The sequence below is a fragment of the Strix aluco genome, chromosome 24 (assembly GCF_031877795.1).
Source record: "Strix aluco isolate bStrAlu1 chromosome 24, bStrAlu1.hap1, whole genome shotgun sequence".
Taxonomy (NCBI): domain Eukaryota; kingdom Metazoa; phylum Chordata; class Aves; order Strigiformes; family Strigidae; genus Strix; species Strix aluco.
This window is the reverse complement of record NC_133954.1, coordinates 9722415-9845127: the sequence shown is the minus strand read 5'-3', so window position 1 is coordinate 9845127 and position 122713 is coordinate 9722415. Positions and strand designations below refer to the sequence as shown.

The 122713-nt window shown below is 59.6% G+C and overlaps 12 protein-coding genes across 19 annotated transcripts in view; 6 read left to right on the top strand and 6 right to left on the bottom strand.

Annotated features, from left to right (window-relative positions):
* Window positions 1–1061: 1061 nt before the first annotated feature.
* On the bottom strand, window positions 1062–6987 carry CNP (2'',3''-cyclic nucleotide 3'' phosphodiesterase). The gene is made up of 4 exons (XM_074849483.1): window positions 6865–6987; window positions 4453–5122; window positions 3759–3901; window positions 1062–3281 (listed from the first exon to the last, which is right to left on the bottom strand). The coding sequence occupies exons 1-4, from the start codon at window positions 6865–6867 to the stop codon at window positions 2829–2831; spliced, it is 1269 nt and encodes a 422-aa protein (XP_074705584.1). The 5' UTR covers window positions 6868–6987; the 3' UTR covers window positions 1062–2828.
* A 138-nt stretch (window positions 6988–7125) lies between these two features.
* ODAD4 (outer dynein arm docking complex subunit 4) lies at window positions 7126–17671 on the bottom strand. Its single transcript, XM_074849481.1, has 12 exons — window positions 17545–17671; window positions 16945–17076; window positions 16489–16642; window positions 15326–15387; window positions 14164–14320; window positions 12979–13203; window positions 11778–11985; window positions 9715–9801; window positions 9305–9501; window positions 9012–9112; window positions 8179–8257; window positions 7126–7425 (listed from the first exon to the last, which is right to left on the bottom strand). Exons 1-12 carry the CDS (start codon window positions 17656–17658, stop codon window positions 7202–7204), a joined length of 1740 nt encoding a protein of 579 aa, XP_074705582.1. The 5' UTR covers window positions 17659–17671; the 3' UTR covers window positions 7126–7201.
* Window positions 17672–18813: 1142 nt separating this feature from the next.
* ACLY (ATP citrate lyase) lies at window positions 18814–49132 on the top strand. Of its 5 annotated transcripts, none has more exons than XM_074849476.1 (29): window positions 18814–18924; window positions 27412–27581; window positions 29111–29233; window positions 30642–30704; window positions 31407–31597; window positions 32524–32603; window positions 33095–33225; window positions 35087–35205; window positions 35696–35832; window positions 36216–36277; window positions 36409–36526; window positions 36683–36837; window positions 37230–37320; window positions 38470–38499; window positions 40232–40373; window positions 42167–42335; window positions 42802–42906; window positions 43151–43347; window positions 43511–43592; window positions 43947–44057; window positions 44581–44708; window positions 44894–44987; window positions 45252–45406; window positions 46036–46186; window positions 46718–46861; window positions 47059–47172; window positions 47698–47780; window positions 48032–48108; window positions 48274–49132. In XM_074849476.1, exons 2-29 carry the CDS (start codon window positions 27423–27425, stop codon window positions 48366–48368), a joined length of 3306 nt encoding a protein of 1101 aa, XP_074705577.1. In that variant the 5' UTR covers window positions 18814–18924; window positions 27412–27422; the 3' UTR covers window positions 48369–49132. The 5 variants fall into 5 exon arrangements, with proteins under 5 accessions (XP_074705577.1, XP_074705576.1, XP_074705580.1 ...); XM_074849475.1 differs by lacking the exon at window positions 18814–18924 and adding an exon at window positions 19546–19640; XM_074849479.1 differs by lacking the exon at window positions 18814–18924 and adding an exon at window positions 19546–19640 and having other exon boundaries at window positions 33095–33229; window positions 35091–35205.
* A 958-nt stretch (window positions 49133–50090) lies between these two features.
* KLHL11 (kelch like family member 11) lies at window positions 50091–56246 on the top strand. 2 transcript variants are annotated; one of them, XR_012626311.1, is made up of 3 exons: window positions 50091–50589; window positions 50674–53943; window positions 56012–56246. XR_012626311.1 is itself a non-coding variant. In XM_074849816.1 (2 exons), the coding sequence occupies exons 1-2, from the start codon at window positions 50117–50119 to the stop codon at window positions 52268–52270; spliced, it is 2070 nt and encodes a 689-aa protein (XP_074705917.1). In that variant the 5' UTR covers window positions 50091–50116; the 3' UTR covers window positions 52271–56246. The 2 variants fall into 2 exon arrangements, 1 of the variants encoding a protein (XP_074705917.1); XM_074849816.1 differs by having other exon boundaries at window positions 50674–56246.
* A 90-nt stretch (window positions 56247–56336) lies between these two features.
* On the bottom strand, window positions 56337–61195 carry KLHL10 (kelch like family member 10). Its single transcript, XM_074849817.1, has 5 exons — window positions 60342–61195; window positions 59327–59816; window positions 58107–58724; window positions 57286–57435; window positions 56337–56785 (listed from the first exon to the last, which is right to left on the bottom strand). Exons 1-5 carry the CDS (start codon window positions 60632–60634, stop codon window positions 56459–56461), a joined length of 1878 nt encoding a protein of 625 aa, XP_074705918.1. The 5' UTR covers window positions 60635–61195; the 3' UTR covers window positions 56337–56458.
* A 5-nt stretch (window positions 61196–61200) lies between these two features.
* Window positions 61201–68257, top strand: NT5C3B (5'-nucleotidase, cytosolic IIIB). The gene is made up of 9 exons (XM_074849821.1): window positions 61201–61530; window positions 62077–62175; window positions 62752–62821; window positions 63326–63372; window positions 63834–63919; window positions 64081–64170; window positions 65174–65336; window positions 66353–66553; window positions 66896–68257. The coding sequence occupies exons 1-9, from the start codon at window positions 61216–61218 to the stop codon at window positions 67004–67006; spliced, it is 1182 nt and encodes a 393-aa protein (XP_074705922.1). The 5' UTR covers window positions 61201–61215; the 3' UTR covers window positions 67007–68257.
* Window positions 68258–68573: 316 nt separating this feature from the next.
* Window positions 68574–75552, bottom strand: FKBP10 (FKBP prolyl isomerase 10). Its single transcript, XM_074849818.1, has 10 exons — window positions 74819–75552; window positions 72943–73088; window positions 72442–72631; window positions 72071–72216; window positions 71767–71956; window positions 71316–71461; window positions 70817–71006; window positions 70489–70631; window positions 70171–70334; window positions 68574–69886 (listed from the first exon to the last, which is right to left on the bottom strand). The coding sequence occupies exons 1-10, from the start codon at window positions 75187–75189 to the stop codon at window positions 69701–69703; spliced, it is 1872 nt and encodes a 623-aa protein (XP_074705919.1). The 5' UTR covers window positions 75190–75552; the 3' UTR covers window positions 68574–69700.
* Window positions 75553–76586: 1034 nt separating this feature from the next.
* On the top strand, window positions 76587–80807 carry P3H4 (prolyl 3-hydroxylase family member 4 (inactive)). Of its 2 annotated transcripts, XM_074849820.1 has the most exons (8): window positions 76587–77078; window positions 78491–78640; window positions 78880–79051; window positions 79134–79262; window positions 79360–79505; window positions 79589–79672; window positions 79860–80001; window positions 80092–80807. In XM_074849820.1, exons 1-8 carry the CDS (start codon window positions 76605–76607, stop codon window positions 80103–80105), a joined length of 1311 nt encoding a protein of 436 aa, XP_074705921.1. In that variant the 5' UTR covers window positions 76587–76604; the 3' UTR covers window positions 80106–80807. The 2 variants fall into 2 exon arrangements, 1 of the variants encoding a protein (XP_074705921.1); XR_012626312.1 differs by having other exon boundaries at window positions 79589–80001.
* Window positions 80808–83163: 2356 nt separating this feature from the next.
* JUP (junction plakoglobin) lies at window positions 83164–101590 on the top strand. The gene is made up of 15 exons (XM_074849565.1): window positions 83164–83243; window positions 92950–93182; window positions 94188–94441; window positions 94939–95177; window positions 95667–95868; window positions 96467–96611; window positions 96899–97002; window positions 97992–98330; window positions 98752–98907; window positions 99052–99171; window positions 99341–99491; window positions 99572–99693; window positions 99987–100026; window positions 100340–100507; window positions 100724–101590. Exons 2-14 carry the CDS (start codon window positions 92957–92959, stop codon window positions 100483–100485), a joined length of 2244 nt encoding a protein of 747 aa, XP_074705666.1. The 5' UTR covers window positions 83164–83243; window positions 92950–92956; the 3' UTR covers window positions 100486–100507; window positions 100724–101590.
* Window positions 101591–109881: 8291 nt separating this feature from the next.
* HAP1 (huntingtin associated protein 1) lies at window positions 109882–117439 on the top strand. Of its 2 annotated transcripts, XM_074849431.1 has the most exons (15): window positions 109882–110306; window positions 112122–112198; window positions 112267–112383; window positions 112483–112583; window positions 112854–112962; window positions 113090–113168; window positions 113304–113434; window positions 113524–113598; window positions 113687–113824; window positions 113905–113972; window positions 114070–114237; window positions 114451–114734; window positions 114824–115042; window positions 115495–115597; window positions 116394–117439. In XM_074849431.1, exons 1-15 carry the CDS (start codon window positions 110210–110212, stop codon window positions 116695–116697), a joined length of 2070 nt encoding a protein of 689 aa, XP_074705532.1. In that variant the 5' UTR covers window positions 109882–110209; the 3' UTR covers window positions 116698–117439. The 2 variants fall into 2 exon arrangements, with proteins under 2 accessions (XP_074705532.1, XP_074705533.1); XM_074849432.1 differs by lacking the exon at window positions 115495–115597 and having other exon boundaries at window positions 109892–110306.
* A 187-nt stretch (window positions 117440–117626) lies between these two features.
* Window positions 117627–118054, bottom strand: LOC141934129 (gastrin/cholecystokinin-like peptide). Its single transcript, XM_074849434.1, has 2 exons — window positions 117850–118054; window positions 117627–117751 (listed from the first exon to the last, which is right to left on the bottom strand). Exons 1-2 carry the CDS (start codon window positions 118046–118048, stop codon window positions 117627–117629), a joined length of 324 nt encoding a protein of 107 aa, XP_074705535.1. The 5' UTR covers window positions 118049–118054.
* A 4024-nt stretch (window positions 118055–122078) lies between these two features.
* Window positions 122079–122713, bottom strand: part of EIF1 (eukaryotic translation initiation factor 1) — a 1285-nt gene continuing 650 nt past the window's right edge. The window contains exons 3-4 of the mRNA XM_074849433.1: window positions 122606–122707; window positions 122079–122300 (exon numbers count right to left, since the gene is read on the bottom strand). Coding sequence (XP_074705534.1) covers window positions 122256–122300; window positions 122606–122707 — 147 coding nt within the window. The 3' untranslated portion in view covers window positions 122079–122255. The remainder of the gene's footprint in view (window positions 122301–122605; window positions 122708–122713) is intronic.

The window sequence follows — 122713 nt, the reverse complement described above, 5'->3', positions numbered from 1 at the left end:
AGGAAAGAAAAGTGTTTAGAGACAACCGTTATGATTATCCCTGGGATCTTGCAAGTCCCTCAGCTCTCTGTACCCGGCGGGGGTGCAGAGGACAAGCTGCTGTGCTGTTGTTTGGTTTCCGATACGGGAACCGGAGCGTGGCGCTGGCCGAGCCCCCGCAGCCGCTCGCGGGACAAAGCGCTTGGACCACGCGGTGGTTGGCTCTTCCCGAACGACTTCCTCAGTTTCAGTAATAACTAAAGATACTCACTTATCTTCAAGTGGATGGTTTTCATCCCGTTTAAATTTGTGCCTTGTACCCCCTCCCCTCGCCTAGGGCAGAGGGACAGCTGGCTTTCCCGGGGCCCTTCTGTGCCCTTCGGCAGATGCTGGGCAACGCTTTGGCCCTTCCCCGCGCCCGCAGGGTCAGGGACGGGCTCGTCCCTCCCTCGAGCAGCGGCCGGGGGTCTCGGCTCTGGCACGGGGGGTGTGAGCGGGGCCCAGAGGCACCGGCTGGGACACGGAGGGGGGGCTGAGCCGGCGGGAGTGGGGCGGCCGCCTCTGCGGTTCTGCCAGGGCCGGCCCCACCTGCGACCCCCCCCTGCTCCCCGCGCCGCAGGAGGGGATCGCGTGAAGCAACGGTGGAGGGGTTGAGTGCGAAAGAGCAGCCCCAGCACCCTCGTGGCGTGTGTGTCAGCTTTGTGGTAACGACGTTCAGGCGCAGTCAGGACAAAACCAGACGCTGATGTGAAGCCAACTCGGAGAGGACGCCCGCGCCCGTGCTGCAGTATTTATCTGAACCGAAATTCTGAATGTTTACCTCAGTGTAAATACCTTCTCGTCCCCTCTCCCGTGGGAGGGAGGGAGTATTGCATGGAGCAATCGCTGTCCCCATCGCTTTGCCAAACCCGCCGTCCTCTCCAAGACGGGCTTCACACGGTGTGACACTGTCCCTCCCCGGACCCTGAAACCTTTCTAGGATGTGAATGGTAAAAATGTGAATATTTGTTGTTTACTTCATTAGGCATAATTCATAATGATGTGTTTATATGAAGAATATCACAGACTGAAGCAAAACCATATGCAATTGGTTTACTTTATTATAAACTGTATATGATGTACAAACTAATAAAAACTTAAATGACGACGGTCTCACTGTTGTTCTTGAACAGGCAAAGAAACACGATTTTCCAGCTGCGCGTTTCGGTGCCGGGTGGGAGCTGGAGTTCCCGGGGCAGGGAGGGCGGGGGGTCGGGGCGCTCCCGCACTCCCCCAGGAGCGGCCCTGGGCCTGCGCTGCTAAACGCGGTTTTAAAGCTCTGAGGGAACAAAGGAGAGGCCCAGGCTGAGCATCAGGCACTCGCCCTCTGCAGAACCAGCCGGGGTTCCTCTGGGGAGGGGAAGGGGGGATTACAGGGCTGTGTATATATAATTCTTTTACGTTCTAACAAGAATTTATCATCCATCGTTTTGAAACAGCAGGAGTGTTTGGCTCTGTTGGTGAACTTGCCGAGCGCTCCCCAGAGCAGCCCCAGAGCCGTCCTGGCCTCTGTCCTGAGCAGCCCCAGGGGAAGCGCCGGCTCCCGCCACAGCTCCCTGACAGACGCAGCACGCGCTTGTCGAGCACAGTCAGTATTTACATGGATTAACAGGGGATTAATTTCACTGTGAGTTCACAAAGGCTGAGCCAGAGTTTCAGGTTGTCCTGATCGGGATCTGTTAGTTGAGCTTTGTGTTAGGGTGAAGCAGTGACCAGCCCCAGCCGGCAGAGGCTCAGGCCGAGGCTCAGTAAAGCTCCGGCCAACAGGAGCTTGGTCGTTAGCGCTAGTCCCAGCCGAGGGTTTAGGTTTGAGCAGACGTGAGTTACGCGGTTACGATACCTCCACTTAGGTCCTACATTACAGTGTTACTGCCACCCTAACTTAACATTCAAGTGCATTAGAGAAAAGTAGTAAAATCTTGCATGAAGTGCAGTTCTGTACTTCAGACACGATTTTAGTTTCTATAAAATAAGATGGAAAAGATGTTAGTTCATCTCTTCCACTCCCTGCCATGGCAGGATTGTTCCCTACAGGCCAAGGCCCCTGGACAGGGCTTGGTCCAGCCCCCCCCCGACACGTGGCTGGAGCCGAATCCCCCTCCTGGGATTTTGCTCGTCGCCTTTAAGTCCGCGGCCGCTGTCAGAGCCCGTCCGGCTCCTGCGCCGCTCGCCAGGGGGGCCCGTCCCCCCACCCAGGGGAAACGTGAGCGGGGCAGAGCCCGGCCGCCCGCGGGGCTGGGGACCCCCCTGCGCTCTGCAGGGTCCCACTGGTGGGCTGAGCTACCGGAACCTGCCCCGCCGGAGCAGGGGGGGCCACGAGCGGGTCCCACGGGTCTGACCCAGCAATTCCGCTCCCGAACGGCTGATCCCAGCCCCCGGCTGCGGGAGTGGGGCAGCGGCGTCACACGCGTCGCGTGGCCTCGGGGCGGCTCCGTCCAGGCTTTGCTCTGCCACCGCTCGTACCGACAGGGAAAGCTCTAACGATTGTGGTTCATGGGGAAGCGCTACAAGGCCAGAGTTGATCTTCCTCTGAGGAAGAAAACAAGCAGAACGCCACGGCTGGTTCTTCCAAAACGTCATTAAAATACACTCAGCAGCACTTCAGTTACTGGCACCAGTTACGGGACAGTTTTCCCTTGTCAGTCAGGAGTTGCTTGTTTTCTTCCTTGTTCGAGGCCAATAAACTCTCCCCAGAGGGGCTGGCGAAAGGGCTGACTTTAGTAAGGTAGAATTATTTCTCTTTACACTTTTAAAGGTTACAGGAGTTACTTGCCTTTTAAAAACAACCCAGCCAGCTGCCCTGCCCTGCCCTAGATGATGGTGCAGGAACTGAAGGCAGAGCCCCGTTTGTTGGTGCTCTGCGTTGGCACAAGTTTTCCTTTTCCATAGTAACCCGAGAATATTGCCTTCACATCGATCTTTTTAGAAAGGGTGAGCATCCACATACCGTTACCAAAATACAGCAGTTTCCCTCCTCCAATTTCCCCCACTTCTTCCCCTTTGTTCCCTGCCTTTTCCAGTTTCACAAACTCCAGCAGATCCAGCCCGGTCTGGACGGCTTCGACGCTGTTGGCGCAGCCGAGGGTGACGTGAGCGCGGCTGCCCCGCGGGAGGCTGTCGGTGGGCAGGATCTTATCGGCGTCCCCAGGCCACAGCAGCAGCTGCTGTTCGCTCAGCTCTACGCGAGCCCCGACAGTTTTTGTGGTGATGAAGAGAGCAGAGATGGACAAGGTGAAGCCTTTGCCGTAGGAAGCCTTCACCGCCTGCGAGGGGGGAGGACAGAGCTTTAGCCACAGGCGGGACGGGGGCTCGGCCGCTCCCGCTCGGGCACATCGGAGGCGCCGGGTGCGACTGGAGGGTCGCGCCTGAAGTTCCTGCTCCATGAATTCGGAGCTGGTTACATCTCTCCTTCACAAATTGCGATATTTAACTTGGGCTTAGCTGTTTTGAAATAATTTAGCTGGAAGTGTAAATACCTTAAATTCATCATCGTTCAAATCAGGCTATGGGAGATGATGCTGCAAGTGGGGGCTGGGGGGGGCAGGAGTATTTTGTTTGGAAAACATCCATCTCCCCCACAATTACGACTTTTCCATTGCACAGGCCACGTGGACGGACGTAGCCACAGTCCCCAGTTGCCCTCTCGGCTCCAGCAAAGCCACGTGTCCCCCCCCCGGGGAGCTCGTGGATCCCCTGGGGGGGTCGGGACAGGACAGGGGTCACGGGGGTCACATACTCACTTCTTGCTGTGCGTATTCCTCGGCTCCAGCTGCTTTTCCAAAGTCGGTGTATTTTGTGGTGCAGTGTAAGACCCCGGGCGGCCTCTTCACGAAGTAGCTGGTGAGATCTATTTTTATTTTGGGGTCTTCAATAGCGGAAGCAACTGCAAATACAAGTAAACAATATCAGTATCAAAACGCGATCCCCTGATGTCACCCAGGAGCCTAAGTCCCTTCCCCAACCTTTGTGTTTCATCTTTAACTGCTGAAAAGGACTTGATGGGTGGGTAAAACTCCTCCCTCCCCCCGGGCTAACAGGGGATGTAACAGACAACAGAAGCTTCTCTGTATCATCATGGCTCGTCTTAACCTTGACACTGCACGATCCCCTCGGGGACGAGGTGGTTCAGTCTCTCCCTTTGTCTCCAGCTCACGGCAGCGCCCAGGGGATGCTGAGCCCCCCGGCACAACGCTGCTGCCGGCCGAAGGCAGCTCCTGCAGCGCCAGAGCTGGACAGGCTCCTTAGGAAAAACTGGTTTGTTTATTTTTAATTACAACAGCAACTCTGTCAGCTATGGGGAACAGATCAGTAGCCTTCAACAGTTCTTCTCCTTGCTAACCTTCACTGGAAATTCACTTTAGAAGCTGACTGAGCTCGGTCCATTCGCTGACTGTTAACATTTCACCAACAGATGTAAGACACTTCTATACATACAGTATTTACTCTCCTTTTTGAAGGCTTTGAGACTTCCAAGCTCATCTAAGAAGGCCTGGCCAGCCTTCCTCAGGATCTCTGAACTTCTTTTGCTCAAAAACCACCCAAAATACATGGGTAGGAATTCCTTCTCCAAGCTCGGCTTCATCTTCTTCAGCTCTTCCACCGACAGTTTCCACTGGTTCTTTTCCTTCAGCTGCGAACAATCCAGCCGCCACTGGGTTTTGGGCTCGGCAAAGATGACTTTGTACCGGTATTTGTCAGCGATATCAAAGAGTTGGTCCAGTCGTTCCCTCTCATGGTGAGTGTCATCCAAAACGATAACGCTGATGTCTCGTTTGCAATAGTCAACTAGATCCTCATCCACCTTTGAATACTCTTCAGGAACGGTGCTTCTTATTAAAGGGGTGATTTTATAGCTATCAACCGAGATGACCTTGCAGGCATCTTTGTACCGATCCTGAATAGCCTGGGCGAGAGTGGACTTCCCACTGCCCGGCAGGCCTCGTAAAATAAAGAAGGTTTTAGATTCTTTGACTGTGGAGATGGTATCTTCATCGTCAAGGAAAGGGAACTGCAAGCTTTCGGGTCTTTCTTTCGTGGATTGAGCAGACATTTTTTTAAATATTTTAGGCAGGAACGTGTGACTCTTCTTTGAGAAGCCTCTGTTCTGAAATGCAAGAAGGAAATATTTTGCAGGCTACCAACCCCCGGAGCCCGCCTGTCCCCGGTGCTGGGAGGAGCGGGGGTGTGGGGAGCACCTCTGCCCCCGCGTCCCCCACCTCAGCTAGGACCACCCCACAGCCACCCCGGCGGGTGCCGCAGGGGGACCCGCGCCCCGTCCCACCCCCCCGGCCCCGGCCCTGACCCGAGGGGCCGCAGGTGCAGCTCCGCTCCCCGCTGCGCCCGCGGCCGGACCGGGAAGGGGAAGTTTTCCCCGTCACGTGGCAGCAGCCGCGGTCTCACGGGCACCACGAGCTGCCGAAGCTGCAGCCCGGGCAGAGCCCTTCGAGGGCCCAATTTATTTCTGAACACCGACAGCAGCTTGTCCTACTCGACGGCGAGGCTGCGGCGTGTGGCGGGGAGCTCCGCCGGGGAACCGGAGTCCCGGCAGGTTGGGGCGGCTGCGGGGAGGGCGAAGGGGCTGCAGGAGCTCAGGGACCCCCGGCCCCGCAGCAAAGGCTGTTCCTGAGCGGAGCCCCCCCCCGGGGCGGCGCCGGGACCTGCCATTTCCCCATGAGCGCCCCGAGCGCTCGGGGCGGGGTTCGGGCTCCTCTTGGGATGAAGCACAAGTGCGATCGCTGCCGCTACCCTCGGCCCCCCCCAGCAGCGGAACCCGAAAGCGAAACCAGCCGCGACGGCCGCGCTCGGCAGCGGCGAGTGAGCCGGGAGGGGGGGGCGGCGCTGGCCCAGGCTCCCCCCCGGGAACTGGAGTCCCGGGCGGTTCCCAGCAGGGCCTGGGAGGAGACGCGGGATTTCTCCAGCTCTGCGGGTTCTCAGTAGCCTCAGCGGGGCGGCCGCTGGTCCGCGGGTCAGTGCGTGACCCTCCACCCCCCCGCCCGGCCGTGACCAGCCCCGGTGACCAGTGGCCGCGGGCGATGCTGGAGGAGGTTTTGCCGGGGGGGGGGGGGGGGGTTGCCCACGGCTGAGAAACGAGCCCAGGGCGAGGCTGTTGCTTAGAAAACACCGAGTTCAGGGGATTCACTTTTCTGCCCCTTATTGGGGAACGCGGAGGCGGGTTTTGGTTCCGAAGCACCCCGGGACCGGCCCCCCCTGCCCCCAGGGTCGCGCAGCACCCCGGGGCGGTGCCCCCCAGCACCGCGCCCGCTCCCGAACCCGGCCGGGCCCCCGAGCAGAGCGGGGGACCCCGCGCCCCCCCGAGCCCCCCCCGGGAGGGAGCGGACGGGGTGCAGCCGCTCGGGGCCGAGGGTCGGGTCGGGCAGGGTCCCGCAGGCAGCTGCCGGCGATGGCGGCGACTGCGGCCGCTTGTCCAGCGCCGAACAAAGGAACAATGTCCGCCCCCCCCCCGCATTGTTCGCGCCCAGCCCGGAGGACAATGGCCGCGCTCACGGCGGGGGCCCGGACAATGGCCCCGCACAGCCCCGCCACCCCCCCGGCCCGGCCCCACAAAGCCCCCGCTTGTCTGCGCGCCCCGGGGCCCCCCAGGGACGGGGCCTCGCGCGGAGGGAGCGAGTGCTCCAGGCATCGGGCGGGGGGGTCGTGCCCAGGGCGGCCCGGGACCCCCCCGGGCGGAGCCGCTGCACCGCGGGGACCCCGGGGTTGCGCCCGGCTGCACCCCCCGACCCGGGCACCCCCCCGCGCCCAGCACCCCCGTGTCGGGCCACGCCGGAGCTTCCTCCCCCCACCCGGGAAACGAAACCCAGCGCCCGGGGGGGCCCCGACCCCGCTTACCATGGTGAGGGAGCGGCGCGGGGAAGCGGCTCTGGGGCGGGCACGGCCGCGGCCCCTTTCATAGCGCCGGGGCCCCCCCCCCGTGACCGCGCAGGCGCGGGGGGCCGGGCCGGACCCTCCCCCGGGGGCGGCGGTTGGGGGGTGCCCGGAGCTCGGTCCCCGCCCGGGACGGGGAGGGATGGAGGGGGGGGGGCGGCGCTTTCCCGCGGCTTCGCCCCACGCGTGGGCGCGGGGGGGGGCGCAGGGAGGGTCGGGGTCGGGTTCTCAGGGCAGAGCTCGTGTTTGCAGCGCGCCCGCGCAGCGCCGAGCGCGGGGCGGGGCGGCGGCCCCGCGGCTCTCAGGGGCTCCCGTCGGGTCGGGGCCTTCCCCGCCGCTCCCGCTCGCCGCTTCCTCCGGCCTTTGTTCCTCCACCTGCCCCTTCCTTGGCCTTTCCAGCTGCGTCTTCGCAGTTCCCGGCACCTTCTTTTTGCTTCGCCTCTTCCCGCCCCCCCGGGCCGCTCCCCGCCCTCTCGCTCCGCTGCTCCCAGTTGTCTCGGGGGGTCCCGCCGCTGCACCCAGCGTCTGGGAGGGAAAAAACAACAGTAAAGCAAGTCCCGGCACTGAGAAATCGGAGAGGGGGGGGCAAGAAAAGAGACCCCCGGCCTCTGCCCCGCAGCTGGAAGCTCGGCCCGGGGCCGGGGGGGGGCAGGAGAGGCCCGTGGGGGGCAGCGGGCCCGGGGCCGCTGGGGAGGTGCTGCCCCCTCCTGCCCCGCGCCGGTCGCAGCTCGGCGCGCGAAGGGAACCGGCCCCGGGGGCGCCGCGGGCCTCAGTCACAGTCGCTTTTAGAGCCGCGTTTTGCTCCTGAGCGAGTCCCGGGCCCCCACGGGGCTGCCGGGGCACCGGGGCCGCTGCCAGCGCTGCGGAAAGCGGAGCGGAGGGTCTGGCGGGGAGGGCAAAGCCGGCTCCTTCGCCGGAGTCACCAACGGGTTTGGGTTGAAGGGACCCCAAAGCCCCCCCAGCCCCGCCCCCCTGCCTTCCACTAGCCCAGGTTGCCCAAAGCCCCCTCCAACACCGACATCACCTGTTTGGGTTTATACCAGCTCAAGATTAAACCTTCACTACCAAAAACCAGAAGCTACAAATTATAACTTGGCTACAGCTCCACATCCGCGTTAGCCCCTCGCCTGTCCTAGCCCGCAGGATGCAACGTGGGCCAGAGATCCAGGTGCTTGTCACCGGGGAACGGGGTACTTTGTTCCCACATGTCTGTGCTCCAGAGAAGGGAAACGGAGAATTTTTACATTTATGGGGTGCCGAGGTCTAAATGACACTTACCTTTAACAGAGGAAACTCTCGCTTCTTCTCTCCTCTTGTCCAGCTCCTCGATGAAGCTTTTGCTCACGTCATCCAAGGCCTGAAAGCAATACGGCTTATTAATGAAAGCTCTAGACATGCAGTTACATACTTGAGTTTTTCCTGTTTTCTTTTGCTCTCTGCTATCGTTCCCTGGTCCTTTCTTACCACAAGGCTCTCTGTGACAGTGTGCTTTGTTCCTCTCTGCGGTGATTCCTACCGGCCTCAGCCCTTACCAAGCGTCCCCTCCCCTGAAGATCCCACCCTCTCACACTACCCTTTTTCTGCCCCAGCTCTGGATGCCCGTGAGGGATCTGGTGTCGGTGCCTGTGCTGGAACTGGTGCCTGGCAAGCTGGGCTCAGCCGGATCCCCCAACCCGCTGCCGGGTCAGTGGGGGCTGGCAATGGGCGGCCGCTTTCCCGCGGGTCCCTGGCCGTGCCCACACGCTCTTCCATGGTCTGATGCAAAGTGGCTCCTCTGGGACCTTTCGGAGAGGGCAGGAAAGGGTGAGCTGTGATCAGCCACTCTCTGTGGGAAATCCTTGCCCCAGGAAGGTCAGAAGAACATTTTCCCTTGACCTGAGCAGGGCCAGGGCTTCATCCTTTTATACGTTGGACTGGTTCATAAACTGGGGTTAAGTTTTCTGAGTCAGGAGGTTTCAAAACTTCCAATACATAAACTGCTTCGGAGGCTGCGTTTTCCCCCTCTTAACACACCAGCTGTGCAGTGATGTTTTCTCAGTTCACCAGACAATAGTTAGAGCCAACTTAGTGCCCTGGCCCCAAGCTTCTCCTCTTCACAACAACCCACTTACAGCAATGACGGCCCTTTGAGCAGCCTCATCGTGAACAAGCTTTGCCTTCTCCAGGGCTTTTTCAAAGTTCGTGATCGCAGACCAGTAATCCTTCAACTTTACTGTAACAGACAAATGAAAACATCTATTTTAAGCCAAGATCAAGAGAACAACAGTTAATCGAGCGAGTCTCTGATGAGGGGTCTCAGTCTGAACAGTTACTTTGGCCGTTAAATCACAGAGATGTTTTCACAAGGTGCTGAAGGGACAGGCTGTCGCCATCCCTAGAGCAAAACTGGTACTAACGCCTGTACCTTGTGCTTGTGCCACCAGGACAGTAGCATGGAGTTGCCACTCGACATCTCCCTCTTCATCTGACGCCTGCAGGGACTTCTGGCCGTAATTCTGGGCCGCTTCAGCTTTATCCAGCTCCAGGTAACATCGGCCGATTTCATGGAACAGCCAGGTCTTCTCCAGGCTGGATTTTGCCATTGGAATCTTCTCCTCCCAACTTGGAGCGGAGAGTAAGAAAGACATTTAGCAGATCTCACCAGGCACAGTTATAATTTCAACCACTGATTCTATAAACAAAGGGTTCCAGGTACTGTTGTATGAAAAATCTCCCAGCCCCCCCTTGCTGCCAGTATGAGTAAACAAACTGAAAAGGCATCATCTAGGTAATTCAAAACAGCCTTATGCCTTTTCTGTTGCTAATTTTACATACGTGTCAATGGCTTGCTGGAATTTGCCGATTCTGGCATAAACTCTGCCAATGTTATCGAGGGCTCTGGACACGGCATCTGGCAGATCGCTGTGATGGAAAGAAAAAGAAATTGTAGTAGCTGACTGTCGGAATAGAACGGAAGATTGGCAAGGAGGATTGTAAACACACTCAAGTGACATGGGCTGGGGTGTCGAAACACCCGTTTATCACACCAGTTGTTTAGTTTTGTGTGCCTGACAGGTAGAACATCTGTGTTTAGATGAGAGGGGCCTGGGATAGACTCTGAGGCACCTATCGAACACGCCTGAGATTCCTGCCCTGCTGCGGGAAAGGTCAAAGCACAGTAGAAAACTACACCTGCGAAAATCCCTGATACACGGGTGAAAGCAGCAGGTTCAAGATCTTTTTCTCCTCGTCTTTCTGGGTGGCAAGGCCCGAGCTGCGCGGCGCCGGCGTCCCCGCTCGCGGGCCTCTGCCCGAGTGCTGCTGCGGAGATCCCCCCGCTCGCGAGGGAACGAGAATAAATTTACTCTTTGCATTTTGCTTGTGGTTTTGTGGTTGTTCCTGCATCCTGCCTGTGCCAGCTCACACACGGCTTAGTCTTGTTCCTGACATAGTCTGGGCTTTCTTCAGCCGTACGTGTTTTCTTTGGTGCTCAGCATAACTTCAGGCGAAGTGGTGAGAAGCAGAGGTAAAGGACCAATATCAGACTGAAAGTCATAAAATCAAGGTGGATTTTTGATTTTATCTGCAGCTGTTGCAGCCGACACCCCGTAAGACACAGGGGAAGTGGTTTAGTTTTGTCTTTGGGTTTATTTTTGTTTTGGCACAAACCTGGCAGCCCTTGTAAGTCTTTCTACTTTGCTTTGCCTCTGTTTCCCTTAGTTGCCCTGTGGGTCCCACGGAAGTCCCCTGCCAGCTCCCGGGTCCCAAATACTAACGGATTTCTGCCCAAGAGAAGAGGGAAGACCCAGACCGGTCCGTGCCTGCCCTGTGTCTGCAGGCTCTGGGTAACAGGCCCTGCTCCCTCTGCTCTGAATGAGCCTTCGCCCCATGCTAGAGGCAGCTTCTATAATAATGTAGCCTGTGGACTTTAATTTTTTTCCTTAATTAGTCCTGGTTCCCACCTTCGGAAGTGGCCTGCTTTGACTACCCTTACCTTACAAATGAAAAAACTGATGAAAGGAGGATAAATGCCTTGCCGGGGGCGCTGCGAGGCATTAACGTGTCTCCTCTTGCCCTGCTGAGCTCCAGCCACGAGAGGGCAAAGCCCCCCCAGCCACCGCCGTCCTTGAAACACAACTTGACATCGCTTCAGAAGAGTCCTAAAATGATGTATGGCATTCCTGCCTCTCTACTGCTAATTCTGAACTTTATTTGGGAAAACTGGGGAGTGGAGATCGCCAGGAGAGAGGCAGAAATTTCTTAAACCAGTATTAATTTTAAAAAGGGATTTGTGAAAATGAGAAACAGTTTCACTTCGAAAGTCCTGTGCAGTATTAGCAAAAATAAAACCAAAATAACTTCAGTTCAAGCAACTGTTCAGTGTTTTCTCCTCTGCTCTGCAAAACTCTTACTAAATCTTAAGACTACACTTTGCTCCATTCTGTTTTAGCTGAAAGAGCTGCAGAATGTGTACGTATGGGCAGGTAATTGTACCTCTTAGATAAATATTTCAAGTCTGCTATCACAGTTTGAATGCAAATGATTTTAAGAGAAAATGTAGCAGAAAACTGGTGTAATTTAGAGCCCAACCTCCCAGAGAAGGAAGTGCGTACTAGAGGCTACAAGTGCTGAGACTGGGACTTGGGTTCTCTTTTGCTTTGAGTCAGCCGAGATTGAGATGTGCCACGTGGTCTAGGTCCTTTAAAAACCTGCTTCAGCCTCCTTATTTTTGAAATAGTGAAGATAAGAAGTCACTAGAGACCACGATACCTGGGCAGAGCCTGAATGCGTTGCCCTGTTAAACCTCCAGATGAGAATTACGACATTACCTGATGCTAAAAGCCCTTGCAGAGGCACTTTCCTCCTTTCCCCACTCACCTGAACCTCTCAGCACTCACCTCTGCCTGGCAAATTCCAGATCCATCTTATGACTCTGCAGAGCTGCCTCTGTCCGGCCCATCTCTAACTGAGCATTCCCAATGCAGCTGTGGAGGGTTCCAATCAGTTCACTCTTGTTGGGAACTTCATCCTCGGAGCACCCTTGTACGGTTTTCAGCAGCCGCTCAGCTTTCCTGCAGCTCTCCTCAGGGCAGTCCCCGGCCAGCACTGGTGACAGGGAGGAGAGTTCAATGCTGGCGGGGGACACAGTGACAGCGGGAGGCAAGCCCAGGCGTGCTCGTGTACCCCTCAGACAAAGCTGGGGAAAGGCTGGAGCTCCCAACCCTTCAGCATCTCCTACACTCCTCCCTCTAATGTCCAAGAAATCTGCCCCTGCGAGATGGCACTTCTGACCCTCCACCTGGCACTCCTGGAAATCACTTTCATCGGGGTAAGTACAGGGAAACGACCTCACACCTGCTGAGGAAAAAGGAGAAGATGCTTGTTGTCCAAAGGTTTTGAGAGCTCAGTTATTGCCGCAGGGCAGCCTGGCCTTGGAGATGAGGGTCTAGCTACAGCACTTAGGTTTTTATCTCCTAAATGAGCCCTTGCACTTCCCTGGTGAGCTCTGTTCGATGCACCCTGCTGCAGGAGCCGGGCTGCAGGGTGTTTCTGACACCACCTTCACCCAGCTGCTGTAGCTTAAAAGAACTGAATTGCAGTAACAACTAAACTCTTTTCCCTGGGTTGTAAATACGTAGCATAGGAAGAGAGAAGGAGACCAGAGATTAATTACTCCTTCCTTCCAGACCACTGTTTCTCAGCTTCTTCATCTCTCTGCAATGGTATTTTTGAACTATAGAAGTGATTAACTGCAGTGGCCTGCATTCCCTCAGTAAAACCACTGCTGATTCCCAGACCAGAGGCGTTTGCTAAGCACGCAGCAGGGGCCTGCCTGGCTTCGCCATCCACGTGGTGTCCTGAAAACCAACCAGCAAGACCTCAAGTACAGAAAAAGCTGAGGAAAAAATTGTGTTGGATTCTGTATCTAAGAAAGCGTTGGGAAAGGTGAAGAATACAAACGCAAATACTTCCCCAAAACTGCCAACTGGTGTTTGTCAATGCTTGCACTGCTACTGCTGTTCTGGTCTGTTATTACTACAGCAAATAATTACATGTGCCAGTCATCATTTTCTCGCTGCTTCCAGCCAGGACACCTACACAGCTGGATGTCCTCCATGCTCTTCACAATGTATCTGCCAACCTCGGCTGGTTTTCGTGTCTTGTTCCGGATCCACCTTTGCTGCCTGAGCTTGCGCTCTCTCTCACGGGCATAAATAGGCTTCTGCTGCTGCCAGAATTCACGGCGAGCGTCCAGGTAGGAAATGCCGCTCAAAACCAGGTCCGCTACTTTGGTCCCCTGCTTTGTGCTGCTCTCCATCAAGTCTGAAAAGATGGTAGAACCCAGGAGAGTATTAATGTGGGTGCTGGATGAAGCTGCAGTTCAGTGGGGGACGGTTGTGAATGTTTTTCTGCTCTGACAGACAGTCCTAGAAATGAAAGTCCTCAGTGCTCCCCAGAACTGATGCGATGAGGAGGGAAGCTACGGCAAACGCCCGTGCGTTCTGCGCGGGAGCCAGAGCTGGTTCCCAGCCCCTTTAGCTGCCGCCTTCTGCTGAGCAAAGCCCAGACGGGGCCGTTCTGGGGCTGGCTGTGATGATGTCCTGGGCAGAAACGGCTGCGTGGGGCGTTTGAACAGCCTGTGGGTGAGACTGCAAGAGGGAAACTGCGAGAGCGTTTACATGCCTGGAGACCAGGCAGCCACAGACATTATTCATGCCAGTAATGCCATCACCCCGCCAGGAGACTAAATTCTTAATTACCTCTCTATTACTGGGTAAAGAGTTCCCTAGAAGAATTACTAAAGGGGAACCACCTTTCTGCCTAGTTCTAAACTAAGATACTTCTCCAAATCCTTCATCTTGATCTTAACAGCATTTATAACAAACCCACAAATGAGTTACAGTCTTAGGAGCAACACTTTGCACTTAATGCAAGTGTTGGTGGAATTTAACACTAAGACAGAAGTAGTTTGCAGTGACACTGTTCCTGCTTTTGATTTCAACAGCACAGATTGCTTGGACTTGATCTATTGTTTGTTATAAAAGCCTGACATGTAATAGGGAAGGAAATATGCTTATAGTTGTGAATATTGGATCTGGCTCCAAAAATACCTGCACCCTCCAGACTCCTGCCTCCCTCGCAACCACTGCCAGCACTATGTGCGAGGTGGGCTCTGATACAGAGAAGGAAGAGTAGTCATAGGGATATGAAGAAGAAAAAAAAAAAAAAAAAGAACTTGCTTAACTTGCTTAGAGCATTTAGTTAAATAACATGGAGAAAGACCTTCATCCTCGAGCAACTTTTCTAGGTAGGCCTTGTCAGCATAAAGTTCTCCAAGAAGCTCTCGCTCTGTTTTTGGATTCCTCACAGGTTCCTGTTTCCTTGTCCTCTTTTGATCCTTAGTTGGTTTGATTTGGAGTTTCTGATTTGCTTTTTTGCTCTACAGCAAGAAAAAATAAAGGAAGTTGGGGGAGATTAGTGGGGAACACTAGGATTGGCAGAATTTTGTTTACACTCCACATGAGCCAACTTATTTTTTAAAGAAAAGCAAAAAATCAGTGTCTCACCCATCGCTTTGGTCATGAGCCACTGCAGTTTTGCTCCCCGCTGTGCTCCCTCCCCTCCAAGAACAGGAGGGGGCGTTATAGGAAGAGCAAGAGTTGGTTCTGCCCAGGTCTTGTATTGTCGGGGGCGGGTTCCTGGCCAGAGCTGTGCGAGGCCGTGAAGGCTGGGGGAAAGGCGGGTCTGGTCCGCAGTCAAAGAAACAGAGGCTGTAACAGTCGGGGCTTCTGAAACGTCGGGATTTCTAAAGTTTCACATTCAAAATCCCAACAGTTACAGTGCTCATGTTTAGGCCCCTTTGTACAAATTCTTTTTACCACGGAGTACCCGTCACTCCAGCTGAGAGCAGCAATGAGCTCCCCAGCGCTGACCCCAGGGGAGTGTGGTTTGGCGTCGCAGAGGAACGAGGCGCTACTTCACTGGAGCACCCCGAAATGAAGCAATCAAGACAGTGTCCGTTATCAAAAATGTGAACCTTAAACATCAGGTGAAACCAAAGTAAACATCGTGGATAAATGAACCCGGGCTCCGACCCCAGCGCTGTTACTGATTAGCCTTCGATGGGGGATCCACAGCGCCGGCAGGACCAGCCCGCCTGGCGGAGAAACTTCAACCTGGGCTTTGGTTCTGGGTGTTGCTCTCCCCTGCCCTTCTGCCTTCTTTAAATTTTGCGTAGCTTGAGCCAGAATGACATTAAAAGCAGGTGTATAAATACTCTCCCAAGGGGTCAGTGTGTTTTCTGTGCTCAGAGGGCACTTCACCAGACCAGCTGTACCCACCCATGTTGCTACAGAAACTCTCAACCCTCTAATGCCTATTTCAGAAAGTATTGCACTGTAACAGCTCTAGTCAGCTTGTAGGGCAAGAGCTCTGCAGACTGTACCTCTGCCTGCCTGCTTATAAAGCACAGATCCCCTTTATTCTCCAGCTTAACTGAGGATGGACCTGCAAATACAGAGAAAATACTTGTTAGTGTTCAAGAACAGCAGTGCAGAGGCTTTAGAAATTAAAAGGACCGTAAATGTGCCAAGCTGCAGTAATGGAGAAAGCGAGCTAGATCTGGAAACTTTCCCTGTTTTTTTTAAATAAATATCACATATGAAAGAGTGTCAAGCTTTTCTGCAGCTGGGATGTGAGGTTAATCTGTGGCACTGGAGGTGGACGGAAATTTTGCAACAGATTTGAGGGAGAGTAAAGCACTGAGGTATCTGCAGGATCAGGGCCCGTGAGGGGTGCGCAGCAGGGTGTGCCCCGGCGGGGAGGGGACGGGCTCTGGGGATCCACCTCGGCAGCCCCTGAGCAGCCGGGCGGTTTCACAGCAGCCCCGGGAGCGACACGACACGCGGGTTCCCTGAGCACGAGTCTGGGGCAGCAGCACCCGCCGAGGAGGGGCTGTGTGCCTGGGAGGGGGTGCACGGCCTGTCCGCGCCTGTCGGCGTGCGAGAGCGTGGCTGAGAGAAGAACTGAGGGAGGAGGGAGGAGGTGTCAGTCTGCTGCGAACACCACTGGGTCCTTGGCCTTTCCTGCCTCCTGCAGGGCGACGTTCTGTGATCTAGGCCAGAGATGATGACAGCAGCGCTCTACTGCAAGAGTCAACAGTTTCACTGGTCTTGTGCAACGTAAATTGGAGGAAAGTCAGATCTCAGGAAGGCCAGTCTCAGGTAGCACAGCAAATCTCATTACAAACTTTGAATATTAGCCTAAAGATCTCAGAATAGATTCTGTACTCAGTAGGGCCGTAAGCAGGTGAGCTGCTTGGTTCTGTATTTAGAACATTTTCACGGTGACTTTGGAAATTTAAGTTAGTGTCATAATTTACTTACATAACCGGTTATTAGACACTGTATATGAATGGGCATTCAGCCAAAAAAAGAACAGGGCTGTGCTCTTTTTGGTGCTCCCTGGTTTCACCTGAGAGTGGCCGCTGAGCAAAGAGACTCTGTTGTTGCAGGGTCCTTGGGTCACTCACTGAGCCAATCTGCCGTCAGCTGTCCAGCGACCAGCTGCTGGCTGTGCTTGTAGGGGCCATAAAATGAAACATCTTACTTCCAATGCAGTTGATAATTGCCTCCTGGGACTTCTCGATACCCAGCCTGAACTTCTGCAGTTCTGGACGTAGTCTGTAGCCTCGATGATAAAACACTAATGCAAATTCAAAATCACCCATGATGTATAACGTCTCGGCTTTTTGGTAAAGGCCCTAAAATGACATTTGGAAAAAAAATAAAAAAGAGGAAAAAAAAGCTTCAGAGATCACATGTCCCTGCTAGGCAGAAGTGAGAGCCCTGTGCTATCGCAATCTGCATACAACCAAATCCAATCCTGAAACTCTTTCTCAATTGCTGACTAAGCACCTCCACTCCTCTGGAAGCAATAAAAATGTCAAGGGTGTGCTTGGAATTAGCTGTTTCTACACAACACTGTCTCCCAGCCCCTTCAGAATTTCACAGATAACAGACCGGTCCTCGGCCACCCAGACTCTTGTCACCTCATGCTGTTTACCTTAGAGAACGTTTTGTCGTTTTGGAGAGAAGCTTCAGCATCTTTCAGGGAATTTTCCGTGTCCCCAAGTTTCAGGTAACATTTGGAGCGGGCGACCAGGCAGTGCTTGTCTCCTGCTCTCAGCTTCAGCGCCTGGAAGGCAGCAGACGGGGACACGCCAGCGGTGCTGCCTCTGCAGCACAGATGTGACCCGGCACAAGTACTCGCTGCAACCTGCCCCGTCCCGACATGGGTCTGGGCGATGGGTGAGGAGAAACCCACTTTTTCACCGAAAAACCCCACTGCACCCCCCGCACGGCCCCGCGTGGGCCACCTCCCTTCAGGCCGTGACCTCCAGGCGCCCTTGGGGCCGCTGCCCCTCAGCCGCCCCCCCCCCCCCGGCGGGCCGCCACCTCCTCACCGTGGGGGACGCGTTCCTCCCTGCGCCCCTCGGCGCTGCCACCTCTGCCCGCCGCCCGCAGGGCCCCGGGGGCCACCGCCACGCACGTCCCGTCGCGGCCGCCATGTCCGAGGGGCCCCTCCCGCCCCCAGGCCGCCTCGATGCCCGCGGGCTCCTTCCCGCCGCTCGCACCCCCCCCGGGCACGGCCCGGCGCCCTCACGTTGTTGAAGCAGGCCAGCGCCTTGTCGTACTCGCCCCGCCGGCACAGCAGCGTCCCCTCGGCCATGAAGTTGGGGAAGGTGCCGGCCGGCCCCGGGTCCGCCGCTGCCGCCATGGCCGGCCCGACGCCGCCGCCGTCGCCTGGCAACCGCTGCCAGGCAACGGCCCGACTTCCGGCGCGGAGCCGCGCCCCGGATGTGACGTCACGGGACCGCGCACGCCGCCGTTTTCCGCGCCCTGGCGGGAGTTTCCCGCGTCGCCGCACGTGGGGGGGGGGCGGGCGCGTTCCCCCGCCGCCTTCCCGGCGAGTCCGCGCAGGCCCGGCGGTGGGGCGGGGTGGTCAGAGGTGCGGTGTAAGTAGGGCACGCGTGGGAGGGGCTGCGCTGATTGGATGGGCAGGAAAATGCGCGTTTTCTGCCAAAAAAGTGCCGGGTGCTCGTGGTGCCTCGCGTTTGGCCCCTCCTGGCCCGGCCTGTCCGGCCGGTGGAGGATCCGGTGGCCCTTGGGGTTTTGTTCTTGCGCCCGCGTTTCCAAAGCTCCGCGCTGGAGGCACGGCCGGAAAAACGGGGTGTGGGAGCGCGAGGAGCGTGGTGGAACGGCTTTGGAGAGCGACGGCGCGAGCGGCCGGGTCGGGCGAGCGGCAGCCCAGCAGGTTCCTCTGCCCAGCCGGGGCACGAGCCTGCCGCGGGGCTTGGGCCAGGGCAGCCCCCGCCCCCGTCTGGAATTGCCAATATTCTGTGGTTTGGGTACTTGCGCACGGTGCCGCTTTCATCCCTGTGGTGTCCAACCCTGGACAAACAGGAGATGAATGAGATGCTGCTGCTGCTCTGCTCTCAGCGGCTTCAGCCTTGACTTTGTTTTTGCCTTGGGTAAGATCCTGCCAAAATTAATGTTTGAAGCAATTTGTTCCTGCCAGGTGACTGAGGGGGTGTGTGGTGTGTCCGTCCTCCTCGGGAAGGCTCCTGCTCGTAGCCTGGAAGATCGAACCCCCCCACGGGGAAACTCGGCGCTGCTGCCGAGTCCTGGACCCAGCTCAGGGGTGACGGGGCCCGGCCTCGCTCCGTGGCCGCTGGGCCGGGGCTGGGGCGGCTGCGCAGCGCGGCGGTGTGGGAGGGAGGGAGGGAGGGAGGGAGACAAACACCAGCTGAGCCCTGGAGTGGGAGGCAGCGGGACACGCCCCTGTCCCCAGGGAGTCAGGCAGAGAATTTCAGGCAGTTTTAGTTTTTGGTGACTGTTCTCTGTGGAGACTTTCCCCGCTGGCCCCGCCGGGTGTGACACGCTCTCCCCAACGAGGTGGGCAGGAGCAGCGTGTCTGTGTGCTCCAGCCCGGTGACAACGTCGTACAGGACACAGCGGCCCGGCCGCTGGAGCCACCCGCTCGGTGCGTGCTTCGGTCACAGGTTGGAGATAACCAGGGGAAAATGAAGGTGCGACGGTTGTTTCTGGCAGGCGGAGGAGCCGCGGGGGCTGGAGAACGGGGCGGTGGGGAGCGGGGGGGCAGGACGGCTCCTCCTGCCCGAGGCCTCCCGCCGCCCCGGCAGCGTCCCTCCCCCGGTCTGCTGTGTCTCCGGGCCGTGCACGTTCCGCAGCACCGGTTGCCGTATCGCTGGGGACGGCGCCAGCGGTGAGGTACCGCCGGTACTCCCGGTGGCTGCTGCCCGCCGGTGAACCGCCCGCGCTCCGGGCGGCGCCGCCGCTCCCCACCGTGGGCACCAGCGGGCGCCTCCCGCCCCCGCGGTTACAACAGCCCCGTGGGGAGGTTTCGCAGCCAGCGCCGGGGAAGGGGCGCCCGGCTCTGCCCCGGGGGCGGGGGGGGCCGCTTCTGGGGCCGCCGAGCCTGGCGGTGACCGCGGCCGCGGGGGGGTCCCGGCGGGGGGGGGCGGAACTACGGCTCCCACAAGGCCGCGCGGCCGCGCCCCACCGGCGGCAGCCAATGAGCGCGCGGCCGCCGCTCGGGCAAGGAACACGTGACGGCGGCGGCAGCCAATGGGCGGCGGTGGCGCCCGTAGCCCGATGGGCCGGGGAGGCCGCGCCGCAGCGAACAAAAGGCGGCAGCGCCGGGCGGGGCGCGGGGCAGCGCGGCCGAGCGGCGCCCGGGTGAGTGGTCGGGGGCGGCCGCCGGGCTCCGGCTCCGCGCGGTGGGAAGCTGTTGCCGGGGCTGCCGCGGGCCGGGCGAGAGCGGCGGCGTCTACGCGCTGGCGGCGGGCAGCGCCTCTCCCGCCCCGGGGAGGGAGGAGGAGGAGGAGTGGGGGGGGGTGTCTGGGAGCCGGGGTGGGGGCAGAGCGGGGACCAGCCGCGTCGCTCGGTGGTCCCGGCAGCCGCTCGGTCGCTGAAGAGCGGTGGGGCCCCGGGAGCCGGGCCGCAGCCCGCGGGGAGCGCCGCGGTCGTGCTCAGGTAGCGGTTTGCGGCCGGGAGCGTCCCGGTGCGGGACGGAGCCGGGGCGCCGCGCTCCCCCCGCCGCCCCTGACCTTGAGGGAGGCCGGCGGCCGCTCGGCTGAGGTTTCCTCATCAGCTGGAGGCTGAAAGGCGGTTGTGTCCGTGTTGGGCGAGGCCCCGGCTGCCCGGGACGGTCCCGAGGCCGGGTCTGTTTGCGATGGGCACAGCACAAATGTTTAGCGAGGGGCTGGGAGAAAGCGCTCGTCTGTGCCAGCAGCAGCTCCAGGCTCCGACTTTGCGTGTTCCTTCCCTTCATCCCTCAGCCAGGGAGCCCGTTGCCAACAGCTCTGGGCAGACCCTTTTCCAGAATGAAAACCCCTTGGTGGGCGCTGGGGAGGCAGCAGCCCCCGCGCTGGGGTCTCGCTCCGTCCTCGCTCTCGCACCCGCGGGAGGGTGAACGGCCTCTGTCTCTCCTGTCTCCTGCGAATGGATCCGGCAGCTCCAGGAGCTGCGAAATGGCTGTTTTCCAGCTCTCGTTTGCTACCTGCAAACACCTGCTGTTTATCTTACTGCTTTGGAAAGTCTCTTCCTTCTGTACGGACTTTTTTCTTTCCGTTAAACTACATTTGTTGTCTGCTGTAGCGTCTAAAGACTGAAAACTTATGTGTGTCCTGAATATACTGTTTGTAGGTATCTCTGTTGGTTTTGTTTCCTTGGTTGGGTTTGGCGCTCAGGATATCAGCTCTGCTGGCTAACGCTTATTCAAACCCGTCGAGTTTTCGGCGTACGAGCCTCCTGCAGGAGCGTGCAGCCAGCCTGCCCCCCCCCAGCCGGCAGCGCTCTTCCCGCCGGTACCAGCCCTGCTTGAGGTGGGACCTGACACGAGGGGCAGCCACAGCTGGGAACCCTCCCAGGCACTGCTGTCCACTTCGCAAATGATGTGGGGAAGGATTTAAGGAATAAACTAGTTAAGGACCTTCCCCAAGGCTGCAGAGTAAGGTGTCCTTTAAAGACAGGACTCCAAGTACCCCACTTCTGGCAGTAGGCACTTGCCAGTGTGTTTGGAGCCCGTCTGCCGCCCCCCGTTAGCGAGGCTCAGCTCAGCTCGGCTGGTGGGCTGCTGCCCTCCCTGGGCCTGCAGGGAGGCTCCTCCGGAGCGGGGCACTCGCTGCCCGGGCCAGCACACCTGCTTGCATCACAGCAGGACGGTGCCAGGTGTTTCATAACGCACGGTGCTGAGGGCTCTTGACCCGTGAAGCTGATCAGCTGCTGCGGGGCCTCTTCTCCCGAGCCCTCTCTCCCTCCTCTGATGAAAGCACGCGTGTTTGCCAGGTGGAAGCTGACGTAACTTTTGGTGCTGCTGTGGGCTGAAAATACTGGCTGATCTTGAACTGTGTTAATAAATGACCTGGGATGGAGGGGGAAGGTTGCTTTACAGTGTGGTTTTGTTGACATAATTCTTAGGAGAGAGGGCATGAAATCTCTGCTGGAGAGGGAGTCCTTTTCTCCCAACAAAAGCATCACTCAGGTATGACTGGGTCTAAGAAAATTCCATGGGTGAGTGCTTTGTTCTGTATGAACACAGACTGGTGATGCTCATAGAGTTGTACCTCTGAGATCACAAAGGGTTTACAGCAAAATACATCAAATCAATGTCTTTATTTTTTTTTTCTCCCCTTGCAGAGTAGACTGTATTGCGCTGACACACGTCATCTGATCTCTCAGGAGTTGAGGAGACTTTACCTGGGTTCTGTTCTCAAGAAACCCTCTTCTTGTTTCCCCGTCTCTTTCCCTTTGGTCTATATTGTGTTTTCCCTTCAGCTAGTCGCTAGTGTGTTGGGGCAGAGGTAGTGGTTGTGTCACAGCAAACACAACATCCAGCTCTAATCCTTCTCCAGCTTGCTGCCATCACGCTGTTCTTCTCTTGTCATTGCACTCGAGAAACTTTCCCCAACCATCATTTTTTTTGTTGCGTATTTGACAGGTTTTGCAGGAGTAAGTGCTTCTGAGCCTTCGAAAATATGATCTAATCCATTTCCCTTACTTGCTCTGGACTCGCTAGTGAAGGCTGAAACCCAGCCCTCTTTAAATCAGTGGGTGTGGATGATGATATAAAGGTCTCTGATGTGTTGCAGGGAGGCTGTTTGGTTTAGAGCCCCAGTAAATGAACACAAATTGTTCATGGACATCAGTGACCCTTCCAGAAATGACTTATTCTTACACCAGTAACCCACTTGTCAAACCAAGACTGGGTTCATGACATCTGGTCAGCAGCATTTTGCCTCTGCGTAAGGACCTCGCGCTTCAAAGGCGCGAAGGGTCCTCGTAACGCGGCTGGCTCGGAGCCGAGCCTGCCTCGAGCTTGAGGTTGGACTCGGTGACCTCCCAAGGGCCCTTCTAACCTGAACTGTCCTGTGACCTGTTGCATTTTAACTGAAGAGTTCATGGCGCGTACTGTGGAAGATGCTTTAAAGCGACAGTAGATTCTCTCACTCGGCAGGTTTGGCTGGAGCCAGCCGTGTTTCCACACACCCCCCACCCCCTTCAGAGGAGGGGCAGGGCAGCTCTGACAGCTGGATCTGAAGGGCTGTGATGTGCAGTCGGAGCTCACGGAATGACCAGCAAATCATTGCAGGCAGCCAGAGAGGCCTTATAGGTTAGAAACTGCTAATTCTGTCTGCCCCTATCCTAAATCTTGTGCAGCAGAGGTTACACATTAAGAGCAGACTGGAAAAGGCATTTTGTGCTGCTGAGGTGAATCTACCATTGTGTGTGGTCATTGCAAGATCTGGGGCCTGAAGTCATAAGAAAACTGCAGTTCAGTCCTACCTAATGAATCCCGAACAGAGCAGTGTCTGGGAGTCAGTCAGTAACAGAGAACGTTATCCTATAGCTTGTGCTTGGTACAGAGGAAGGGATTCTTTTCCTTCTGTGCACACTCTCTGTTTTTCTTCAGAGGTGCATCCGTTACTCTCATCAGCACTGGTTGGTGCTGCAGGTGCTAAGCATGACTGAAAGTAGGATTATCCCTGGCGGATGGGAGTCCTGACCTGCCTCGTTCTTGGGAAACTGCAGAGATTCTGCTCCTCTGCTGCTGTGGTGACCTGCAGTCCGTGCTCCTGCTCGGTGCTGGCAGAACAGATGCAGCCCGTTCAGAGTCTGCTCTGATTATGTCTCTCTGATTGATGAGGGACCTGCACGAGCACATACAGCCAGGAATTGCTGATGCCCTATGGATTTTTTTCTTTTCCTGCTGATCTTCTAGCTTACCAATTCAGCAGAGGGAAGCAGTTGTTTTGTGCTGTCTATCCCATGAGAAAGGCAGGGTTGGAGCAGCGGAAAAACTGAGTTAGGGGTGTGATTAAAGACTTGCTAATGATCAGGAAATGTCTCAGCGAACCATGGGCAGATGAGGGCAGAACAGCCTCATTCCTGCTGTTCTGTTGCCATGACACGGATTTTGTCATTTTTCATCTACTGCTACTGTAATAATCCTCTAGGTTTTCTCTTTACCCCAGTAGTGTTTTTGCAAAAATGAGGTGATGAAATGGGGAGAGAAACTAGGGGAGCAGCAGAATGTGGTGGCATAAAGGAGGCCAGTAAAGTTTCTGAGAGATGAGCAACCTCACGGTACCATGCCCCTGCGTTCTGTGTCCTTCAGGTTTAAGCAATCCCATGTACGTCACTGTTGTTCCCACTGACTTTTTTTTTTTTTACAGGACTGTTTTTAATAAGACCTGAGGGATGTCCTGGGTCCAGTTTCCTGCAATTGCAGATGATTACATCTTGGTCATTGGCATAACCAGCATCAGCTTGATTGTTTGAGTTTGTAAATGTGGACTGAAGATCTGCAGTATTGTTCAGGGGCTCTGTGTCACCCTGGAGAAATGAAAAATACTTAGGGCTTTTTTTTTTTATTAAGAAATATATTTGCCATTTTCTTTTATCCATCTGCTGCTTCTGCAATGAAATGTGAGGCTCTTTCTTTGGGACTGGCCTTTAGCATATTGTAGAGTAGGCAGTGGTGGATTTCTAAGGGCTTTGAAAGCAAAGGTATTCCAGCTTCCTACCAAGCAAAATAAATAGCTGCAGGTAACTTGGGAGCAGGATTTGCTCTAGGAAATAGCACTGCTTTAAAGCAAAAATCATGATGGAAAGTTTTCAGCACTACACTACAGATGACTTACTGTGGCATGTGTGTGCGCAGCTGTGAAGACAAGGGAGCAGAATGGTGTTTGTGGGAATTAAATATGTCTCTGCATGCTTGCAGAATAAGGTTGGGGTTTTTTTGGTGTGTGTTTTTTTTCTTACGGCTCTGCCAACTACTAGCCCAATGTACAACCACTTCTGTAGCTTTGGAAAGTCTTTCTCTGTAGCTAGCCCGTGGCTGGCTGACCATAGGGTAAAGCTGTAAGCTTTTGGCCAGAGAAGCTGGCAGGTTCTTCCTGGCAGTGCTTTTGACACAAATAGTGCCTCAGAATTAAGAAAAAAGCTGTCTCAGAACGGTGCCATGACACTGATCCCCGGGTAGCAGAGGACAGATGCAAACCAGTTCTGCAAACCTTGAGATTCTTCTTAGTCTGATGCAGCGAACTCTGTTGGTTTCCAGCAGATGAACCGGCCCGTCTCTGGCAGCTTCCTTGCTGATGAAGATTAAGCAGTCACAGCAACGCTGCTAGCCTTTGAATTTTTAATGTGGATTACCACAGAGCTTACACTCCTCCAGTTTCGTGGCACATGCAGGGCGAAGCTGGGCAGAGGGCTGCAGTCAGCAGTAGGATTTTGTACAGCAAATCCCCGCGGGCTCCATGAGCCCGAGCAGCCGCGTCTGCGCCCGCTGAGCGCACGGGCCCTCCCCGGCCCCCCGCGCTGCCTGGCCGCTGCTGCTCACCCGCTGCCCCTCTGCCCCCTCCGCCCCCCTCTCTCCTTCCAGTCGCAGTTCCCATCCTTCTAGAAAGCTGTGCTGGTTTGACACCAGGAAGAGATGAACGTTTCTGCAGTGTCGATGTCTGTGCTTAGCCTACAGCCAGAGGGGCAGCCTGCCCGAGGAGGTTATGCAGTAACTCCTACAGTGTTTGTGGTTAATCCACTGGTACCCAGAATTTCCCCTTTGCTGACTCTGCTTCCTCTTCCAATACTGCTGCTGTTATTTGTTCCCCGATAGCTGTGTATAAATCCTTGCCTTGAGATAATTACATTAAAAAAGGTGGTGTGACAGTGAGATAATTGGGAGCACCCAATGGAAGGTTCCTTCTAAAGTTACTACAGAGGCTGCTTGTAGCTCCAGGACCTGGCCCAATTAGTGGCTCTCAATGTTTTTCTGAGACAACTATTCCCACAGCATCTCTGAACACATATTTTTAAGAATGCCTCTTGGAGAGCAAGTGAAGCTAACGCGGCAGCCTCGGCGTGGCGCTCGTGGGGGCTGTGAGGTTAAAGGGGGCCGCGGGGGGGATGGAGGGGGGGGTGTACCTTGGTACCGCGCTTCAGCGCCGGACAAAATGTGCTTGGCCTCCTCTGGTGTGTTCACAAGAGCTCCCCTCTCCTCAGGCTGTGGTGACTGTGGTCCTGGGGTAATAAAGACAAAGGGGGGTTATTTTTAGCAGACTGAGTATTAGGTGCAAGTGTTTGTGTTGACAAGAACGGGGTTTTGATTCTAAGAAGAAAGACAGGGTGCTTCAGGAACTGGTCTGGTGCTCTTTGGAAACGGGGTTAAACTGGAACTGCAATCGTGTTGGAGTTTCACGTAACAATAATTCTCTGAAAGCAGGAACACTGGTTTTAACATCTTTTGCCCTTTCTGTAGCTTCTCCTTTTCTATTTTAACGCTGGAATTAAGTTTGAGAAGACGTTAGCAGCCAATTTGACTGCCAGTTCTTAAGCCTAGTTAGCAGCTTTCGATAACAGCACTTTGTCCAACCTGTTACGTTCTGGAGGCACACAGAGGATGCTGCCTGCCTCCTACTACTTTTTTCTGCAGAATAAATAGTTTGTGTACTGGGGGGGGGGGCGGGAACCAGACCAAACTGCTTTCTTCCTGCTCTAGGGAAAAAGGTCTTTATTTCTCTTGATGGCTAATTATTCCCCAGCATATTCTGTGCTTACTTATAGGATGAATAACCAGTTGATTACTAATGGTTATTACCCAGAAGGTAGCACAAGAAATAACTGTGGAATTTTTAAACTGTTTCCCTCTGTGGGTCTAAAGTGGGGCATCTGTTTTGTGATGGCATGGGCAGTCAGTCTTACTGAGCCCTTCAAATGCTTCACTGTCCACATACTCGGATGGAATTTGAGCTCTTCCTTTCTGCGCCGGTGCCCTTCTGCTTTGCAGCTCTCTCAGAACCCATCCTAACTGTGCTTTTGAGTTTGCTGCCACGCTGGCTGTGCTGGGGGAACAGTGACATGACCTCCAGTCACTCAGAATGCAGCAGGAGCCACTGCTCAAGCTTCTCTGTCAGCAGTCTGACCCCTCAGAAAAATCAAAATCGCTTGTTGACCTCTGGCTGATGACAGGACTCAGTTCTGATAGTTGACACATGCAGACAGGTTCACTGGGATGAAGTATTCTTTTAAATAAATGTTTATTGCAGCTAAAAATAAATGCATCTTTGACACCTATGGCTGTTGCTGCATATCGGAAAGAAAAGTTACAGCCTTGAGATCAGAAATCATTTACTTATGTCAGTTTAGAATACTAAAAGAGAAGAAAGGCATGAAATTAGGATTTTTTTTTAAATTACTTTTCTCAAAAAAAACCTTGAAGTGTCTAACCTTAATCTTCGTTGTCTTGAGCATCTTATTCTGTAGGGTGTGAGCCTGCTTCCAAGACATCTAGGTTCTGAAACAAAAAAAAAAAAAAAAAACAATGTAAATGTGTTCTGCTTTTGGTAATACTGGCAACATTTTCTCTTCCCTTTAGAACAAGGGATGGGGGGTTGCTAATTTGCCTGCAGTCAGGCTCAGACTGGAAACGTGGCATGCCATAAGCAAACAAGTGGGAGGGAGGGAGGGAGGGAGGGTTTTCCTCTCCTGTCACCTTGTCGCTCCCTGGTACTGAACTAGAAGAAATGGTGGGTGTGTTATGTAGGTCCCACAGCAGCAAACTGGAGTGTCGGGGGGTCTGAGACAAGCTGCCCCAGCTGGGTGCTCCCCTAGACATGGGGGGTGCTCAGAGCTGGCAGGTTTGGTAAAGGCACAGTGTGGCTGGGACACGCTGCAAGGATTACACCTTTCCCTGCAGGCAAGGCTGGACCAAAACACTGTTCAGGACAGTGGAATGGGGCAGAAGACTTAAGCAACACGAATAGTTCTTGTTTATTAGGTGACTTTTACAGCCCTATTTACAATGGGGAGACAACGCAGCCCCAGCTCTGTATTTGCTTTGGTTTTGCATTGAGGTGGGTGCTTGGGAGTTTTCTGAGAGAACCAGACTGTTCCTGATTGCTTTTTTTCTTTTTCTTTTCTTTTTTTTTTCCCCCTCTCAATTCAGACTAGGTAGCCATGTCAGCCAAAGCCATCTCTGAGCAGACGGGGAAGGAGTTCTTGTATAAGTACATCTGCACGTCCTCTGCCATCCAGAACCGTTTCAAGTATGCCCGAGTCACCCCGGCCACCGACTGGGCACGGCTCACCCAGGACCACCCTTGGCTTCTGAGCGAGGTAAGGAGTGTGACTCGCCCCTGGTCGTGGCTGAGCCCGGCCCAGCCTCTGCCCACCCGGGCTGCTCCGTCACGCTGTGCCAGTCGCGAGCAGAACTGTGCTCTGGACCTTTCCTGAAGGACGGGTTGCTGCTGCTGCTCTGCCACGTTCATGTGCAACACTGACAGAGAAACAAGCTCAAGGCTGGTGTATCACCTTCTAGGGGACCTGAGCATAAAATTCCTTTAAGGGCTGTGAAACACATGAGCAGAGATATCTGCAGACAAGAAGCTGTTAATAACCACACAGAAGGTAAATGAGGCTAACTGAGACCAAGCAGGTCTCTTGAGCTGTCAGTCCCTGTTCCCAAGCCCTTACTTCTGTAACATGGGTGCTTTCTCCACGGCTGGCTTTTATGCTGTTAGGACACTGCTTAGATTTCCTGTGTCCAAGCAACATGTCAGGGAAAACTTCATTTTTTGCTATCTTTTTGCATTTCACAGCCATGCACTTTCTGTAGAGAAAACATATCCAGAGCTCTTTTTATTAGTGGCTCAAGCTGGCCCCTTTCCAGTCATCAATTATATGAAGTCATTGGCTGGTAGATCACAAATGTTTCACAGTCCTCCACTGACTGATGGAAGTCCTACAGTAAGTAATTAAATGTTCCGTACTCAAGTGCATGAGTGGAACTGCAGGAAGACATCAGCAGTGCTTCTCAAAAGACTTGCAGAAAGCCAGAAGGGAGCAAGGCTGCTGTCTGTCCTTTAGGGCTGAGTCCTGTAGTGCTAGAAAGGGCTACAGGGTCCAGCAGAAAGACCATGATCGGTGTTCTCTACTGCAACGTGTTGTGGTCCGACTCTACACTGTATATTGCTGAGGTTCCAGGACATACCAGGAGAATGGCACCCATTTCTATTTAAAAAAAAATATATTTAGAAGCTAGAGATAGGTGTACCCATGAGCTTTCCATGGGTATCTTATAAAGAGCCACTCTCAGCTGACTAAAATGTGGGTGCCCCTGGCCCTAGCCAGTCCTGTATGCAGAGCGTGTAGTGACCACAGGGGCTTGCTTTGTAAGCAGCCAGCTCTCGCAGTTCCTCCTTCTGAGCCTCTGCTCACAGAGAAATACTGATGTCATGATGCATCTTACAAAGACAGTTTGCAAAACTGATGGGATGCTGTATGCTTTTCAGCTTTTTTTTTTACAGAAAGTGAGTACATATACCCCATCCTAACAGCTGCTGTGAAAGAGTTATCAAAGCTCATCAAAAAAAGCCAAAACAAACTGTCACCTCAGTCCCTGACGGATACTCAGTAGAAATATGTATACTGAGTAGAAATAAGGCAGCTCTTCTCAAACTAAGTGTAAACAAACCTGTAGGCATGTTGTACCAGGAGATGGATTTGCCAAGAGATTAAAGAAATTCTGCAAGGACATTTGCTGTACAGAACTTAGTTAAGTTTTTGTTTCACCATCTGCAGAGAATCACTCCACCAAAATCACTTTCTAATGCTTCTTTCTTTTAATCTCTTGCACAATGTTGTAGCGTTTAGTGGTGAAGCCAGATCAGCTAATAAAGAGACGTGGGAAGCTTGGGCTGGTTGGAATTAACCTCACTCTGGATCAGGTGAAGGTTTGGCTCAAACAGCGTCTGGGCCAAGAAACCACGGTGAGTGGCACTTAGCAACAAACCATGAGACTCTTGTTCTGCCATTTCTGCCTGCTTGCATGGCAGGAGCTGGTGTTATCCCTCTGGCTTATCGTGGTTTAAAATGCGCGTTATGCTGACGCCAGCACGAGTGAGAAACTGTCCCGCGTGTGCGGTTCCTGCTGGTAAATGAGCACCGATAAATGACACACCGTGACGTTACCGTCCGCTCTCCAGGTCTGTGCAGGGCGTTAGTGGGGAATTGGTACCAGTTTGGAAATCCCTTCCACTTGGGGGTCAGTGGTTGATAGCTCAAATGCTGTGTCTGGTTGGCGCAGCTGCTTCACTTTCATACCCACGGCAGATTTAACAAGACAAGTATAAAAGCTGTCATAAAATTGTCCTCTTACTGCAGCCAGCCACTGTTTTGGCTGATGACTGAGTGTTACTTCAAGTCCTTATTTTAACTCAGTGCTGGCTTGTCATGTTTATTCTCCTGGGAGTGACGCTGCAATGCCAACGGCATCCCAGCTGCTGCGGTGCAGGAGCTGGTAGCGTTCTGCTGCCTCGAGGAAACTGATGCCTCGGCCTTGCTGTAATGGATTTGCTGCTGGCTCCAGCCCCGGGCCGTGCCGCCGAGCCCCTGAGGCTTGCCCCAAGGCCGTTATCAAAGAGCAGGCAACTGCATCTTGTGAGATGACGGACACTGAAATCGCTTCTTTAGCATAACACAGGCACCACATCTGAAGGAAGGATGTGTCGAGGACTTGTCACCAGTGACCTTCGCTCCTGAAGGAGCAGCAGGTCTCTCCCATGGCCTGAGCTGGAGTGTCCCTTGAGCCAGGAAACTCGGGATGGATAGAAGGAAAGTGCCTGCACAGGACAGTTCCTGGGGCCTTGCTGTAGCTTCTGTCCCTGTAGGAAGAGGCTGAAGGGTTCTCCTGCTCTTCCATGCTCACTGACACCAGTTCCAGGCGAGTGCTGGGCAGAGGCCTTGGCTCCTGCCACTCCCCGTCTCGCTCAGGGGTTCCCTCACTTCTGATTTTTTCAAAGCTCCAAGAAGCAGCTCAAGCCATTGTGTTTTGTGCCGCACTGAGCAGCGCTCTGCGCAGATGCTGTCTCCAGGACAGGAGATGGAAAGCAGCTGCTCTGGTGTAATCTGCCCTGGTGGGAAGGGGGAAGGTGGCGGGCTCCTGGAACCTGTGAAGTTCAAATGTCCTGGAGCGGTAGAGCAGCGTGTCTGGCAGTGACACTGCTTGATGCTGTGCTGGAGAGGGAGTTTGGTTCCTCAGGAAACACAGTGGAGAGTGCTTGGGAGGAAGTGATTTTAGAGCAGTGTTGATTTAGTTCTCAAAGCTTGTCTCATACTGTCATAAATGTGGATATTGGACAAGCATTTATTGGTGTTTGTCTTGTTTTCTGCCTACAGATTGCTAATGCTAAGGGAATCCTGAAGAATTTTCTGATTGAACCCTTCGTCCCTCACAAACAGGTTAGTCTACCAAATAAAGCATTAAAAAGTGCTTTTAAATGTCCTTTGACTTGCATGCAGCTTAGATGGATCGATAGAGTGGAGGAAGCAGGAGTTCGGGAGGGTGCTGTTAGGCCGACAGTGTCGACGCGTGTGGTGAGGGCTGTGTGCAGGCGCAGCATTAGGAGCTGTTAACAGTCACGTTGGTTGCTGTGACTCTGCTGGGAGGAGGTTACAGAGCACCAGAGAGGGTCCGAGTTGCTGGTCAAGGCAGCTCCCTGCTCCTTGAATGCGGTACTCCCGAGTGTGGATAACAAACTGTTGATGTGTGATGCCTCAGTTTGTGCTGGTGAAACACTCACGCTCCGCCATGGCTTGCGGAAAGGGTGTAGTTACCCAAGATAAGGCGCTTTCAGCGGGCGCAGGAAAGGACCCGGGTTTGTGCTGCAGTTGTGTAAGATGGGAGCGGTTTTCCCCAGAAATGGGAAGTGTTGTCCCTGGCACGTTTTGCCAGGACGAAGCCCTCTGGGCCCTGCCGCTCCCCCTCCCCAGCCAGCGCAGCCTGTACGACCCCGAGGAGCGTCTGGGCTGCTCCAGCACCACTTCTCCTTGGCGGGCGTAGCCGTGTGCTCAGTTGCCCCTTCCCTGGCGTTGCTGCAAAAGAGCATCTTCAGGGTCTTCTCAGGGTGTGACTTGCTAATGTTTGTGCCTGGGCCTGTGCAGGAGGAAGAGTTCTATGTGTGCATATATGCTGCCCGTGAGGGAGACTACGTACTCTTCCACCACGAAGGGGGTGTGGATGTGGGAGATGTCGATGCCAAAGCCCAGAAGTTGCTTGTGGCAGTGGATGAAAAGCTCAATGAATCGGATGTAAAGAAATATCTCCTGCAGCATGCGCCAGCAAATAAAAAGGAGTAAGTACAGATGCCCAGTTCTGGGCACGGCCGGAAGCTCCTCTGTTTCAGTGCAACATCCCTTCATTCCGTTTCACTCTCAAGCTTGCTCTCCTGCCCTTGCTGCTGCTCTCCAGAATATGCCACGCATCCGAAATCCAAGTTCCTTGACCTCCTCCAAGCGCCCTGTGAAACTCTCAGTGTTCATAGTGCTTCGAGCCTCGACAGAAGCACTTCTCAGTCTGCTGAAGTCTCGACCTCCGAGATGTTGGAGACATGTACTGAATTTTGATCCTTTGTGCCAGCATAGAAGAGTTTCTTTTATTTAGTAGAAGTGGTGATAAGCTGTGAATCTGACTGCTACTTCAGAAATGTACTCTCCTTACTCTGGCCCAGCCCGGGAGGGTATTCTCTTGCTATTCCTACACTTACTGCCAGCTTATCTGTAGATCTCAAAGCTTCTTCTGCATCTCCTTTAATTAGATGCCTATACCTAGTTATCTTAACATGAGTCATGATTTTTCCAAACATAACACAATCACTGCTGGCATTGTTCAGCACTGAAAGGCTGAAGAAGCCTGTCACTAATATAGCTTATTGCAGTCTCTTCCCCATCCCAGCTAACGAAGCTTAGTTCTGACCAAGATGCGTATCTGACTGAGAGACAATGATGCATTTCTGTCTCTTGGTGAGATTAATCAGACTGAACATCTATGACAGTTGTGAGCAACTGTGTTCTCAGCAGTTTGGTGGAGTGTAATTGAGATGAGTCATCAAGGTCTGTCCTTCCTTGAGTCATCACAGAGGCTTCTTCCAGAGAAGATGAATGAGAATGAACGAAATTGATACAGAGTAGATTTGCAGATTGCTGCTAATACGAATGAGGCAGAGCAGGCTGTGCTTTATATCTGGCTGCTCTAATGAACTTGTGTTGAATTTTTTTACAGCATCTTGGCTAGCTTCATCTGTGGCCTGTTCAACCTTTATGAAGATCTATATTTCACATACCTCGAGATCAATCCATTAGGTAACAGATACTTTGGGGAGCGGGACTTTCTCTTCTAGAATAATGAAATGTGTACTTTGTCCTTCTCTGTGTTACGTAGTTTGCAGCAATACCAGGTGACATGCAAAAGTACAAAAGTGGCTGTGATGTGCCCTGGAGCTATTAGCTGAGTGAATCCAAAATGAGGACTGCTTGCAGGTGTTCTCTGCTACTTCATTTCCTGGTGGAAATGGAAAATTCAGTCTGAACTGAAGAACATAAAAATTGCTCTGTTGGATCAGAACAAAACAGCACCTGAGCCAGGGCCTGGTCCATGACCATGGTCATTAGTTAATTCTTAAGGAAACTCTCAGGGTTTGGCAAATACAATTAAATGACCGATGTGGAGGAAGGGGAACAAAGGTGGCCTGGATTTTGTTATGATCTCTGTATGGTATCAAATTTTATGAGTAAATCTGTAATGTGTGTCTCTGTATAAAGCAGAGCTAATTCTGGTATTTTTTCAAATGCAGTGGTGACTAGTGATGGTGTCTACATCCTCGATTTGGCCGCGAAGATTGATGCAACTGCTGACTACATCTGCAAAGTGAAATGGGGGGATGTGGAGTTCCCCCCTCCCTTTGGCAGGGAAGCTTACCCAGAGGCAAGTGACATCCCACTCTGGCCCAAATCCCTCTATTGTGGACTACAGGATTAATTCCTTGTTGCTTGTGTCCGTGGCATTGAGGTCTTCCTCTCTTGGGGGCTTTGTTGCCGTGTTTCAAGCACCTTGGTGTTGCCATCCATGGTGAGAGCCTGTGCGAGCTCTGTACAGGTTGCTGTAGCACTAGGACTTCCCGTAATCGTGCTCGGAACTGCAGTTGTTTTCCATCTCTGCCTGGGTTTTGTTTCAGTTCTTTTCTTTAATTCAGAATTGACTTTTTAAAATGGAGGTTTATATTTAACTTCATTCAGCCCTGTGCCAAAGCTCTGTACTCGTACAGTCTGTCTTACGTGGTTCTTGCCTGCACTGCTGCCCTGTCAGCATCGTTATTTTTTGTTGGAGCACTGGTTATTGACAGCCTCGTGGCAGCTGATGCTCCCGCATGTTTCAGTTATTGTTTCCAGGAGTAGAAGTTGTGTGTAAAATCTGCATGTGAGTATGAATCCAGAGAAAATTACCATCTCTCAGACTTTGGAGTAAGAAGATGTTAATATACCTGTTTTCCTGAAAAGTGATGACCAAGAAGAGGCCTGCAGGCCAACTGTAGAACAAAAAAGTCAGAAATACCTGTTCCCTCTCAGAATTCCCTGGGTCCGTACTACCGGCTGCACAAGCACTGCTCCATACAGGGCCTCCCAGCAGCTTCAAAAGCTGTTGGAAGTAGAGCGCTCTCCTTAATTGTTCTGTTACTTATTTCAGGTGACTGTTCTGCTGTTTCCAAAAGGATTTCTGTCCTGACTTTTTCATTTTAATAATTACAATTATGCTTCAGTTGGGGAAGGTTTTTGTAACATGGCCAGGAAATCCATTTAGCCATTTCTCTCCATGTAGCTTGCTGGATGCCAACACTTAACTCAATTTGCTCTTAAAAGGATTAGTTCAGTTTTTGTCTCTCTGAATCATCCCTCTGCAAGTCACTGAAGGTTACTGTGGCGGTGTCTTTGCTGAGAATTTTAATGAACTCCCAATGAAGTGCTTCTCAACAGGCAGGCACACTGATACAGGAACACCATGTTGAGCCAAATTACAGCTCTCTCGGTGATTACGTTCTTGGCTGCCACACAGCCAGAGTGTGCAGCCATGGGTGTGTTGATTATTTTTTTTTTTTAAATTTCCTCTGGTCTCAGTCTGCAAAAGAGGTCAGAACAAGACTTTTCAGTTCAGATTCTGACTGTCGTGTGGAACCGTGAAACCCTGGAGCTTCCCAGGGCTGGCTGGGCAGTGGAGGAAAGGGCCCCTGTTCGTGGAAAGGCCAGTGTGCTGCAGCTTAGTGAATCACAACTGACACTCGGCTGCATTTCCAAAGTTTCTCATGTGTGGACAGGAAAAATCTGCTTTTGGATCTGCACTCTACAAATGAAGTAATATCAGGCTTATTTCTAGCAATCCCTTGTCACTTCACCTGGGACAAGCAGGAGACAAGCCAGCAGGCCTTATCAGGCAACATATTCTTTGGAGAGTGTGATTATTTTTTTCCCAAGAAAGAATCAAAATTTGAGTGTATGCTCAGGTTGATCCCCTTTGAATTTGTTAGAGAATGGTGCAAGCTGTCTAGATCCAGTCCAGCTTCAGTGTTCTGTCTTGGAGAACGCCCAGCACAGATCAGACCTGGCCCCTGCGAGGTGAAGCTGGGTCTCTGTCCCTTACAAAGATGGTGTTAGTAGTTCTGCTCCCCCCTCAGTTGTAGCCGACAGGAGACGTGGGAGCTCTGCATGTCCAAATGGGCCCAGCACTGCGAACCCTCTGGTTTGGAAAAGGAGGCTGAGGAAGGAAGTTAAACTGTGTGCTGCTCTGTCTGCAGGAAGCCTACATTGCTGATCTGGACGCGAAGAGTGGAGCCAGCCTGAAGCTCACCATTCTCAACCCCAAAGGCAGGATCTGGACCATGGTGGCTGGCGGTGGTGCCTCTGTGGTTTACAGGTAACAGGAACAAGGTTTCCAGAGAGGGGGGTGCATTTACAGTGCTGGAAGAAAATAACTGATGTAGCCTCTGGAAAGGAGACTCTTCAAAAGCAATCTTTCCCACACCATGACTGCTGGGGACCTCCTCCAAATGAAGATGCTGTGCAGACTTCTCACCAAGATGTGGAGAGAACTGGCCCTTAGAGATAACTTAATTCTGGGAGGTTGAGATATGGTTTCTTTATGACTTGGAAAGGAACAAGCTGGCTGAAAGCTGTTCATGCTAATGTCGTTGCTGTGGTAGTCACTGAGTTCCCATCATATCTAGGAAGTATAACAGGATTAATCACGACTGGCACCAAGAGGAGAGCAGCTTTGTTTTCCACAGACAGCGTGATCTCTCTGTTACAAGTCCCACTTTCACAGGAATTTGGAATCCTTTATTAAGACCTTTACAGTGACTCAAAAATTATAACTAATCTCTTAACTTCTTTTTTTTTCCCCACAGTGACACCATTTGTGACCTGGGGGGTGTGAATGAACTGGCTAACTATGGGGAGTACTCAGGAGCCCCAAGTGAGCAACAGACCTATGACTATGCTAAGACTATTCTCTCCCTCATGACCCGAGAGAAGCACCCTGAAGGTAAGGGAGTCGCTGCAATTTCAGAGCTGCTCAGCTGTGAAGCTGCATATGGGGGCAAAAAACTGAACAAATCTGGGCTGTTGCTATGCTTAGACCTCCCTGGCAGAGCTTTTAATGTACTGCTGCCTTCCGAGTGAAATGGGGATGGATTTCTGTCAGCTCTTGTTTCAGAAACGGGAGCAAATGTGGCTTGATTGATTCTTAGCAGAAAAATTCTTGCTTGATAAAAAGCTCTTATCTTCCAGGCTCTGCTAAACACAACTTACTGCCAACTATTGGCTAGTCTGAACGGCTGCATTGTTTCACTTTATGTCCAAAACTGCTTCGTGATCTTACGGTACGCTGCGCTCCTAAAACGGTTTTATGCATGTTTCTTCCCTCAGGTAAAATCCTGATCATTGGAGGCAGCATTGCTAACTTCACCAATGTCGCAGCTACTTTTAAAGTAAGTGACTATGCAGGAGCGTCAGCAAACACCCCCAGCCATCAGCCCCGAGCACCCTCCCCAGTTCAGTGAGACGGTGGGACGGGGTAACCATCGGGCTGCCCAGCTCACCCGTCCTCTGTTTCTTTTAGGGCATCGTGAGAGCAATTAAGGATTACCAAGGCCCTCTGAAGGAGCATGAGGTGAGGATCTTTGTGCGAAGAGGAGGCCCCAACTACCAGGAAGGATTACGTGTCATGGGAGAAGTTGGTAAGGACCAACCATTTTCTTAAGTTTTGCTCTTGCATCTTGTTTCTCCCAGCTGCTTCCTGCTGAGCCTTTTCAGGGTTAAATGCCTCACTTTGGCAGAGGCTCATCTTGCTCCTTTCCCCCGCCGAGGCTGACTGTTCTTGTGTGCGCACACAGGGAAGACCACGGGGATCCCCATCCACGTCTTTGGCACAGAGACTCACATGACCGCGATCGTGGGCATGGCGCTCGGCCACCGGCCCATCCCCAACCAGCCGCCTGCCGCAGCCCACACCGCCAACTTCCTCCTCAACGCCAGCGGCAGCCCTTCGGTGAGTTCCTTCTCTGTGAAAGAGGAGGCTCCTGAAGGCAGCTTCCCCTGTCCGAACAGGCGGGAAATGGATCTTGGCCACCGTTGTATTCGTGCAAAGCTCTGGGAGAACTGCAGTGCTCTGCCTGCGTGGTTTATCAGGAGGGGCCCTCCCAACATCCACCTCGCTCGTGCAGAAAATGTGACCCCTCAAAACCAAGAGTGTGATTCTTGTATCTACTGGGACCTTGGCCGTTTAGGAGTTTTCCCTCACTTGACTGAAATGGGCCTATCTCAGAATTACCTTTGGTTTTCTTTGTAGCCTAGCAGGGCCAGAGTGGCCATCCCCTCCTGCACGCTCCGGGCCTTAGTGGCACGCTGTCCCTTACTGACTTGGGCTTCTGAATCTTTCAGACTCCAGCACCAAGCAGAACAGCTTCCTTCTCAGAGTCCAAACCAGACGATATTGCTCCAGCCAAGAAGGCAAAACCAACAGCACCTCTTGGTAAGTCCAGCACTGGAAATGGTTGCTCCTAAAGACAGCATGTGGACTAGTCTAATGTTTTTTTCTGGATATAAAGGGAAACAATTTTGTGGTACCTGTCTATCTTTGTTTTGAATTTAAGTGCTTTTAGAATGTTGTCACTTGTGCAATAAGCTCGTACACAAGGTGAGTCAGAGCTGCCTTGATCTGGGATGTCCCTTTGAAGGGAACAGCACGGTTTGAGATCTCCAGCCTCCCCACATCCCCTTGTGCAAGGCCAGCGGGCAGCAGGGCAGAGTCCCCGCGCTGTGGCTGCTGCACCGAGGCCAGTTCAGTACCTGGGGGTGCTCTGGAATTCCAGGTGTGGGTGTTCGGAGAGTCCTTCCTGGTACGTGCTGCAGCCTCCTGGCTGAACACTCGACAGTCAGTCAGGTCGGTGGGAGCTGGGACGTGCTCCTCACCATTTAGGGTCAGAGGCTACTGTGCGGTGTTGTGTGTTTTTGTTGGGGGTTTTTGTCTTGTTTTTTAGTTTGGGGGGTTTTCTTTACTGAAGCCTGTAGGAAGCTTCTTCAGCATGGTGATGTGCAAGAGCTTTGGCAGCCTTTTGCTTGTATTTGTTGGAAGTGTTATTGGGTAAGAGCATGTTGTATGGGGATAAAACAACAAACAGCAGAACTGGGCAGGGACAGAATGTGGTAACGTCCCGTCCTCCTCCCTTGAATGTGAGGAGATACTGGCCTCGTTTACAACAGCATGACATGATGACAGCGAGATGCAGATCCAATTCCACTGAAACGCATCACAAAACCCACTACTGCGCTCTTAATCATTGTGCACAGAATTCTGCATGAGCAATGCTTCAGAAAGATCTTGAAAACGCACGTCACGGAGCTTGTAGCGCAGGGAGCTGCCACCTGAACCTGAAACGTGTTTGTGCTGGGATAAGCAAAAAGTTTCCAGACAGCAAAATGCAAAATTTGATGTCCAGACATTGGAGAGGAAGTACAGTGCAGAGCGCTCTAGTCTGCTTGTTTTCTAACAAAAGCAAAACCCAAAAGGCCCGAGTGCTGTGGGGAGGAGGGCGGCTGCAGCACCCGCGCAGGGGCCCTGCTGGTGGGGTGACAGCAGCCAACTGTCATATTGTTGCATGAGTGATTCTCTCTTTAACAGATTCAATCCCAGCTTCAAGACCTGGTTCAGGTAGGACACGTGTGACTAGCTGAATGTGCCTGGCCTTGCTGGCAGCTGACTTTTTTTAGTTCTTGGTTTTGTTGCTGTTTTTTCTCTCCAAAAGTTTGCAGTGTTGTCTGGCCCTTCCCTTCCCTCCTGCCCAGCATATTTAGCTATTACCAGATGAACTTTTAATCTGTTTTTTCAAGTGCAGATCACATACTCCTTTGCACAAAAACTTACTATTTCTGGGGGAGAGAGGGACAGGTCTCAAACAAACTTTAATTTTTCTTTCCTCCCCCTCACAGTCATTGCAGTGAAAAACAGACGTAGGCATATTGTGGAAAGCTCTGTTCTCTTTGCTTTCAAAAAGCAGGAATCACTAACCGTGCCTAATAACTGGCATTTTGTTTCAAAGGGAAACAAAATAGTGCAGGTGCTGTGCTTATGAGCCTTGAAGGGCACAGAAAAGTCACTGAATGAACTAAATGTTCTTGTTGCCTTATCAGTTCAGCAAACCATTAAAGCTTGTGCTCAGTGAAGTTATGGAGACTTTAAGCACTCTCTTGAGCTCTGTGCTGGATGAGAATAACCTGCTGAGTCAGGGTGGAAGGAGCGTTTCAAGCCATCTCCCCTGTTGTAAGAAGAGGGACAGTAGAAGGGGAAGTCCCAGATTCTCCCTCGTGTGGTCTCGGACAAATAGCATCACCTTTCTGGGCCTGCGTTTGCCTGTTTCTATGAGTACTAATATTACCTCCCTGCAGGTACCTGCAAGAAAAGTGGAATTTTTCAGGGTAGGCAATTTCCTAATAACAAGTCATGTGGCAGTGCATCTAAACTGTGAACATGTAGGGTTGGAGAACAGTGACTGATTTCTTGTTAAAGCCAGAAGAACAGTATCCTGTTTAATCCCTAATGCCGTTTACCTTTGATTCAAAGCCAAAAAGAAATTAGTGGTAGACTGAATTGGCATCAGCAGTTGGATCAGCTGTGAGTTCTTAAGAGTTCTAAAATGAACTCTGCCTGGAGTCAAAGGGAGGGACTCAACGTTTTGCTGTGACAAGTGATGTAAATATACTTCAGGCCAACAGGCCATCCTCACCAGCTGAACTGTTGCCTTTCCTGTGACTCTGTCCCCCGAAGTCAAGGTTTGGGCCACATATAAATTCTGGGAGCCATCAGGTTTGTGTTGGATTTTGATCATTAGAAAAACCTGAAAACAAAAGCTGAGTATGTAGAGCTCCTTTACTTTCTGTGTCCTCTCCATTTCCTGCTTTTCTTTTTATTTCCTATCATCCCTCTGTGGTGCCCTGACAAACACAGGAGGCAAGCCTCCTGCTCTCCCAGACCTAGGCCATATGCAAGCCAATACAATTCAAAGTTCCCTTCCTCTTCAGCTTTGCAGAATAAAACTATCTGGGAGGAACGTGAATGGCCCATGCGAGAAGAGGAAGAGGCTTCTCTCTCCTCTCACACCAGCTCCCCGACTGTGATTAAGCACTTGCCCATTCTGTGAAACCCAAAACCTGGCTATTGTGTTCAGACTCCTGGGCAGGGGGATGCTGCTCCATCTACAGTTTCTTCCTTAATTTGGACACTGTGGCTACTACATCCTGCAGTTCACCTCTTGGGTTCAGTTTGGAGGGAGGGGAAGATGCTTGTCTGGGAGACTTTCAGCAGACACTTGGCAAAGTTGCAGCTTTTGTCTCGCACAGATGTCCATTTTGAATTTTTTCTTTTTTTTCCCCCTCTCTCTGAGCAGGTAAAGCTACAACCCTGTTCAGCCGTCACACCAAAGCCATCATTTGGGGGATGCAGACACGGGCTGTGCAAGGAATGCTGGACTTTGATTATATTTGTTCCCGGGACGAACCTTCAGTAGCTGCCATGGTTTATCCATTCACGTAAGTAGCCTGTGTTGACTGCATTATTTTTCTGACTGCTTCCCTCAATTCCTCCTCTTCCAGTCTCTGCTGTGCTTTAGTGTAGCTCTGCCCTAGTCACCATCTCTGCTTTAACACCTTCCTCTGCCCCTTCCACCACCAGGTTGGCTTTGCAGACTGGTTCCTCTTTCCCTCAACCATTGATTTTGGGTTGCTCGGTTGAAGCAGTTTAACGTTAGCCACATCACTTCAGTCCCATTTCATGCTCTTCCAAAGGGTGTCCAAATTCTGTTCCTTCACTCAGCAGGTGAGGAAAGCATGACTAGCTGGGCTCTAACAGCCCACTGGGCAGCAGAGGCAGTAAGGCTCTGTAAGGTTTCTTCCACTCATCTCCTGTTGGCTGCACGCTTGTCTGGGACCTCTTGATTTGTGCCTGCAGCAGCTGGAATTTTCCCCTCCAAGTATGAGCCAGAATTGGAGCAGCTCTGCTCATAAAGCAGTCTGTCTGTCACATAGCCGAACAAAACTGAAAAAGAATAAAGTAAGTCCTGTTCATCTTGTTCATACTCTTTCCTATAGTGGCAGTAGCTTCTCAGCAGGCAGGCAGGGTGCGGATCCATGGGATGGAGAGTTCTCTTTGGTGTTCACCCCCTTCTCCCCTGTCCCCCAGCCAGCAGGACGAGGGGCTGTTGGGTGTTCTGCACCACCCTCGGGAGCAGCCTCCGGAGCTGCTCTGGTGTTGGACCTCATGGCAGGGTCTCCCTGTCACACAGGCCAAGGAGCGAGAAGGAAAGTGGCTGTCTGGGCTGCTGCCGAGACAGGGAGATGGGAGCCCCTGCAAAGGCAGGAGGTTTGTTTCATTTCTGTGGCATTTACAGACGTCCAGGTTAGCTGATGTCTAATCAACCTTTGTCCCGCAGGGGATTTTGCCTCTTGACAATTAAGTACCTTGTACTGTTAGTCTGCAGCTCTGATGATAATTGCAGCACTAATAACTTCTCAGCAAGTGCAAACCTCAGGGTACTAAAACTAAGTGCAGGCATAGCCACATCTGTAGATGAGTGGCAACCCCTTGCAGTGTCGCGGTTGTTTAATGAAGTAAAAGCAGTAGGGAGTGTAAGTTTAAGGCTAACTGTAATTACCTGATTCTGCTTGACCTTTTGGAAGAAGCCAGGCTGGCAAAACCTGGAATGTTCGGTCACAAATGTACCAGTGTGGGAACACAGTCCCTGTCTCTACACTCTTAAAGGACTGAACAGTAGAGCCTCAGTCAGTTGGAGCATCTATCATTTACAAAAGACAACACCTACGGTGAAACTTTCCCAGGTGTGTCTCCTTCAGTGCGTGTGGGGCAGGGGGTAGAGTCTCACCTGGGACTGGCCCTCTCACTGCTGTCCTGGCTGTTCACCACAGATACTGGTTTCCTTTTCCCCCAGTCTGGTATTTGTTCCAGTCCAGTAACACAGCTTTGCATGCATCTCATTCATTACTCTTTCTGTGCCTCATTCTGTCTTCCAGCTTGGAGTAGAATTGAGGCTCTGGTAACTTCACTGTGGGAGAGCTTATTCATCTTGCTGGATGCCTCTGTCCCCATTAGCCCGTCTCCTTCCATATGCTGCTCTGTTCTATACTCTGAAGAACCTTCTGCTGTTAGTATGGTCCCTCCCCATGTACGCTCACTTGCTAGTGAGTGTCTCACAGTCAGTCTTGGTGTCTGAGAATTGGGGTTTGTAAACTCCTGTCTGCATGCACTGTATCCCTCTGTCTTTCCAGTAGCCTTAAGGGTCAGGGCTTTTTCATCTTCTCCTCCACAGTGGTGACCACAGGCAGAAGTTCTACTGGGGCCACAAAGAAATCCTGATCCCAGTCTACAAGAACATGTCGGATGCCATGAGGAAGCACCCAGAGGTGGATGTTCTTATCAACTTTGCATCTCTGCGCTCTGCTTATGACAGCACTGTTGAAACCATGAATTATCCACAGGTGAGTGAGGGGTCTAGAAGAAGCCCAAGAAAAGAAGGAAGATCCTGTCAGCAGGGTACCAGTGTTTCTTAAACTGTGATGGCATTAGAAAATTGTTTTGGTCTTCCAGCTTGGCAGATAAATACCTCAGTTCTAACTCCTTGTAGACTCTAAGGAGGATACTGGAGTTGCACAGGAAATCTAATGCTGGACTTGCAGTCTGTGTAAGAGGAACTCGGCACCTCTCGGGTAGGAGTAATTACTTTGGGTTGGTTAAAATATGGTGCTGCTCTAATGTGCAGGGGGGAGAAAAAAATTCTCTGAACAGTGCCCTGAGACTGCTGTGAAGATCAGAGTAGACACTGGATCCGTGCACTGGGAGCACAGCCTGGCCTCCCAGAGGCAGAGGCAGAAGCTGATGGCGCCGGGCAGTTCGTTAGGGTGGTGACACTGAGGGGTACTCATGGTTTTCTTTATCCTGATGCAGATCCGCACCATCGCCATTATAGCCGAGGGCATTCCAGAGGCCCTGACACGAAAACTGATCAAGACAGCTGATAAAAAAGGAGTCACTATCATTGGGCCTGCAACTGTAAGTACTGCTGACGACCTCTTTCTCCTCTGGTCCCTCTGTCTTAACTGTCAGATCAGCTTTCTCTGCAGGACAGAGTGTATCCTACGATCCATTTTGTCTTTAGTCATATAAAGTGCACGTTAGTTTCTCATTTTAAGGTCATGTTGTTTGTATAAATACTGACAAGGCTGTCTTACAGAAATGTTCCTAAGTCTCATGTATATTTTAAAGGGCTCTACATCTTTCTCTAATTTTCTTGTAGGTTGGTGGGATCAAACCAGGTTGCTTTAAGATAGGCAACACAGGAGGCATGCTGGATAATATCTTGGCATCAAAACTGTACCGCCCCGGCAGCGTGGCTTATGTTTCACGGTCTGGAGGAATGTCCAACGAGCTCAACAACATCATTTCCCGAACCACTGATGGGGTCTACGAAGGGGTGGCCATTGGAGGAGACAGGTAGGAGTCTGCATCTTCAACAAAGACACCATTTTTTAAGTCAGTTAACAGAAGAATTGTTGGCAATTTGGAGAAAGAAGGGCAGGTTGGCTGTTAATCTTTCTTCTCTCAGAAAGTTTATGAAACAAATTAAGTTCTACCATTTTCCCTGTATTCTACCCAGATATCCTGGTTCAACTTTTATGGATCACGTCTTGCGCTACGAGGATACTCCAGGAGTGAAAATGATTGTAGTACTTGGAGAGGTGAGTGACACCAGTTCACTCCTATTTGAGAAATACCCACATGTTTTGTTTTGGGAGCGTCTGGCCTGGCTGCAAGGATGCTAAATAACAGCTACAGATAAGTGGCAGCTATTCGGACTGTTTTTGAATATCCCAATTTTTATTTCATGCTTCTTTAATCAAAAGAAACTGAATGTATCCCACAGACAAGCAGAGTCTCCTCTACTTTAAAAATAAAAAAAGGAGGCTTTGTTCTGAGACTTCAGCTGTTATGCAGTGAAAAAGGGGGGGAAAAATCCCCCTTCCATGTGCCTCTCTTGAGCTAGTTTCTACAAAAGTCCAGTTTTGAACCAACTCAGCTCTTTCCTTCTGCAGATTGGAGGCACAGAAGAGTATAAGATCTGCAGAGGTATTAAAGAAGGTCGTATCACCAAGCCGGTGGTGTGCTGGTGTATTGGTACTTGTGCCACCATGTTCTCTTCAGAGGTATGTGCAAAAATGGAGGCAAATGCCTAAAATAAAAATCTATCTACAACGGGAATAAAAAACCCAACTTCTCTTACTGTGCCTAAATCTCCCAGAATTGCCAGCAGCGACTTAACATGCAGAAGTTAATAACTACAAATGATAAAAGCTCTTTGTGCTTCTGTAGTCTGCCCCCAGAGGTTTCCAAGGGATTCTGCGTACTTTAAGGGAGCCCAAAGATCCCAGGGAACACAACAGATTGTAATAGCCACCTGCTCCTGGAGTGGGAATGGAAAAGGTGCGTGTTAAGCAGCTCTGGAGAGGGGGGAATTTAGGGAGGATGAGCCGGGAGTGATTGCAGATCAGAAAAGGCCCTGCATATCGCAGTGCTGACTGTAGTTGCAACCAAGAGTTCTGTTAGCCCAAAAAAGAAGGCAGATCTGGTGTTCCCCTGTCACCACTTTCCTAGGCACTTCTTTACTGTTTTACTCTCTGCAGGTAAACAACTTGGATTCCTCACGGCTCTCTCTCCTCTTGTTTGTAGGTGCAGTTTGGCCATGCAGGAGCTTGTGCCAACCAGGCTTCTGAAACCGCTGTCGCAAAGAATCAAGCCTTGAAGGAAGCTGGTGTGTTTGTTCCCCGGAGTTTTGATGAGCTGGGAGAGGTCATTCAGTAAGTCACGCTAACGGGCACTTCAGCAGCAGACAGAAGGTGTTAGGGCCCTGATTCTAGGCTGATAAAAGAATATGTTCCTGCTTAAGGAAAGCAGCATCTATTCGATACGGGTTTTTAAGATTAAGACCATCTCACTTGTATCTCTTAAAAGGACTTAAGTTAATAAATGGATTCTCCCCCAGGTCTGTCTACCAGGATCTTGTGGCCAAAAGAGTGATTGAACCAGCTGAGGAAGTGCCTCCTCCAACTGTGCCAATGGATTACTCCTGGGCAAGGGTGAGCTGTGGTGTTCTATCTGCTTTTTGGTTCCTTAGAAACCAGACAGGATGTTTGCTGTGATTCTGGACGCTTACGGTGATAATGGTGTTGTTTCAGGGCTTTACCTTGCACTTTACAGCGTTATCTGAGGTCACTGGCTATGCCAGTTCTAGACTGTGGAAGCCGCTCTGAGGGCAAGCTTCAGGCATTGTTTTCAGTCCACTCTGCCTTTTGCTTCTAACGTGGAATGTTTAAAATCCCACCTTTGTGCTGCGATTTCAGGAGCTGGGTCTGATCCGCAAACCCGCTTCCTTTATGACAAGCATCTGTGACGAGAGAGGTCAGGAACTGATTTACGCTGGGATGCCAATCACTGAGGTCTTCAAAGAAGAGATGGGAATTGGAGGGGTTCTGGGCCTGCTCTGGTTTCAGAGGAGGTGAGGCAGCTTTTTGTGAAAGCTCCCAAATTGGCTTGAAGTTTTTCTTGTTTATTAACAGACTTTTAAGCACAAAAGTAACTCTAGGATTCCTTTGTGAATGTAGATTCACTGGAAATGCCATCTCTATATCCCCTCCTCTGAGACCACATCAGCATTTCAAGGCTTCATGCAGCATGATTTAGCCTTGGGATGAGGTTTTCCACAAGATTTGTGGTGCACTGAGGAAATTTCTCTATTCTAGGCCTGTTTCACACTCTCTGACTACTCGTTTAGTGTCATTGTCACCTCAACTCTGGAGAAAGTGGGGAGTTTCCAGACATTTGCTGACCAGCCTACAGGGAACCTTCTGAATGGCAGAAGTTTGCTGCCTTCCCCCGATTTCACTAGAGCACTCCTGGCACTAAGCTGGAGTCTGGCTCGGCAGAACAGGAGGGACAGAACTGTAGCACAGGCTCATGAGAGAGACATTAGGATGCACTGATGGGTATTGAGACCCTGCAGCTCCCCTTCTCTGTTCTACTTCTTTCAAGCACACACCTAAAGTGAAAGTCACTGTCCAGTAGAACACCAAGTGTCTTGCTTTTCAGTTTTCTTCACAATAAATGACTTGAGTCTCTCTTGCTCAGGCTACCGAAGTACGCCTGCCAGTTCATTGAGATGTGTCTGATGGTGACAGCAGATCACGGGCCCGCTGTGTCTGGAGCCCACAACACCATCGTCTGTGCAAGAGCTGGAAAAGATCTTGTCTCGAGTCTCACTTCAGGCCTTCTTACAATCGTAAGTACCAAATATCCAGAAGATTTTGCTCTGTTACTCATCGCTCTGTCTAGGTTTTATTACTATTAAGATTTAGATTGGCTGCAGAGCCATCTGTGTTCCGTTTACTCACACGGAACTTCTGTTGAGTTCAACTCTAAGAGCTTGATGCTCTAGGTTTAAACCTAGTCTATTTTTCTAGTAAGCAAGACTACTTTGATGTTTCATTTGAGTTTAGAAATATTTTGTAGAGGCCAAATTTCTGTCAGCATTGTTCCTGTATGGTTGCCTAGACTCTTCCAAGACTGACAAGTAAAAATGTGAATAAAACAGACTTTAGGCTGCACTTCCTCCCACGCTCTGTCTCTAGTGGGGATGCGTTGGCTGCGTGTTGGCACTGTGTTATAAACAGATGCTTTATCTCGGGTGCCTCCCTAACTTTAATTTCATGAATGCCACAGTGATAGGCAGGGCAGATGGGGAAGATAATCCTGTGCTTGTTTTGTACCTGTGGAGCCCTTTGCTGTAATTCCCTCTGTGTATTGCACGCAGGGTGACCGGTTTGGTGGAGCACTGGATGCTGCAGCTAAAATGTTCAGCAAAGCCTTCGACAGTGGGATTATCCCGATGGAGTTTGTGAATAAGATGAAGAAAGAAGGGAAGCTGATCATGGGCATCGGACACAGAGTCAAATCAGTAAGAAACCTGCATGGGTACAAATCGGAGGGGTTTTTACCAAAGGGTGGGGGAGAGACAAAACCAAAGGAAAGAAAATTAGCAGCTTTCAGAGGCAGCTATTGACCGAATTCTCCTCAACCTACAAATAGTAAAGCTTATGGCAAGTACCTGTGTGAGGGCAACATCAGGGACTCTAATGTGTTCTTAACTTGCAGATAAACAACCCGGACATGAGAGTTCAGATTCTCAAAGACTACGTGAAGCAGCATTTCCCTGCCACCCCACTGCTGGACTATGCACTTGAAGTAGAAAAAATTACAACTTCCAAGGTGAAATGCGCTAGTACTTAGCATCTCTTGAGCACCCTTACCGGGAGAAGAGTGACCAGGGGTTAATACCATATTTTAATTGCAGTGCTTCATAAATTGTGGCTGGGGTTTGGTTTTTTCTATGGTAGACTTGAGGCCAAGTACAACTACAGTTTGGTAAAGCTGAAGACATTTGTTGGACACTGGGGAAATGCTGGAAACCCAAAAGCCATTATCTGTGTCCTCCCCTGCCTGCACTGGAACTGCTGTGTCCTTTAAATCTGAGGCAGAGCTGGCACTCGCGATGGGCTGTGGCAGACAACCTCTGTGGTTTGAACTAAACACAGGCCCACTGTCCGGGGCTGGTTTTCCATCGCTCCCATTAAGCGTGGCTCTTGCTCAAGTTGCTGAGCAGCCTCTATCACTAGGCTTGTGTGCCCACAATTTTGGGCAACCCTCAAATTACCCTTGAGGATGGAAGTTGCCAGGTGAACATCATTTGCCACTGTTAACATCTTTATTGGGGTGTGTTTTCATTTCCTGCAGAAACCAAATCTTATCCTGAATGTAGATGGCTTTATTGGAGTTGCCTTTGTTGACGTACTCAGGAATTGTGGCTCTTTCACACGGTAAGTACGTAGTGGGCTGTTTCTCTTACATCATGGTCCTGTAAAAATGATGGGAGCCATGCTGCCAGCTCCTGCGGGGCCAGGATTTCAGAAGGGTACTGTGAAGGAAATGTAGCCTGGACCTGGGAGAAGAAAGCTTTCACATGAGCTTGGTGTTGCTACCAGCACTAGAGCAGACTCCTGGCCTTTCTAAGATTGATTCTTTGCATAGATCACTATGAGGGACTATTTAAATTTATTTTCTTTTGCAGGGAAGAAGCAGATGAATATATTGATATAGGAGCTCTTAATGGCATCTTTGTACTAGGCAGGAGTATGGGATTCATTGGTAAGTTTGTCACGTTCCTGCCCCTCCACCCTACTAGGGGCTGATGGATGTGAACCTCTGGGGGACTCAGCCTGAAACGCCAGTTGTAGGAATTCAGAAATCGAAGTTGTTTCAAAGCAAAGACTAGGAACAGGAGTTTTGTAACATAAACCACTTCTGTTTTAGGACACTACCTGGATCAGAAGAGATTGAAGCAAGGTCTGTACCGCCACCCATGGGATGACATATCCTACGTTTTACCAGAGCACATGACCATGTGAGAACCTGTAGTATTGCCTCAGAGTGTCACTTCGAGAAGACGGAAGCCTGCACAGAGGACAGCCCCAAATGGGACTTTGATGCATAAAGGCCATTGGTACACAGACATGGAGCTGTCTGGTCAAACTGTGCAAAGCAACTGTTTTATAGGAATAGAAACTTACTCTAATAAAAACCAAAACTTGTGATATTCCATATGTTACCTGCTGTATTTAATACTGTCTCTCACCCTTTTACTTTTTCTACTCTTGTTTCATTTTGTTTCCAGACAAGATTTTAAGGGTTTGGGGTGGGGGGTGGGAGTTTTGCTGTGCAGTCTTACTGAACTTGTGAAGGTCTGTTAGTCTGGTAACAAGCTGTAACTTTTCCCAATAGAGGGGGAAGTACCCATCATTCCCATAAACCATGATTTGGGATTTTTTTTGATGTTGGTTGTTTTTCAATTTGTTTGCCGTGTTCTCATCTTCAGTCTGATTGTATCCCGAATAGTGGGATCACTGCTGATGTGTAACCAATGTTACTCAAACTCTGGTGTAGTAATTTAAAGTGTAAAGTTGTAACATACTGCTGTTAAAACTGTGAAACTACATGTATTCCGCTGTCTGTATTTATGCAAACAACTTCTCATTTGCTATTAGATTGCTGGTATATGGAATGTCACTCTCATGCTATCTGCAGATACAGAAATAATCTCAGTAATAACTTCAGCGTCCTACTTGTCTGTGTATTGTAACCTAACTCAAATAAATGATACACTACTAATTTATTTGTTTTCTGCTTCTGGATTTCTAAAAGTTGGTTCCGAACAGTGTCTTAAGGCCGCTGTGTGACAAGCTGGGAACCAGTCATTTAACAAAATACCAAATCTCAAATCACTTATTCCTCTCCTGGTGTGTGTTCTAACTGATTTAAAAGAAGGGGAAAAACCAACCAAACCAAACCATACTGGCTTACCCTCTCATGTTTCAGTGGAGGTCAGAAAGATGACTTTTAGCAAAGTAGAGAAGAAAGAGGAGGAAAGAAGTTATCTATAATTGATACACCATAACTGTATTGTGTAGTGAACACTGAATAATCAACTACAGCTCGCTTCACTCTAATTAACAAAAAACCTGTACCTCCTTTGGAGTGAGTGAATTCTTCACGTAAAGTCCCTTCCCTGCAATGTTGAGAAAAACCAATCCAAAGGAGAGCTCAAGGCTCTGAGAAGAACTACGGGTGTATCGCTGGCGATGATGCCCCCGCAGCCTGTCAAGGATCCAGCGGCACCGGGCGCCGCAGCCGCCTTTGTGCTGACCCGCAGGGCTCCCGGCAGAGACTCTGGCTGTCGCCCCGGTGTCCTCACCAGCCCCCCCAGCTGTCACCCCGGCGCCAGGGCCATCCCAACACGGAGCGGCCTCAGGGAAGCGGGCCAGGCCCAGCAGCTCCGGCCGGCCGGCAGCGCCCCGGGGGGTGAGGGGGGCAGGTCCCGCCTTTCGCCCGAGGGCAGGGGGGGGCCTGGTGCCCCTGCCGCGGTGCTGGCCCAAACGCCCCCTTTGCTCACTGCGGCGTGACGGGGACACTCACCTCGGTCACTCCCCGCTCCCCTCAGGGGACGGCGGGACGGGCGCTGCGCCTCTGCCCACCGCCCCCACAGCGCCCGGCCGCCATTTCAGTGGCGGCGCCGGCGGCACCTCCCCGCGAGGGGGCAGCCCCGCGCACGTCACGGCGCCGCCGCCGCCCCGCGCAGGCGCCCCGGCCGCAGCCCGCCATGTCGGACAAGATGGCGGCGGCCGCGGCCTCCCCTCAGCCCCAGCCGGGCCTCGGCCCGCCGGCGGCGGAGGCGGAGGGCGGGAGCCCGCGCGGCGGCGGGGCGGAGGGGGAGGCTGAAGCGGAGGAGTTCGGGTGCCCGGCGCACTGCTCCGACCTGGCCTGGCGGCAGAACGAGCAGCGCCGCCACGGCCTCTACTGCGATATCACTCTGGCCTTCGGCGGCGGGCGGCCCGGGGCGGCCCGCGAGTACCGGGCGCACCGCTCCGTCCTGGCCGCCGCCACCGAGTACTTCACCCCGCTGCTCTCGGGGGGCTTCGCGGAGTCGCGCTCGGGCCGCGTGGAGCTGCAGAAGTGGAGCTCGGAGGGCGGCCCCGACCCCGACACGGTGGAGGCCGTCGTCGGCTTCATGTACACCGGCACCATCCGCGTCAGCCCCGGCAACGTCCACGAGGTGCTGGAGATGGCCGACAGGTGAGCGGGGCCCGGGGGCGGGCTGGCCGCGGCCGGGGGGGCGGCAGCCGGGCTGCGCATCACCCCTGTTCGTTTGTTCTGCAGGTTTCTACTGACCCGGTTAAAAGAGTTCTGCGGGGAGTTTCTGAAGAAGAAGCTCAACCTCTCCAACTGCGTTGCGGTTCACAGCTTAGCGCACATGTATTCCCTGAATCAGCTGGCCCTCAAAGCTCAGGATATGATCAGGAGAAACTTCCACAAAGTTATCCAAGATGAGGAGTTCTACACTTTGCCCTTTCATCTCATCAGAGACTGGCTCTCAGACTCGGAGATCACGGTGGACTCGGAAGAAATCCTCTTTGAGACTGTTTTGAAGTGGGTTCAGAAAAATCCTGAAGAAAGAGAGAGGTACTTTGAAGATCTCTTTAAACTGCTTAGGTTGTCTCAGATGAAACCCACTTACCTTACTCGCCACGTCAAATCTGAAAGGCTGGTATCGAGCAACAAAGCGTGTGTTAAATTGGTGTCTGAAGCCGTGGAGAGTCACGCCTTGCGGTCTGAGAACTTGCAGTCTGGTAATCTACAACATTCCGCTTGTCCCGTAGCGTTGTTGCCACGTTTTGGACAAAACATGGACGTCATTATGGTGATTGGTGGCGTATCGGAGGGAGGAGATTACCTGAGTGAGTGCGTAGGGTATTTCATCGATGAAGATAGGTGGGTAAACTTACCGCACATACACAATCACCTCGACGGGCATGCTGTTGCTGTGACAGAGTCTTATGTTTATGTGGCTGGCTCCATGGAACCAGGGTTTGCCAAGACTGTAGAAAGGTACAATCCAAACAGAAATATTTGGGAGCAAGTCTCAAATCTGATAACCAGAAAGCATTCTTTTGGCCTTACCGAAGTTAAAGGAAACTTGTACAGTATTGGTGGACATGGCAATTTCAGTCCCGGCTTTAAAGATGTGGCCATTTATAATCCCGAGCAAGACAAATGGCTTAACCTGGAGTCAGCACCAAAGATTCTTCGTGATGTCAAAGCTGTTTCTGTAGAAGACCGGTTTGTTTATGTTGCTGCTCGTACCCCAGTTGACAGTGATAGCGAAGATGGATTGAGGGCGGTTATTATCAGATACGATGCTGAAACCAGGCAGTGGCAGGATGTGGACTCTCTGCCACTCGTTGATAATTACTGCTCTTTTCAGATGTCTGTTGCTAACACAAACTTCTACCATACAGCATCGTGCTGCCCCAAGAGTTACCCTATAGATAATGAGGAAGCCAAGATAAAGATCTCTGGCAGGGCCTCAGATGAAATACTTGAAAGCTTACCCCCAGAGGTTCTTAGCATAGAAGGAGCAGCTATTTGTTATTATAAAGATGATGTTTTTATCATTGGGGGGTGGAAAAACAGCGACGATATCGACAAGCAATACAGGAAAGAGGCCTATCGATACTGTGCTGAGAGAAAGCGCTGGATGCTTTTGCCTCCTATGCCTCAGCCTCGCTGCAGAGCAACAGCCTGCCACGTGAGGATTCCCTTCAGATGCTTGCAGGGAACACAAAGATACCCCATGCCACAGAATTTGATGTGGCAAAAAGATAGAATAAGGCAAATGCAGGAAAGGCAGATGCAGGAAATACACCGGCACACCCTAAGCTTACGGAGAATGCCACGCTCGCAGATCGAGTGCTAGCTCCTGATGAATCTAGGAAACACTGTGCTAAACCATTTTGTTAGGCTTGATGTGTCTTTATAAGACATGAGGGGGTTGATTGGATTTGATGCATAAACCCAGCATCTTATTGAGAATTAAGAAGCTCAGAAATTGAGGATGGATGGGAATTGAGAAACGATGTGAATCCAACAGTATTACTTAATGGTGCCCAGGGAGTAACTGCAGCCTGTAACGGGCTGTGAAACATCTCTGGGAACATTAAGTCTTATTTCTCTCTTCAGATCTTTGTTTTCAAGGATTTCTGTAGAGTTAATCTCTAACAGTTCTATTTTTAAAATCAAAGATGTCTATCTTAATAATTTAGTGGTTACTTTTTGTGTGCTTGAAAGCACCTGGTTTATTTGCACTTGTATACTGACATTCCTTTGATTCTCTCCTTCTCAGTGACTAAACTTCACACGTAATTGGTGTTGGTGTACTTGGCTTTCCCAAGTAGGAGGCAAGTGCAATAGTTATACCTATATATGAAAACAAAAGCACAATCGTTCTTTATAAAATTACTTCAGGATGTTTCTATGTCTATTAAATATTTTGTATCTGTACGTTGTAGAGAGGCTGCAGAGTTTGTTTATAAATGGACGGTTGGTAGAACACAAGACACTTGCTAAAACAGAGAACTTGAGGCAGTAGATTTTTTTCAGGTGTACCCGAAGATGCTTTGAGTTTGTCTTTGACAGCTTCACCAGAAACTTGGGCCAACAATCAGCCCGATAAAAGGAGTGAAAACTGGTGAAGTAGCCACCCGCCAACACTGACTCCTGACCTCTCTGTGTGGATTAGTGAGAATGAGATTATTTCACAGTAAGAGATTGAAACCTGAGCTACCTGTAGATCCTTTCTCAAACGTTACACACGTTTTAATTCCAGTTGAAAAGTGATTAGAAGAGCCCCCACGAGCCTGTGTCCAGCCTGTCTGTGACAGGCAGTGCCCTTCCTTCGGGACGCCTTCCCGAGAGACCCGCGGTAGCCGCGCTGCCGCGCTCCTTAACAGATCGGCGCTTGGGGTTCCTCTTGAAGTGAGATAGTTGAGCTTTTAGTCTCCAAATATTTGAATTTCCTCACTTACTGTGGCAGTAAATTTAAGCTGATTTAAATACCTTCTGGCGTTTTGAGGTGGTTTTACATAAACCAGTGCCCTGGCTGGCTCTGGTTTGCGTTCCGCTGTGCTCCCAAGGAACAGAATGTGGAACGTTTCCTTTAGAGTGCCCCTGCCTCGCGGTTAACTGTCCCGCTGCACGCTCCTCCCCGATCCCGAGAGCTCCAGGATGGTTTGGGTTACTAGTGGATTCAGTGCGTCCTTCCTACCTCCTTTTCTTCCCCATCCTTCCCTTCCTCTGAATGTTCCAGGTTTTCACATGCAGCCTAACTCAGGATCTTAGGGAGGGGAAAGGGAGGAGTAACCAGGGTGTTCCAAGATTTGTGTAGACAAACTTCGTTGGAGAATCTGTTTACTGTCTTTGGTTCTCATGATGATTTGCTGGTGGTTTTGATGTGGGCAACTTCTTTGCAAAAGAATTTCTAAACAGTTTGGTTTTTTTGTTTTGTTTTGTTTTCTAATTGTTTAGCTTTCTGAGCTGATACTTCTCATTTTCCAATTCAGCAGGCAACCTAGATCATATCTGAAACACTGGGTAAGTCTTTCAACCACACAGTGTGTGGAGGTTTCTCTGATATGTACATCCCTTAATGCTCCACTTTGCAGTTCACTTGCCACTTTCAATATCAGTAACTTGTCTTTTTTAATGCAGTAATCTAGCCTTGTTTAAAAAAAAAACAGCCCTGAAAATCTTAACAGTTTAGCCTCAATTTACTCATCTGTGATAACCGTGTGGTATTTTATTTGCCTGTTGGATTGTTATGCAAGGGCAGATTAAATGGTACGATGCTGGCCTAACGCGAGAGAGGAAGTAGGTAAGCTTGTTCAGGCTTAAGGGTGCCGTTACCAAATCAGCTAACGCAGGCCGGTATGCAAGGGGTTAATCAGTGGAGTTAGGCCCATGAACTCTTGCAGATTTGGCTGGAGTAGTTTAAGAATTAAATTACTGCCCCCACAGCAGGGTTTGTGACCCCAAGTGTGAAGATGCCTCACAGCTGCAGTACCACATCAGTGGTTTAACTTCAATACGTGGGAGCTGATTTTAAGAAACTTTACCTGACTTTGTACAGAAGCAGCTGAGAAGGTTTGACCTACCCCGTCCCACTGGCTTTGCTGTGGGGATTTAACAAGCATTGAAGGTAGCTCTGTCCAAGTCCTCTTGTAGTCTGTCAGCAAATCTGGACAATTTGTAGGGAGAAATACCACGATTATTATTTTAGTTGGAATACAAGCTTAAATAGTTTAATGTGTGGCAGCATGCAGCAAAGTTGGATGCAAGAACAAACTTCTTTCAGTCTTTTTCTAAGCAAAATTGATGTTGCACTTAGGATGAGAATTTTTGGCTGACATACAAGCTGTGTAGTTTACTGAAGACATTCCACTCCAAGACGGTGTCAGAACAGCCTAGTGCCTGGGGAGCTGACGGTGTGGACGCCAGCCGCGCCGGCGGGGGCGCGGGGTTTGCACGGGGAGGGAGCAGCACTGGTTTGCTCTAACTTTTGCTATGCTCATTCTATGGAATTTTTAAGTAGTTGGGGTTTTTTTAAGCCTTGACTTTAAGTGGACCAATTGCATTGCACGTGTTTTTTAACTGACAAGTCTTAACTATCCGTTGTATCACATGTAGGTGTTGGAAGAATTGCATTATTGACCTTGGCTGTAATTTAGCCCGCTACCCTGTGAGTCGCATAACCAATTCCTTGTGGCCCTTGACTGCCGTAGCTTGCTGGGTGTTTATAAAATGATCCTATAAACAAAACCCTGGGAATTCTTTCAGTGTGTTTATAGTGGCTAGTTAAATGTCAGGAAGATCCTAGTGTGTATTCAGTATTAGAAGGCTGACTTGGAGCCTTCCTAATGTGCAAGAACAACCATCAGGTGGTTTTTCCTCCTCCTAGTGACAGTCGTACCTCTGTACCCGTACCGACTACGTGCCACAGAATGCATGTTTCATGTCCTGTCGTGCTCAGAGTATTAGTGGAGCAGGACACGTCCTGCCTAGCACCCAGCGGTCACTGTAGTAATTTCTTGGTGCCATATGTGTACATAATACTTTCTAACTACCCGAGTACCCTGTTAGTACGCTGGGTTTGTATGTATTTTTAATAAGACTCTTGCACACAGTAGGACACCACTCCAGAAATGAAGAAGACACGCCAGCTCTTTAGCATGCGTTATGAGTAACCATGCCAAGCATTCTGCTCTACTATTTCAATATGATTTTTCTCCATTACAGTAAATGTTAAAATCAGAACTGTTGGCTCAACTTGCGTGTCACAGAACAGACTGATCGCTGCTGACAAACTGAGTCACAAAGAACTGCAACTTTTTAGGTTATGTTTAACACAACCTTGTAATAGTATGTTGTAATATTCAATGGGCTTTAAAAAGCAAGCTGAAATTAAGTGGTTTATGGCTTCGATTTATTTTTAGCTACGTCCACGTTATGTTAGGGTGTAAGTCATATCTCTAATTTGACAGTCCTGAGTGGAAGTCTGATAGAACAGGTGCTCCTGAGGATCTAATCCTGTTACTAATATGAATGTGAAGTGTGGGACTAACGCGATGTTTGAAGACCATTAATAGTCAGATACTCCTCGTAGGTCCATGCCACTGTGGATGGCGGCAGCTGGACTCTCCTGTCCCTGTTAACGTAGACTCCAGCAGATTGCTCGGGGCAGCAGCACTCCTGTACTTACTGCCAGTAAGGTAAAGTACGACGTGTGGAGAGGCCGTCGGGAGCAAATCCTCCTGCCATGTTCTTTACCTTAAATACACTGTACTGAAGTTTATTGTAATAAGTGAATTAATGAAAATAAACCTTTTATTTCTCTAGCATTCTGTTGCACCTTTTATTTCCCCAGTCACTGTGGCCAACACACACATTTTCTGGTGCCACGGAATGAAAGTTGAAAGTACTAGTGCTGCTTTTGGCCTGTATCAGTTGTTTTTATTTTAGAAGAAGCGGCTGCAGTCCCTTGCAGCTCAGAAGTCCGCACTGGGTCAGCAGAGCTGTTTCTGCAGCCGGCTGCTGGCCCCGGGGGCTTCCTTCAAGCGCTGTCGGCGTGGCGGCCCCGCCGGGCAGTGTAGTCCCGGACGTTGCGCAGGCCCGGCACCACGCAGCAGCTCAGGGCGCTGCGGTCCGTGCCCATGTCCTGGAGGTCGTACCACTCGCTGGTGTTTTCATCAAAGCACTCGACGTTGGAAGTGGTAGTAAAACCGTTGTAGCCGCCGACCACGAACAAAAGATTGTCCACCACCGCGATGCCGAAGTTGCTGCGGGGACTGAACATGGTGGGGATCTCCTGCCACGTGTTGGTCACCGGGTTGTAGGCCTCCGCGCTGCGCAGCCGGTGGGCTCCGTCGCATCCTCCCACCTGTGGGTGCCAAAGGTGCAGAGCTGGGGTGGGCCTTCCCCCCCCCACCCCCCCGCCAGCTCAGCCGGGAGGAGGACAGGGGCTGGTCCTGCCTCCCTGGAGCACGTCGTCCCAAAGCACAGCGCTTGCTCCCTCGTTCTTCCCAGAGCCTCCAAAAGGATTTTGTGCAACTCTCAGATTTGGCACTTACAGAGTTTAAATGCGGCACGTGGAGAGGATAAACGGGGCCGAGCAAATGTCCTGTGCTGCCAGTGCTGTTAGCAGCAGCAGAAAAGAATTCCTTTGCTGCAGCTGCTTAAAAATCACCCGTACGTTTTTCATAACAAAAAGCGTGCAGGTGAGAATATTCTCGGGGGACGTATCGACCGCCCTGGCTCTGGTTTCCTTCCCTAAATCTCACTTAACTAACGGGCCAGCCTGAAAATCGAGGCAACGCAGATTGGCAGCAATGAGTCCAGGTGCTGGGTGGCGCTAGGGCAGGGGCACCACTTCTCCCTTACCGCATACACTTTGTTTCCGTACGTGGTCACACCTACGCCGCTTCTTCTGCTCCCCATGGGGGCTATAAGGGTCCACTGGTGCGTGGTGGTGTCGTACGCTTCGGCCGTGATCAAGCACTCGTGTCCGTTGAACCCCCCGCACACGTACACCTGTTTGTAGGAGGAAAAAACGGTGAGCGGGGCAGCGACGGTGGGAGAACACGCTGTAGAGAAAATGGTGTGGCTGGATTTTTGGGAGGGGATTTTGGGTTGGGTTTGGTTTGGTTTGGGTTTTTCTGTTTGGTTTTTTTTTTAATGGGAATGGTCCTGTCATCCTGGGTTTGAAGCAGTAAAAGTGCAGTGAGTTGTCCAGCAGGATTTAGACGGGTCATTTCCTGAACTGTGTGAAGCAGGCGGGCATGGTACTTCGCTTGTGGCCAGGAAAAGTGCTGTCGGGCAGCACGTGGGCTGTCGGGGAGCTTCAGCACCTCCGCGGCACCCCTCGGTTCCTGCCTCTCGGAGTTAATGAATAAGGTTTATATGAACTTTCTTCTTCGTTGCTTTAAATGATTCATCACGTTAAAGGGAGCATTTGTTACCTTTCCTGCTCCCACAGCTCCTTTTTTCTGCCTCGATGACGAGCTCGGAGCAGTAGCTGTGTTTATTGGGCACGTGGCCCAGTCAGAGGCCGAGCTCCGTGGGCGCCCCACCTCGATGGGCGCCACGCGGCAGGACGGGCGCCTGCTCGCTGCGCAATGCTGCGCGCTGGTGTCTCTGTGACCCTCGTCCCGCTCGCCATCCTTCCACCTCAACTGCTTCCGACACTCTCACGGAGCGTTTACCTTTTCACGCAGTGTGGTCGCGCTGGCGTCACTTCTCTGCTCGTGCATGGGGGCGATCAGCATCCACTGGTTTGTCTCCGGCTCGTACCGCTCGGCTGTGTTGAGGCGCGTGTGTCCGTCGAACCCTCCCATGGCGTAGAGGAAGTCGTTGAGAACGGCGACGCTGACGAAGCAGCGCTGCGAGTGCATGGGCGCGACCTGCTGCCACGTCTTCTTCAGGGGGTCAAACCGCCTGACGCTGCTCAAGCGATCCACGCCGTCAAACCCTCCGACGGCGTAGATGAAGCCTTGTAAATAAGCAGTGCTGTGGTAGGCGAGGGGGCTTTCTTGCTCATATGTGACGTCCACCCACTGGTTCGCACGGGTGTCGTACGTCTCGACGGTGTTGATCGGGCTGTCCCCGCTCCAGCCTCCGATGGCGAACAGGATGGCGTAGGGCAGGCGGGGCCGACTGAGCGGGTGGGCGGAATCGGGGTGAGGGGGGCCCTGCACGTTGAGGTGGTACATTTCTACCAGCGCGCTTCTGACCAGAACTCTGCACTCCTCATCGTCCTTCACGTAACCGTGCGTTTTGACGTTGGTCATGAGGTATTCTGGCTGCATCAGTGCCAGCCGAACCTGAAAAATGCAAAAAAGGAGGTTAGAATATTAATGCAGATGGTTTACACCCTGGTGTCCTTCGTGGATAGCTCCACTGCTGGGCGGCTTTGCTTTCAGGGTGTGGTGTTGTCTGAAGCTTATTAGAGAACCAGAGAATTAAAGGTGTAGTTTTTAGCCGGCCCAGAAAGGGGTGTGCGAGGTTAAATCACTGGGTTTCAGGGCAGGGAGTGTGCCACTGCTTTGGCTCAGGGCTCTCCCGGACACGGGCTGGAACTGCCCTGACACCTGCTGCTGTTTGTGCAGCGTAGCTTGTCTAGGCAAATGCTGATAAACTCGGTGTATGTAGAGATAACGTCGCCCCACGTGAACTTTGGCCCTTCCTGGATGTGAGGAGCAGTTAAACTCAAGCTCTAAACATGAGGAAACGTGCACTTAAAGGGTCTGCCCCAACCCCAGCGCAGGATCTTTGGCCTGTGCCCCAGCGTCGCAGTAGCCTAACGGGCTGGAAGCTCGCTGCTTTGTGAGCTGCTGTAGGAAACTGCAATTTCCTCAGGTCTTCCAAGAAAAGCAAAGTGTCCCTGGCCCTGCCCCAGAGCCGCCCGCGCCGGGACAGCACTGACCTTGCCCAGCAAGACGGCGACGTGCTGCCCCCTGCTCTGCGGGTCGTGAGCGATCCATGTCAGAACCGCCTCGAACACGGCCTCTTCCTGCGTCACGTTGAGCTCGTCCTTCTCAATGATGTGCTTCATGTCGTCAACAGAGAGGTCCAGGAACTCTGTAGACACCTTGGTCATCTCCGCGAAGTGATGGAGGATGAACATGGAGGCTGCCTCTCGCAGGTCGGGACAGTAGTAACAATCTGTGAGTCTGTAGATGCTGACACAATTTTCCAAGCAGAGTTGGGATTTTAAGAACTCACAGCACACCGTGACGATGCCCATAATGTTGAACTGGTCTGCTGCCACCAGCAAACCTTCCACGCTGTCAGCTGTGATCGGTACCGTCCCGCTGTAGGCGTACTCAATAACGAGCCTCATCATTTCAGGTGAAATGCCGGGGATTTTATACACTCTTTTCTCCTCATCGCTCCAGCTGCTGGTAAACAAAACCCTGAAAAAAACAAAGCAGTGCTGGGGGAAAAACCAGCTGTGCTGTGTTAAACCCTGACCCCGTTACCCTTGTGCCTTCTTCCTGGGCATCAATTTGGCAGTAGCCGTGCTGGGAGGCCGTGTTGTCTATTAATTAATGTTTTACTAGCTGGTTGTTTTAAAAAGGAGCCACAGCCTCTGGCTATGGACAGAGAGCAACAGGGCGAGTGGTCACCTTGCTTCAACAAGAATATCAGAGAGTAACGGTGTGTGGGGAGGGAAACCTCCCTCCCGAGGGCAGGTGAGCCGGGCTGGCCACGCTCCCAGCCCGGCAGGCAGCTGGGGGTCTGTCAGACACCACGGCCAGAGCTGCTGTTAGATACCGGCTGGTGGATTAATTCTGGTGTCCGTGGAGGTACCAGGACTATGGGAACTGCTGGATGAGAGTTTTATGCCGATGGAAGCCCTGGAGATACACCCAGGCAGAGTGTCCCAGACGAGGAAATACTGTTTGTTTATCCCATCCCCTCTTGTTTCAAACACTGACCTGAAATAGTGGCTGCAGCTACACAGGATGACCTTGTGAGCCTGGAATTCAACACCACCGACGCTGATGATCACATCACAGAGTTTCCCTTCCTGGCAAAGCTCGCTGAAGACTCTGGAAGACAGGGGACTTACGTACCACTCCACGTGTGAGGACGAAGCGCCGGCGGGCGCCGACCTGTCCCCCATGTTGCAGCCTGGGGCAGCGGAAGGTGCTTCTCCCTCCGCTGCTCCTGGGCTTTGTCCTGGCCCCCCACAAACTGTGTGGTTCTGGATTATGCCCCGCAGTGACATCACAGAGTGGGGGGAGCCCCTCCGCAGGCAATGGGGCCCTGGTCCCCCTGGCCCCTCGCTCCATGGCTGCCCTCGGCCTTCGCTTAACCCCAGCCCTGGTTACGCTGGGCCCTGTACCCACACCCTGCCGACGGCTGCCCGGAGCAGAACCAGCTGTGAGATTGCCCTGCAACTTTTTTATGGTATTTGGCCCGGGTGTAAAGCTCCCCAGGCGCAGGCACCAACTGCCCTTGTGCCGCCAGAGGAAGCAGAGGCACAGGCTGGCTGCGTCGGTGAGGAGGACACACAGACCCTGTCCCCGCTGCTGATTTGGGGGGGTGGAAGGTGCCACTCGGGGCCGAGGAGAGGAGCGTGGGGGGACAGGGACCCCCATCCTGACTCCTCGCTGGCTTCACTCATGGCCAACGGCCTCTGTGCTCCATCGCGTCCGCAGGTTCCGCGGGTGCCGAGGGGCAGCTCTGCGAGGGGCTCGGTGCTGGAGAACCCCTCGGACTTTTCCACGTTACTGTCGGTGTGAAGTTGTTTAATGGGTTTTGTGGTAACGCTGGGGGAGGCCTGACGGCAAAAAGACCGCCCTTGCCATGTACTTCTGTGGTTTGGTTTTTTTTTCATCTTTATCTCTTCTTTCTCTTTCGCCTTCCTGGCTCGGAGCGTGTTGCGGAGAAACGCAACTGCCGGTACCGGCCGGAGCCGCTTCGGGCGCGGGGCGGAGGCGCAGCCCCGGGCACCCCTCGGCACCCCCCGGGCGCCCCCGGGCACCTCTGCTCCGGCCCCGGGCACCCCCCGGGCACCCCCCGGCCCCGCTCCGGCCCCGGCACCGCCCCCACGGCGGCTCCTCCCCGCGGCTGCGCGGCCCCGGCGCGGCTCGGCCCGGCCCGGCGCGGAGCGGAGCGATGGTGAGAGCGGGGCTGCGGGGCCGGGGGCTGCGGGGGGCCGGGGGCTGCGGGGCTGGGGTCTGCGGGGGGCCGGGGGCTGCGAGGAGCCGGGGGCTGCGAGGAGCCGGGGGCTGCGGGGAGCCGGGGGCTGCGGGGAGCCGAGGCCGGGCGGCGGAGGGGCGTCGCGGGAGCCCGGGCTGGGGAAGCAGCGGGCGGTGGGGGGCAAAGGGCTGGGGGGGAGCAGCGTCCCCGGAGGGGGAACAGGGCTGGGGGGGAGCAGGGTCCTTGGGGGGAGCAGGGCTGCGGGTAGGAGGGTCCCTGGGGGGGAGCAGGGCTCGGGAGCGTGGCCCTGGGCTGGGGGGAGATGAGCAACACGGCCGCGACAGGGAGCACGGGGGGGGCTGGACGGCATCGGCCCCCCAGGAGCTGCGTGCGATCGGGGGGGTGTCACTGGACAGGGGGGGTGTCACTGGACGGGGGGGGTGTCACTGGACGGGGGGGGTGTCACTGGATGGGGTGTGTCACTGGACGGGGGGGTGTCACTGGACCGGGGGTCTCTGCCCGCAGGTGCCGGAGCTGGAGAAAGCCACGGTCCGCATCCAGCAGCCGGAGCGGGTGCTGGGGATCATCCGCGCCATCAAGGAGCAGGGGATGAACAAGCTGCAGGTACCGGCCCAGTTTGGCTCTGGCTGGGGTGGGGCGCTCGGTCCTTGTCCTCAGCTGCACCCCCCTTCCTCGGCCTCCCCGGCCGTGGCCTGGCTGCTCCCGACCCACGGGCAGGGCAGCTCCTTCTGCACGTTTTGCAGCCGCAGAGGGAGAAGCCCCAGGCGAGAGGGGGGAGAAGCCCCAGGCGAGAGGGGGGACCGGGCTATTTTTCCTGTTGAGGCCCAGGCTGGTGGCTCTTCCCAAATGGGCCTTTTTCTTCCCTGTTATGCAAGCTATAAATATGAGCCAGCCCCCAGACACCCCCCTCCACCCATGGCAATAAGTCAGCAGGATTAAGCCATTTGGTGCTGATAAGAGTGGGAGGGGTTCTGGCCCTCTCAGCCGAGGACATCTGCTTCACGGCTGGCAGCAGCCTCAACCCTGGTCGCTGCTGGGCCCCGCTGCGGGTCGGCACCCTCAGCTGAGCCGTGCCGGTGCCGGGTTTGCCCCCCCGCGGGCGGCAGCACCCCTGGCCAGCTCTGGCAAAGGCAGAGAGCGCTGGCTCACGGGCAGATCTGCTCTTCTCTCGCCTCCCAGGTCATTTCTGACTTCGACATGACGCTGAGCAGGTTTGGGTGCAATGGCAGACGCTGCCCCACTTCGCACAGTGAGTTGAAGCCGTTGTTTTTACTGTTGCTAATTCTGTTTGTGTTCCGTGTTTGTGTTCTCAGTCCCTGGGGCTCCTCTTATCCTCTGCCTCCCCCCTTTGCCCAGCCTGACCTCTCCATCGTCTTCCCTCTCGGTGCAGCTCCAGGCCACTTGCAGCCGCGGCTGCTGGTCCCCGGGCAGCCCACAGCCCGCTGCAGAAGCCTTCTCCTGGCCTTCTCCTGGCCTTCTCCTGGCCTTGCTGCTCCTCCTTGGGACACCTGCACCCCGCAGCTTGCTGGCGCTGAGGCTGCTCTCCCCCAGCTGAGCCCGATGACCAGAGCGTGCTGCGGGTTGGCAGTGGGAGCCGCTGCGCTGGGACCCCGCGGCGAGCCCGTGCTGGGGTCAGCGTGCCACACACGGCTCGTTTTCGGGAAGAGCTGGCGCTGGAGCCGCAGCAGAGCTGCCTTTGGGAAGCCTTTTTCTGTTTCTGGGCTACAACGCTGGCGTTTTGCTGTCTTTACAGATATCCTCGATAACAGCCGTGTTATCAGCGAGGATGGCAAGAAGAAGGTGGGTGCTGGTTTGCCGGGCGCTGCTGCTTGGTGCCGTGTTTCGTCCCTGTCAGCCATGGCCAGGAGTTGTGCTGGCTCGTGTGACAGCTCCCCACGCTGCCAGGACAGAGCGGGGCGAGTGTCCAGGCTGTGATGGAAGGAGAAGTTAAAAAGGGAAATTTAATTTGCACGCTCAGCTGTGGGCATTGTCAGTCAGATAAGGGGAGGAAGGGGGGGGCGCATCCGCACGCGCAGTATTTGAAGCAGGGTGGGAGCCACCGGGCTGCCGGGGGGGTTTAACGCTTCCGAGATCCCCAGAGCTGCTCAGAGTGAAGTTGCTCAGTGAAAGGGTTTGGGTTGTGTTTTTCCTTAGGAAGTGTGATGCTTTGGAGGAATTTAGAAACGCTTTTTTGTTGTTGTTTACGGTCTCGTTAGAAGTGATGCTCACTCTGTTCTTTTTCCATCGGTACGACGCTCCAGCTGAAGGATCTGCTGCACCATTACTACCCCATTGAAATCGATCCCAACCGGACCCTGGAAGAGAAACGTCCCCTCATGGTGGAGTGGTGAGTGCTTGTAGGGGATGAGCTTGACCTTGTCCTGGACTCCAAGACAGAGGCTTGAACTGTCTCTAGGCCTGGCGGCAATACCGGGAAGTTTTAGTTGTTATTTTTCTGACTGCCTTAAGGTTGCTGCCCCCGAAGCTCACTCTGCTGCCTCTCCCTAGGTGGACCCGGGCCCACGAGCTGCTCTCGCAGCAGAAGATCCAGAAGGGTGACATAGCCCAGATCGTCAGAGAGTCGGAGGTGATGCTGAGGTACGGGCTCGGGGTTCGGCTGCTGCCGTGCAGGTCAGGTCTCTGCTTTCACCCTGCTCCGTGCGCAGTCTCCACAGCGCGGCAGATGCAAATCTCCCTTCCTGGGGCCGAGCTCGAATCATGGAAGAGCCAAAGGTCAGCGCCACGAGCCGCGGCCTGAGCTCGCTCCCTGGCTGCCGGCTGCTCCCATCACAGCTGGCTCCTTCCTGCTCAGAAACCGCTTCTGTCGCCTCTTGGCCAGGAGCAGCCGAGGGGACGGGCGACGGGCAGAGCTCCCTCTTCGCAGGGCAGGGCCGGGGGGCAGCACGCAGCTCCCCTCTTCCAGGAGAGATTGTTCTCTCCATGTGCTGTAACTGCTGGGCCTTATCCAGGCCCTTGGCTCAGCATCAAATTTCATCCACAGCACAAAAACGTTGGGCTAAAACTTGCTGTTAAAGCTGGCCTAGGCAGCGATGGGCCTAAAACTGGCTCAGGGAGCCTTGGTTTGAACGAGCTGCCGGTGTCAGAGAGGAGATGGTACCATACGTCCGGGTTTTCATGAGCCCAGGTTCCCCTTCTGCACAGAAATTGTGTCCTGGCAGACTGAGAGTGAAACACAATTTGTCTGATCGTCCTCACAACCAGCCCGACCTGCTGCACGTCTCTGAGAAGGGTTTCTGGGGGGGGCTGGCAGCCCCCGCACTCAGCACACGCTGCACCTTGTGCCCCGGGAGAAGCTGGATGCGACCGGGAGATGCTGCGCGAATTGTTTGTGTGCTGCATGGTCCCGTGCAGCTCCCTGCTGGGTCGCTGCTCCCAGGAGGGGTCTGGGGTTCTGCTGCACCCCCTGTGCTCACACAGAGAGCGCCACGGAAACGCTGGTGCCACAAAACGCTCGTGCTCTTTGCAGAGCTCGCGCCTGTTTGGGGCGGCCTGGCCAGAAACGCGAGAGCCTCCGCCCGGCACCGCGCTGCGAGCTGGGAGGTGGTGGTACAATGCTGTGTAATGGGCACGTCTGCTCTAGGGATGGATTCAATGAGATGTTTGATCAGCTGCACAAGTACAACGTCCCCCTGTTCATCTTCTCTGCCGGCGTCGGTGACATCCTCGAAGAGATTATCCGCCAGGCCAACGTCTTCTACTCCAACGTCAACGTGGTGTCCAACTACATGGACTTCGATGATAACGTGAGTTTCCGCGGCACGTGCGTGTGGTGAGCTGGCGGAGGGGAGAGTTGTTTGACTGGAACTGGGGGCTGCAACGCATCTGAGACACCGCTGGGTTAAAATCCGCCTGTTAATGTTTCTAAGTATTTGATCCCTGGAGCTGGAGCTGACGCCTTGCTGGGTCACAGAGGGCTCTGGAGGCTGGTCGTGGCCTCCCCCCAGTTGCCTTCAGGGATTGCAACCTGCAGCCCCCTGAGCAGCAGCACTGGGGCGTTAGCGGTTCCCTGTCCTCACCCGGGCTGGAGCAGCAGTGAGAGTGAGCGGAGGACAGACGAGGTGGGCAGGCAGAGCGCGGGAACAGCCGAGCATCTGCTCGCCATCTCAGGGACTCTTCCCCTTTCAAACTTGCTTTTTGGTGGCAGAAAGGGCGCTGTCGTCTCCGTGTCCAGCGCCGTGCGCTCCGTCCTGGGGCAGGGTGAGGACGGGGTTAACTGACCACAGAGGGCTCTCCCATGGGAAGGCCAGATGTCCTCTGGAGCGGCTTGGAAGGCTTTTGTTGATGTACTAAAGCCTGAAAAGTCCCAACGCACATTAGACAGTTGCACGTCTCTTACAATGAAGCTCTCTGTTCCCACGGGTGGTGTGTCGGGACAGGCAGTCCTGGGGGGAGCGTGGGACAGCGTGACAGTCCTGCCTTCTGCAAGGGCTCTGCTCTGCCCTGCGGCTCCCCCGACTGCGGCTTTCCGTGGCCCCTGACCAGCTCCAGGGCAGCGCAGAGCCCCGGCTGAGGTCTCCAGGATCTTTGGGGTTTGTTCTCACCATCTGGGAAGGGCTTGCCCCGCAAAAGGGGACTCCTGGGGACTCTCTCCAGGTGTTTTGTGGCTGCTGGGTTTCCAGACTCCTTGGGGGTGTCTCTGAGATGAGAGCTGGGGCCCTGTGAGCATTCCCCCCTGTTTGCCCATTCCAGAAAGGGTCCTGAGGCTGCGGCGCAGTGGAGGGTTTGCCACGGGATCGGTTTGTCTGTCCTGTTTGCACAGGGAGTCCTCAGGCGTTTCAAGGGACCTCTCATCCACACCTACAACAAGAACAACAGCGTCCTGCAGGGTACGGAGTATTTCCAGCAGCTGAGCACTAGGACGAGCATCATCCTGCTGGGGGACTCCATGGGTGATCTGACCATGGCAGACGGCGTTCCCAGCGTGGAGAACATCCTCAAGATTGGCTTTCTCAATGACAAGGTGGGTGTGAGAAGCAGCCGTCCTGCTCCCCTGCCAGCGCTGGGAAGCCTCGGGGGCAGCACAGAGGGGCAGGCGGCCGCCCAAGTGATTTGGGGGGCACAAGAGATTCATAGGAGCTCCCGTGGGGTGTGCGGAGGGAGCCGGGGGGTGTCAGGGGGCGCTGGGGCGTTGTCAGGGTGGTTACTGACCCTTTTTTCAGTAGCATCGAGAGGTGCAAGGACTGTGGGTGCAGCAGCATCATTCTCGGCTGCTGGTGTTTACAGTCCTCTCCTCTCTCTGGCGCCCTCTCCACCCTCTCCTCTTTCTGGGGCCTTCTCCTCTCCACCCCGTCCCGTGCTGCAGGTGGAAGAGCGGAGGGGGAAGTACCTGGATGCCTACGACATCGTGCTGGAGAGCGACGAGACGCTGGATGTGGTCAATGGGATTCTCCGGTACATCCTTATCAAGACGTGAGCTGGGAAGGCGCGTCCCAGCTCCAGCCCCTCAGCCCGGCCCCGGGCAGCGCCCGTCCTTCCCTTGACAAAGCTGGAGCGGATCTCCCGGCACCTGCTGGGCTCCATCCTGACGCTGGGCGGGCTCCCTGCCCCGGCTCTCGTGTGCTGTGACACCCCGACCCCACTAACCCGCTTCGGTCAGCCCTGGAGCAGGAGGGCTGAGGCAGAGGAGGCTTCTCCCCTCCCCTTATCCCACCTGTGCCCAGCTCTTCTGCTTCCCGCTCGGTCTCATCCCCCTCGGTCTCCATCCTCCTGCTCAGTCTCCATCCCAGCCAGCGCCTGAAGCCACAACAAACCATTTCATGTTCTGTGCTTCAGCAGCCGAGCGCAGAAATGGAGATCGTTTGCTGTGGCTTGAGGACAGACCTGGTTTAGATGGAAGTTTTAGTTTTAGTTTTACTGTGTTCCTGTCTAAGAAAACAAGTCTCTCTCTTGTCCTGTTTTGTGGGCTTCAGAGTGCCCAGGCTGAGCTCTGGTGGTGCCACCCAGGGACGGGCTGGCATCTCCCAGCCCCGCGTCCCCCGCAGCAGCCCTGCGGCGCCCTGGCCCCCGGGCCCCAGCCCTGCCGTCCCTTTTGCTCCGTCACAGCTTTTGCTGTAAAAACGGCTTTTCCAGTCGTCCCTGCAGGCCCGTGGAGCTCGTCTGACGCTGCTGCACGGAGCACGAAGTCCATTTGTCCGCCGAGGGCTGGGCTGGGGCGTTTGGGTGGCAGCGGGCTGGGTGCTGGGAGCGGCGTGTTTGCAGCCCGTGGGTGTGGACGGGGGAGGAGAAGCCAACGGCAGCACTTTGGTTTTTAAGGAATATTTTAGCTAACCGTGCTTCTGTCTTAAACCGCTGGGCTGATCCTGGGCTTAGTTCACATTCCTGTGTAACCTCTGGTAACGTAAGGAGGAACGCCGTGACGGCCCTGACTCAGCACGGGGCAGACTCAGCCCCTTACGTGGGACTCTGCTTCCCCCTCCCTGCTCCGGTGGCGGCAGCAGCCCGGGCTGGTGCAGGGTGAGCCCTGACGTGGCTCCTCGGGGCCGTTATTGTTGCCCGGTGGCCCAGCACAGGTCGGCAGCCGCTGCCCTGCCACCTTTGGACGCGGCGGTGAGCTCCGGGCTGCTCCGCGTTCAGCCCTCGCTGCCCTCCACGTGATGGATGAGTCAATGTGACTTCTGAAAGTGGGGGCTCCCTGCTCCTTGTTGAAATAAAAACGTTGGCTAAAGCTGGGCAAAGCGGGTGGTTTGTACCCGGCTCTGAGGAGCCGCCCTCCTCCCGGGGCTGACGCCGGCAGCTGAGCCCCGCTCCCCAGCTCCAGCTCGGCCCCGGGCGCTCGGCGCTGGAGCTGAAGCACGACCCGTCTCTGCTGGGGGGGCCTGGGAGCGGGGTTTTGGGGTCTCTCCCTCCAGCCCAACCCAGGCGGTGCTGGAGCCCCCGATCCCCCTGGGCCCCGCGCCGCCGGGCTTGGCGAGCCTTGTCTGCGCCGCTGCCCGGACACGCCGGAATGTTTCATGGTGAAGTAACCTGACACGGAGGCAAACTCCTTGGAAACCAGTAGAAATTATTTATTTGGTGCAAGGTCGGAGTCGGCGTTGGAGGGGTTCGCTGGGACCTTTGCACCGTTCTCGCGTTTCTTTCGTCTCTGCAAGACAAACTACGCAGAAGCTTTTGGAGCTGGCGGGAGGCGATGGAGCCGAGCTGGTCACAACTGGCAAACCTGAGAGCGCCGAGTTAAGTAGCTGCATCAAAATAAAACTGGGCTGATTTTTTTTAATCAACTGAGGGCTGTCGCTGCAGGGGCGGGAGGATGCGGATGGGGACGATGCTGCTCCCTGAGGGCCTGGGTGGGAGAGGTTTTCTGTTTTCCTTCTCCCGGCTGACAAGGGGTTTGCCAGGTCCCATCCCCGCTGCCTCGGGGCGGGGGGCGGGGGGGGGGGGGGCAGGCTTTCTGGGACGGCAGATGCCTGAGGGGTGTCAGGGTTTTGCCCTGGGAACCAGAGCCCCCTCCAGCCTCTTGTCCCGGGGAGGATGGCAGCGGGGAGCAGGGGCTGTGCCAGCAGCAGGGACCGGCATGGAAGGTTTCTCCATTTCTCCTCTCATTTAAAGAATTTTATACATGTATATAAAAAAAGAAACCAAACCCAACCCTAAACTACAAAATGCTGCAGCAGAAGTGGAGGGGGAGCCCCCCCGCCTGCAGCCCCAGCACGGGCAGGCGAGGAGGCCGGAGCGGGACGTGCAGTCGCTGGCTGAGGCCGAAGGGGCTGCCCCGGCCCCTCGCAGGAGCTGAGCGCGGGGTCTGGCCCTGGCGCCCCCGGCCCCGCTCCACGGCAGAGGGATCATCTGCAGAGCCGGGGCGCGCGAGGGGACGGGCGGCGCGTGGAAACGTGGGTGCTGCCGTCCCTGGGGGGGATCGAGGCTCCCAAGAATGTGGGTGTTTCCCACCTTCTTGCCTGGGTTTATTAGCTGGGGGTTGGTGAGTTTTCCTGCCCAGGAGGAACACATCAAAAAACCCTCAGTTAAGTAATAGGGGGAAAAAAAATCAAAATATGCCCCCCCATAGGGCTGGGGGGGGGCAGGGGCAGGTTCCCAGGGCAGCTGGTGGGGGAGAGCGGCCATGGCACGGCCAGGACGAGTCCTGTCTCCAGCGGAGAGCGGCGGCCGCTCCTCAGAGCTCCTCGTGGATCTTCTCCTGGTCCTCGTCCGACTTCAGCTTCAGCTCCTCGGCGGTGATCTTCCCGTCCTGGTTGCGGTCCTGGTTCCTGAACATGTCGGCGATGACTTTCTCCGGGTCGGAGCTGGGCATGAGGCGGCCTTTCCCTTCCGCCACCTGGGTCTTGATGAAGGTGGAGAACTGCAGCGGGGAGAGGGCAGAGATGCAGCTTTGCTCTGCGCAGCTGGCACCGGGCACGGCGGGGAGCGGCACGGCCCGCACCGAGAACGGGGCAGGGACAAGGACACGGGCTGCCCTCGGTGTCCCTGCCCGGCCGCAGCCCTGCCTGCGATGCTCCGGGCTGGGGGGTTTCTCCTGCGCAGCCCTTCAGGCTCCCCAGTGCCCGGGCTGGGGTCCCCTGCGCCCCTGTTGCCTCCTGCACGCCCCGAGCCTGCGGTCTGGCGGCGCTGGGGGCCCTCGCTCACCTCCTCGGGGGGGATCTCCCCATCCTTGTTCAGGTCCATCTGCTCGTAGAGGCCCGCTGGCGGCTCCCCGTGCCAGATGAAGAGGTAGCCCTCGGGAACCCCCTCCTCCATGGAGATCAGCTCCACCTCGAAGCGCAGCACGGCGCTGCCTGGCACCCCCCGCGCTGAAAAACCAAGGGAAAGCTGCTGCATCGTGGGGGAGCTCAGCAAAGCGCTGGCCCTGATGGGCAAAACCTCAGGGTGAGGGGGGGTGAGGGGGTTCAGCAAGGCAGAGCCCCCTGTTTGCACCACGTGGGCAGCCGCACGCCGCTCCCCTACCTCCGCTCTCGCCATGGCCCAGGTGGGGGGGGATGATGAGCACCCGCCTCTCCCCTGCACACATGTTGAGGAGGCCACTGTTCAGGCCCTCGATCACCTTGTTGGCCCCCAGAGTCACCTCCTGGGGCTTCTCGTAGTCGTGGCTGCAGGAGACACAAAGACCACGGAGCTGAGAGAACCCCTCGGGCTGTGCCCCGAAATCCTGCGCCCTCCATCCGCTCCCAGCCCTGCTGCGGTGCCCGCCCACCCCCGGCTCAGCGCCTGCCAGGATGTGGCCCTGGGAAGGGAAGGTGGGGGGGGGGGGGGGCAGCCCGCAGGCAGCACGCACGAGGAGAAGAGCTTGGTGCCGTCCAGCAAGGAGCAGTTGTAGTGGTAGCGGACAAAGTCTCTGTCGCGGGTGGTGACGTTGCAGCCCTCGGGCCGGAACACGGTCTCGATCTCCACCGGGTCCGCGGGGTTGTGGAAGTCGATGATGTGGACGTCAAAGATGAGCACGGCCGAGCCAGGAATTTTGTCCCCTGGAAGAGGAGGATGAGGAGAGCTGCTGCCGGCGCGCCGCGGGGCTGGTGAAGCCTTTCCCTGCTTCTTCCCACAGTCCGCCCGCGGAGCCCTGGCTCTGCACATGTTGGCATCGGCCATACCCCTGCCCACGACACCCCCCGCAACGCCCGGAGCCTTGGGGATGGTGGTGACCCCCGGGGTGAGGAGCTGGCCCTGCTTGGCCAGCACTTTCCCAATGTCAGATCCAGCACGCCAGGCCAGAGGGGGGATGCCGCAGCCCCGGGCCGTGCCGTGTGGTCACACCAGACCCCGGGGCTGCCCTTTACCTGCCCCGTTCTCCCCGTAGGCCAGGTGTGGGGGGATGAGCACCCGCCGCCGCTCTCCCATGCAGACCCCTTGCAGGGCCTGGTCCATGCCGGGGATGATGTAGCCCTTCCCGATGTAGGTGTTGTAGGTGTGATTGCGGGAGTAGCTGCAGCGAGAGAAGCCCCCAGTGCCGTCATGCAAGAGAGCCTGGCCCAAGAAACCCCCTCCCCAACCCCTGCACCCCAACCCGCACCCCTTCTCCAGCCTCTGCCCTGCTCCCTCAGGAGCCAAACCTTGTTCCTAGGGATGTGGCAAACAGGTCTTGTCTCTTTGGGCCTATTTCATGCCCTTTACCGCCCTCTCCAACATCTCCCTCCAATTCTCCAGCCTCTCCATGCAGCTGGCTGCTGAGCATGGGGCAGGAGGGGACATCAGGGGGTCCTCCCCCCTCGGCCGCTCCCCTCCCCACACCTGGAGTCGAAGACCGTCCCGTCCATGAGCGTCCCGTTGTAGTGGTAGCGGACAAAGTCGCCGGTCACAGCCCTGCGCTTGCAGGACGGCGGCACCTCCAGGTGCTCCAGGGAGACGCTGTCGCGGGGGTTGTGGAAGTCCACCAGCAGCACGCTGAACACCAGCGACGCCTGCGGTGGGATCACGGTCCCTAGGGGGGGACATGGGTCAGCCCGGACGAGGGTCCTGGGGCACCGTGGGGGGCTCTGCACGGAGCCGTGAGGGAGGGAAGGGACCGGGCACGACAGGGAGGTGCCTGACTCACCGTAGCCCTTCTCCCCGTAGGCCAGGAACGGGGGGATGATGATGCTCCTCTTCTCCCCCGCGCACATGCCCAGCAGCGCCTGGTCCATGCCCTTGATCAGCCACCCGGTGCCCACGTACGTGTCGTAGGTGCTGTCCTTGCTGTAGCTGGTGGGGAGGAATGAGGGGGGGGGACGGTTCCAGGGCCACACCAGCTCCCCCAGTGCCACGCAGGAGGCTGGTTTGGGGGTCCTGGAGCTGCGCCGGCCCTGCCGGGGTGCGGGGAGGGAGAGCACGGGGGTGCAGCGCGGGCCCCAGTGTCAGCGTCCCCCTGCCATCCCCGGTGCCCCCAGCCCTGAGGCGAGGGCGCGTCCCAGCGCCGCTGCCACGTACCTGGAGTCGAAGGGGGTCCCGTCCAGCAGCGTGCCGTTGTAGTGGTACCGCACGAAGTCCGAGTTCTCCACGGTGCGGTTGCAGCGCTCTGGTTTGGAGAGGGTGGTGATCTGCAGCTTGTCGTCCTTGTTCCAGATGTCCAGCATGATGACGTCGAAGTACAAGGTGGCATCCGGGGGGATCAGCCCCGCTGAAGGGGCGGCAGCGAGGACGGAGCAGCTTAGGCGGGACCAGCCAAGCCGAGGGCTCCGTCCCCTGAAGCCCTCCCGAGCCCGCTGCTGCCTGGGGCTGCCGGCCACATATGCCAGCCCCCCGGGAAGCAGCAGAGCCCGAGGGGGACAGGACCCCTCATTCCGGGGAGCCCTGCTTAGGCACCACTCGCCCTGGCCATGGAGCCGCCTTCGCCAGCGCCTGCCGGCCGGGCACTGGGGCTCTGTCCCCACTAACACCGGCCCCGGGGGTTTGGTCCCTCCGTCCCCCCGCCGTGTCGCGGCCCCTTACCCACGCCGATGCTGCCGTAGCCCAGGTGGGGGGGCACGATGAGGTGACGCCGCTCGTTCACGCACATGCCCTGCAGCCCCCGGTCCATGCCGGTGATCAGCCGCCCGACACCCACCACACCGGCCACCGTGGCCCCTCGGTCGTAGCTGGGGCGAAGGGACAGAGGCGTCAGTGGTGCGGCACAGGGTGAAACCCCCAGAACTGCTGGTGCTGGGGGTGCTCAGTGCCAGTGCTGAGGGCTCAGGGTGGATCCTGCGAGCACGGAGGGATGGCGTGGGGCTCCCCGGTGCTGCCCACCCCAGGGGCAGAGCAGGGGGACGGGGCTGCCCCCACCCCAGGGGGGCAGGTAACCCCCCACAGCCAGCGGGTCCCCATGCTGCAGGCAGAGCTCAGAACCGTTGATCCTGGGGGGATCAATCCTGCACTGCCCGGGGTGGAGCTGCCTCCCATGGCACCAGCCAGGGTGCTGGTCTGACCCTGCGCGCCCAGCACCCTGGGGGCAGGGGAACGAGGGTCGGGCCCTCTGGGTGCGAAGGAGGCGGGTGACGCTCTCCCTGGGGACCGAACCCATCAACGCCCTCCCCAGACCTCGCCCGCTGGGCCGGGGGCCGGCAGCTCCCGGGATTTCTGCTGCTTCCAAATCGTTTCGCTTATGGCACATTTGGAGCTTTATGCAGCGAGGAGGAAAGAAAACGTCCCAGGCCTCATTTTTAAACTGCAAATTTGTTTTTATTTTTAAATCTTAAAATACTCCAAGAAGCAACTGGGCCCATTTCAGATAAATCGAAACCCTTCATCCCCTTCAATGCGCAGCTGATGCTTCCTCCCGGCAGCACGCTGCAGTCGTCAGGACAAGGAATTATTTTAGCAGCGAATGTCCCCGGGTTCCCACCGCAGCTGGGGTGCGCGGCGGCAGCAGCGGCACCACAGCTCCGTTACTTTCTCCTTGATTCATGCTCGCAAGAAAGAGGAGACACATTGAACCGGAGCAGAATCCCTTCGCTTTCCAGGGCTCTGAAAAATGCCCCTCTGGAAAGTTTTTGTTCCTACGTGGGGCTGGGGCTGAGCCCCAGCACTGCTCAGTTTGTTTCTGCCCTTTCACCGGGTCCCTGATCCTCCCCCTGCTCGCGGTGGTGCAAATCAGGGACTGCACCAACATAAACGCTGGTTTACAGCCAGCGGGAGCGGAGCAGGATTGGTGCACGGGCCGAGGAGCGCTAAGACCAGCCAGAGTGAAGCCTCTTAGGTAATGAACGGGTTTTGCCGCTGCCACGTTTCAAAGTGCTTTAAGTGTTTTCCCTGCCGGTGCAGCACACGCAAGTACATGTTCTGAGTGTAAAATGTCTCACTTAGGGCCAAATCCTGCCCGTGCCTGGGATGGGCTTCCCCGCACCCCGCAGCACCCCGGGGTTGAGGGCGTGTGGGCAGCGCGGGCACCCGCAGGGCACCGGGGGCTCCCCGGAGGGTGGGGGGCTGCTGCCAAACCCCAGGCAGCAGCACGGGTGCACGGGCAGGGGCTGGAAACGGGGCAGGCAGGGGCAGGCAGGGGCAGGCAGCCCGAGGCAGGGGGGCTGCGCTCGGCGGTTTGCTCAGGGCCACGCTGGGGCCCCAGGGCTGACACGTGTGCAGGGCCCCCCAGGCTCCCCGTCCTCACCCCCAGCACCCGCCAAACGCCCTCCGTGGGGTCCAGGCTGCGGGGCCTGGGGGCTGGCCCGAGCAGGCAGCTGCCTGCTCCTCGCCTGGCTGCCTGCTGGCCCTCGGGGGTGCGGCGGGGCGACACGCAGGCAGGCCGGGGGGGGAAGGCATGCAGGGAGCCCCTCCGCAGCGCAGGGCTGGCCAGGGCCACATGCATTCGGTAAAGAGCCGAGGGCTATACCTGGAGTCAAACTTTTTGCCATCTTTAAAGGTCCCATTGTAGTGGTAGCGAATGAAATCCCCCATCTGGACTTCCCGCAGGCAGATTTTGGGGACATAGTATCTGTCTATCACCACGTCTTCCAGGGGGCCGGGGTCGCCCAGGCCGGGGGCCCCCAGGATGCTGAGGAGGAGGACGAGGCTGCCGGGGGACATGGCGCTGGAGGCTGCAGCCGGCGGAAAGGCTCGGTGGGGGAAGGCGGAGAGGTGGGGCCAGCGCGGCAGCCGCCTGCCCAGCCCCGGCCTAGCTGGAATTTCTGTACACGTGTACCCCGGGCCTGGCGCCTCGGCCCCCCCCCAGCCACGCTCCCACCACCGGTCACCCCACGGCATCGCCGGGGCAAGTCCCCCCAGCCGGCGGCATCGGGGCTGGGCGGGAAAAGTCACAGAGGCAAAGCTCCACGTCAAGAAGGTTTCTTTTTTTTTTTCTCTCTCTTTTTTTTTTTTTTTTTTTTTTTTCTGGGCAGTTCCTTCTGCGAAGGAAAAAGCTGAAGAGAGCTATTTGGAAGCCAGTTTATGTAGCTGGAGGTCCCATCCCAGCCCCGCTCGCGCCGGGTCCTAGCGCTGCCGGTGCTCCCCCGCAGCCTCCTCCCGTGCCGTCGCTCCGGGGTGCTGCTGCTCGGGCCGCAGCGGTTCAGTGGAGCAAAAGCAAAGAATTCAGTGTTTTAATAACATCTTTCACTGAATGACGATGATTAAAAATGTGAAACTACCCCTCTGGCAGTCTTTTCCAGCTTGGAGCAGCATCAAATGCACACGTACGTGCTGCCCGCACATCCCCGCGCCCCCAAACCCGGGCACCCCGGTGAGAGCCCTGGGCAAGTCCCGGGTGGGAAACGTGACCCCCAACCAACCCCAAACTCCTCCGAGGCGCAGCACTTGCTGCTGAGAGCAAAAGCTCAAGCAAAGCACCAGCAGGTCCCTGAGCCCGGACTCAGGGTGCTCTGCAGCTCCCCAATGCACCGCGCTGGGGCTGAGCGACCTCAGCACCACTCGGGGGGACTCGGGGGTCTCCCCATGGCACAGTGGGGTCAGGGCCTGACTCTGGGGCAAGCGAGCGCTTCCTTAGGGGCGACGGCGGCCCCGGCCGCGGGTTTGCAGGGAGGTGCTGGGCACTAACAACCTCAGCAGCGTCCTGGCTCCTGCCCCGCGCTGTGACACCCCCAGGGCCACCGTCCAGCCGGCAGCAGAGCCTCGGCCTTGGGCTGGGGCCAGCGCGGCCGAGCCGAGGCCTGGCACGACGCAGCTCTGGGATCTGGCACGGCGTGGGGCCTGTGGCCACCGGCTTGGCACCAGCCAGCAGCTCCAGGCACGGCCGGGCTGGGGGCGTCCAGCCAGGCTGGGGGGGTCCAGCTGGGCTGGGGGGGTCTGGCCTGGTTGTGGTTCCAGCCGGGCTGGGGGGGTCTGGCCGGGCTGGGGGGGTCCATCCGGCTGCCCGGGACAGCACAGGGTGGCACCCAGCGCACCCCAGGGTGGCACCCAGCACCCCTCGCTCTGCAACGCGCATCCCCGAGCGCACCCCCGGGCCCGGGGCGCATCCTGAGAGCGCGGGGGGGGCTCGGGGTGACTCCCCGCAGCGCGCAGCACCGCGCACCCCCTCCCACCCGCCCCCCCGAGCGCTGCGCCCGCCGCGCAGACCCGCACTAAGACCCTGCGCGCCCGCCGCGCACCGCCCCTTCCCCGCCGCCCGCCCCCCTGCGCGGAGGGGAGCGCGGCGCTGCGCGGAGCAGTGCGCGGCGGCGGCGGGGATGGGCGGCGCGGCGCTGGCGCTGGCGGTGCTGGCGGCGGGGCTGTGCGCGGCGCAGTACGAGGAGTACAGCGTGCGCGGATTCCCCGCGGCCGCGCTGGAGCCGCTGCAACGCGCCTACGCGCGGGCGCTGGCGCAGTACGCGGGCGCGCAGTGGGCGGAGAGCGCCCGGGAGCTGGAGGCCAGTCTGCGCCTCCACCGCCTGCTGCGCGACAGCGAAGCGCACTGCCACCGCCGCTGCGCCGCGCCCGCGGAGGGGGACCCCGCGGAGGAGCCCCCCGCGGAGGGGGACCCCGCGGCGTGGGAGTGGGAGCGGGAGCTGCAGCTCTTCGGGCGGCTGCTGCGCCGCGCCGGCTGCCTGCGCGCCTGCAAGCGCGACCTGCCCGTCTTCCAGCTGCGCTACCCCCCCGCGCAAACGCTGCGCGACTTCCAGCGCCGCCTGCCCTACCAGTACCTGCACTACGCGCTCTTCAAGGTGAGGCGGCGGGCGCGCAAATGCCGCGCAACGTGGCTCGGGGCGGGGGGGGAGGCGGGCGGAGAGGGAGTGGGGGGCGTCCTGTACCCCCGTCCTGCCCCGCTCCAACCTGCGCCTCCTCCTCTACCTGCGCCCCTCCACTCGGCCCCCCCAGCGGGGGCACCCCCAGCCTGTGTCTCATCCTGCACCCCTCGTCCTGTACCGCCTCTGGGACACCCCCATCCTTCACCCCCCCCATCCTGCACCCCCCATCCTGCACCCCTCATCTTGCACCCCTCATCCTGTACCTCCTCTTCAACACCCCCATCCTTCATCCCCCCACCCTGCATCCCCACCCTGTGCCCCCATCCTACACCGCCAGCCTGCCCCCCCCCTCTCTGCCCCCCCTGAACCCAGCTCCCCTCTATCCTGCACCCGGCTGCCACGTGCTTTCCCGTCCTGCACCCCCCTTCCCATCTGGCACCCCCCCCCCCGGCTCCTCCATCCTGCCCCTGCGCCGTGGCACGTCACCGTCATCTGGGATGCATCAGGCAGGACGTGAGGGGCGCCCCCGGGACTGGGGGCCCCTGTGGTTGTGTCCCCCCACCCCGCCTTGAGTTGCCCTGGTCCCCCAAGGTCCCGGTGGCCGGGCAGTGCGTCACCTGGGGAGGGGGACACCGGGGCTGCCCCGGCCGAGGGGCCCGAGCTGGCGGGTCCGGTGCCGCCAATTGGTGCGGGACACGTGTCTGGATGCTCCGTCCGGGGACGCGCTCGCTCGGCTCCAGGTGCAGACGTGGAGGGAGGTTTCGAAGGCGTCGATTGCCCCGGGGGGACCCTGCTCTGGCCGGGGACGCTCCCTCCCCAGGCGCCGGTGCTGGTCGGGGTCCCGAGCTGCTGGTGGATCCTGCTTTAGCACTTAGCGCCGCTGCCCCGCTCCGCTGGCGGTGCCGAGGGACGGCCTGGCCGCATCCTTCATGACTTTTCCTCCTGCTTGCTCTGGCCAAAACCCATTTCATGGACAGTTCGTTCAACCCCCCCAGTCTCGCTCCCCTGAAGTTGCAACCTGAGAGCTCATGCAGCTGGGGAGCCGGGGCTGGCGCCGGTGCCCGAGGAGAGCGGGTGCGTGGGCCCAACCCACCCCGCGGGGACGGCTCCGGGCTGGATGTGGGGGTCCACGAGGGACCGAGCTGTCCCCGCGCCCACCACGGGCACAGGGGGGGTGTTGCTGTGGCTGGATTTGTCCATGGTCCCAGATCCTGTCTGTCCATCGCTGCGGGTGGATGGTTGGGCTCGGGGCTGGTGCTGTGCCCCCCCCAGGACCGGCCTCTGCCCCGCAGCCCCGGGCTCTGCGGGTGCTGAGCCCCCCGCGGCCGCAGCGCCGCCCCGTCTGCCCCCGCAGCGGGCTGCTGCACCGGCTCTGTCTCCCTCCCCAGTCAAATAAGATCGAGAAGGCGGTGTCCGCTGCCCACACCTTCCTGCAGAAGAACCCCAAGCACGAGATGACCTTGAAGTACCTGAACTATTACCGGACGATGCTGGACGTGGATGAATACCTGGTCGACCTGGAGGCTCAGCCCTATGAGGTGGGGAGGGGACGGGGCTGGGGTGCAAGAGGGGCTCCCCAGGGCTCGGGTGCGCCTGGTCCTGCCGAACCCCGAGGGAAGCGGCTGTCCCTCGCTGAGCCCTGGTCGCTCCCCTCCTGCCCCCCAAAAAGCATCTCAGTGGGGCCCGTGCTGGGGGGGGGGAGCAGGGCAGGGGGGTGCTGCTGGCGGGCTGCGGCGCCCGGCGGGGAGGTGAGCGGCACCCGCTTGGTCCCCGGCAGCCGATATTCGTGCGGTCGGTGAAGCTGTACAACAACGGGGACTTCCGGAGCAGCGCGGCCGACATGGAGCAGGCGCTGGCTGAGTACTACAAGGCCTACGAGGACTGCCTGGCCGGCTGCGAGGGCGCCTACGAGCTGCAGGAGTTCAAGGACTTCTACCCCGCCATCGCAGGTGACCGGGCAGGGGGCCGGGGGCCAGCAGGCTGGGGGTGGGGGGGGGGCGATGGGTCACAGCGCCTGATGCCTCCCCCCAGACCACTTTGTGAGCGTGCTGCAGTGCAAGGTGGACTGCGAGACGGAGCTCACCCCCAACGTGGGCGGCTACTTCGTGGAGAAGTTCGTGGCCACCATGTACCACTACCTGCAGTTTGCCTACTACAAGCGTGAGTGCCGGCGGGAGCGGGGGACTGTGGCCACGGGGCACCCCGGGGTGCTGCGGGGGTGTCACCCCCCATCACCCGGCGCTGCTGCTCCCGGCAGTGAACGACGTGCGGGACGCGGTGCGCAGCGTCTCCAGCTACATGCTCTTCGACCCGGGCGACGCCGTGATGCAGCAGAACCTGGTCTACTACCGCTTCCACCGCGAGCGCTGGCGCCTGCAGGACGAGGACTTCGAGCCCCGGCCGGTGAGGACCCCCAGCCCCCCGGTCCCGTGGCTCTGCCGGCAGCGGGGGGGCTGACGCAGGCCCCGCTCCCTCCCCGTGCCCAGGAAGCCGTGCGCTACCACAACCGGACGGCGGCCCAGAAGAAGATGCTGGACTTCGCCCGGCAGTACCTGCAGGCTGACGATGAGGTAGACGATGGCCCCGGCGTGGGTGCAGCCGGGCGCTTTTGGGGGTGCTGGGTGGTGCGGGTGGGTGCTGTGGGTACCCCAGGGCAGGGCCCTTCCTCGGGCGGGGGGGTCCGACCCTTGAACCAGCCCTGGAGAAGAGGCTGCGGACGGGGCCCCGCTGCCTCCTCCTGCCCGTCCCGCGCTGCAGATGGAGGTGGACGGCGGCGAGGGGCCGGCGGCGCGGGACCTGCCCTCTGATGGCGAGTTCGAGGGCGAAGGCGACTACGAGGAGGGCTTCTTCGCAGAGTGGTGGCAGGAGCCCAAGACCAAGGGGGACAAAGCTGACCAAGGTTCCTGATGCGGGGCTGGGGCCCGTGCTGCGGGGTGGGGGGAGGCTGGCACCTGCGCCCCGGTGCCACCGAGTCCCCCCTATTTTGCAGAGACCCTGCGATGAGCCAGGCGAAGGGGTGCCCGGCCCTGACAGAGCTGGCCGGCGGTGGCCCTGTGACGTCATCCCGGGGACGTCGGGCTTCGAGCTCCTGCCAGCCGCCGCGCAGAAACGGGCTCGCAGGGAAGGGCTGATCCTGCCTGGTGCCCAGCGGCAGGGCTGCCTTGGCCATTGGGACGTCTGCTGCCCTGAGCGCAGCCCGATTCCCCTCGGTGGAGCACCGGCACCGCCGAACCCCCCTGCCTGCCCAGGAGCCCCCCCCCGGGCCATCCCTGTCCCCGGTGTCCCTCCGCTCCTCCCAGGACCTGTGGACCGTGCGCCAGGATTGACCCCCATGTTGTCTCGAGGGTTTTGGGGGGCTGCCCCTGCTCCGGGAGCAATGCATGGTGCTGCCCCTCCTGGGGCTCCTCGGGGCTCCTGCTCTGGTGCCTCCGGCCCCCCGCCAGCCCCCAGAGTCCAGGGTCCCTTCGGGGTGCCCGGGGCTACCGCGGGGCTCGGGGTGTGCTGGTGTCCCCGTGCCGCTGCGTGGCTGCAGCCTGGTGAGGCTGCGTCGCCTGTGCCCTGCGTGTGCCTTGAATTTTCCCCACACCAGCCCTCTGTAGCCTTAAGCTCCGTTAATTTAATACTTCCCGACTTGCACAGTCGCTTTTTTTTTTTTTTATATTTACTGGTGCTGAACTTTTAATAAAATCCGGACCGGTCTTTTCACAGCTGCCTCCACCTTGGGGCTCCCTGGGGCTGGGGTGTTCTGCAGGAGCCGGCCGCTCGGGTGGGAGCGGGAGGATGGGCTGGGGGGCTGGATGCCCCCATAAAGTGGGGGAGACCCTGCAGGGGGGCTGAGGGGGCTTGTGGGGCTGGGGAGGCTTGGGGGCCACGACCACACTGGGGGGTGTGTCCCCGCCTTGTGGCTGGGGGCAGCATGCCTCACCCTGATACGGGTGTTGGGGTGCGATGTGCATCAGCTGCTGGTGGTTTTGGGGGGGTGCATCACCCTGACACTGCTCCCTGGGGGGTGCATTGTCCTGCTGCTGGTCCAGAGGGTGCAGCCTGTGCCCCCGATGCTGGTTCAGGGTGGCAGGGGGGGACGACCCCCCTCCCGCCGGTGTCAGGGCGTTTTGGGGCCCGTTTCAGGGGCCGCCGTTGCTGCTGACAAGCCCACGCCTGCCCTGGGCACGGGGCGTCGGGCGGCCGCGGCCCTCGCTCCTCCCTGCTGCGCCGGAGCGTTCCGGCTGCCCGTGGAAGTTGGCTGCGAGGACTGAAACCGAGAGGCTGAATCACGGCGTTGGCCCCGGGGGAGGGAAGGGAAGAAGGGGGCGGCGGGGAGGCTGCCAGCACCCCACCCTGCCCTGCCCCGCAGCTCCCATGCACCAGGGCTTTCCCAGCTCTGCCCTTGCGCGGGGCACCGGGACGGGGGACGGGGCTGAGCCCCCAGACCCGCGGGCAGGGCTGGGGGCTCGGGGCAGAGCTAAGGGGAGGCAGCGCTGTGCGTCCCTGCGCCGGGCAGGGCTGTCCCGTCCCTCGGGAGCAGCGGGGTTTGTCACCGATGGGTCACAGCGACAGCCCGGCGGGGCGCGGCCGGCGGCGCTTGAGCCCGGATCAGCGGGAAGAGCTCAGCCCAGCGCTGGCGTCACGGCCCGGGGGGCAAAGGCTTGTTTATCTCCCCAACAAACCGGGCGAGGGTGGCACAGGGCCCGCGGGGCCTGCACCCCGCTCCGACACGCGCCTGGGCACAGCGTCCCCTCGCCAGCCCCAGGCTCACGTTGGGGCACACGGCTTCTTGCCAGCGCCGGGAGAAGCCCCCCCCAGCCCTGGGCCGGGGTCCCCGGGGTCCCCTCGCGGCTCCGCGGTCCCTCCCGTGGGGTCCGGCACTGGGGGTAGCAGCTCTGCGAGCGGCGCGTGACCCCGGCAGTGGCCCGGGCTGCGAGTGTGGCCACCATCCCCCGTGGCACATGGGACCGGCAGAGCCGGGCTGCAGGGGGGTGCAGGGGTGGGATGTGGGGGGGCAAGCAGGGACATGAGGTGGGATGCGGGGGGGTGAGCCTGGGTTACTGCCACGAAGGCAGCGCTGCTCTTCCCTGAATGCCCTGACCTTGACCAAGACAGAACATAAATGAGGTTTTGAGGGCCCGAGGGTCCCACCGCGGGCTGGGCCGTGCCCTGGTGCCGGGTGCTCCCCGGTGACGCAGGCGCTGGGTGACGGAGGCTTCACCCAGGGCTGGCGGAACGCGGCTGAGCCGGGACACGGCGGCAGCACCCGGCTGGACCAGTCTGGCCGGGGCCGGGGGTGACGCGGGCGGCAGCGCCCGAGCCCTCCCCCAGCGCCTCTCGCTGCCGGCTCCTGCCGCAGGTTCCCCGCCCGGGGGGGTGAAGCCCCTTCCCGGGCCCGGGTGATGCTCCAGGGCCGGACCCGCTGCCCGTGGGTGCTGCGGGGGACCGGGGCCACACGAGGGCTGCGATGGCGGCCTGGCCAGGCCGGGGCGGGCGGGGGGAGCGGGGGCACAGCTGGGGAGCCCCGAGCCCCCCCGCGCTCCGCTCCCCTCCCGGCCGGGTGCTGCAGCCCCGGGGTGCCCAGCCCGGGGGTGGGGGGGGGAAGGCGGGCGCTGCCCGGGGGGACACGCAGGGGCGAGGCCGCGGGGGGGCCCGAGCTCCCTCGCAGGGGTCGGCCTTGTGGGGGGAGGGCTCCCCGCACCCCCGGGGTCCCCGCACCCCACGTACGTGCCCGGGGGTCCCCGCCCCCCCGGGGCTGCCCCCGCCCTGCCCAGGTACGTCCTGGCCCCGCCCCGGGGAGGGTCCTTGGCCCCGCCCCCGCCCCGCCCAGTGACGTCACCCAGGTGGTCCCCCGGCCGGTCGCGCCCTGCCCCGCCCGCCGCCTCGCCCCGCCCACCCCGCCCAGCTGCCCAATCACCTGCCGGCGAAGGGCGGGGCGGCCGCGCCCCCGCCAATGGAGAGCGGATAAACACGTCCGGCGGGGGCGGTGCCCGGCGTGCCAAGGGCTTGACGGACGTGCGGGCGGTCCAATAGCGGTCCGGCGGGGCGCGGGGCGGGGCGCGCGGCGGGGGCGGGGCGGCGCGCGGGGCGCTGCTCCCTTTTGTTCGGGCAGGAGCGCGGCGGCCGCCAGTGTCCGCGCAGGGAAGCGCCGCGCAGGTGAGCGGGGCCCGGGGGGGCCCGGCCCGGAGCTGGGGGGAGGGGGCCGGGGCAACCGGGTGTCCTGGGCTGGGGAGCGGCCGCGCTCGGGCTGGGAGCACCCGTGGGTCCGTGCTGGGCGCTCCGGGCCGGTCCCGCCGCTCGGGGTAGGGCTCCGCGCCGGCGGCAGCGCCCTGTGCCCCCGCCCCGCCCCGGGAGCGCGGCCCGGCCCGCGGGGGGCCGCGGCGGGGGCGGCGGAGCCCGTCCTGCGTGGGGCCGGGCGGGCGGGTCCCCGGGGTGAGCCCCCCGCGGGCGGCCGCGCTGTCCCCGTCCCCGCCCGGTGCCGCGGGAGCGAGTTGGGAAGTTGCGTCCCCGCGCCCCGGTGCCAGGCGGCGGCTTCGTCCCCGGCACCGCCCGGAGTCGCGGCTCCGCGGGCGAGGCGTCGGGGCGGTGGCGGGGCTGCGGGCGAGGCCTTGGCACGCTGCTCCTCGCCCAGGTGGCCGTGGGGCTCTTACGTCACCCGTGGCTGCTGGGTGCCGCGGCCGCCGTGCCGCGAGTCACGCCCGATGGCCGCGTGCTGCCGGCGCCCGCTCGAGGCCACCGTCCGTCCCCGCCGCGCTGCCCGGGGCTGCCCCTCGCCCGCAGCCGGGCTCGCGGAGCGCGTGGCCGGGGGTCCCAGGGGGTCGCGGAGGGATCGGGGTGGCCTCGCGTCACCCGGGATGGCGGAGCCGTGGGCACGCCTTTGCTCGGCGGGAGGGGGTGTCCCAACCGAGCCCCCCGGCAGCAGCTGACAGCGGGCACCCGCGCCGGGAAACGCGGCGGGAGCGAAACTCGGGTGTTAGGAGAGGACAGAGCACCCTAATTGCGTTAGCTGAGCGATTAGCTTAATTAATCAGGTTTGCAGCACGGATGAAAGGATAATGCTGAAACATTGCTGGGAGTTGCCCCGAGAGGGAAAACGTGGGCTGTCGTGCGAGCCACTTGGCGAGACGTTTGTGCGGCGAGAGGAGCGGCAACGCCGGCCGGGAGGGCACGGCCGCTGGCCGGGGCTGGGCCTGGGTGACCCACGCCGCTGTCCTGCCCGTGCGGGGGTGACGGCAGCTGCCTTCAGCCGCGTTCCTGTGCCCCCTTGGCTTTCCCGCGATGCTGTTGGGGTGCCTGGGTGAGCCCCTGATACTCCCCGTCGGCTTCCCTGCGCTGGTGGGGGCTGAGGATGCCCCGTGACCCGGCTGGGCGCAGCCACCGCAGCTCCCGCCCGTGTCGTGCTGGTTTGGGCGCTGGTCCCACTTGCCAGCCCCGACACCCGGCGGCCTCGTGTCTGTCTGTCTGTCTGCCGGCGGGGAGCCGGGGGCGAGGCGTCTCGCTGCCAGCTGCCGCGGGGCTGGAGCGGGGCCGGGGGCGTTCGCTCCGGGCTGTCAGCCCCATCTGGGGGGTGCAGTGCCCGCAGGGTCCGCTCCTGGCCCCGCTCTCGGGGGCAGCCGGTGTCCGGCCCAGCCGGTAACAGCGCTGGGGAGATTTTAAGGTCCCTTTCTGTGTCCTTGTTGGTGTTTTATCAGTCGGCTGGAAGAGCGTGGGGTACCCGCTGCAACAGCCTTTGCACATCTGAAGCCTGTAATTGTTCATCGCTTTGGAGGATTTCCATAAAGTATTATGAAAAACCCATTTTACTGCTAATTTGGCTTAAACAAGTTGGCCATCAGGACGGGAACGCGCAGAGCTCCTGGCATCAGTGGCTGAGGGGGGTTTTCCGCTCCAGGGCTGGCTCCTGCGTGGGCGCTGGGGGAGATGTGGGTCCCCAACGCTGGCGGGGCGCCGGGGGCAGGTGGGCGGCTGCGGCAGGGCCCTCGCGCCCAGACAATGACGGTTCCAGTCCATTGTCTGGGCGATGTGGCGCGTCCTCCCTGGCTCCAGGAAGCGCCCGCGTCCCGGTGGGGCCGAGCCGGGCTGCCGGGGGGTGCCGGGGCCCAACACGCCAGTGATCTGTGCCTCATGGACCACCTCAGCAGAGCGGGTGGCTCGTGGCTTGGCTGCAGCCGGGGACCTTGGAGGATTTTCCCTCTGGTCCCAGCGCCGTGTTTGGGTGTAATGGTCAGCGCTGTCCTAATCCCATTAACTCTCCCCTTTGTTTCCCCCACCTGAAATCCCTAATCAGCTCTAGCAGCTGGGGCAGGCAGTGGGGTGCAGCTGCACGGCTTTTTCAGCTGAGGCTGTTCCTGTGACGATGGTTTCCCTTCGAGGCTGTGGTTTGGTGTGGGAGCACTTGATGGGATTTGGCTTTTTATCGCACTTCCAGATCTCCGGGGTTTAAGCCGGCGCTGCTGCCGGGCGCGCTGCCGCTCGCAGATGGCAGAGCCTTTGGGAGCGGAGCTGCCCTTGGCCCCCGCTTCGCAGGCTGGGGAAGCGGAGCCTCTTTGCAGAGAACTCGCAAGACTTTAATTGCAGCATCTGTACTGAGGCTTGTGCTAGTCTGGAAGGTTTAAATTAGACTGGCTTCTAATTAAGAGAAGTTAAAAAGAAATTTAATTTCTATTAAATCAGTACCAGCCTACCTTGGACTTCAGCTTTTACCTTGGTTCCAGTGGTGCTTTCCCACCCAGCCGGGGTGTGGGGGGCACTTGGCATCACCCAGAGCCGGGGGTTGGGTGGTGGCTCTCAGCCCCATGAGACCGTGGAGTGTCCCAGGTCGGTCTGTGTGTGCTGGGGTGGCAGCTCGGGGGGACACCAGGGCTGCATCGGTGTCTTGAATCGCTGCAGCGTTCTCTGCTTCGTGAGGGTTGGTTTTACCCCCCTTCCCCATGGACACTGTGTGGCAAAGCGGTGGGGGACGGGGGGGTGTGAAGGTGCAGGTACTCCCTCAGGTCTTCAAACTTGACCTAAGCAGCAAAACATCACGTCTGTGCTTAAATTGGGTTGGCTTTGGAGCCGCGCAGGTGCCTCGATGGGCAGAGCTCCTCGCCCCCACCTCTGGCGTGGGAATGCTGCACGGCTGGTCGAGGGCTGCGGGGGGAGATGGAGATGTTTCTAATTAGGCAGAGGTTTGAAATACCCGTCTAAATACGCTGGCCCTGATGGGTTGTGCTGTGGCTGTTGACAGGCCCAGAGGCATTTCGACGTGCCTCAGTCGCTCGGCTCCGCGATGGCTTCGCAGACGGGGCCGGAGCCTCGCGCTGTGCCTGCGGATGCCGGGGCTCGCCGGGTCCCCCCGCCACGGCTGCGCTTGAGCCCAGCGAGTCCTCGGGCTCCTTCCAAGACCCCGCGTGGGGGCCGGAGCTGGCGGCGGGGCGGGGGTGGAATGCTCGCTCGGTGTTTTCCAAATATCCCACGCCCGGGTGATCAAACCCGCAGGAGGCGGGGAAGGCAAGGGAGCGGCCGTGCCCTCCCGGGGGAGGCACAGACCCTGTGCCGTGGGGCACCCTGTGGTGCGGGGTGCGCCGTGGTCCCCCCCGTGGCTTTTGGGGGTGGGTGGCTGGGTGAAGCGCCTGTGCTTCGCTGGCGGGGGAGAGACCTTTGGCTGCTGGAAGGAGCCCTGCCGTAATCGCTGTGACGCGCGGGCAGAGCCCCGGTGACAAATCATTAACTTGCTCCGACAGGCCGGGTGCTGACGGGTGTTGGTGATAATTTCTTGTGAAGCATCTGAGCTTTACAGATGTAATGCAATGGGATGGAGAAATTAAGCCGGGGCTCGGCAGCCCCGCGTCCCTCCCTGCCACCTCGGCTCCTCCAGCAGCACCGGGGCCAGGTGGCAAAATCCCGCGTTCCTGGACGTCATGACTGGAGCTGGGAACAGCCTGCCAGCCTCAGAGCCTACATTTAAAGCCTGCAATTATCATGTTCTTAAAGGACAACTTGTTCTTTGTGCTCTTTAAAACAAAATAATGATTTTTTTTTTTTATCCAGATGGAGTTATTGTGATTAATTGCACCATACCAGTTCTCCTTTCCACGGACAAGTGGCAAGTTCCCATCCTTCCCAGCTGAGTTGCTAATGAGATCAGCAAACTCCAGTCGAGGAGGGGGTGTGCCCACATGGGCCCCCCCGATCCCGGTGCCCCCGCGGATGGCAGCGTCTGTGCCAGCAGCTGGGGACATGGGGAGGGGAGATGCGCTGCCAGGGACCCCGCGATGGTCCGAATGTCCCTGGGAGAACCCTCCTGGGGCCGGGGCCCTGCCGTGGGGCTCACCCCACGTGGGCAGAGCCAGCCACGCACGGCACAAGAGCTGTGAGAGGGGGATCTGATCCCAAATCAAGGCTGGTGGATCAGTGCTGTGCCTGTGGGGCGGGGGGGGGACGCTGGGCGAGCCGGGGCCGTGCAGGGCACGGTGTGGGCAGCGGGGCTCCTCGGGGAAGCCCAGGCCGTGGTGCAGCAGACGGGGCTTTGGCCCAGCTCTTGCACGAGTGCCAGGTGCCCGTGCGAGGGCTCGGCCACCCCGCAGCCTGCTGCCGGAGGGTGGGTGTCGTGCCCGGCGCTGTGCCTGCCCTCGTACCGGGAGAGCACTTGATGGATAATGCCTTGTCATTTTGTGATGTGAAGTGCCAGAATATTACAGCCTGGACTTGGCGTGTGCCAGAGCTGTCAGCAGCTGTTAATTCGGGTGAAGGCGAGGCACTTCCAGAGGCTCGGGGAACGTGCTCTGCTTTGATGGGGAGCAGCAGTTCAGCAGAGCAGGTTGCGGCGGAGGTGCCGCACTGCCGGGACCGGCTCTGCTGCTGGGAGCCTGGTCCTGCCACGCTCGGGGGACGCGGCTCACCCCAAATAACGGGAGCGGGGGCTTTGCACGGGGCTGTCAGTGGCTCAAACTTAACCTTGTCAGGAGCAGCTGAAAAATAAAAAGGGTTTTAGAGCCTCCTCCAGTGAGGGAGGCAGGTCTGAAGAGCGGCTCTTGCAGCCCTCGCTGCCCTCCCCGAGTGACCTGAAGTTGTCGGAGCTGGTGGGGCGGCCGGGAGCCGCTCGGGACATACGAGCATCAGCGAACAAAGGCCATGGGCTCCTTTGTGTGCAGGGCCCGGGCCCGGGCGGCCTCGCGCCGTTACAGCCTGCTTTCTAACAAGAGGCCGATCCCCCATCGCCCGTCTCCTCCTCATTAAACTTCAAGCTGCTCTCGTTCCCCTTTGAATCCTTCCACTTATCTTCACTGTAAAGCCCCATTGAAAGGGCTCGTGGTAGCGGGATCTGACTCTAATGCTTCCCATTGATGCTGGTGAGGTCTTGAAAAGCTCCTTTCTCTGCCACCTCCTGCCGTGCGTTCCTGCGAGGGATCCTCTTCAGAACCATTGAAGCTTTTGTACGCGCTGGCTCTTGCAGTGCCTGCGGGAGCTTCGTTAGCGGCTGCCCCAGCTTCGTTAGCCCTCGGTGCGACGGTGTCGCTTCTGGGTGCTGCTGGGCAGGGGCTTGCAGCAGTGGGGGACCTCGGGGTGCCCTTGCCCCGAGGAGGGCTGCGGTGCTGCGGATGTTGAGGCTGCTCTCCCCGAGCGGGTCGCTAATCCCCGGCTGCTTGCTAATCCCCGGCTGCTTGGGGAGGGTGGGGAGGACCGGAGATGGCTTGTGTGTAGCATAAGTGCTTCTAAAATAGAGTCTTTTCTCGCACTGCATTTGTTGAATTGCTTTAACTGCCTCTTTCCTTTTCCTAAAAGCCTCAGTGACTGTAATTGCAGTCCCTCGCACGCTTCCCGCAGCTGAGCTCACCCCTCGCACGCTTGCGGCTGCTGAGTGGGGGCACCTCCGGCGCTGCTGCTGCCCGTTCCCGGCAGGGCCAGGAAGGATCCGTGCAAGGACAGGGGGGCTGTGGGGGGCTGCGGGGTGAGGGCAGACTGGAGCCTCTCGCACCACCGACCCCCCCAGTCCTGCTGCCTGCTCCTGTGCAGCCCCTGCCTGGGACTTGGGATGTGGGGGTGCTCCGTGCCCCCCGCCTGCTCACTTAGGGGTGACCCCCCCATTGGGGGTCATGGCTGCTCACCCCAAGGGAGTCCCTGGGCAGGAGCTGTTTTTGCACGGAGCAGCGTTCGTGGCTTCCCCGCTGCTGTTCTGGGCAGCTGAGCCATACGGCTCTGTTCCGCCTGTGTGAGGCCGAAGGCTTCTCCCGGCAGCCGGAGGGAAGGGCTGGTCGGGCCCGGGGCTGCGTGTTTGCTGGAGATTTCCTCCCCAGACGGTGTCCCGGGGGAGCGATGCCGCCTGGACACTGATCAAATGGCTCTGGGGGCGGATGAGCCGCTGGCCGGTGCCTTAGAGCTGCGGGAGCTTCCTCTGCCTTCCCCGGCATTCCTGGCTGCGGGAAGTGGTGGGAGAGGGATTAACCTTCTCCTGGCTCTCCCCTGCGTGGGGGTGGCTGGAGCCCCCGCCATGTCCCACGGCTGAAGCCCCCGATGCAGCTCAGCCCGTTTCCCATCGTGGTGCTGGGGGCAGGCTGGAGGTGCTCCCCCAAAGCTGCTGTCCCCTCTGTGGGGTCCCCACATCTGCCTCACTGTTTCGTGGGGGGTTTCTCGATGTTCCCAGGAGTGAGTCTGGTTTCCCTGGGGTCCCAGCTCTGTGCAGGCAGGGGGGTTCAGCCAGGGCTCGGTGGGACCCCTCTGGGCTCTGCTCCCTGCTCTGGTAACAGCCCGAGGGTGGGGAGCTGAGGGTCAGACCCAGCAGTGATCATCCTACCCCTGCTCTGGTCGTGGAGGGGGCTCGGCCCACCCCGGCATCCCCCCTGCTCATGGCTCACCCCTCCAGGGCGGGTGTTTTCACATGTGCCCCAAATACCCCCTGCTTCTCCCTGCCACGTGAACTGCTGCGCTCCCCTCCACCGCTGGCGGGCGTCCTGCCCCACCGCAGCCATTCGCCACCAGAAGCGTCGCCCGTGGTGGGTCATCGGCTCCTGCGAGCCCAGGTATAACCTGCACCCCAGCCTGGGGCTGCCCGTCTTGCTCAGATCCTGCTGGGAAGGAGGGAGGGCAGCTGAGGATGGGGGAGAAGCTCCTGTCAGGCCCTGGGCCCTCGCTGAGTGACAAGCAGGGGACACTTGACACAAGGTTCAGAAAATGTCACGGCTCGCCGCTGGAGCGTCTGGTGTTTGCTCCACTGGCCCTGGCACCTCTGGTGCCGCTGGCCTCACTGGCTGCCCGCGGCCCTGAGCAAACCCCCCAGGGCTGCTGGCGGGTGATGCTCCAGGGGAGGGATGGGTCCTGCGTTTAACAAGGTGCCCGTGGTCCGTTCTGGGGGCTCGTGGGGAGGGAGAGCCCCCCAAGCCGTGTGATGCCCATCCCCGTGGCCTCTCTCCCCGCTGCTGCAGGGCCCCGTGCTCAGGGGGGTCTGACACGGTGCTTGGAGCCTGTCTGGGGCCGGTCACCCGAGCTCCTGCGGGGGCTCTGAGGAGCTTTGCTGGCTTTTGGTGTCCCTGGGGTGCTGGCGGTGCAGACAGTGGGGGTGGCAGGGGTGGCTCATGCATAATGCAGGGCCCTGTCAGAAGCTGCCGTCTGAGCTCAACTCCTGGAGGTTTGGAAAATTAAGTGTCTGTCAAGCGCCTGTAAATTGTAGAGCAGATGTTACCAGTCAACTGACGGCGCAGGTAGCGCCAGCGCCTGCTGCCAGCCCTGGCTCGCTGCTGCCCAGGGTCCCTGTCCCGGCCTGGGGGTCCTTACACCCACCCTTGGCTCCGCTCTCCCCTCATCCATCCCTGTCAGCTCCTGGCCAGGAGGTGCCACAGCTGGGAGGTGCCACGTCTGGCACCATTTCCCGCACCGCGGTGACTTGGCGGTGCCGGCAGAGCGCTCTCCTGCCCGTCGCGCTTCCTCGGGCGTGATTTGGTGTTGCTCTTCTCCGGCTTCCCGACGCAACTTGGAGGCTCTGCCGCCGTGGCCGGGGTGACCCAGCCGGGAGGACTGGCTCTTCCAAAGGCCGATGCGCCAGCTCATCGATTCCCGGAGGGGGTCTGCGGCACTCCCGGCCCGGCACAGGGGCTCTCCCGGCCAAACCCCGCACTGGCACGGGGTGGGGAGCGGAGCTGGGCTCGCCCCTCGCCCCCGGCACCGTGCGTCACGCACCGCCCTGCCGCCCTGAACGGAAACCCCGGCTCCTGCCCGCCTGCCCCCCCGGCCTCCATTAGTGGGTCCCTCTCCTGCTGCCTTATAAACATGCATTATGCACAACCCATTAAAGCCAGAGCAGGACTTAGTCTGCAGATTGCTGCTCGACAGCTCAAAAAATATTGAATTGACAGGAGCAGCGCCCTGCAGTGGCTCCGGGAAGGTGGCTGAGGGGGGGACAGACACAGCGGGGTGCAGGATGCCCCAGCCGGGGGGATGGGAGCATGGCAGGGGTCCTGCCTCCCCCCAGCCGCTGCTCCCCGGGAATGAGGGAGTGTGCCTGGGCTGGGATTTTTCCCTGTGTGGCTCACGAGGGCTCGGCCGCTCCTTGGGAACAGCCGGCAGCGCTGGGGCGAGCCGCGCCAAGCCCGTGCGCGCTGGGCCCTGCCGTGCCGCCCCACGCAAGCCGCGTTCTCGGCCACCACCCGACGCCCTGACTCAGCCGCCGGCATGGGGCTGGTGGGGGGCTTGTGCCCCCTTCCCCTCGCTCCCCTGAGGAGGGTGCTGGGCCCGAGGCTGCCGCACCAGCCCGGCTGGTCCCTGCGAGCCCCGAGCTGTGCCGGCCGCGGGAGGGGAGCCGGGGGTGCGCGGCCGCCCGGGTCCAGCTCACTGCATGAATCGGGGCCGGTGGAGGGGGTGATTACGCCTCTGGTCGGGAGTGCGGTTGCTGCTGCACCCAGCTACGCCGGGCGGCAGCTGCTCCCGTCGCCTCTTATCGCCTCTGAAACTCTGACTCATCCCCAGCCCTGCGCGGCCGGAGGAAGGGGTAGAAATCCCGGCGGGTGCCGCGGCGGTGGGGCTGGCTGGATGCCGTCTCTGTCCCCCCATCCCGGCCGTGCAGCGGGGGCTGGATATGGGGCTGATGTCTCACAGCCCCACAGCGTCCGCCTGCCCCGATGAGCTCCGGGGTTAATCCCCGAGTGCTCCTGCCTCCCCGAATTAGAGACAAGGGAACCCCAGCCCTGCTCGCAAGCATCCTTTGCTGGTTTGCCCGGAGTTTTGGGGTGCGCTGGGCCGCCCTGTCCTGGCACCACGCAGCCGTGGTGCTCGGCACAGTGTGGGGAGTGCTCAGCCCTGGGCCACACCGTGGGTGTCTGTGGTGTTGAGCACCCATGGGAGAGCCCAGCCGGTGCCTTTGCCTGGTTATTTTTATGTGCTTTAGGAGTGTCCCAGACGGCTTCTAAAAAGGTTCGTTTTATTCTTGGAGCTCCAGCCTTCTGGCTGTCCCCAGCTCTCTGCCAGTCCCGTCTCTGGAAACTGGTGTTTATAAAGCCCGTGGGCAGCTGGGGGGGTCTGTCTGCGGGGTCCCTCCGTGCCGGGCAGAGCCTGCTCCAGCTTTGCCGCCGAGGCGGTGAGACGCGGCGACGGCGGCAGGCGCTGGCTGAGGGCTCAGGCAGCCGCGCGCGGTCTGCGCCAGCCGCAGCCGCGGTTCGTGTCTGAACAGGAGCAGCAAAGTGCTGAGCTGGGGGTTCGTCATCCCGGTGCCGCCTTTCATCTCGCGTGGGGGAGGAGGGCAGATAGCGATCTGCTGGGTCTGCGCGTGGGCCGCGCCGGGGTCTGCCGCGCCGGGGTCTGCCCTGCGATTCGGGGCAGGAGAGGGACGGGAGGGTGCTGCTGCGACCTGGGCTCTGCCAGAGCCGTAACTTCTCCCCTCCCTGCCCTGCAGAGCAGCCATGGAGGTGATGAACATGATGGAGCAGCCCATCAAGGTGACGGAGTGGCAGCAAACCTACACCTATGACTCGGGCATCCACTCCGGCGTCAACACCCAGGTGCCCTCGGTCAGCAGCAAGTGCCTCGGGGACGATGACGAGGTCTACGGGAAGCAGTACACCATCAAGAAGACGACCACCACGAGCTACTGCCAGGGAGGGGGCCAGGGCCAGAGCCAAGCGCAAGGTAGGGACTGCGGGGCTGGGCGCGTCTGGGAGCTCGGCTGCTCAGCTCCTGCCTCCCCCCTGAGCCCTGCTCCTTCTGGGCACTCCTCCACGCCGCCTTCCACACCCCGGGAGTTGTTGCTGCCTAAAATATGCTCCCTCCTGTCCTCCTTCCCGCGCCGCGAGGCTCTGGCGTAGGGGCGGCGCGCAGCCAGCCCGCACCGGTGCTGAGCTGTACACACACATCCGAGCGCGCCGGTGGGTTGGCTCCGGATAGGAACAGCTGATCCCGGCCCACGGGTCGGCCGTCTGCTCCGCTGCCTGCCTGCCCGCCTGCCTGCTCGGGAAACCTGTCTGAGCGCGGCTGGCAGAGCTGCCAGCCTGTGCCGTAAAGCCCCGCCGCCGGCCCGGCTGCTGCCAGCGCTGCGAGGGCGAAGCAGGCGGAGACGCAGCCCCCAAAGCCAAGGGAGATGCTTCCCCCAGCTTTAGCCCTTAAAAGAGGGCTGGTTTGCTCCGCTCGCCTCGGTGGTTCCCCCGTCAGCGATGGGCCCTGGGAGGTTTATTCACCAGCTCCCCTGGGAGGCAGAGCCCACTGGAGAGGGACGAGCCCCCCCGAGCGCCACCGGTCCCTGTGCACAGGGGTGGGACAGCGGGTGGCTGCTGCAGCGTCTCTGCCCCTCGGGTCCTGCTTGTCCTGGCATCCTGGATGGGGAAGGCTTCTGCGTCCTTCTCCTAATCCCTAGTGCCAGCTGGTCCCAAGTTGCAAATATCCTTAATTTTTTAATTAATGGGCCTTGTGTGACAACTGCCTAATCATGCTGCTTAATTGAGTGTTGTCTTATCTCTGGGCTGCTGTATCTGTTTACACTTTGAAGCACCGGCTCCTTGCAGAGCGTGCTGGGGCTGCTGATGTTGCCGGTGTCGTTGCGCTAAGCTCTTGCTCAGCTAATTGAAATTGGAAATCAGGGCTGGGAACACTCCGCGGAGAGAGCCCGGCTCTAACGCTGCCTCCCCATCTACCCCGCAGCGGACATGGAGGCTCAGCTGGCCATGACCCGGGCCCAGCGCGTCCGGGCCGCCATGTACCCCGAGACGGTGGAGGACCGTTCCCTGCTCATCACCACCCAGCTGGAGGGGCAGCAGACCAACGTCCAGCGCCTGGCCGAGCCCTCGCAGATGCTGAAATCGGCCATCGTGCACCTCATCAACTACCAGGACGACGCCGAGCTGGCCACCCGCGCCATCCCGGAGCTCACCAAGCTGCTCAACGACGAGGACCCGGTAAGGAAGCGCGGTTTGCCTGCGCTCGGCTCTGGGCTTTCCGCTGCCGGGCGTGCGGGGCGCGTTTCCCCGGGCATGGCAGCTCCCGCCCTCGCGGGGCTCCGTGGCCGCCGTCCGGCTGCTTCTCTCGACGGAGCTCTGGGGTCTGCCCGCCGCGTCTCCTCGCTGCCCGGGCTCAGCGCTCCTGCCCTGGCCTTGCACAGACGCCGAGCGCTTCTCGCTGGCTCTCGGCCCTCCAGCCCCCCCTGCCCGCCCCCCCCGCAGCGTGTCTGTGCTCCGCGGACCCGACCGTGTGCTGCCGACTGCTGTGAGCGGCAGCGCAGCTCCCGGAGCATCGTGGATGAGGTTGTTAAAAATAGCAATCCTCGCCTGCGCGGCCGTGCCGGCTCTGCCGCTCCAGCGCCGTCCTCCCCCGCAGAACGGGGTCCCTCCTGTCCCTGCTGTGACGGGCAGCAGCGGGACCCCCTCCCACCCGCTGGATTCTCTCCCCCCCCCAGGTGGTTGTCAGCAAAGCGGCCATGATCGTCAACCAGCTCTCCAAGAAGGAGGCGTCGCGCCGCGCCCTGATGCAGTCGCCCCAGATCGTGGCGGCCGTGGTCCGCACCATGCAGAGCACCAGCGACCTGGACACGGCGCGCTGCACCACCAGCATCCTGCACAACCTCTCGCACCACCGCGAGGGCCTGCTCTCCATCTTCAAGTCCGGCGGCATCCCAGCCCTCGTGAGGATGCTGAGGTACGGGGTGCTGGCGGGGGGTCCCGAGAGGACGGCAGAGCCGAGCCCTCCCTCCCGGGCTGGCAGCCAGGCGAGTGCCTGGGTGGGGGGCAAAGGAGGGGAGGGCTCGTGCTGCCCCGAGACGTGAGTCCTCCTTCTGCTGCCGCCAAAACAAGGGAGTGGGAGACCTTGACTGAGCCTTTTAGCCTGCGAAAGCCCCAGGGATTTGCTGCCTTTGGAGCCTGTGTGAGGGCAGGAGGAGGGGAGCAGTCCCCCACGCTGCCTTGTCCATGGAGACGGGGCTCAGGCTCTGCTCTGCCTGGAGGAGGAGGTGTCCCTTCCCCGAGGGCCACCCCGTGGCCACGTGGCACGGTGGCCTCGCACCGGGTCCTGCTGATGGGTGCCGGGTGGGAGTCGGGGCTCGGGGTAGCCCTGCGGGCTCCGCTGGCAGCCTGGCGAGCCCGGAGGCAGCTGCCCGCACTGACGTGGCTCCGTGCCGCCTGCCTGCAGCTCGCCGGTCGAGTCGGTCCTCTTCTACGCCATCACCACCCTGCACAACCTGCTGCTCTACCAGGAAGGGGCCAAGATGGCCGTGCGCCTGGCCGACGGCCTGCAGAAGATGGTTCCCCTGCTGAACAAGAACAACCCCAAGTTCCTGGCTATCACCACCGACTGCCTTCAGCTCCTCGCCTATGGGAACCAGGAGAGCAAGGTGGGCGCGGGGTCCTGCGGGGGGGGGTGGGCAGGAGCAGGGTGGTTGCCCAACCTTGCTCCTCGCAGCCACAGTCCAGGGGGCAGGGATCTCCCGCCGCCTTGGCCCATGTGCCCCCGGCCGCAGCTGCCAGCGGAGCGGTTGTGGCAGCCACAGCGCTGCCGCGTCTGACCTCTTGCAGCTGGAGCATCCCTGAAAGCGCAGCCTGGCTGGGTCTGGCCGGTAGATCGGCCGGGCTGGGTTTCTCCCCTCACTGCCCCAGGCAATGCCTCTGTCTTTGTTCTTTGGCTGCTCCGCTCCTGCACACAAGTTGTCCCGGCCTCATGCAGGGATTTGGCCCCTGGACCTGCTCTGACGCCGGCTGGGCGGGGGGCTGCTGCCCATCCTGCCTGTGGCGTGGGGCGAGGGACCCTGGTGTGCAGGGCTGGGGTGGCCGGGGGGGCTGTGGCAGTGCTCAGCCCCGGCGGGGGTGACCCGAAGCCCTCCTGCCTGCCGAGGGCTTGCACCTCCGGCCCGGCCCGTGTCCTGGCACCAGTCAGGGTGGTCCCGGCAGCCCAGAGCCGCCGCACGCCCCAACCCTGGCGCTTTTGTCTTGCAGCTGATTATTTTGGCCAATGGAGGACCCCAGGCCCTGGTGCAGATCATGCGCAGCTACAACTACGAGAAGCTGCTCTGGACCACGAGCCGGGTGCTCAAGGTGCTGTCGGTGTGTCCCAGCAACAAGCCCGCTATCGTTGAGGCCGGTAAGAGGGGCTGAGGCGGAGCCGGTGTCCAACAGGAGGAGGAGGGGGGTGGCAGGATGGTGCAGCTGAGGGTGCCGGCTCACAGCTGGTGAAACCACCCGCATGGGGCCCGGTTTCTTGCTCTGAAAGGCTCCTGAGGTGCTTTCCTGGCAGCGTGCGTGGGCAGGATCTGGCCTGGCTGGGACATGGCCCACGCTGGCCACGCAGACCCGCTGCCTCTCCCTTCCCCTCTCCGCTGGGGCAGCTTTGGGTGTTTCCCGACGGGCTGGTGTCTCCTTCCCTGGCAGGCGGCATGCAGGCGTTGGGCAAGCACCTGACCAGCTCCAGCCCCAGGCTGGTCCAGAACTGCCTCTGGACCCTGCGGAACCTCTCTGACGTGGCTACCAAACAGGTGAGTCTGCGGGACCCCGAGTCGCGCTTCAACGCGGCGTTTCAGAGGCTCCTCCGTGCCCGCGGCCGGGCTGCCCCTCGCCCTCTGCTTGTGCCAGGCTGAATCCAGAGCGACGTCCTTGTGCCGTTCCCGGTCCCTGTGAGCCGCGGGCGGGGGCAGCGCGAGGGGATGCCCGGCTGTGCCCGAGCCCCGCTGCCGCAGGGTTTGCGCGGCGTCACGGAGGCCGCTTCCCTTCTCGGGCTCAGCGGGACGTGGCCGGGGCTGCTGCTTGCCCTGGCTCCGGGGGCCCCGGCAGCCTGCCCGGGTGCTGCCGGCCTGCTTGGCCCGTCCCCGGCGAGGGAGCTGCTGCCGGAGCCGCTGCCGAGGCGGTTGGGCCCGTGGGGCTGAGCCGCAGCCGGCGCGAGGGTGACCCCGAGCTCTGCTCCAGGGTTGCGCTCCCCAGCCCTGGGCTGCCTCCTGATGCGTTTCCCATCTGCTGGGGCCGCAGATTAGCGCCTGATGCAGCGCGGAAACTATTTGGGCTGGCGTGTAACCATCAGTGTAACCATCCCTGGCTCTGCGGGTTGAGGGGGGGACGTGGCCACGGCGCCTTTAACTCCTTCCTGCCCCGCTGCTGGCTGCACGGCGGGGACCGGGGTCACCCCGGGAGCGCTCGGGGAGTGCTGGCGGGTGCATTGTTTGCACTTCCAGGCAGAGAAAAGCTGCTGGAGACATTAAACTCTAAGTAAAGCTGCACATGGCGGGAGCAGCTGGTGTCACGGAGAAGCAGCTCTGGCTGTGGGGGACGGGGAAAGGCGCGATGAGGGAGGACAAAGCTGCCTCTCCACCACTGCTGCCTGCTCGGGCCTGGGCAGAGCCCATCCCGGGGAGCAGCTCAGGCCCCCCACGCCCGGGCAAGAGACCCGGGACGGGTGTGGAGCTGCAGCCCAGCCGCTGGCTGAGCCCAGACCCGGCTGCGGGGGGGCTGATCCGACCTCCCGTTCCCGCAGGAGGGCCTGGACGGCGTCCTCAAGATTCTGGTGAACCAGCTGAGCTCCGACGATGTGAACGTGCTGACCTGTGCCACCGGCACCCTCTCCAACCTGACCTGCAACAACAGCAAGAACAAGACCCTGGTGACGCAGTCGAACGGGGTGGAGGCCCTGATCCACACCATCCTGCGGGCGGGTGACAAGGAGGACATCACCGAGCCGGCCGTCTGCGCCCTGCGGCACCTCACCAGCCGGCACCCCGAGGCCGAGATGGCGCAGAACTCGGTGCGGCTCAACTACGGCATCCCCGCTATCGTCAAGCTCCTCAACCAGCCCAACCAGTGGCCACTGGTCAAGGTAGGGGCTTAGGGGGGTGTTGGGGGTTGGGGGGACCCAGTGGCTGGGCTCGAGCGAGCCCCCAGCTGCTGGCCCGTGATGGGATGTGCTGCTCAGGGGGTCTGCAGCTGGTGCCGTGCATGGAGTGATGGTGGCTCGCTGCTGCTGCAGCCCCCTGGTCCCGCTGGGCCACGTCCTTGACGGCAGCTAATGGAGGAAACGGCTCCTGCCGCCGGTCGGCTGGAATCGATACTCGCCCCGGCCTCCCCCGCGGGGACCGGCCGGATCTGCTGCGGGAGGAAGTTGAAGTCAGCCTGAGCCATGGAGGGGGATGGGGTGGGACAGGCGGGGAGGGGGGCCCAGCTGCGGGTCCCGTGGGGAGCACGTGCTGCTCTGATCCGTGGTTGAGACGAGTCTTTCCTTCCCCCCTTCTCTCCTCCAGGCTACCATAGGCCTGATCCGCAACCTGGCCCTGTGCCCGGCCAACCATGCCCCGCTCCAGGAGGCCGCTGTCATCCCCCGCCTGGTCCAGCTCCTGGTCAAGGCTCACCAGGACGCGCAGCGGCACGTAGCAGCCGGCACACAGCAGCCCTACACGGTGAGTCCCCGCGGCACAGCCTGGCGCCCCAAAAGCTGGCCCGTCCCTGGGGCGTAGCCCGTGCCCGCGCTCAGGGTGGTTGTGCCCTGGCGTGGGGCGCAGCCGGCGGCTCCGGGGCCCCGGCTGAGCGTTGTCCCCCAACAGGACGGAGTGAAGATGGAAGAGATTGTGGAGGGATGCACGGGGGCACTGCACATCCTGGCGCGGGACCCCATGAACCGCATGGAGATCTTCCGCCTCAACACCATCCCTCTCTTCGTGCAGGTCAGGGGCTGGGGGGGACACGGGGGCTGCGTTTTGTCACAGCCCCATGGTGCCAGGGCCAGGGAGCCACGGCGCTGGGCTGGCAGCACCTGCGCGGGTGTCAGACCACTGCAGGAGCACGACGGCTCCTCGCCGGCTGCTTCACGTGGCCGCTGATCTCTCCTGACAGCTCCTCTACTCGCCGGTGGAGAACATCCAGCGCGTGGCGGCCGGCGTGCTCTGCGAGCTGGCCCAGGACAAGGAGGCGGCAGATGCCATCGACGCGGAGGGGGCCTCGGCTCCGCTGATGGAGCTGCTGCACTCCAGGAACGAGGGGACGGGTGAGTGCGGCTGGGTCAGGGCTTCTGGTGCTTCGGCGCCGCGCGACACCGGCGCTGAGGCTGCTGCCCTTCCCCTGCAGCCACCTACGCGGCCGCCGTCCTCTTCCGAATCTCGGAGGACAAGAACCCCGACTACAGGAAGCGTGTCTCCGTGGAGCTCACCAACTCCCTCTTCAAGCACGACCCGGCAGCCTGGGAGGCGGTGAGGGTCCCGCTGGGCGCCGCGACGAGCCCTTCTCCCTGGGGAAACGGGGGTCCCTGGCGATGGCCCTGTCCTGCCGCCAAAAGCTGCCGCTGCCACCTCTGACCAGGGCTCGGACGGGAGTGACCGGCAAACGGGGGGAGGCGGGGGGAGGCCGGGCTGTGGGCCCAGCTCTCCGGCAGCCCTGGGTCGGTACCCACTACCCGGGATGGGGCTGGGCACCACGTAGCCCCCGAGCATCGTGCACACGTGAGCACCGATCCCCTCTTCAACCGTGTCACCTTCTTTCGCAGGCTCAGAGCATGATCCCCATCAATGAGCCCTACTCAGACGGTGAGTACGGCAGCAGCTCTTCCTGCGGAGCCTCATCGTGCCAAACCAGGCTGGGTTTAAAACCCAGCAAAGTGCCAGCCCGGCCTGCCTGGGGGCGCTCAGTGCGGTGCTCAGCCCCCCTGGGAGCACCTGCAGCCGCTCCCCTGCGTGCCCGGGCTGGCCCAGGGGCTCGGGGCAGGTGGGTGGCCCTTGTGTCCTTTGAAGCCCCACGGGCCACACGCTGCCAGAGGGGGAGGACCAGACAGAGGGTGGCTGAGGTCTGGGGAAGCCTCTTGCCGGCAGGAGCTGAGGTTGCCACGTCCCTTCCCCACAGAGCTGGACCCCGGCTACCGCCCCATGTACTCGGGTGACATCCCCCTGGACCCCATCGACATGCACATGGACATGGACGGGGACTACCCCATGGACGCCTACAGCGACGGCGTCCGAGCGCCCTTCACTGACCACATGCTCGCCTAACCCCCCCGCAGCCCCCCGCCAGGTACCTGCCCCCAGGCGCTTACCGAGGGCGCGCTCGGCCCCGCAGCGGGGTGGGTGGTGGGGGGAGGCGGGCGGGGCAGTATCCGGCGGGGCCGCGGGGTCCCTGGCGCTGCCGCGGGGTCCCCGTCGCCCCGTGGGCTTGGGGGGCCCCTGGGCTCTGGTCTCCTCCAAAACCCCCCTCGGTCGAGTAACGGGAGCGCTCTCCTGCCGCGCGCAGGTGTTTTCTCCGTACAGAAGAGGGTGGCCCCAGAGCTGAGCATTCGCAAGAAGGACTTGGGAGACAGAAGTGCCTGAGAAGACAAACTTTTCCATTCCCACGAGAGGTTTTATTTTTCAATTATTTTTTTTTTTCTTCGCTGTGGGTCTGTGGAGAAGGTCCTTCCTCCTGGGACTGCTTCGAGCACCTACTGCCGCATCCAGCATCCAAGATACTGTTTCTGAAGCTTTAAAACACACAAACCCTGCACCGTTAGCGACCTTTCATTGGCAAAATAGTCTTTTCTATGAATATATATTTCTTTTTTATTTTTAATATGGTGCCAACGGCTTTGGCCGTCTTTAAGTTTGTGCTTTCTAACTTCCCCACTCTTTGTTCTGCGTGTTAGTGTTCTAGGAAAGGAATCTAACACGGGGAAACCCTTTGCTTTCTGCGAACTCTGACTTAATCAGGCCAATCCGGAGTTCGCGGAAAACACGGGGTGCCGTGTCCCAGGACCTTCGTTTTAGCCATCGGGGTGTCTGCGGTTTAATTCTTTCCGATCAGCCGTTGGGGAGCTGACTTTGTGTACCTGCCTATCCTACCATACCCATAGAGGAGTGACTCCAGCGTTAGGAACCGTGTCCTTGTACCGATCTCTGTTGCACATTTTAACCCGTTTCCCTTCTTTTTGGTGAGTGGTGTGTTTCTGTCCCCTCCTCCCTTATCTAACACATTTTTTCAAGAGGCTCTGGATCTGATGGTGGTTTTATGCTTCCACCGGAAAGGGATGGACAGTTACTGGAAGTGTGGTTCAGGAATGGAAGATTTTATTATTTCTGTAAGTTGTTTTTGTATAGACCAAAGCAAAGAATAAAATAACCCCCCCAGCCCCGTGTTGCCCTGAGCCTGTTCTTGTTTCGGCTGGGGAGGGGCAGCGAGTCCCCTTGGGGCAGCCGGGGTGAAGGTGGCCACCACCCTCCGTGGGCCTGGCACTGGCCGTTCCCTCCTGTGGGGCGGAGTGGCCTTGGGCATGCTTGTCCCCGTCCCCTGCACCGCTGTGCCCGGCCGAGGGCTCAGGTGGTGGCCGCGGGGACGATGCTCAGCAAGGTCCCGGCCACCCGCTCGCTGCCCCGGCACCGCAGCCCCCGCTGCCAGCCCTGCCCCCGGACTCGTTGCCAGCCTAGGTCGTTAGCGTGCCGGCTCCATCCAGGCGCCTGGCTGCTCTGGCAGGAGGTAAAATCTCCCAGTAATTAAGATGTTTGTTCATTAGGCAGCATCACCGGCGTCTCCTCTCTGCGCAGAGCTCACTTTAACGAGCTCGGGGGGATGAAGGCGCCGGTGGGGAGCGAGCCCCAGTGATCGATGGAGCGATGCTGGAGGCCACGTTAGAAAAGTGATTTACTCAGTGAAACCTGGTTCCTTCCTTCCGCAGCTTCGTAGCAGGGACAGATGGTGGGAGGAAATCTGGGCTGAAACACGAACTCTGGCAGCTGCGCCCGGGAGGGCGAGGGGGAAGCTGCGCCGGGCGCCAGGCAGGGACCCTGCTGGGAGGTGGAAGCTGCTCCCGAAGTTCTCGGGGGGTGCCTGTCCGCTCGGTGGCCTGGGGACGGGCCCACGCCAGGCACCGCCGCCCACCCGGGGCTTTCCCACGGCACATTTTTGGGCGAGGTGGCACGGGCTGAGCCCAGAGGCAGGAGGTTGCCGGCAGCGGCTCCACGCGAGGCTGCGGGCAGGGCCGGGGCTGCGGGTTTTGCCTGCTGGGGTGTATGTGCCAGGGGATGGAGGGGCAAAACACGGGTGCCCCCGGGATGCCCACATCCCTGTCCCTGGGAGGGTTTGTACCTCTGCCCTGTGCATCCATCCGGGGTGGGGGCTCCTTGGGCACAGGAGGGGGACCTGGAGAGAGGAGCTGGGTCACACAGCGATTGTTGCATCGGTTCAGTGAGACCCCCCCCACCGTGACATGGGGAGGCAGCTGGAGAGCCAGGACCCCAGCCCCGACCCCCCGTCCCCAGGCTCTACCCACGGGGCGATGGGGGACACGATCAGAGGGACCTGGGAGCAGTCGCAGCCGTTCCCGCTCGCTGCCAGCATCGGCCCCTCTGTCCTCGCTCGCTCGGCTCTGCCGCCCTGCCACGGAGGGAGGTGGGGGGGTGGGAGGTGGGTGCCCACCTCACGCGGGGCCCAGGCTGCTGCGGAGCGCGGGGGGACGTGAAGGTTTACGCACCCGTTGCGTCGCGCCGCGGCTGGTCCTGGGAGCAGCCTGGGCTGGGGCAGAGGCAGCAGGAGCCTGGGAAGCGGCTCAGGGGAACATCCTGCGCTGGGCTCAGCCCCGCGGCAGCAGCTGAGCGCCGGGGATGCGGCCGTGCTTCCTGCTGCGGCCCGTGCCAGGACCGGGGACGAGCAAAACAACAGCTGCTTTCCGGGCAGAGCCGAGCGCGTTTCCGGAGGGCAGCAGGGCCGGGGCAGCTCGTGGGCTGGGGCTGGGGGGCCAGGGCCCGCTGCCTGCTGCAGCCGCTGCCGGACATGAGACGGACCCGTGACAGGCAACAGGAATAAGCCCCGGGTGCTGCTCGGGCTGTGCGGTGTGGGGCAGCAGCTGTGCACCCAGATCCGCACCTTCATGGGTGCAGGCTCTGCCACCCAGGTCCCCAGGGACCCCAGCAGAGCTGCCAGCACTTTGCTGCACCCCAAGCATCCGTGCAGGGTGGACGTGGGGCTCCAGCCCTGTGTGTCCTGGGGTGAGGGTTTGGCTGTGCCCAAGCCTGGAGCCCTCTCGGCGCTCCCAGACAGACCCACTGTGGGTATCAGGGACATTCCTGGTGACAGATCCAGCTGTCCCCAAGGTGCCACTGGGCCTGGAGATGCCCCAAAGCATCTGCTCCAGGAGGGGCTGGATTCTGCAGCCATCCCCAGGGGGAACCCAGCCCCTCCCGGGGCACCCTGGGGTCCCCTCCCTGGGGCAGGACTGCACATCCCCAGACCCCCGGTCCCACCGTGGCAGGGCTGCTGGGGGGGGCACTGCTGGGATTTTGAGGGGAAGCGGAGCCAGCGGACAGCAGGACAGCCAGAGCTGCTTGTGGGGTCCCCCAGGGAGCTGCATCCCCCGGGGAGCCGGGGAGGGCCGGGGGGTGCCCGGGGAGGCGACAGGCCGGACTACAGGTCCCGGCATGCCTGGCCACGCTCCGCACCTGCCCAGGGAGCGGCTTTTGTTATCGGCGGGGCCGCGGGAGCGATGTACGAGGGCCCCGCCGCCGCCTCCGCGCCGGGAGCAGTGCCCAGTGGTGAGTGCACCCCCCAGCCCCCCCCGCTGCACCGAGCCCCTGGCTCTCCTGGGATCCCCCCACCCCCCCTCCGGGGTGCAGGGGGTCCCCGGGTGTGCTGTGCCCCAGCACCCCCCCAGTGCCCCACTTTCCGCCGGGGCGCACCGAGCCCCAGCACCTCCCGGCACCCCAAGTCCCTGGGCAGCCCCAGTGGGCGAGCCCCGAGCTGTGCCCAGCCCATCCCTGCTGGTCCCCCGGGGGTGCCACAGGTGGTGGCTACCGGACCCCTCAGAGAATTTGCCTCGTCTCACCCCTTCTCTCGGCGCTCGGCTCCCCCCGCGGCCCCACTCCCACGCGTGGGCTCCGACGCCCGTAACATGTTCCCACGCTTCGCTGCCGAAGCCTTCGCCCCACGCCTGGGTGGGATTTCCCACTCCCTCGGCGTCAGTGGCCAGGGGCCTGCGGTAGGGACGGGGTTCCGGGGGTCCCGGGGCTCCCAGGGGACGGTTTGGCCACAACCGTGGCCAGCGAGGGAGGGGGCTGGGCGGCAGCAGCCGGGATCTGGCTGCGCTTCGTGGTCCCCGATGCCTGAACCAGGAAGTCTGTGGGAGCGGGGAGGGTTCTCCTGCTCTGCGGAAGAGGCTGACGCTGCTGAGGGTGTTTCTGCCGGGGGAAGGGAGTGGGGGGCTGAGCTCCCGGGGCACGGGGACCCACGGCGTGGTCAGCTGCGGCGAGCTCTGCAGCAGGGGCAGAGCATCGGGAGTTGGGGGGTCACGGCAGAGCAAAGGTGACGGAGCTGGGGAGCCCGTTCAGCTGGGGAGCCGGGTCCCACGCAGGGTGAACCCCGGGTCCCACGCAGGGTGAACTGCTGGGGCAGGACTCCACCCCGCAGTAGCCCCGGGAGCAGGGGGGGCCCATTCCTGGACGATGTTTCAGGCAGGTGCTGCCTCCTGGGGTCACCTGAGCATCGGGGGGGGGGATTGAACGCGCTGCAGGAGCTGCAGCCTGGCCGCGTCTGTGCCCTTCCCTGCACAAGAGCAGGGGTGTCCCCAGCCCGGGGGGCTCTGCAGGGACCCCTCTGGGGACACCCCCTAGCCAGGGGGCAGGGCAGGACCGCAGCTACCCCCATCGCCGCGGTGGGTCTGAGCCACCGCCTCGCCCTCGCCCTTGGCCTTGCTGCTCTGCAGCCGCGGGGCCCAGGCACTTGGAGGCTCCTCGCAGCCCCCCTCCAGCCCCAGGCTCCTGTCGCAGCAGCTGAGGGGAAAAAATAGCCCCGAGCAAGCGCAGATGCCCCGGCACCGCTCAGCTGCTGCCGGCACGGGGCGCAGGGTGGGGAAGGGGCTTCGGGGCAAGCCCCGTGTGCCCCCCCGGCGAGGCTGGCCAGGCAGGGAGCTGCCCGGGCAGGAGCCGTGTGAAGGCGTCGGGGCAGGGCAGAGCAGTGAGCGCAGGTCTGCACCTGCACCCGGGCACGGGCTGAGCCGGGCCCGCTCCTGGCCCACCATTGCCCACCCGTGCCCCGGCTCCACCACCCTGCTCCCCGCCAGCTCCCGCCGGCAGCTCCCCAGGTCACCCAGCAGCCAAGCGCTGGTGGCCTGGGGGGACAGCGGGGCCTGGGAGCGATGGGAGCCGCTCGCACGTGTCTGAACAAGGTCCCCCCCCGGGATAATTAACGTACGTGCAGGAGCTGGGCCAAAAGGAGACGCAGGGCTCTGGCAGCCCCGGCCGAGCGCTGACTCACCGCCGGGCTCCCTCCCCGCAGCCAGCGGCAGCCCGGCACCTCGGCACGGTGGGTCCCCTTCCTTCTCCGGGGAGAAGCGGGGCAGGGAGAGGGGCTGGGGGTTTGGGGCTGGGGAGCTGTTCCCTGGGCAGCACGGTGCAGGATGGGGCCACCTAGGTCTGGTGGTGTCGGTGCTGGGGGGCGGAGGACTGTGGGGCTGCGGGTGCGCTTTGGGGCACCCCTGTTGCCTCGGGCCTGTCCTGGGTGCTGGGGAGGATCCGGCCTCGCTGGAGGGAGCTGCAGGGTGGCCTGGCCTGGGTGCCGCGGCCAGGACAGCAGCCGTGAGCACGTGCCAGGAGGGAGGGCAGCGCTGCCCCGGCATCAAGCCGCTGCCCAGGACGAGGCGAGGTGGGAGCAGGGGTGGAGATGGGGCGGGCAGAGGGGCAGCAGTGCCAGCGGCGGCTGCAGCCCGAGCCAGGGCCACTGGCGGTGGCAGAAGAGCAGGAACGTGCTGGTTTTATGGCCTGTCTCGTGATGTGTTTATGACTGGGATGGGGCGGCCGTGGATGCTGCCCAGCCCTGCCCTGGGCGACGCGGCAGGTCCCTGCTTCGCATCCTGGTGCTGATGGGGTGGAGGATCGCGGCCGAACTTTGCTCCCCAAGGTGGGGCTCCCCCGCCGGCACCACAGCCGTGCCCTCCCACCACCGAGCGGCTCCACGGCTCCTTCCCCTGCCCGCTCCTGCAGGCAGGGACCCAGCAGCGAACCCGGGGGGAGCAGGGTCCTGCCCCGTCCCTTCAGAGCATCCTCTCCCCCCGCTTGGCACTGGCGCTGATCCGGACATCACCAAGCGTTTGCTTTGGTGCTGAGCCCCCCGCCTCACGTAGCAGCCACCGCGGAGGCAGCGCTGAGCAGGTAACACTGACCCCGGCACCATCCTTGAACCTGCCCCGTGTTCAGCAGCAGCGGGGGCTGAGCGGGGGCCTGCCCCGGTGCTGGCTGTCCCCACGGTCCCCTTGTCCCCACGGCAGGCCGGGGAGTGGGGACATCCCAGCCCTGGCCGTGCTGTCCAGAGGAGGGAGTCTGGCCAGCGGCAGGACGCTGGGGATGTGGGGGTGCCCGAGCACGGGGCTCAGGATGTGTCCCCGGTCCCTAGACACCACCCTCATGGCTCCTTCTCCCCAGACAGGGGCCGGAGAAGGGGCTCCACTGCCCGCCAGCACGTCTCCAGGGAGCCCGGGAGGAAGGTGCTTCTCCCCATGGCAGCCGGCCCCCCCACATAACACCAGCCAAACTGGACACCACGGTCCTGCGAGAGACCCCCCCCGGCCAGCGCCCGCCCGCCTGCGCCCTCCAGCCCAGCCCGGACCCCCCTGGCGCTGCCCTGCCCCACGCCAGCCCCGCGCCCCACGGGTTGGCCGCAGGCAGCCGCCGCGATGCCGCCACCATCACGGGTGGGTAGAGCCGGGCAGTGACAGTGGGTGGCCCTGGGGACCGGGGCGAGGGGGGGGTGCGGGGCTGGGGCACCTCCGGGCTGGTTCTTCGTCCTGGCCCCGTGGTGTGGCCGGAGCTGGACCCCCGTCCCCACGTCCCTCGCCATCTGTCCCCAGCGCTGCTCGGCCAGGCAGAGCGTGGCCGGGAGACGGCAGCAGGGCCCTGCCCGCAGAGAGCGGGGGGTGAGGGGGGAGCTGGGGTGGGGGTCCCTGGGTGCCACCCTGCAGGGGGACCCCCAGTCCCTTCACGAGTGGTTTCGGGGGCAGACCTGGCTGGTGACACCAGCCCCGAACCCCGAGGGGACAGACTGGGCTGGGGGGTGCAGGAAGTGCTTCCCCACCCACGGCCCCCCGCACCCTGCCCCCCTCTCCTCCCAGGAGCCCCCCACCCTCGGCTGACGCTGCACCCCTCTGTCCCCAGAGCTGTGCAGCGGCGATGTCCCCGAGGTGGAGATCATCAGCCTGCTGGGCGAGCAGCTGCCCCGCTACACGCTGCGGGCCGACACCGTCTTCGGCTACGACCACGACGACTGGCTGCGTGCCCCCCCCGGCCCCCCGGAGCCCGTGGTCCCCCTCACCCCCCGGCAGATCGAGGAGACCCTGCAGTACTTCCGTGAGTGCCTCGTCCCGCGCCGTGGGGGTGCAGGCAGCGGGGTGCAGGCAGCGGGGTGCAGGCAGCACCGGCCGGGCTGGGTCAGGGCCGCGAGGGCAGCCCGGGAGCTAATCGCCGCTAACGGGATTGACGGGCGGGATTTCGTCACCTGGAACATCCCAGCTAATTCTGGGAGCAGCTTCTGCTGAGCCCAGACGCTCAGAGGGAGCCTCCGTCGTGTCCCGGGAGCCCCTGCATGTCCCCGCTCCCCCCACACCGTGCCGTGGCTCCCTGGGGTGGGATGCTGGCGGGGAGATGGCCGGTGGCCCCCAGTGCTGCTGCCCCCACAGACAGCCTGGAGCGGCCGAGGGGGGGCCAGGGGCTGCTGCTGGCCCTGGAGCCGGGGGGTGCAGGCACCCGTGGGGAGACACCCGTGGTGGGGCAGGGGCGCTGCCCCGCAGCAGTGCGGCGTGGGGTCGGGGTTCAGCGGGGGGCACAGACGGATTATCTCTGCTTTGCTTCTGTCTCTGGCTCACGTGTGGCGGGGATGGGATTAGGGCGAGGGGCTGGGGGATGGATGTGGGGCAGCGGGAGACAGATGGGGCTGCGGCCCCACTGCCAGCCCCAGCTCCCACCTCCCTGCCCACGCCAGGCTGGGCTGGGGACAAACCCCCGTCGTGCCCTGCCCGTGCTTGCAGCCTTCCCCACCCTGCAGCTCCCCTCCCTGCTCAGCCGGCAGCGGGGTGCAGCCCCCCCCAGCCATCAGCACCCCCCTACCCTGCAGCAACAGTGAGAGGGATTGAGCCCTACACCCCGTTTACGAGCCATGGGAGCATCCGGCTCAGGAGGACCCCGGGGACCCCCATCCCCTCTCGGTGGGGGCAGCCGTGCCTGGTCCCGGGAGCCCCATTTCTCTGTGCCCCCTGTGCCGGAGGGGCCCGCGCTGTCTCATCCCTTTACCCAAACCTTTAAGCCGCCATCAGAAATAGCCCCCTGTAATCTGCTTGCGCCGGGGTCCTGCCCGGAGGAGCAAATCCCCGGGCAGGGGATTAGGAAGAAGCTGCTCCTGCCCAGACACACACTCCTGGTGTCCTTGGGGTGCCTGGGGGTGGGTGCCCTGGGGAGGGGCTGGGTCCCTGCTCTGCTGTCACTGGGAGAAACACGGGTGCAAGGAGGAGGGAGAGGCTGGGACTGAGGGCCCTGGGCTGTGGCCCCAGCTCGGGGAGGGGTTGGGGGGGTCTGGCAGGATGTGGTTTGGGGTCCGGACCCCAGCGGGTGGGAGTCCAGCAGGCAAATACAGGCATCGCGTGACGATGAGGGGCAGCTCCAGCCCCAGCCTCGTTGATTCATGGATTAGTTTGGTCCTAACGAGGAACAGCGCGGGGCAGCACGTGCGTTGGCATTACCGTGCCGGGGTGCCGTGGGGGGTCCTCGGCGCAGCCCTGCTGCCCTCCCGCCCGCGAGCCTTGTGCTACGTGCCAGCCGGCTCCTCCATAATTCAGCACAACATCATTTATTCAGCTCCCCCGCTCCGGCGCTGCCTTTGCGCAAGCGTGGCTGGGGGGGGGGCTGGGGGTGCCAGCCAGGGAGTGCGGGGTGGCCTGTGCGGGACACGGGGGGCCGGGCTGGGCACGGGGGGTGCTGAGCGGGGCAGGGTGGAGGGGGATGGAAAAGCCCTTTCCCAGCTCAGGGACCTGGCAGGTCCCAGCACCGCACTGGGCACCCGCGTGGGCAGGAGTCGGGGTGCGCTGGGTTGATGACAGTGGGGGACCCAGACCCGGGACAGAAGACCGAGGCTGGCCAGGCAAAGCGTGGGGAGTGTGGGGACGTGGCCATCACGGGGACCCCAGCCCTGCACCCAGTCTGGGTTTGGGATGAGGGACCTGAAACCTCTCCCTGACCCTCCGAAGGGGCTCGTCTGCGCGTGACGCAGTGGGTCAGCCCCGCAAAGCCGCTGCTCAGGGACCGGTGACCCCTCAGCGTCCCCTCCCAGCAGTCAGCGCTCACCACCACCCACGGGCACCCCCCTGAGCCCGCGGGCTGGGGGCCGGGAGGTGGGACACGGCCCAGCAGCATCAGCACCCCGGGGCTGAGCAGGATTGTCCCGAGGGGTCCCCAGGGTGCCCCGACGAGGAGCCTGGCCCTGGGGTGCGATGGGGACCTGCCTCCGGGATGCCCCGATGGGGACCGTGTCCCCGAGGCTCCCGGGGGGGGAGCGGGCAGGCGCAAAGAGCCGACCCACGCCGCGGGGGGAGCGGGCAGCCCCCGGCCCCCCGCGGCCCCGCCCCCGGCCCCGGTGGGACGCGCTCGGGCAGGTGCCCGCGGACGGGGCGACCCTATAAATAGGGGCGGGAGCGCCCGGCGGGGCTGGGCTGGGCTCGGCTGAGCTCGGCTCGCCTGGCTGCGGTGGGCTCAGCTGGGCTCGGCTCGCCTGGGCGCGATGGAGATCTGGAGCAGCCCCGCCGCCTACGAGGAGCCGAGCGGGAAGGCGGAGCGGGGCGGCGGCACCGACCCCATCGCCCGGGAGCTGGAGGAAGGTGAGGGGGGCCGGGGGGGCCGGGGTGCGCGGAGCGGGGCCGGGGCCGGGGGGGCCGGGGCCGGGGTCTCTCCCCCGAGCTGGAGCCGTCGCCCTTCCCGGCCGCGCATTTCCCGCTCCCCGCCGCGGGGTGCGCGGCCCCCCCCGGCCCCCCCTCTCAGAGCTCCGTCCCAGGGAAGCTGCTGCCTGGTCCTTTGGGGGGTCCCGGGGTCACCCCGAGCCCAGGGAGGGTTGTCCCTGCCGTGGTGGTGGCAGAGGGATGGGGTGAGGGGCCCCCGCCGGGTCTGCGTGTGCCCGTGGGGATGGGGGGGGCGTCTGTCCTCCCGTGGGGTGCGGGTCCCCGCATCGCGCTGGATCAGGCCCGCGGATGGGGGGGGTGGGGGTGGGTGTGTGTTTACGTGTTTGCCGGCGCTGCAGCCCCCAGTGTCTCCCAGGGCCTGCCCCTTGCTCAAACTGTAACGATGCTCATGCTCTAATTATTTCCAATTAACGGCTCAGGGGCCTGACGAGGTGCAGTTGGGGACCCCTGCGGGGACCAGGCCCTGTCGGGGCGTGGGGAGGGGGGGGCAAGCCCAGCCCCAGCCTCCCCCCCCTCCCCATGGGGTACGTGCCCGCTGGGGTGCAGGGCCAGCGCCCGGGGCGGTGGGGACGGGTCGGGGGTGGCGGGTGGGGGCACGGCCACGGTTACACAACCCCGGCCGGGGCAGCGTAATGGGATTTGCGTGGCTGAGCCGCTCCCCGTAACCCGCTTTGTCTGCCCGGCCGGGGCTGGGGACACGGGACGAGGCCCCGAGCGCTGCCAGCGCCGCTCTGCCGGGGGAAACCGAGGCACAAGCCCGTGGGGCGGTCGAACATCTGGAGGGAGCGACTGCGGGGTGCGGGCAGGGCCCGGGGTGCGGGCAGGGCCCAGGGCTCGGGGTGCGGGCAGGGCCCAGGGCTTCGCGCTCGCTGCCGGCTCCCTCCGGCCGTCCGGGTGCGTCCTGGCGCTGTCTGGCAGCTTCTGCGGGCGCAGTGGCAGGATTGGTGCGGGGGGGACACAGACGTCCCCGTCCTTGTGCCACCTCTCCCTGCCCGACACCCCGGTAGCGGCCGGGGGGAGGCAGGGCTTTAGCCGGGGCGCAGCCCGCTGAGCACCTGCCTGCAGCCGCCTTTGCCCCCTCGCGCAGAGGGGGGGTCGCCGCGCTGCTGGAGGGGCAGCGGGTGGGTGCGGGGTGGGTGCGGGGTGCAGCATCCCGGGAGGACGCGCTCGGCTCTGCCTCGGCCAACGTCTGCGGGGAGAAAGTAGGGCAGGGCCAGGGGAGACGGCGCGGGGGGGCTGGGGACAGATTGGAGGGGACGCTGCCCGGCTCGGCACGCTGCCACCCACCACTGCTCCTGCTGGAGCTCCAGCCTGGTTTTTGCTGGAGATGTCACCTCCAATCCTGTCTCTGCTGCCTTTCCCGTCCCTCCTCCCCGTCCCAGTGTCCTGCGGTGGGGCTGGCGCTGTGTCCGGGCTGGGGTGGTGGGTGCAGCGAGGGGGGCTCAGCACCTTTCCTGTCACCCCAAGATGCGGGCAGGGTTGGGGGGTGACGTGGGAGCACCCCATTTCCCGTGGTGCTGTCGCATCCCTGGTGCTGCCGAGCAGATAAAAGGACCTTTTTGTGACCAGTGGAGCAGCGTTGTGGGCCTGCAGCACCCACCCCCCTCCCACTCTGCTGTGTAACCCCCTGCGTTGCTGATGGGGAGCAGTGACAGGAGGCAGCGGGGGGATGGTGCTGAGCCCCCGGGCCGCCCCCCCCCCCAGTGCAGGGGTTCACCCTTCACCCTTCTCCCCCAGTCCTGTGCGCTGAGCGCGTGGTCAGGATCACAAAGACCTACCACGACATCGATGCCGTCACCAACCTGCTGGATGAGGTACGCTGGGGACCGCGGGGGGGCGAGGGCAGGGGCAGGGCCCAGCTGAGGCAGACCTGCCCTTGCAGAAGGAGCGGGACCTGGAGCTGGCGGCGCGCATCGGGCAGTCCCTGCTGAAACAGAACCGGAGCCTGACTGAGCGCAACGAGCTCCTGGAGGAGCAGCTGGAGTTGGCCAAAGAGGAGGTGATGGCCCGTGGGTACGGGGGGTCCTGGCCTCGGCCTGGGGGCTGTGAGTGGCTGTGGCCCCCCCCGGCTGTGCCCTGAGGCCTCTTCCCCTCCCAGATTGCGCAGCTGCGCCACGAGGTCTCCATGCGGGACGATCTGCTCCACTTCTACACCACCACGACGGAGGAGAGCGAGCCCACCTCCGCCACCTCCACCCCGTGAGTGGGGGGTCCCCATCCTGCTGCTCGCTGGGGCAGGGCTGCCCCTGGGGGGCCGGGCAGAGGCATTGGGCAGGAGCTGTCACCATCCCTGGGTGGGCACTGGGGCTGGAGCTCTTTTCCCTCCCATGGCGGCCGTGGGTCCAGCCCCACGGAGCTGGGTCACTGTAGACGCCTGCCTGGGAGCTGCAGGGAGTGGGCAGGGGGCTGGGTGGGCAGCCCCATCCTGCCCGCGCTGCAAGTGCTCAGCGCCCTCCCTGCTGTCCCCAGGCTGCGCCGGCACGAGTCCTCGCTGTCCCTGCAGCAGTACTTCCAGTACGACACGCTGCAGCAGAAACTCAAGTGCCTGGAGGAGGAGAACCAGAAGCTTCGCATGGAGGTGAGCGGAGCTGGCAGGGGGGGTGTCCCTCTCAGGGTGGTTGTGGCTGGGGGGGCCCTGAGCTGCCCCCGGGGAGGGGCTGCAGCTCCTGCCCATCGTGCTCAGCCCCTCCTACGCTCTCCCCCAGGCCGCCAGCATCGCAACCAAGACCTCTCAGTACGAGGACCAGGAGCAGCAGCTGATGATCGACTGTGTGGAGCAGTTCTGTACGTGGGGCTGGGGGGGGGGGTAACTCTGCTCTGGGCTTGGGCTGGGCAGGGGGGGTCTGCAGGTGCTGCCCAGGATCCCTGCACGGGCTGGGGGGCTGTCCCCAGCGGTGACAGGCCCGGGGCTTTCTGCAGCCGAAGCCAGCCAGCAGGTCGTTTACCTCTCGGACGAGCTGGCCCGCAAGGCCGAGGACACGGCGCGGCAGCAGGAGGAGATCAGCCAGCTCCTGGCGCAGGTCGTCGACCTGCAGCACAAGTGCCGCACGGTGGGTGTCCCCCGCCCCTGCCGGGGGGTGCTGGGGGGGTGCAGGGCACAGCTGTCTGACCTGCCTGACCTGCCTGCTCCTGCCCGCAGTACGGCTCGGAGGTGGAGGAGCTCCAGCAGCACCTGGCCCTGGCCAAGGAGGTGCAGCAGCAGCTCCGGATGGAGGTGAGCCCGGGGAGGGGGTGCCCCGGGGGGTGGGGGGTCCTGCCCTGCTGCCGCCGGGGCCGTGTTTGAGCTGAGCCCGTGCCCGCAGCTGCGGGACCTGCAGGAGAAGTACGCCGAGTGCGGGGGGATGCTGCAGGAGGCCCAGGAGGAGGTCAAGAACCTGCGCGGCCGCAGCCTCCCCAACAGCACCGTCAGCCGCTACGGCGCGACCAGCCTCCTGCCCGTGGTGAGTGGGGGGCAGCGGGGGGGGGGGGCGGGGGGGCTCCACTCTCCCCTCTGCTGACGCCGGGTCCCCTGTGTCTCCAGGACTCGCTGGCGGCTGAGATCAAGGGGATGATGAGGAAGGGGACAGACAGCTCCTCCTCAGACTACAGGCAAGTGCCGGCACCAGTGGCTGGTGCTGGGCCATGAGAGGGGGGGTCCCGGGGGGGCTGGCTGAAGGGTCCATCCCTGCCCGCTTCCTGCCCGCAGGAGCTACCTGCGCGTCTTTGAGACGGTGAAAGCGGTGAACCAGGCGGCCAAAGCCAAGTCTTGCTCCGAGTCTCCCCACAACATGCCGGGCTCCAAGCAGTTGTCAGCCGCCCCCTCCGGGGGGGCCAGCACCCCCCGCACCGTCTGCTCCGGCTCCGAGGGCACCCGGTGAGTGCCACAGGGGGGGCTCAGGCGGGACAGAGCCCTGTGCAGGAGCTGGGGTGTTGGCGAGGTCTTGATCACATCAGAACGTTAATTCCCCCACGAGCCCGGGGCAGGGGGCGCAGACCCGGCCGGAGCCCGCTGGGGTCTGGCGCAGCGTGGGGGGGTGCGGTGTGGGACCGTGGCCACCAGCACCCTGACGCTGTTGCCCCCCGGCAGGGCCCCGGGGCAGCAGGACCTGGAGGCCGCGGTGCAGCGGCTGTCGGCGCAGCAGCAGAGCCATGCCTCGGAGGAGCGCTCCTTCTTCGAGGCGGAGCGGGAGCACAAGCTGTGGCGGCTGAGGGACGGGGAGGGCTCCAGCGGCTTCCTCACCCCCGACGAGAGCATCGTCTCCACTGGGACCAACTACTCGGGGGGCTCCGAGCTCACAGCCGGCTCCGGCTTCTCCCTCGGCTCCCTCACCTACCTGCCCGACAAGCTGCAGATCGTGAAGCCCCTGGAAGGTGAGGGGTGGAGGGGGCTTCCCGCTGTGTGGTGCTGGAAGGGTCCCCCAACACCGGCTGAGCTGCCCCGGCTGTGTGTGTCCCCCCAGGCTCTGTGACACTCCACCACTGGCAGCAGCTGGCACGGCCCAACCTGGGGGGGATCCTGGTGCCCCGTCCCGGGGTGCTCACCAAAGACTTCAGGCAGCTGGACACCGACCTGGAGGAGGTCTACAGCCTCAACGACCTGGAGGAGGACGACGTGGACGCCAGCTCCTTCCAGCTGCTCCCTACCTCAGTGCCCACCAAAGCCAAGGAGCGCCCCGGGGGTGAGCGCGGGGCGAGGGGACGGAGGGGCCGTGGCCGCCGGGACACCCCTGCCCCCCTGCCCAGGCTGCCCCTCGCACCCCCCCACACCCTCCTGTCCCTGCTGCCCGTCCCTGCCCCTGGGGATGCTCCGGCTGCAGCTGCCCTGGGGCCGTTCTCCTGCAGCCGCCCTGGCAGGGTGAGCCCTCGCCCTCGCACCGGCGGGCACCTCCTGCAGCCCCCGCCTGTGGAAGGGACCGGGCTGGGAGAAACGTCGGCTCCTGGTCCCTCTTGTGCTCGCAGCCCCCTCCTCTGAGCAACCGCCGGACCCAAATCCCGCTGGAGCTGTGCCCATACATGCAGCTTTCTGCTGGTGGCTCGCAGCCCAGCTTTGGCTCTGTCTGCCCTCAGCTCTCTGCCTCTGCCTGGGCCGTGCCCTCCCCCCGCTTAACCCCGTGTCTCCTGTCCCTTCCAGTGTTCCTCTCTGTTAACAACCTCCCCCAGACCCCGTCTACCTTCACCGTCACTACCTGCCACATCCTCCACCCCACCACTGAGATCACCACGGTGACACCCAGGTAAGGCGCGTGGCCCCCCCACCGCCTGCACTGCCTGCACCGCCACCCCACCCCCGTCCCCCCCAACCCTCCTCCCCCCATCCCCCCCAACCTTCCTCCCCACATCCCTGGCTCAGTGCAGCTCGAGGAAGCAGCAGCCTGGGGGCCATCTGCAGGCCTTGACCCTTGGAGAGATGCTTGTAATGGCCCCAAATCTGGCTGCTCGAGGCGCTGTGTGCGGGGGCTGTGCACCCCCCCCCGGGGCCTGGGACCAGACCCCCCAGTCTCTGTGAAGAAGAGGAAGAGGAGCCTTCCCCGGGGCGCACAAGGCTGGGCTGGCCCTGGGCAGAGCAGCGTTTGCTCCCGGTGCTGCTGGGGACGTGGCTTTGCTCCTCTGCGCTTGTGCCTCAGCCAGACCCGCTCCCCTGGCTGGGCCCTGAGCTGCCCCTTAATTAATGAGCACCATTGCTTGGCCCTAATGAGCCCCTGCGAGGCTTGGTGGGGGTTGGTGTGAGCTGGAGTTCACTGTACGCTGTTAGACAAAACCCAACACGCTTGTGGAGCAGCAACTGTGACCCAGCCCCTCCTGGGAGCTGGGGGGGGACATCCCGCAGCCCCCCCAGCACCCTGCCATGAGCTTTGGGGCACTTGGGCAGTGCTGCAAGGGTGGGGGTCCCCACAGCCTGAGGCTCATGCGGTGAATGAGTGTGTAGGGGGGAGGAGGGGCCCTGAGGACCCTCTGGCTGGTGCGACAGCAGCCCCTGGGCCAGGACCCCCCACTGACCCACCCCCCCTTCTGCTCTCTCTTCCCCTGCAGTCTGTATAACGCCGTCGTGCCTTCTTGTGGGCCCTTTGAGGGGCTGAGCCTGGGCACCCCTTCACCAGAGCCGTCCTCCCCCGTGCTGCCACCTGGCCCCGGACCCCCGAGCACCCCCCTGGGACTCGTCAGGCTCTTGCTTGTGCGGGGGATCTCTGCCTCCGTGCCAGGGCCTGGGACACGGTGGGCCCCTCTGCTCCCCCCCCAGCACGCTGACAGCCCGCCCTTCCCTGCGCCCGGGGGGCAGCACAGACCCCCACCCAGGAGCAGCATCTTCAGCTTGAACCTGGTGGAGAAGCTTTGACGTCTGGGCCTGGACAAGGTGGTGGCCAGAGGGGAGATGTCCTACGCCCGGGGGGAGCGCAGGGCGGCCTGGGGTGCACCGACGTGACGCTGCTGCAGCGCCCGCGGGCTCAGGACAAGATGTGTCCCCTTCATCCCCGGTCCCTGGGGAAAGGGAGATGGGACGGGCAGCTCTGGGTGCTGCCCCGGGGGCCAGCTGCCCTCCTGGCACCAGCTCGGGGGGGCTTTGCCCCGGCTGCAAGGACACGACCCCGTGATGCTCCCCTGGCCCCTGTTACGCTGCGGCAGGGTCCCAGGTGCAGGGAGCTGCGGGGGGTGATGCCTGGGGCTCTGGGGGAGTCGCATCCCTGTCCCCTACTGTGGGGGGGGACAGACCCTTCCCAGGAGCCGGTTGCTGGCAATAAAAACTGTTCCTGCTTCTGCAGAGCCTGTCTGGGGGCAGCTCAGCCCTTCGGGGCTGTCGGTGCTGCTGCAGCAGAGGACGATGCTCGGTTCGTCCTGGGGGGGACGCGCCTGGGCCAGGGTGAGACCCCCCACCCCAGGCTGGGCCCTTGGCCAGCAACTGGGCTGATTTTTAAAGGGAATGGAAGTTTTAAAGTTTTTTTCTGCCCCCAGAATAGCAGTAGCAGCAGCAGCCCCTGCTCAGGGGAAGCCTGCGCGGGGGTTTCTCAGGGTGTAGCTGTTGCTCCCTCGCCCCCGGCCAGGCCCTGGCCCCTGTCAAATAAATGTGAAGTCATGAAGCAGCTCCGTGTGTCCCGTCTGCTCTGCGCTTCCTGGTGGGGCTGGGGGTGAATCCCACCTCCTGCCCCCCCCCTCCCGATCTTCCCAGCACAGTCGTGAGCAGCTGCATCTGCAGTGCCAAAGCTTTATTGCGGGAGGGGACGTGCACCGAGCGCGCTGGTGCTCTGCGCGTTGGGGCCGGCCCAGCAGCTACGCGGCATCGCCCGCGTCCTCGGCGCTGCGGCGGCCGAAGTCCATCCAGTCGGGGTAGTAGTGGTCGTGCAGGGCCTCCGTCCCCTCGTCCCCGTGCACGTAGCCCTTGCGGTCGCTCAGCTCTGCCGGGGTGAGGGCGGCGGGTTAGAGCTGCCCCGGGGGGGCCGGGCTGTGCCCCGCGGAGCCCCCCGAGCGCTGCCCACCCCGTGCCTCCCGTTACCTGTGAAGATGTGGGGCAGGAACCGGGAGATGAGGTGCTTCTGCTCCTGGGACAGGGCCTCGGGCCAGTCCCGCCGGACCAGGCTGGGGGGGAGCTGGCGGGGGCCCCCCGCAGCACCCGGCACCTCGGCCGCGGGTCGGCACAGGCCGGAGGTCGCCACGACGGCGAGGACGAGGCCGATGCACACCTTCATCTTCATGGCTGCGGAGAGACTGGCAGGGGAGGGGGCGGAGGGGCTGCGGCCACCGAACCGGGGACACGCGCTTGGCCTGCGGCGAGGGGCGACCCGTGCGGGGAGCGGGGTGCTCGTCCCCAGGGCAGGGCCAGTTCACGTGTCCTCTCTGTCCCTCCCAGTGGGTCCCCAAGTCCCCACCATCCCTCCCGTCTGGTCCCCAAGTCTTCTCCATCCCCCTGTCCCAGCGGGTCCCCAAGTCCCCCAGAATCATTGACTCATCGAAGGGAGCTGGAAGGGCCCCATAAGGACCATCAAGTCCGACTCCCCGCTCCCCCCAGGGCTGCCTAAAGCTAAACCCTGCGACCAGCAGCGTCCTCCAGCTGCTCCGTGACCTGACAGGGGGCAGCAGGGTGCTCGTCCCCAGGGGCCCCAAGTCCCCCCTGTCCCAGTAGGTCCCAGCGTCCCCCCAAGACTCACCTGCGGGCTCCGGGGCTGGCGGGCGGGTGGCTCTGGGCAGCCCCAGCTGGGTCCCACTTTTAAAGGCGCTGCCGCTGCTGCCCCACCCCGGGGCGGCTCCGCACCCACCCGGGAGCAGCCCCACGGGCACACACGTGTGCACGCACACCCCCCCCGTGGGGCGTGTACACATATATAAATGTGTAACTGTTTTATCTATCCATACCTGTCAACATCTGTGTGTTTCTGCACATACAGCTCGGTGTGTGCACACTTACAGGGGTGTGTGTGTCTCTAGATACATGCAGACATCTATAGCTGCAGCTGTACGTACACAAGGGGTGGTTACGTGTGCATACACACACGCACAGGGTGCACACGCCTAAACACACACACACACATGAAGAGCTTGATGGCGATATATCCATATATACACATATAGACACGCACACACAGCTGGAGGTGCCTGTACACAGACACGTGCAGTGACACACACGCAGCTACAGACGTGTCGATGCAAACCCGGCAGAGGGTGCTGGGCCCTGGCTGCGTGGATGGATCTGCAACAGCACAGCTGGCGCTCTAGTGAACATGTACACACACGTGTGCACACACAGCTACACATACAGCCACATCTATACATACAGAGTCCTATAGACACACACACACACACGCAGCGATTTATTCATGTAGTTACACACACGAGTCTCTAACCAGCTGTAGGCGCAGCTGTAGCTATAGGGGTGTCCATAGGTGCAGCTGTAGCTATAGGGGTGTCCATAGGTGCAGCTGTAGCTATAGGGGTGTCCATAGGTACAGCTGTAGCTATAGGGGTGTCCATAGGTGCAGCCCCAGCCACGGCTACAGAGCTGGGGGGTGGCTGTGTGTGGCTGTCGGCCCCTGCAGCCCCCCCACACTGAGTATCTGCTACTTTATTATTATGATCTATACTAAACAGCAACTAAACAGTGTAATATATAACATTCTATACACTATAAAATACAGATAATATACATTATATAATTGTAATGGATAATGTAGTGTATCGTGTGCCTCTACCCAAACACATACACACATTATATGTATACAGGCAGCTACAGACACACGGGCACACATCTGTGGTCATGCGGATGGACTCTGTATGGGGTAATTTGCCCCCTACGTGCACACACACACGTGTGGCTGTATGTGTGTGTGTGTGTGAGGAGACTATATGGAGCACTTCGCCCCAGTGGCATGTACGTATGTGTACACCCCCCCCCCCCATCCCCGACCTGCGTGTGTGCACGCGCGCGTATCGCTGTACACACGGGTATGTGTGCACACACACATCTGCACACCTACATCTGCATGTGTGTCACTCCATGTAGCTGCAGGTATAAGGACATACACATGTATGTGTACAGGCACGTATGTTGATAGGCTGGGGGGGGGGGGGGGGGGGGTGTGCCACCACTGGCCCCATCAGTACGTGTGTGTGTGTGTCTCTGTGTGTGTGTGTGTGTGTGTCTCTGTGTGTGTCTCTGTGTGTGTCTCTGTGTGTGTGTGCGTGTGCATGTGCATGTGTGTGTGTGTGCATGTGCTGTGCCCGGGCTGAGGTGACCCCGTGAGTGGGGGCTGAGGGGCAGCTCTGGCTGCTGGTGTGGAGGGAGTGGGCTCGTACCTCTTCCCCGACCTCCACCCCCAGAAGCTTTGGGGTGTGGTGGGCCGGGTGGGCCCCGCTCCTGGCTGAGCCTGGCGACAGCCCCGGACTGTGCTGGGGGCACACGGTGCCCACCCCGAGGCTCGGTAACGCCCGGCTGCTGCGCACGAGCTGCCCCAGTGCCCCCTGCACTGCCCCCCCCCCCCAGTCTTTCCTTTCAGTACCGATGGTTCCTCTTGCCCATATTTACCCTCCTCTCGTTGTATTTGTAGAGAACATTTGTCTCCCTCCTTCAATAAACCCACACGAGTGACACCGCAGCCTGGCCTGTGCCCCCGCGCTGGTGTCACGCTGGTGTCACGCTGGTGTCACACTCCCCAAACAACCCCAGGACAAATGGGCTTTGGATGGGCAGGAAGGCTCCGCGGCCATCGACTGCTCGCGCTGCGGAGTGGTTTTTTTACAAGGAACAAACAAATTGTTTTGCAATTTCTGGCTTTTAATGGCTCAATCTGGGCCAAATGAGCCGTCAGGGTGACGGGGGCACCGCAGCCGCTTCCTCCGGCGCGATGGGCCGGGCAGCCCCTTGACGCAGGTTGGCAGCCCGGTGCCTTCTCCCGCGACAGGCCTGACCCAGGAAAGCCGGGCAAGGCCGTGCTTAGGGAGTCCTTGGCCTTGGCCCAGCCTGGGCCGCGCTGGCAGAGGAACTGGGGCCGAGGCGGTGCCTCCCTCTTGCGACTGAACGGCTGCGAGCAGCCGGGTGAACCCCAGCGGGGAGGAACCCCAAAAGGCCCCAGCGCAGGCAGGGGAAGTTGAATTTCTGGAGCAGCAGCAGCAGACCAGAGCCCGCGCTGCGCCAGGCCCCGGGCACGGACACACATCCCCGCGTGAGCCTCGACGCTGCCCCTGCCCGCTGCAGGGCTCGGGGTCACCTGCCCCCTCAGCGCACCCGTGGGTCCTTGGTGATCTGAGGAAGCTGCCCCGGGCCGGGGGAGACTCTCAGCCCCCCTGCACGCTCCTGTCTCTCCTCTGCAGAAGGGCCCTGCCCACGCCCGGAGCTGCTCTGCCAGGGCACGTTGGACCCCAGGTGATGCTGTTCTTGCTTGGCGGGGGCTCAGGGCGAAGGGCGCCCCCAGCCCCCACCTGGATGCGGTGCCAGCCCCGCCCCACGCCCCGGTTTGGCCCTGCCAGAGGCTGAGGGTGCCACAAGCACAAGGGCTGACTGCGGCCCAGGACAGGGGTGACTCGACTGCCCCCGGGTACAGCACCCACAGGGAACCACTCCCCAGCGCCCCACCGAGCCCCCGGGGGCTGCGCGACCGCCCCATGCCCCTCCCAGCCCGCGGCATCACCGCTTCCAGAAAACAAGGCACTGCGGCTCCAGAAAGCAACTGAATCCACCAAGCAAATGCTTTTGAAAACCATTTTTATTTAAATAAGACTTTAAATACATTACATAACACATTAAAAATGAAACCAAAAACCTGTTACTTCACAGGGCAGCAGTTGCTAGTGGCACGTAAGCTCCGCGGCTCTGTCTACAACGGTGCGTTAGTCCAGAATCGATCCCTTGTCAGGAGTTTAACCCAAGGGGCTCCTTGGGGGACGCCAGCCCAGTCTGGGGGGGCGCGTGGGGACCCAGGCCAGCCCCGAGCTGCCGCCATCCCGCCTGGCCGTCGCTCCTCAGTGGCTCCTTCCCCGGCTCCCCCGGCCGCCCCGGGCTGGCACTGCCCGGCGGGAAGGCGCCGTGTCGCGGGGGGGGCGCGGGGCCGGCCCGCGGGAGGTCCCGTCCATCGGCACGAAGAGCAGCTGGACCCAGGAGCGATGCGGACGGTCTCCGGACTGACAGGCCGAGTCCCTTGGCTTAACTTGGACCATCTGGTTACTTTTGGCTTCAGGCTGGACCGTGCCCAACGCCCGATTTACCTCTGTTAAATGAGGGACAGCAAGACGAGATAGCATGGGCTCGTGTCAGTTTATTACATCACTGAATTACACTAGTCCAGACTGAACAGTGGACCCAAGATTGTTACATTACACAAACTGGCTGGTTTTAAACTTATGACAAGGGACAGATGGGAATTTCATGATAAGGAAATCTTCTTGCATAAAGCTTCAGTGAGCCACAGGCACTTAAAACCCATGGACTTTCAGCTGGTCGTCTTTAGCCAGTCCAATCTGCAAGAAAAAAAATGCACCTTACAGCACAGGGAAGCAGAGAGGCCTCTGCGCACACCCGTACGCCACCAGCGCTGCGGAACCGCCAGACTTCTGCTCCCCCCTAAAGCACGGGACGAAGATTAGACTGCAGGCGCAAAACTTGCCGGGTGGCATCTGCCTCGAGCAAGAATTTCAAGAAGAACAGAAAGAGCTTCCTCCATCAGCCTGCTCTGCTGACGCTACAATGAGAACCTGGCGGTTACGAGCACAGCCCCACGTTCAGCCGGACGCTCCGCCAGCCCGCACAGACCCCAGAGACCCACCTCCACGAGGAACTGGCATATGTTCTTGCGCTGGTCACCTTGCAACTGAATCACTTCTCCATATTCAGGGTGCTCAATTACAGTTCCATTGCAGGCAAATTTCTGCAG

Excerpts from the sequence above, each read along its gene's own strand:
- CNP (XM_074849483.1), bottom strand. Across the intron at positions 3,902-4,452 it reads CAAAAAGGAGAGTAAATACT|TTGCTTCCGCTATTGAAGAC; the intron begins GTATGTATAGAA and ends TTGTATTTGCAG. Across the intron at positions 3,282-3,758 it reads AGGAATACGCACAGCAAGAA|GCGGTGAAGGCTTCCTACGG; the intron begins GTGAGTATGTGA and ends CCCCCCTCGCAG.
- ODAD4 (XM_074849481.1), bottom strand. The coding sequence starts at position 17,658 with ATGGCGGCAGCGGCGGACCCGGGGCCGGCCGGCACCTTCCCCAACTTC. Across the intron at positions 17,077-17,544 it reads CGCTGGCCTGCTTCAACAAC|GCGCTGAAGCTGAGAGCAGG; the intron begins GTGAGGGCGCCG and ends GCTGCCTTCCAG. Across the intron at positions 11,986-12,978 it reads CATGGAGGACATCCAGCTGT|TGCTGGCCGGGGACTGCCCT; the intron begins GTAGGTGTCCTG and ends CCCTGTCACCAG.
- ACLY (XM_074849476.1), top strand. The coding sequence starts at position 27,423 with ATGTCAGCCAAAGCCATCTCTGAGCAGACGGGGAAGGAGTTCTTGTAT. Across the intron at positions 33,226-35,086 it reads GCAGGGAAGCTTACCCAGAG|GAAGCCTACATTGCTGATCT; the intron begins GCAAGTGACATC and ends CTCTGTCTGCAG. Across the intron at positions 36,838-37,229 it reads ACGCCAGCGGCAGCCCTTCG|ACTCCAGCACCAAGCAGAAC; the intron begins GTGAGTTCCTTC and ends TGAATCTTTCAG.
- KLHL11 (XM_074849816.1), top strand. The coding sequence starts at position 50,117 with ATGTCGGACAAGATGGCGGCGGCCGCGGCCTCCCCTCAGCCCCAGCCG. Across the intron at positions 50,590-50,673 it reads GTGCTGGAGATGGCCGACAG|GTTTCTACTGACCCGGTTAA; the intron begins GTGAGCGGGGCC and ends TTTGTTCTGCAG.
- KLHL10 (XM_074849817.1), bottom strand. The coding sequence starts at position 60,634 with ATGTCACTGCGGGGCATAATCCAGAACCACACAGTTTGTGGGGGGCCA. Across the intron at positions 58,725-59,326 it reads TCGCCGTCTTGCTGGGCAAG|GTTCGGCTGGCACTGATGCA; the intron begins GTCAGTGCTGTC and ends TGCATTTTTCAG. Across the intron at positions 57,436-58,106 it reads CGACCACACTGCGTGAAAAG|GTGTACGTGTGCGGGGGGTT; the intron begins GTAAACGCTCCG and ends TCCTACAAACAG.
- NT5C3B (XM_074849821.1), top strand. The coding sequence starts at position 61,216 with ATGTACTTCTGTGGTTTGGTTTTTTTTTCATCTTTATCTCTTCTTTCT. Across the intron at positions 62,822-63,325 it reads ACGCTGCCCCACTTCGCACA|ATATCCTCGATAACAGCCGT; the intron begins GTGAGTTGAAGC and ends CTGTCTTTACAG. Across the intron at positions 63,920-64,080 it reads CGTCCCCTCATGGTGGAGTG|GTGGACCCGGGCCCACGAGC; the intron begins GTGAGTGCTTGT and ends GCCTCTCCCTAG.
- FKBP10 (XM_074849818.1), bottom strand. The coding sequence starts at position 75,189 with ATGCCGTGGGGTGACCGGTGGTGGGAGCGTGGCTGGGGGGGGGCCGAG. Across the intron at positions 73,089-74,818 it reads GGCAAAAAGTTTGACTCCAG|CTACGACCGAGGGGCCACGG; the intron begins GTATAGCCCTCG and ends CCTTCGCCCCAG. Across the intron at positions 69,887-70,170 it reads GGGAGATCCCCCCCGAGGAG|TTCTCCACCTTCATCAAGAC; the intron begins GTGAGCGAGGGC and ends TCCCCGCTGCAG.
- P3H4 (XM_074849820.1), top strand. The coding sequence starts at position 76,605 with ATGGGCGGCGCGGCGCTGGCGCTGGCGGTGCTGGCGGCGGGGCTGTGC. Across the intron at positions 79,052-79,133 it reads CTTCTACCCCGCCATCGCAG|ACCACTTTGTGAGCGTGCTG; the intron begins GTGACCGGGCAG and ends GCCTCCCCCCAG. Across the intron at positions 79,506-79,588 it reads AGGACTTCGAGCCCCGGCCG|GAAGCCGTGCGCTACCACAA; the intron begins GTGAGGACCCCC and ends CCCCGTGCCCAG.
- JUP (XM_074849565.1), top strand. The coding sequence starts at position 92,957 with ATGGAGGTGATGAACATGATGGAGCAGCCCATCAAGGTGACGGAGTGG. Across the intron at positions 95,869-96,466 it reads ATGGGAACCAGGAGAGCAAG|CTGATTATTTTGGCCAATGG; the intron begins GTGGGCGCGGGG and ends TTTGTCTTGCAG. Across the intron at positions 98,331-98,751 it reads ACCAGTGGCCACTGGTCAAG|GCTACCATAGGCCTGATCCG; the intron begins GTAGGGGCTTAG and ends TCTCTCCTCCAG.
- HAP1 (XM_074849431.1), top strand. The coding sequence starts at position 110,210 with ATGGAGATCTGGAGCAGCCCCGCCGCCTACGAGGAGCCGAGCGGGAAG. Across the intron at positions 112,584-112,853 it reads ACCTCCGCCACCTCCACCCC|GCTGCGCCGGCACGAGTCCT; the intron begins GTGAGTGGGGGG and ends TGCTGTCCCCAG. Across the intron at positions 115,043-115,494 it reads AGCCAAGGAGCGCCCCGGGG|TGTTCCTCTCTGTTAACAAC; the intron begins GTGAGCGCGGGG and ends TGTCCCTTCCAG.
- LOC141934129 (XM_074849434.1), bottom strand. The coding sequence starts at position 118,048 with ATGAAGATGAAGGTGTGCATCGGCCTCGTCCTCGCCGTCGTGGCGACC. Across the intron at positions 117,752-117,849 it reads CCTGCCCCACATCTTCACAG|AGCTGAGCGACCGCAAGGGC; the intron begins GTAACGGGAGGC and ends TCACCCCGGCAG.